Raw genomic sequence first — 144179 nt, forward strand, 5'->3', positions numbered from 1 at the left:
GGTGTATCCTGGAGACCTAAAACCCCACAGAAAGTGTCAATAAATCCCAGGTGTATTGAGACCTAAAACCCACCAGGAGGTGTATCCCCTGGAGACCTAAAACCACACAGAGAGGTGTATCCCTGTGGAGACCTAAAACCCACAGAGAGGTGTATCCCTGGAGACCTAAAACCCACAGAGAGTGTATCCCGGGAGACCTAAAACCCACAGAGAGGTGTGTCCTGAGGCCTAAAACCCACCCAGGGGTGTATCCCTGGAGACCTAAAACCCACAGGGAGGTGTATCCCTGGAGACCTAAAACCCACAAGGAGGTGTATCCCTGGAGACCTAAAACCCACAGGAGGTGTATCCCTGGAGACCTAGAACCCACAGAGAGGTGTATCCTAGAACCCACTGAGAACACACAGAGGGGTGTATCCTAGAACCCACTAGAACACACAAGAGGTGTATCCTAGAACCCACTAGAACACACAGAAGTGCTTTTCCTAGAACCCCACACTAGAACACACAGAGAGTGTATCCTAGACCCACACAACACACACAGGGGTGTGTCCTAGAACCCACGAGAACACACAGAGAGGTGTCCTAGAAGACACTAGAACACACAGAGAGGTGTGCTAGAACACAAGAGGTGTATCCTAGAAGCCACTAGAACACCAAAGTGTGTCCTAGAGAGCCACTACAACACACACAGAGGTGTATCCTGGAACCCACTACAACACACAGAAGGTGTATCCTAGAACACACAGAAGTGTGTCCTAGAACACACAGGGAGGTGATCCTAGAACCCACTAGACACACACAGAGAGTGTATCCTAAACCACTAACAACACACAGAAGGTCTACAATATCTAGAACACACAGGGGGTGTATCTAACACTAGAACACACAGAGAGGTGTATCCTAGAACCCACTAGAACACACAGAGAGGTGTATCCTGAGGAGCCCACTACAACACACAGGTAGAGTGTATCCTAGAACCCACTAAACACACATAATACAGAGGTGTATCCTAGAACCCACTACAACACACAGAGAGGTGTATCCTGGGAACCCACTACAACACACAGAGAGAGTGTATCCTAGAACCCACTACAGCACACAGAGAGTGTATCCTAGAACCCACTAGAACACACAGAGAAGGTGTATCCTAGAACCCACTACAACACACAGAGAGGTGTACCTAGAACACACAGGGAGGTGTATCCTAGAACACACTAGAACACACAGAGGTGTATCCTGGAGACTGAAGCAGGAGTCACCATAATGAACAGCTCCCAGAGCTTCATAGTTGGAGGCGTGGTCCGTGCGCGTCAGGGTCATCTCCAAGGGAACCGTTAGCATCCCAAACTTAGGCTCCTACAGAGAGAGAGTTCGGGGGTCAGGTCCAGACCCTCCAGATTATAAATGTGTGTGTCAGGAGTTGGTCTCCAATTCAATATCATTTGAAATTCCAATTAAGGTATTGAAATCACTCATGAAGAGGAGAATGTATGTGGAATTACATTTTTATATCAACCATCTTCCAAGTTATGGAATTGAGATTTAATTGGAATTAGACTGTTTGGACTTTCTGGATTGGAATTTAGTGGGCAGCACAAGCATTTAATCTTTGGAATTGAATTGGAATTTAGTATTTTAACATTTCCCAGTTAATGGAATTAATGCAGATAGTATTAAACGTTGACTGGAAGGATTCGATTTTAATCAGTTCAACTTGTATTTCTATATTTCAAATATAGCTAGAGCTGTCTGAACATTTGTGAACGTCAGCCTGAAAGCCTGAGAGAATTGAATTTGGAATGTAGTGGAATTGTTGGGGGATAATGCTGAATTAGGGTGAATTGGAATGTGTGGAGGTGTTGGGGATAATACTGAATTGGGGTGAATTGGAATGTGTGGGGGGTGTTGGGGATAATACTGAATTGGAAGTGAATTGGAATGTGTGGAATTGTTGGGATAATACTGAATTGGGGGATTGAATTCTTGGAATTTACCTAACATTGGAATTGAGAGGAAGAAATTAACTCTGTGAATTGAAAACTGAACTGGAATTTGAATTGAATGAAATGGAATTTCAGGGAGAGAGAATTGAATGAGAATGGAATTAGTGGAATGAACCCCAACCGGGCGTGTTACCCTGAAGTAGAGCCGGACGTGGCGGCTGAATTAGTGGAATAAACCCCAACCGGGTGTGTTACCCTGAAGTAGAGCCGGACGTAGCGGCTGAATTAGTGGAATGAACCCCAACCGATTATGTATTACCTGAAGTAGAGGCCGGACGTAGCGGCTGGTTAATTAGAATGAACCCCAACCGGTGTGTTACCCTAAGTAGAGCCGGACGTGGCGGCTGGAGAGGTTGTTTGATGTCCAGAGGCAAGAGTCCCAGCTGCTTCTCCTCCTGGATGTGTAGGTGCCTGGACAGAGCTAGACAGTCAGAGTGGAGCTCCCTGCCACCTAGACACACAGAGAGATGTGCAGGGAGATGGAGCCAGAGCTAGACACTCAGAGTGGAGCATCCAGCTAGACACACAGAGATGTGAGGAGATGGACCAGAGCTAGACAACTCCAAGATGGAGCCTGCCACCTAGACACACAGAGAGATGTGAGGAGATGGACCAGAGCTAGACACTCAGAGTGGAGCTCCCTGCCACCTAGACACACAGAGAGATGTGAGGAGATGGACCAGAGCTAGACACTCAGAGTGGGGAGCTCCCTGCCACCTAGACACAAGAGATGTGAGGAGATGGACCAGAGCTAGACAGTCAGAGTGGAGCTCCCTGCCACCTAGACACAGAGAGATGTGAGGAGATGGACCAGAGCTAGACACTCAGAGTGGAGCCCTGCCAGTAGACACAGAGAGATGTGAGGAGATGGACCAGAGCTAGACATCAGAGTGGAGCTCCTGCCACCTAGACACACAGAGAGATGTGAGGAGATGGACCAGAGCTAGACAGAGAGATGTGAGAGATGGAACAGAGCTAGACATAGAGATGTGAGGCGATGGAACAGAGCTAGACATAGAGATGTGAGGCGATGGAACAGAGCTAGACAGAGAGATGTGAGGAGATGGACCAGAGCTAGACACTAGAGTGGAGCTCCCTGCCACCTAGACACAGAGAGATGTGAGGAGATGGACCAGAGCTAGACACTCAGAGTGGAGCTCCCTGCCACCTAGACACACAGAGAGATGTGAGGAGATGGACCAGAGCTAGACATAGAGATGTGAGGAGATGGAACAGAGCTAGACATAGAGATGTGAGGAGATGGAACAGAGCTAGACACTCAGATGGAGCTCCCTGCCACCTAGACACAGAGAGATGTGAGGAGATGGACCAGAGCTAGACAGAGATGTGAGGAGATGGACCAGAGCTAGACACTGAGTGGAGCCCTGCCACCTAGACACACAGAGATGTGAGGAGATGGACCAGAGCTAGACAGAGAGATGTGAGGAGATGGACCAGAGCTAGACATAGAGATGTGAGGAGATGGACCAGAGCTAGACATAGAGATGTGAGGAGATGGACCAGAGCTAGACATAGAGATGTGAGGAGATGGACCAGAGCTAGACATAGAGATGTGAGGAGATGGAACAGAGCTAGACATAGAGATGTGAGGAGATGGACCAGAGCTAGACATAGAGATGTGAGGAGATGGACCAGAGCTAGACAGAGAGATGTGAGGAGATGGACCAGAGCTAGACATAGAGATGTGAGGAGATGGACCAGAGCTAGGACATAGAGATGTGAGGAGATGGACCAGACTAGACATAGAGATGTGAGGGAGATGAACAGGAGCTAGACATAGAGATGTGAGGAGATGGAACAGAGCTAGACATAGAGATGTGAGGAGCTGGACCGAGAGCTAGACAATCATCATAGGAGCATCACACACCAACCTGCTGCAGCCTGCAGTAAATAACCGAGCTCGGCAGGGATCACAGGTGTGTGACGTTAACCACTTCTCTCTTCGTCAGCTCCTACACACACACACACACACACACACACACACACACACACACACACACACAGGGAGAAATAAGAGATGCACAGACAACTGTACTCACCATCTCCCTCCTCTCCTCTATTCACCATCTCCCTCCTCCTACTCTTCTCCTTTATTCACCCGCTCCTCTCCTCTCCTCTCATCTCCTCTATTCACCATCTCTCCCCTCCTCTCCTCTCCTCTCCTCTCCTCTATTCACCATCTCTCCTCTCCTCTCCTCTCCCCTCCCCTCTCCCTCCTCTCCTCTCCTCTCCTCTTCTCTATTCACCCTCTCCTCTCCTCTCCCTCCTCTCCTCTATTCACCATCTCTCTCTCTCCTCTCCTCTATTCAACATCTCCCCCCTCCTCTCCTCCTCTCTCTCCTCTCCCCTCCTCTCCTCTCCTCTCCTCTCCTCTCCCTCTTCCTCCTCTCCTCCCTCTCCTCCCATCTCCCCTCTCCTCTCCTCCCTCTCCCTCTCCCTCTCCTCTCCTCTCCTCTCCTCTCCTCTTCTCTATTCACCCTCTCCTCTCCTCTCCCTCCTCTCCTCTATTCACCATCTCTCCTCTCCTCTCCTCTATTCACCATCTCCCTCCTCTCCTCTCCTCTCCTCTCCTCTCCTCTCCCTCTCCTCTCCTCTCCTCTCCTCTCCTCTCTTCACCATCTCCTCTCCCTCTCTCTCCTCTCCTCTCCTCTCCTCTCCTCTCCCTCTCATCTCCCTCCTCTCCTCTCTCCTCCATTCACCTCTCCTCTCTCCTCCTTCTCCCTCCCTCTCCTCTATTCACCATCTCCCTCCTCTCCTCCCTCTCCTCTCCTCTCTCTCTCCATCTCCTCCTCTCTCTCCTCCATTCACCTCCTTCTCTCCTCTCCTCTATTCACCATCTCTCTCCTCTCCTCTCCTCTCCTCTCCTCTATTCACCATCTCCCTCCTCTCCTCTCCTCCATTCACCTCCTCTCTCCTCCTTCTCTCCTCTCCTCTCCTCTATTCACCATCTCTCTCCTCTCCTCTCCTCTCCTCTCCTCTCCTCTCCTCTATTCACCATCTCCCTCCTCTCCTCTCCCCTCCTCTCCTCTCCTCTCCTCTCCTCTCCTCTCCTCCATTCACCTCCTCTCTCCTCCTTCTCTCCTCTCCTCTCCTCTATTCACCATCTCCCTCCTCTCCTCTCCTCCATTCACCTCCTCTCTCCTCCTTCTCTCCCTCTCCCTCCTCTATTCACCATCTCTCTCTCCCTCTCCCTCCTCTCCTCTCCTCTCCTCTCCTCTCCTCTCCTCTCCTCTCCTCTCCTCCATTCACCTCCTCTCTCCTCCTTCTCTCCTCCTCTGCTTTCCTGCGGGCCTCCAGCTTCATCTAGAACAGAACAGAACATTATTAACCCTAACTAGAACAGGTCAGCTTTACTAACAGAACATTATTAACCCTAACTAGAACAGGTCAGCTTTACTAACAGAACATTATTAACCCTAACTAGAACAGGTCAGCTTTACTAACAGAACATTATTAACCCTAACTAGAACAGGTCAGCTTTACTAACAGAACATTATTAACCCTAACTAGAACAGGTCAGCTTTACTAACAGAACATTATTAACCCTAACTAGAACAGGTCAGCTTTACTAACAGAACATTATTAACCCTAACTAGAACAGGTCGCTTTACTAACAGAACATTATTAACCCCAACTAGAACAGGTCAGCTTTTACTAACAGAACATTATTAACCCTAACTAGAACAGGTCAGCTTTACTAACAGAACATTATTAACCCTAACTAGGACAGGTCAGCTTTACTAACAGAACATTATTAACCCTAACTAGAACAGGTCAGCTTTACTAACAGAACATTATTAACCCTAACTAGGACAGGTCAGCTTTACTAACAGAACATTATTAACCCTAACTAGAACAGGTCAGCTTTACTAACAGAACATTATTAACCCTAACTAGAACAGGTCAGCTTTTACTAACAGAACATTATTAACCTAACTAGGACAGGTCAGCTTTACTAACAGAACATTATTAACCCTAACTAGAACAGGTCAGCTTTACTAACAGAACATTATTAACCCTAACTAGAACAGGTCAGCTTTACTAACAGAACATTATTAACCCTAACTAGAACAGGTCAGCTTTACTAACAGAACATTATTAACCCCAACTAGAACAGGTCAGCTTTACTAACAGAACATTATTAACCCTAACTAGAACAGGTCAGCTTTCCTAACAGAACATTATTAACCCCAACTAGAACAGGTCAGCTTTACTAACAGAACATTATTAACCCCCAACTAGAACAGGTCAGCTTTACTAACAGAACATTATTAACCCCAACTAGGACAGGTCAGCTTTACTAACAGAACATTATTAACCCCAACTAGAACAGGTCAGCTTTACTAACAGAACATTATTAATCCTAACTAGAACAGGTCAGCTTTTACTAACAGAACATTATTAACCCTAACTAGGACAGGTCAGCTTTACTAACAGAACATTATTAACCTAACTAGGACAGGTCAGCTTTACTAACAGAACATTATTAACCCTAACTAGAACAGGTCAGCTTTACTAACAGAACATTATTAACCCTAACTAGAACAGGTCAGCTTTCCTAACAGAACATTATTAACCCTAACTAGAACAGGTCAGCTTTACTAACAGAACATTATTAACCCTAACTAGAACAGGTCAGCTTTACTAACAGAACATTATTAACCCTAACTAGAACAGGTCAGCTTTCCTAACAGAACATTATTAACCCTAACTAGGACAGGTCAGCTTTACTAACAGAACATTATTAACCCTAACTAGAACAGGTCAGCTTTCCTAACAGAACATTATTAACCCTAACTAGGACAGGTCAGCTTTACTAACAGAACATTATTAACCCCTAACTAGAACAGGTCAGCTTTTACTAACGGAACATTATTAACCCTAACTAGAACAGGTCAGCTTTACTAACAGAACATTATTAACCCTAACTAGAACAGGTCAGCTTTACTAACAGAACATTATTAACCTAACTAGAACAGGTCAGCTTTACTAACAGAACATTATTAACCCTAACTAGAACAGGTCAGCTTTACTAACAGAACATTATTAACCCTAACTAGAACAGGTCAGCTTTACTAACAGAACATTATTAACCCTAACTAGAACAGGTCAGCTTTACTAACAGAACATTATTAACCCTAACTAGAACAGGTCAGCTTTCCTAACAGAACATTATTAACCCTAACTAGAACAGGTCAGCTTTACTAACAGAACATTATTAACCCTAACTAGAACAGGTCAGCTTTACTAACAGAACATTATTAACCCCAACTAGAACAGGTCAGCTTTACTAACAGAACATTATTAACCCCAACTAGAACAGGTCAGCTTTACTAACAGAACATTATTAACCCTAACTAGAACAGGTCAGCTTTACTAACAGAACATTATTAACCCCAACTAGAACAGGTCAGCTTTACTAACAGAACATTATTAACCCTAACTAGAACAGGTCAGCTTTCCTAACAGAACATTATTAACCCTAACTAGAACAGGTCAGCTTTACTAACAGAACATTATTAACCCTAACTAGAACAGGTCAGCTTTCCTAACAGAACATTATTAACCCCTAACTAGAACAGGTCAGCTTTCCTAACAGAACATTATTAACCCTAACTAGAACAGGTCAGCTTTACTAACAGAACATTATCAACCCTAACTAGAACAGGTCAGCTTTACTAACAGAACATTATTAACCCTAACTAGGACAGGTCAGCTTTCCTAACAGAACATTATTAACCCTAACTAGAACAGGTCAGCTTTACTAACAGAACATTATCAAACCTAACTAGAACAGGTCAGCTTTACTAACAGAACATTATTAACCCCTAACTAGAACAGGTCAGCTTTCCTAACAGAACATTATTAACCCTAACTAGAACAGGTCAGCTTTACTAACAGAACATTATTAACCTAACTAGAACAGGTCAGCTTTACTAACAGAACATTATTAACCCTAACTAGAACAGGTCAGCTTTACTAACAGAACATTATTAACCCCAACTAGAACAGGTCAGCTTTACTAACAGAACATTATTAACCCTAACTAGAACAGGTCAGCTTTACTAACAGAACATTATTAACCTAACTAGAACAGGTCAGCTTTACTAACAGAACATTATTAACCCTAACTAGAACAGGTCAGCTTTCCTAACAGAACATTATTAACCCTAACTAGAACAGGTCAGCTTTACTAACAGAACATTATTAACCCTAACTAGAACAGGTCAGCTTTCCTAACAGAACATATCAACCCTAACTAGAACAGGTCAGCTTTTACTAACAGAACATTATTAACTCCTAACTAGAACAGGTCAGCTTTCCTAACAGAACATTATTAACCCTAACTAGAACAGGTCAGCTTTTCCTAACAGAACATTATTAACCCTAACTAGAAAAGGTCAGCTTTACTAACAGAACATTATTAACCCTAACTGAGAACAGGTCAGCTTTACTAACAGAACATTATTAACTCCTAACTAGAACAGGTCAGCTTTACTAACAGAACATTATTAACCCTAACTAGAACAGGTCAGCTTTCCTAACAGAACATTATTAACCCTAACTAGAACAGGTCAGCTTTCCTAACAGAACATTATTAACCCTAACTAGAACAGGTCAGCTTTACTAACAGAACATTATTAACCCTAACTAGAACAGGTCAGCTTTTACTAACAGAACATTATTAACCCTAACTAGAACAGGTCAGCTTTCCTAACAGAACATTATTAACCCTAACTAGAACAGGTCAGCTTTCCTAACAGAACATTATTAACCCCAACTAGAACAGGTCAGCTTTCCTAACAGAACATTATTAACCCTAACTAGAACAGGTCAGCTTTCCTAACAGAACATTATTAACCTAACTAGAACAGGTCAGCTTTACTAACAGAACATTATTAACCCTAACTAGAACAGGTCAGCTTTCCTAACAGAACATTATTAACCCTAACTAGAACAGGTCAGCTTTCCTAACAGAACATTATTAACCCTAACTAGAACAGGTCAGCTTTACTAACAGAACATTATTAACCCTAACTAGAACAGGTCAGCTTTACTAACAGAACATTATTAACCCTAACTAGAACAGGTCAGCTTTCCTAACAGAACATTATTAACCCTAACTAGAACAGGTCAGCTTTACTAACAGAACATTATTAACTCCTAACTAGAACAGGTCAGCTTTACTAACAGAACATTATTAACCCTAACTAGAACAGGTCAGCTTTCCTAACAGAACATTATTAACCCTAACTAGAACAGGTCAGCTTTCCTAACAGAACATTATTAACCCTAACTAGAACAGGTCAGCTTTCCTAACAGAACATTATTAACCCTAACTAGAACAGGTCAGCTTTACTAACAGAACATTATTAACCCCTAACTAGAACAGGTCAGCTTTACTAACAGAACATTATTAACCCTAACTAGAACAGGTCAGCTTTACTAACAGAACATTATTAACCTAACTAAAACAGGTCAGCTTTACTAACAGAACATTATTAACCCCAACTAGAACAGGTCAGCTTTACTAACAGAACATTATTAACTCCCAACTAGAACAGGTCAGCTTTACTAAACAGAACATTATTAACCCTAACTAGAACAGGTCAGCTTTACTAACAGAACATTATTAACCCTAACTAGAACAGGTCAGCTTTACTAACAGAACATTATTAACCCTAACTAGAACAGGTCAGCTTTACTAACAGAACATTATTAACCCTAACTAGAACAGGTCAGCTTTACTAACAGAACATTATTAACCCTAACTGAGAACAGGTCAGCTTTACTAACAGAACATTATTAACCCCAACTAGAACAGGTCAGCTTTACTAACAGAACATTATTAACCCCAACTAGAACAGGTCAGCTTTACTAACAGAACATTATTAACCCTAACTAGAACAGGTCAGCTTTACTAACAGAACATTATTAACCCCAACTAGAACAGGTCAGCTTTACTAACAGAACATTATTAACCCTAACTAGAACAGGTCAGCTTTTCCTAACAGAACATTATTAACCCTAACTAGAACAGGTCAGCTTTACTAACAGAACATTATTAACCCTAACTAGAACAGGTCAGCTTTCCTAACAGAACATTATTAACCTAACTAGAACAGGTCAGCTTTCCTAACAGAACATTATTAACCCTAACTAGAACAGGTCAGCTTTACTAACAGAACATTATCAACCTAACTAGAACAGGTCAGCTTTACTAACAGAACATTATTAACCCTAACTAGGACAGGTCAGCTTTCCTAACAGAACATTATTAACCCTAACTAGAACAGGTCAGCTTTACTAACAGAACATTATCAACCCTAACTAGAACAGGTCAGCTTTACTAACAGAAGACATTATTAACCCTAACTAGAACAGGTCAGCTTTCTAACAGAACATTATTAACCCTAACTAGAACAGGTCAGCTTTACTAACAGAACATTATTAACCCTAACTAGAACAGGTCAGCTTTACTAACAGAACATTATTAACCCTAACTAGAACAGGTCAGCTTTACTAACATAACATTATTAACCCCCGCTAGAACAGGTCAGCTTTACTAACAGAACATTATTAACCCTAACTAGAACAGGTCAGCTTTACTAACAGAACATTATTAACCCTAACTAGAACAGGTCAGCTTTACTAACAGAACATTATTAACCCTAACTAGAACAGGTCAGCTTTACTAACAGAACATTATTAACCCTAACTAGAACAGGTCAGCTTTACTAACAGAACATTATTAACCCTAACTAGAACAGGTCAGCTTTCCTAACAGAACATTATTAACCCTAACTAGAACAGGTCAGCATTACTAACAGAACATTATTAACCCTAACTAGAACAGGTCAGCTTTCCTAACAGAACATTATTAACCCTAACTAGAACAGGTCAGCTTTCCTAACAGAACATTATTAACCCTAACTAGAACAGGTCAGCTTTACTAACAGAACATTATTAACCCTAACTAGAACAGGTCAGCTTTACTAACAGAACATTATTAACCCTAACTAGAACAGGTCAGCTTTACTAACAGAACATTATTAACCCTAACTAGAACAGGTCAGCTTTACTAACAGAACATTATTAACCCTAACTAGAACAGGTCAGCTTTACTAACAGAACATTATTAACCCCAACTAGAACAGGTCAGCTTTACTAACAGAACATTATTAACCCCAACTAGAACAGGTCAGCTTTACTAACAGAACATTATTAACCCCAACTAGAACAGGTCAGCTTTACTAACAGAACATTATTAACCCCTAACTAGAACAGGTCAGCTTTACTAACAGAACATTATTAACCTAACTAGGACAGGTCAGCTTTACTAACAGAACATTATTAACCCCTAACTAGAACAGGTCAGCTTTACTAACAGAACATTATTAACCCTAACTAGAACAGGTCAGCTTTACTAACAGAACATTATTAACCCTAACTAGAACAGGTCAGCTTTACTAACAGAACATTATTAACCCTAACTAGAACAGGTCAGCTTTACTAACAGAACATTATTAACCCTAACTAGAACAGGTCAGCTTTACTAACAGAACATTATTAACCCTAACTAGAACAGGTCAGCTTTCCTAACAGAACATTATTAACCCTAACTAGAACAGGTCAGCTTTACTAACAGAACATTATTAACCCTAACTAGAACAGGTCAGCTTTACTAACAGAACATTATTAACCCTAACTAGAACAGGTCAGCTTTCCTAACAGAACATTATTAACCCTAACTAGGACAGGTCAGCTTTACTAACAGAACATTATTAACCCTAACTAGAACAGGTCAGCTTTCCTAACAGAACATTATTAACCCTAACTAGGACAGGTCAGCTTTACTAACAGAACATTATTAACCCTAACTAGAACAGGTCAGCTTTACTAACAGAACATTATTAACTCCTAACTAGAACAGGTCGGCTTTACTAACAGAACATTATTAACCCTAACTAGAACAGGTCAGCTTTACTAACAGAACATTATTAACCCTAACTAGAACAGGTCAGCTTTACTAACAGAACATTATTAACCCTAACTAGAACAGGTCAGCTTTACTAACAGAACATTATTAACCCTAACTAGAACAGGTCAGCTTTACTAACAGAACATTATTAACCCTAACTAGAACAGGTCAGCTTTACTAACAGAACATTATTAACCCTAACTAGAACAGGTCAGCTTTCCTAACAGAACATTATTAACCCTAACTAGAACAGGTCAGCTTTACTAACAGAACATTATTAACCTAACTAGAACAGGTCAGCTTTACTAACAGAACATTATTAACCCCTAACTAGAACAGGTCAGCTTTACTAACAGAACATTATTAACCCCAACTAGAACAGGTCAGCTTTACTAACAGAACATTATTAACCCTAACTAGAACAGGTCAGCTTTACTAACAGAACATTATTAACCCCAACTAGAACAGGTCAGCTTTACTAACAGAACATTATTAACCCTAACTAGAACAGGTCAGCTTTCCTAACAGAACATTATTAACCCTAACTAGAACAGGTCAGCTTTACTAACAGAACATTATTAACCCTAACTAGAACAGGTCAGCTTTCCTAACAGAACATTATTAACCCCTAACTAGAACAGGTCAGCTTTCCTAACAGAACATTATTAACCCTAACTAGAACAGGTCAGCTTTACTAACAGAACATTATCAACCCTAACTAGAACAGGTCAGCTTTACTAACAGAACATTATTAACCCTAACTAGGACAGGTCAGCTTTCCTAACAGAACATTATTAACCCTAACTAGAACAGGTCAGCTTTGCTAACAGAACATTATCAAACCTAACTAGAACAGGTCAGCTTTACTAACAGAACATTATTAACCCTAACTAGAACAGGTCAGCTTCTCCTAACAGAACATTATTAACCCTAACTAGAACAGGTCAGCTTTACTAACAGAACATTATTAACCCTAACTAGAACAGGTCAGCTTTACTAACAGAACATTATTAACCTAACTAGAACAGGTCAGCTTTACTAACAGAACATTATTAACCCAACTAGAACAGGTCAGCTTTACTAACAGAACATTATTAACCCTAACTAGAACAGGTCAGCTTTACTAACAGAACATTATTAACCCTAACTAGAACAGGTCAGCTTTACTAACAGAACATTATTAACCCTAACTAGAACAGGTCAGCTTTCCTAACAGAACATTATTAACCCTAACTAGAACAGGTCAGCTTTACTAACAGAACATTATTAACCCTAACTAGAACAGGTCAGCTTTCCTAACAGAACATTATTAACCCTAACTAGAACAGGTCAGCTTTACTAACAGAACATTATTAACCCCTAACTAGAACAGGTCAGCTTTCCTAACAGAACATTATTAACCCTAACTAGAACAGGTCAGCTTTCCTAACAGAACATTATTAACCCCTAACTAGAAAAGGTCAGCTTTACTAACAGAACATTATTAACCCTAACTAGAACAGGTCAGCTTTACTAACAGAACATTATTAACCCTAACTAGAACAGGTCAGCTTTACTAACAGAACATTATTAACCCTAACTAGAACAGGTCAGCTTTCCTAACAGAACATTATTAACCCTAACTAGAACAGGTCAGCTTTCCTAACAGAACATTATTAACCCTAACTAGAACAGGTCAGCTTTACTAACAGAACATTATTAACCCTAACTAGAACAGGTCAGCTTTACTAACAGAACATTATTAACCCTAACTAGAACAGGTCAGCTTTCCTAACAGAACATTATTAACCCTAACTAGAACAGGTCAGCTTTCCTAACAGAACATTATTAACCCCAACTAGAACAGGTCAGCTTTCCTAACAGAACATTATTAACCCCTAACTAGAACAGGTCAGCTTTCCTAACAGAACATTATTAACCCTAACTAGAACAGGTCAGCTTTACTAACAGAACATTATTAACCCTAACTAGAACAGGTCAGCTTTCCTAACAGAACATTATTAACCCTAACTAGAACAGGTCAGCTTTCCTAACAGAACATTATTAACCCTAACTAGAACAGGTCAGCTTTACTAACAGAACATTATTAACCCTAACTAGAACAGGTCAGCTTTACTAACAGAACATTATTAACCCTAACTAGAACAGGTCCGCTTTCCTAACAGAACATTATTAACCCTAACTAGAACAGGTCAGCTTTACTAACAGAACATTATTAACCCTAACTAGAACAGGTCAGCTTTACTAACAGAACATTATTAACCCTAACTAGAACAGGTCAGCTTTCCTAACAGAACATTATTAACCCTAACTAGAACAGGTCAGCTTTCCTAACAGAACATTATTAACCCTAACTAGAACAGGTCAGCTTCCTAACAGAACATTATTAACCCTAACTAGAACAGGTCAGCTTTACTAACAGAACATTATTAACCCTAACTAGAACAGGTCAGCTTTACTAACAGAACATTATTAACCCTAACTAGAACAGGTCAGCTTTACTAACAGAACATTATTAACCCCTAACTAGAACAGGTCAGCTTTACTAACAGAACATTATTAACCCCAACTAGAACAGGTCAGCTTTACTAACAGAACATTATTAACCCCAACTAGAACAGGTCAGCTTTACTAACAGAACATTATTAACCCTAACTAGAACAGGTCAGCTTTACTAACAGAACATTATTAACCCTAACTAGAACAGGTCAGCTTTACTAACAGAACATTATTAACCCTAACTAGAACAGGTCAGCTTTACTAACAGAACATTATTAACCCTAACTAGAACAGGTCAGCTTTACTAACAGAACATTATTAACCCTAACTAGAACAGGTCAGCTTTACTAACAGAACATTATTAACCCCAACTAGAACAGGTCAGCTTTACTAACAGAACATTATTAACCCCAACTAGAACAGGTCAGCTTTACTAACAGAACATTATTAACCTAACTAGAACAGGTCAGCTTTACTAACAGAACATTATTAACCCCAACTAGAACAGGTCAGCTTTACTAACAGAACATTATTAACCCTAACTAGAACAGGTCAGCTTTCCTAACAGAACATTATTAACCCTAACTAGAACAGGTCAGCTTTACTAACAGAACATTATTAACCCTAACTAGGACAGGTCAGCTTTCCTAACAGAACATTATTAACCCTAACTAGAACAGGTCAGCTTTACTAACAGAACATTATCAAACCTAACTAGAACAGGTCAGCTTTACTAACAGAACATTATTAACCCCTAACTAGAACAGGTCAGCTTTCCTAACAGAACATTATTAACCCTAACTAGAACAGGTCAGCTTTACTAACAGAACATTATTAACCCTAACTAGAACAGGTCAGCTTTACTAACAGAACATTATTAACCCCTAACTAGAACAGGTCAGCTTTTACTAACAGAACATTATTAACCCCAACTAGAACAGGTCAGCTTTACTAACAGAACATTATTAACCCTAACTAGAACAGGTCAGCTTTACTAACAGAACATTATTAACCCTAACTAGAACAGGTCAGCTTTACTAACAGAACATTATTAACCCTAACTAGAACAGGTCAGCTTTCCTAACAGAACATTATTAACCCTAACTAGAACAGGTCAGCTTTACTAACAGAACATTATTAACCCTAACTAGAACAGGTCGGCTTTCTAACAGAACATTATTAACTCCTAACTAGAACAGGTCAGCTTTTACTAACAGAACATTATTAACCCTAACTAGAACAGGTCAGCTTTCCTAACAGAACATTATTAACCCTAACTTCAGAACAGGTCAGCTTTCCTAACAGAACATTATTAACCCTAACTAGAAAAGGTCAGCTTTACTAACAGAACATTATTAACCCTAACTAGAACAGGTCAGCTTTACTAACAGAACATTATTAACCTTAACTAGAACAGGTCAGCTTTACTAACAGAACATTATTAACCCTAACTAGAACAGGTCAGCTTTCCTAACAGAACATTATTAACCCTAACTAGAACAGGTCAGCTTTCCCAACAGAACATTATTAACCCTAACTAGAACAGGTCAGCTTTACTAACAGAACATTATTAACCCTAACTAGAACAGGTCAGCTTTACTAACAGAACATTATTAACCCTAACTAGAACAGGTCAGCTTTCCTAACAGAACATTATTAACCCTAACTAGAACAGGTCAGCTTTCCTAACAGAACATTATTAACCCCAACTAGAACAGGTCAGCTTTCCTAACAGAACATTATTAACCCTAACTAGAACAGGTCAGCTTTCCTAACAGAACATTATTAACCCTAACTAGAACAGGTCAGCTTTACTAACAGAACATTATTAACCCTAACTAGAACAGGTCAGCTTTTCCTAACAGAACATTATTAACCCTAACTCAGAACAGGTCAGCTTTCCTAACAGAACATTATTAACCCCTAACTAGAACAGGTCAGCTTTACTAACAGAACATTATTAACCCTAACTAGAACAGGTCAGCTTTACTAACAGAACATTATTAACCCTAACTAGAACAGGTCAGCTTTCCTAACAGAACATTATTAACCCTAACTAGAACAGGTCAGCTTTACTAACAGAACATTATTAACCCTAACTAGAACAGGTCAGCTTTACTAACAGAACATTATTAACCCTAACTAGAACAGGTCAGCTTTCCTAACAGAACATTATTAACCCTAACTAGAACAGGTCAGCTTTCCTAACAGAACATTATTAACCCTAACTAGAACAGGTCAGCTTTCCTAACAGAACATTATTAACCCTAACTAGAACAGGTCAGCTTTACTAACAGAACATTATTAACCCCTAACTAGAACAGGTCAGCTTTACTAACAGAACATTATTAACCCTAACTAGAACAGGTCAGCTTTACTAACAGAACATTATTAACCCTAACTAGAACAGGTCAGCTTTACTAACAGAACATTATTAACCCCAACTAGAACAGGTCAGCTTTACTAACAGAACATTATTAACCCCAACTAGAACAGGTCAGCTTTACTAACAGAACATTATTAACCTAACTAGAACAGGTCAGCTTTACTAACAGAACATTATTAACCCTAACTAGAACAGGTCAGCTTTTACTAACAGAACATTATTAACCCTAACTAGAACAGGTCAGCTTTACTAACAGGAACATTATTAACCCTAACTAGAACAGGTCAGCTTTACTAACAGAACATTATTAACCCCAACTAGAACAGGTCAGCTTTACTAACAGAACATTATTAACCCCAACTAGAACAGGTCAGCTTTACTAACAGAACATTATTAACCCCAACTAGAACAGGTCAGCTTTACTAACAGAACATTATTAACCCCTAACTAGAACAGGTCACGCTTACTAACAGAACATTATTAACCCTAACTAGAACAGGTCAGCTTTACTAACAGAACATTATTAACCCTAACTAGAACAGGTCAGCTTTACTAACAGAACATTATTAACCCTAACTAGAACAGGTCAGCTTTACTAACAGAACATTATTAACCCCTAACTAGAACAGGTCAGCTTTCCTAACAGAACATTATTAACCCTAACTAGAACAGGTCAGCTTTACTAACAGAACATTATCAACCCTAACTAGAACAGGTCAGCTTTACTAACAGAACATTATTAACCCTAACTAGGACAGGTCAGCTTTCCCTAACAGAACATTATTAACCCTAACTAGAACAGGTCAGCTTTACTAACAGAACATTATCAACCCTAACTAGAACAGGTCAGCTTTACTAACAGAACATTATTAAACCCTAACTAGAACAGGGTCAGCTTTCCTAACAGAACATTATTAACCCTAACTAGAACAGGTCAGCTTTACTAACAGAACATTATTAACCCTAACTAGAACAGGTCAGCTTTACTAACAGAACATTATTAACCCTAACTAGAACAGGTCAGCTTTACTAACATAACATTATTAACCCCAACTAGAACAGGTCAGCTTTACTAACAGAACATTATTAACCCTAACTAGAACAGGTCAGCTTTACTAACAGAACATTATTAACCCTAACTAGAACAGGTCAGCTTTACTAACAGAACATTATTAACCCTAACTAGAACAGGTCAGCTTTACTAACAGAACATTATTAACCCTAACTAGAACAGGTCAGCTTTACTAACAGAACATTATTAACCCTAACTAGAACAGGTCAGCTTTCCTAACAGAACATTATTAACCCTAACTAGAACAGGTCAGCATTACTAACAGAACATTATTAACCCTAACTAGAACAGGTCAGCTTTCCTAACAGAACATTATTAACCCTAACTAGAACAGGTCAGCTTTCCTAACAGAACATTATTAACCCTAACTAGAACAGGTCAGCTTTACTAACAGAACATTATTAACCCTAACTAGAACAGGTCAGCTTTACTAACAGAACATTATTAACCCTAACTAGAACAGGTCAGCTTTACTAACAGAACATTATTAACCCTAACTAGAACAGGTCAGCTTTCCTAACAGAACATTATTAACCCTAACTAGAACAGGTCAGCTTTACTAACAGAACATTATTAACCCCAACTAGAACAGGTCAGCTTTACTAACAGAACATTATTAACCCCAACTAGAACAGGTCAGCTTTACTAACAGAACATTATTAACCCCAACTAGAACAGGTCAGCTTTACTAACAGAACATTATTAACCCTAACTAGAACAGGTCAGCTTTACTAACAGAACATTATTAACCCTAACTAGGACAGGTCAGCTTTACTAACAGAACATTATTAACCCTAACTAGAACAGGTCAGCTTACTAACAGAACATTATTAACCCTAACTAGAACAGGTCAGCTTTACTAACAGAACATTATTAACCCTAACTAGAACAGGTCAGCTTTACTAACAGAACATTATTAACCCTAACTAGGACAGGTCAGCTTTACTAACAGAACATTATTAACCCTAACTAGAACAGGTCAGCTTTACTAACAGAACATTATTAACCCTAACTAGAACAGGTCAGCTTTCCTAACAGAACATTATTAACCCTAACTAGAACAGGTCAGCTTTACTAACAGAACATTATTAACCCTAACTAGAACAGGTCAGCTTTACTAACAGAACATTATTAACCCTAACTAGAACAGGTCAGCTTTTCCTAACAGAACATTATTAACCCTAACTAGGACAGGTCAGCTTTACTAACAGAACATTATTAACCCTAACTAGAACAGGTCAGCTTTCCTAACAGAACATTATTAACCCTAACTAGGACAGGTCAGCTTTACTAACAGAACATTATTAACCCTAACTAGAACAGGTCAGCTTTACTAACAGAACATTATTAACCCTAACTAGAACAGGTCAGCTTTACTAACAGAACATTATTAACCCTAACTAGAACAGGTCAGCTTTACTAACAGAACATTATTAACCCTAACTAGAACAGGTCAGCTTTACTAACAGAACATTATTAACCCTAACTAGAACAGGTCAGCTTTACTAACAGAACATTATTAACCCTAACTAGAACAGGTCAGCTTTACTAACAGAACATTATTAACCCTAACTAGAACAGGTCGGCTTTACTAACAGAACATTATTAACCCTAACTAGAACAGGTCAGCTTTCCTAACAGAACATTATTAACCCTAACTAGAACAGGTCAGCTTTACTAACAGAACATTATTAACCCTAACTAGAACAGGTCAGCTTTACTAACAGAACATTATTAACCCCAACTAGAACAGGTCAGCTTTACTAACAGAACATTATTAACCCCAACTAGAACAGGTCAGCTTTACTAACAGAACATTATTAACCCTAACTAGAACAGGTCAGCTTTACTAACAGAACATTATTAACCCCAACTAGAACAGGTCAGCTTTACTAACAGAACATTATTAACCCCTAACTAGAACAGGTCAGCTTTCCTAACAGAACATTATTAACCCTAACTAGAACAGGTCAGCTTTACTAACAGAACATTATTAACCCTAACTAGAACAGGTCAGCTTTCCTAACAGAACATTATTAACCCTAACTAGAACAGGTCAGCTTTCCTAACAGAACATTATTAACCCTAACTAGAACAGGTCAGCTTTACTAACAGAACATTATCAACCCTAACTAGAACAGGTCAGCTTTACTAACAGAACATTATTAACCCTAACTAGGACAGGTCAGCTTTCCTAACAGAACATTATTAACCCTAACTAGAACAGGTCAGCTTTACTAACAGAACATTATCAAACCTAACTAGAACAGGTCAGCTTTACTAACAGAACATTATTAACCCTAACTAGAACAGGTCAGCTTTCCTAACAGAACATTATTAACCCTAACTAGAACAGGTCAGCTTTACTAACAGAACATTATTAACCCCTAACTAGAACAGGTCAGCTTTTACTAACAGAACATTATTAACCCTAACTAGAACAGGTCAGCTTTACTAACAGAACATTATTAACCCCAACTAGAACAGGTCAGCTTTACTAACAGAACATTATTAACCCTAACTAGAACAGGTCAGCTTTACTAACAGAACATTATTAACCCTAACTGAACAGGTCAGCTTTACTAACAGAACATTATTAACCCTAACTAGAACAGGTCAGCTTTCCTAACAGAACATTATTAACCCTAACTAGAACAGGTCAGCTTTACTAACAGAACATTATTAACCCCTAACTAGAACAGGTCAGCTTTCCTAACAGAACATTATTAACCCTAACTAGAACAGGTCAGCTTTACTAACAGAACATTATTAACCCTAACTAGAACAGGTCAGCTTTCCTAACAGAACATTATTAACCCTAACTAGAACAGGTCAGCTTTCCTAACAGAACATTATTAACCCTAACTAGAAAAGGTCAGCTTTACTAACAGAACATTATTAACCCTAACTAGAACAGGTCAGCTTTACTAACAGAACATTATTAACCCTAACTAGAACAGGTCAGCTTTACTAACAGAACATTATTAACCCTAACTAGAACAGGTCAGCTTTCCTAACAGAACATTATTAACCCTAACTAGAACAGGTCAGCTTTCCTAACAGAACATTATTAACCCTAACTAGAACAGGTCAGCTTTACTAACAGAACATTATTAACCCTAACTAGAACAGGTCAGCTTTACTAACAGAACATTATTAACCTAACTAGAACAGGTCAGCTTTCCTAACAGAACATTATTAACCCTAACTAGAACAGGTCAGCTTTCCTAACAGAACATTATTAACCCCAACTAGAACAGGTCAGCTTTTCCTAACAGAACATTATTAACCCTAACTAGAACAGGTCAGCTTTCCTAACAGAGAACATTATTAACCCTAACTAGAACAGGTCAGCTTTACTAACAGAACATTATTAACCCCTAACTAGAACAGGTCAGCTTTCCTAACAGAACATTATTAACCCTAACTAGAACAGGTCAGCTTTCCTAACAGAACATTATTAACCCTAACTAGAACAGGTCAGCTTTACTAACAGAACATTATTAACCCTAACTAGAACAGGTCAGCTTTACTAACAGAACATTATTAACCCTAACTAGAACAGGTCAGCTTTACTAACAGAACATTATTAACCCTAACTAGAACAGGTCAGCTTTACTAACAGAACATTATTAACCCTAACTAGAACAGGTCAGCTTTCCTAACAGAACATTATTAACCCTAACTAGAACAGGTCAGCTTTCCTAACAGAACATTATTAACCCTAACTAGAACAGGTCAGCTTTCCTAACAGAACATTATTAACCCTAACTAGAACAGGTCAGCTTTACTAACAGAACATTATTAACCCTAACTAGAACAGGTCAGCTTTACTAACAGAACATTATTAACCTAACTAGAACAGGTCAGACTTTACTAACAGAACATTATTAACCCTAACTAGAACAGGTCAGCTTTACTAACAGAACATTATTAACCCCAACTAGAACAGGTCAGCTTTACTAACAGAACATTATTAACCCCAACTAGAACAGGTCAGCTTTACTAACAGAACATTATTAACCCTAACTAGAACAGGTCAGCTTTACTAACAGAACATTATTAACCCTAACTAGAACAGGTCAGCTTTACTAACAGAACATTATTAACCCTAACTAGAACAGGTCAGCTTTACTAACAGAACATTATTAACCCTAACTAGAACAGGTCAGCTTTACTAACAGAACATTATTAATCCTAACTAGAACAGGTCAGCTTTACTAACAGAACATTATTAACCCCAACTAGAACAGGTCAGCTTTACTAACAGAACATTATTAACCCCAACTAGAACAGGTCAGCTTTACTAACAGAACATTATTAACCCTAACTAGAACAGGTCAGCTTTACTAACAGAACATTATTAACCCCAACTAGAACAGGTCAGCTTTACTAACAGAACATTATTAACCCTAACTAGAACAGGTCAGCTTTCCTAACAGAACATTATTAACCCTAACTAGAACAGGTCAGCTTTACTAACAGAACATTATTAACCCTAACTAGAACAGGTCAGCTTTCCTAACAGAACATTATTAACCCTAACTAGAACAGGTCAGCTTTCCTAACAGAACATTATTAACCCTAACTAGAACAGGTCAGCTTTACTAACAGAACATTATCAACCCTAACTAGAACAGGTCAGCTTTACTAACAGAACATTATTAACCCTAACTAGGACAGGTCAGCTTTCCTAACAGAACATTATTAACCCTAACTAGAACAGGTCAGCTTTACTAACAGAACATTATCAACCCTAACTAGAACAGGTCAGCTTTACTAACAGAACATTATTAACCCTAACTAGAACAGGTCAGCTTTCCTAACAGAACATTATTAACCCTAACTAGAACAGGTCAGCTTTACTAACAGAACATTATTAACCCTAACTAGAACAGGTCAGCTTTACTAACAGAACATTATTAACCCTAACTAGAACAGGTCAGCTTTACTAACAGAACATTATTAACCCCAACTAGAACAGGTCAGCTTTACTAACAGAACATTATTAACCCTAACTAGAACAGGTCAGCTTTACTAACAGAACATTATTAACCCTAACTAGAACAGGTCAGCTTTACTAACAGAACATTATTAACCCTAACTAGAACAGGTCAGCTTTACTAACAGAACATTATTAACCCTAACTAGAACAGGTCAGCTTTACTAACAGAACATTATTAACCCTAACTAGAACAGGTCAGCTTTCCTAACAGAACATTATTAACCCTAACTAGAACAGGTCAGCATTACTAACAGAACATTATTAACCCTAACTAGAACAGGTCAGCTTTCCTAACAGAACATTATTAACCCTAACTAGAACAGGTCAGCTTTCCTAACAGAACATTATTAACCCTAACTAGAACAGGTCAGCTTTACTAACAGAACATTATTAACCCTAACTAGAACAGGTCAGCTTTACTAACAGAACATTATTAACCCTAACTAGAACAGGTCAGCTTTACTAACAGAACATTATTAACCCCTAACTAGAACAGGTCAGCTTTACTAACAGAACATTATTAACCCTAACTGGAACAGGTCAGCTTTACTAACAGAACATTATTAACCCCAACTAGAACAGGTCAGCTTTACTAACAGAACATTATTAACCCCAACTAGAACAGGTCAGCTTTACTAACAGAACATTATTAACCCTAACTAGAACAGGTCAGCTTTACTAACAGAACATTATTAACCCTAACTAGAACAGGTCAGCTTTACTAACAGAACATTATTAACCCTAACTAGAACAGGTCAGCTTTACTAACAGAACATTATTAACCCTAACTAGAACAGGTCAGCTTTACTAACAGAACATTATTAACCCTAACTAGAACAGGTCAGCTTTACTAACATAACATTATTAACCCCAACTAGAACAGGTCAGCTTTACTAACAGAACATTATTAACCCCCAACTAGAACAGGTCAGCTTTACTAACAGAACATTATTAACCCTAACTAGAACAGGTCAGCTTTTACTAACAGAACATTATTAACCCCAACTAGAACAGGTCAGCTTTACTGGAACAGAACATTATTAACCCTAACTAGAACAGGTCAGCTTTCCTAACAGAACATTATTAACCCTAACTAGAACAGGTCAGCTTTACTAACAGAACATTATTAACCCTAACTAGAACAGGTCAGCTTTCCTAACAGAACATTATTAACCCTAACTAGAACAGGTCCGCTTTTCCTAACAGAACATTATTAACCCTAACTAGAACAGGTCAGCTTTCCTAACAGAACATTATTAACCCTAACTAGAACAGGTCAGCTTTACTAACAGAACATTATTAACCCTAACTAGGACAGGTCAGCTTTACTAACAGAACATTATTAACCCTAACTAGAACAGGTCAGCTTTACTAACAGAACATTATTAACCCCAACTAGAACAGGTCAGCTTTACTAACAGAACATTATAACCCCTAACTAGAACAGGTCAGCTTTACTAACAGAACATTATTAACCCTAACTAGAACAGGTCAGCTTTACTAACAGAACATTATTAACCCTAACTAGAACAGGTCAGCTTTACTAACAGAACATTATTAACCCTAACTAGAACAGGTCAGCTTTACTAACAGAACATTATTAACCCTAACTAGAACAGGTTCGGCTTTCCTAACAGAACATTATTAACCCTAACTAGAACAGGTCAGCTTTACTAACAGAACATTATTAACCCTAACTAGAACAGGTCAGCTTTACTAACAGAACATTATTAACCCCTAACTAGAACAGGTCAGCTTTTCCTAACAGAACATTATTAACCCTAACTAGAACAGGTCAGCTTTACTAACAGAACATTATTAACCTAACTAGAACAGGTCAGCTTTACTAGACAGAACATTGTTAACCCTAACTAGAACAGGTCAGCTTTACTAACAGAACATTATTAACCCTAACTAGAACAGGTCAGCTTTACTAACAGAACATTATTAACCCTAACTAGAACAGGTCAGCTTCCTAACAGAACATTATTAACCCTAACTAGAACAGGTCAGCTTTACTAACAGAACATTATTAACCCCTAACTAGAACAGGTCAGCTTTACTAACAGAACATTATTAACCCTAACTAGAAGCAGGTCAGCTTTCCCAACAGAACATTATTAACCCTAACTAGAACAGGTCAGCTCCTAACAGAACATTATTAACCCCCCAACTTAGAACAGGTCAGCTTTTCCTAACAGAACATTATTAACCCTAACTAGAACAGGTCAGCTTTCCTGAGAACAGAACATTATTAACCAACTAGAACAGGTCAGCTTTACTAACAGAACATTATTAACCCTAACTAGAACAGGTCAGCTTTCCTAACAGAACATTATTAACCCCCTAACTAGAACAGGTCAGCTTTACTAACAGAACATTATTAACCCTAACTAGAACAGGTCAGCTTTACTAACAGAACATTATTAACCCCTAACTAGAACAGGTCAGCTTTCCTAACAGAACATTATTAACCCTAACTAGAACAGGTCAGCTTTACTAACAGAACATTATTAACCCTAACTAGAACAGGTCAGCTTTCCTAACAGAACATTATTAACCCTAACTAGAACAGGTCAGCTTTCCTAACAGAACATTATTAACCCTAACTAGAACAGGTCAGCTTTACTAACAGAACATTATTAACCCTAACTAGAACAGGTCAGCTTTCCTAACAGAACATTATTAACCCTAACTAGAACAGGTCAGCTTTACTAACAGAACATTATTAACCCTAACTAGAACAGGTCAGCTTTACTAACAGAACATTATTAACCCTAACTAGGACAGGTCAGCTTTACTAACAGAACATTATTAACCCTAACTAGAACAGGTCAGCTTTACTAACAGAACATTATTAACTCCTAACTAGAACAGGTCAGCTTTCCTAACAGAACATTATTAACCCTAACTAGAACAGGTCAGCTTTACTAACAGAACATTATTAACCCTAACTAGAACAGGTCAGCTTTACTAACAGAACATTATTAACTCCTAACTAGAACAGGTCAGCTTTACCAACAGAACATTATTAACCCCTAACTAGAACAGGTCAGCTTTACTAACAGAACATTATTAACCCCTAACTAGAACAGGTCAGCTTTACTAACAGAACATTATTAACCCTAACTAGAACAGGTCAGCTTTACTAACAGAACATTATTAACCCTAACTAGAACAGGTCAGCTTTACTAACAGAACATTATTAACCCTAACTAGAACAGGTCAGCTTTCCTAACAGAACATTATTAACCCTAACTAGAACAGGTCAGCTTTCCTAACAGAACATTATTAACCCTAACTAGAACAGGTCAGCTTTACTAACAGAACATTATTAACCCCAACTAGAACAGGTCAGCTTTACTAACAGAACATTATTAACCCCAACTAGAACAGGTCAGCTTTACTAACAGAACATTATTAACCCTAACTAGAACAGGTCAGCTTTTCCTAACAGAACATTATAACCCTAACTAGAACAGGTCAGCTTTCCTAACAGAACATTATTAACCCTAACTAGAACAGGTCAGCTTTACTAACAGAACATTATTAACCCTAACTGGAGAACAGGTCAGCTTTACTAACAGAACATTATTAACCCTAACTGAGAACAGGTCAGCTTTACTAACAGAACATTATTAACCCTAACTAGAACAGGTCAGCTTACTAACAGAACATTATTAACCCTAACTAGAACAGGTCAGCTTTCCTAACAGAACATTATTAACCCTAACTAGAACAGGTCAGCTTACTAACAGAACATTATTAACCCTAACTAGAACAGGTCAGCTTTACTAACAGAACATTATTAACCCCTAACTAGAACAGGTCAGCTTTACTAACAGAACATTATTAACCCTAACTAGAACAGGTCAGCTTTACTAACAGAACAATATTAACCCTAACTAGAACAGGTCAGCTTTACTAACAGAACATTATTAACCCTAACTAGAACAGGTCAGCTTTACTAACAGAACATTATTAACCCTAACTAGAACAGGTCAGCTTTACTAACAGAACATTATTAACCTAACTAGAACAGGTCAGCTTTACTAACAGAACATTATTAACCCTAACTAGAACAGGTCAGCTTTACTAACAGAACATTATTAACCCCTAACTAGAACAGGTCAGCTTTACTAACAGAACATTATTAACCCCTAACTAGAACAGGTCAGCTTTACTAACAGAACATTATTAACCCTAACTAGAACAGGTCAGCTTTACTAACAGAACATTATTAACCCCAACTAGAACAGGTCAGCTTTCCTAACAGAACATTATTAACCCTAACTAGAACAGGTCAGCTTTCCTAACAGAACATTATTAACCCTAACTAGAACAGGTCAGCTTTACTAACAGAACATTATTAACCCTAACTAGAACAGGTCAGCTTTACTAACAGAACATTATTAACCCTAACTAGAACAGGTCAGCTTTACTAACAGAACATTATTAACCCTAACTAGAACAGGTCAGCTTTACTAACAGAACATTATTAACCCTAACTAGAACAGGTCAGCTTTACTAACAGAACATTATTAACCCTAACTAGAACAGGTCAGCTTTACTAACAGAACATTATTAACCCCTAACTAGGACAGGTCAGCTTTTACTAACAGAACATTATTAACCCTAACTAGAACAGGTCAGCTTTACTAACAGAACATTATTAACCCTAACTAGGACAGGTCAGCTTACTAACAGAACATTATTAACCCCTAACTAGAACAGGTCAGCTTTACTAACAGAACATTATTAACCCTAACTAGAACAGGTCAGCTTTCCTAACAGAACATTGTTAACCCCAACTAGAACAGGTCAGCTTTACTAACAGAACATTATTAACCCCAACTAGAACAGGTCAGCTTCACTAACAGAACATTATTAACCCTAACTAGAACAGGTCAGCTTTACTAACAGAACATTATTAACCCTAACTAGAACAGGTCAGCTTTACTAACAGAACATTATTAACCCTAACTAGAACAGGTCAGCTTTACTAACAGAACATTATTAACCCTAACTAGAACAGGTCAGCTTTCCTAACAGAACATTATTAACCCTAACTAGAACAGGTCAGCTTTCCTAACAGAACATTATTAACCCTAACTAGAACAGGTCAGCTTTTACTAACAGAACATTATTAACCCTAACTAGGACAGGTCAGCTTTACTAACAGAACATTATTAACCCTAACTAGAACAGGTCAGCTTTACTAACAGAACATTATTAACCCTAACTAGGACAGGTCAGCTTTACTAACAGAACATTATTAACCCTAACTAGAACAGGTCAGCTTACTAACAGAACATTATTAGTAACCCTAACTAGGACAGGTCGGCTTTACTAACAGAACATTATTAACCCTAACTAGAACAGGTCAGCTTTACTAACAGAACATTATTAACCCCTAACTAGAACAGGTCAGCTTTACTAACAGAACATTATTAACCCTAACTAGAACAGGTCAGCTTTACTAACAGAACATTATTAACCCCAACTAGAACAGGTCAGCTTTACTAACAGAACATTATTAAGCCTAACTAGAACAGGTCAGCTTTACTAACAGAACATTATCCATCCTAACTAGGACAGGTCAGCTTTACTAACAGAACATTATTAACCCTAACTAGAACAGGTCAGCTTTACTAACAGAACATTATTAAGCCTAACTAGAACAGGTCAGCTTTCCTAACAGAACATTATTAACCCTAACTAGAACAGGTCAGCTTTCCTAACAGAACATTATTAACCCTAACTAGAACAGGTCAGCTTTACTAACAGAACATTATCCATCCTAACTAGGACAGGTCCACAGATTAGGGCCTAGTTCATTTATTTACATTGATTGATTTCCTTATATGAACTGTAACTCAGTAAAATCTTTGAAATTGTTGCATGTTGCATTTATATTTTTGTTCAGTATATATGGTTAATATGAACATAGAACATATTGGATATGTGCACACGCCTTTACGTCCCAATGCTGATGACTGGTCATTGGTCAACAATCAAGATGCGCAATTTTTGGTTCTGAAGCACAGATTAGATGTTTTTGAAACAAGAATTTGGTGCAATGCCGTGGGCCTATGTTAGTGACCAGATCCAATAAGCAAAGGTAGAATTATAAAATACAAATAGTAGACCATATTTGGCCTATTAAAATATGGATGAAAAAAATAAAATAAATTTTTTTTTAAATCCCCCATTCAGTTTCACACTCGTGACCCCCCAAAACCATGGGATGTCGCGACCCCCACCTTGAGAATCACTGGTGTAGTGTATGGACATTGGCATATCTCTTGTGTTGTGGTGTGTACTGTGTTATGTTGTGTACTGTAATATGTTGTGTATTGTGTGTAATGTTGTGTATTGTATATTGTGTTGTGTATTGTGTGTTATGTTGTGTATTGTGTGTAATGTTGTGTATCGTACCTTGTGTTGTGTATTGTGTGTAATGTTGTGTATTGTGTGTAATGTTGTGCTATCTGTATGTATTTGTGTAATGTTGTGTATTGTGTGTAATGTTGTGTATTGTGTGTAATGTTGTGTATTGTTGTGTATCGTACCTTGTGTTGTGTATTGTGTGTAATGTTGTGTATTGTGTGTAATGTTGTGTATTGTGTGTAATGTTGTGTATCGTACCTTGACGTATCTCTTGCGGTTGACGTACATGTGGATGAGAGAACGGAACTTGACCAGACTCTTTTTCATCTTTAAATAGCGCTTCCCCTGGAGGGAGGGAGGAGGAGGGGAGGAGGGAGGAAGGGAGGAGGGAGGGGGGATGAGGGAGGAAGGAGGGAGGGGAAGGAGGGAGGGAGGGGGATGAGGGAGGAAGGGAGGAGGGGAGGAAGGGGAGGAGGGAGGGATGAGGGGAGGAAGGGAGGAAGGGGATGAGGGAGGGAGGGAGGTGAGGGAGGGGAGGAGGGAGGGAGGAGGGAAGGAAGGGGGAGGAGGGGAGGGAGAGAGGAGGAGGAGGAAGGGGGATGAGGGAGGGAGGATGAGGGAGGGGAGGAGGGAGGAGGGGAGAGGAGGAAAGGGGAGGAGGGGGAGAGGGGAGGAGGGAGGGGAGGAGGGGAGGGAGGGGATGAGGGAGGGAGGGGATGAGGGAGGGAGGGAGGAGGAGGAGGAAGGGAGGGGAGGGAGGAGGGAGGAGGAGGAGGGGAGGAGGGAGGGAGAGGGGGGGAGGGGATGAGGGAGGGAGGGAGGGGAGGGAGAGGGAGGAGGAGGGTGGGGAGGAGGGAGGAAGGGGAGGAGGGAGGGAGGGAGAGAGGGAGGAGGGAGGGAAAGGAAGGAAGGGGAGGAGGGAGGGAGGGGATGAGGGAGGGAGGAGAAAGGGAGGAGGGGAGGAAAGGGGAGGAGGGAGGGAGGGAAGGGGAGGGAGGGGAAGGGGAGGAGGAGGGAGGGGATGAGGGAGGGAGGAGAGAGAGGGATGAGGAGAGGATGAGGGAGGAGGGGAGGGAGGGAGGAAGGGAGAAGGAGGGAGGGAGGAGGAGAGAGGGAGGGGAGGAGGGAGGGAGGAGGGGAGGAGGGAGGAAGGGAGGAGGGAGGAGGGAGGAGAGGAGGGAGGGGAGGAGGGTGGGAGGGAGGGAGGGAGGGGAGGAGGGTGGGAGGAGGAGGAGGGAGGAGGGGAAAGGAGGCGGGCGGAGGGGAAGGAGGGGGGGGGGAGGGAGGGGGGGAGGGGAGGGAGAGGGGATAGAGGGAGGGAGGGAGGGGATGAGGGAGGGAGGAGGGGAGGGGAGGGAGGGAAGGGAGGAGGGAGGGAGGGGAGGAGAGAGGGAGGAGAGGAGGGTGAGAGGGAGGAGGAGGAGGGAGGGAGGCGAGAGGAGGGAGGGAGGGAGGGAGAAAGGGAGGAGGGAGGGGAGAGGGAGGGAGGGGATGAGGAGGGAGGAGGGAGGAGAGAGGGGGGGGAGGAGGGTGGGGAGGAGGGAGGGAGGGGAGGAGGGAGGGAGGAGGAGGAGGGAGGGAGGAGAGAGGGAGGGAGGAGGTGGGGAGGAGGGAGGGAGGGGAGGAGGGAGGGAGGGGAGGAGGGAGGGAGGAGAAGGGAGGGAGGGAGGAAGGGAGAAGGAGGAGGGAGGGAGGGAAGGAGGGAGGAGGAGAAGGGGAGGAGGGAGGGAGGGGATGAGGGGTGGGAGGGAGGGAGGAGAGGCGAGGAGGGGAAGGGAGGGGAGGAGGGAGGGAGAGGAGGAGGGAGGGAGGGCGGGAGGAGGAGGGAGGGGGAGGAGAGAGGGAGGGATGAGGGAGGAGGAGGGAGGGAGGGAGGAAGGGAGGAGGGAGGGAGGAGGGAGAGGGAGGAGGAGGTGGGAGGGAGGGAGGAGGAGGGAGGGGAAAGGGGAGGGAGGGAGGGGAGGGAGGCGTGGATAGGGAGGGAGGGAGGGGAGAGAGGGCGGGAGGAGGGTAGGAAGAGGAGGGAGGGGAGGAGAGAGGGAGGAGAGAGGAGGGTGGGAGGGAGGGAGGAGAGGGGAGAGGAGGGAGGCGGGCGGGAGGAGGGAGGGAGAGGGTGGGATCGAGGGAGCAGGGAGGAGGGAAGGAATGAGAGAGGCAGAGAGAGACAGAGAGGGAAGGAGGGAGGGAGAGGTAACAGGCTTCTCAGTAGTTTTACAGTGTATACAGTATGTAATGTGGTGAAAGCATTAGGTTGCCATCGGGTGGTTGTGGGTTCTATACCCTGTCTGGTAACTGAAGTGAGGGTGGTTGAGGGTTCTATACCCTGTCTGTTAACTGTGGTAACTGTAGCGAGGGTGGTTGTGGGTTCTATACCCTGTCTGGTAACTGTAGCGAGGGTGGTTGTGGGTTCTATACCCTGTCTGGTAACTGTAGCGAGGGTGGTTGTGGGTTCTATACCCTGTCTGGTAACTGTAGCGAGGGTGGTTGTAGGTTCCCTTACCCAGGGATCAGGGTAAGAGGTTAGGGTCAGTACCTAGTGAGGAAGCCTCTACAATGGGCCTGTAGTCTGATGATCTTGGTTCTGAACTCCTTGTATCGTTTCCTGACGAAGAACATGCGTGTGTATCTCTGCAGGGTGAGGGCCGCCACCTGACGGACACGCTCTCTCTTAGACTCCAACAACTGGTACACATCCTCCTTCAGAAACAGCTGTAGCGACACACAGAGAGAACAACCAGACATCACTGTTGGACTGTAGTTCCCATTGTTATTGTAAGTGTTGTACAGGAACAGAAGGCAGGTGAAGAGGTTCTGGTCTCTCACCAACACAACACATACTGAATTAACATGCTGACCTTAGTAACGCCTACTTGGTAGGCCCTGGGTCGGAGGGTTAGGTATAGATGGTTACCCTAGTAACGCCTACTTGGTAGGCCCTGGGTCGGAGGGTTAGGTATAGATGGTTACCTTAGTAACTCACTTGAGTAGGCCGGGTGGAGGGTTAGGGGTTGGTATAGATGGTTACCTTAGTAACTCCCTACTTGGTAGACCCTGGGTCGGAGGGTTAGGGGTTAGGTAGATGGTTACCCTAGTAACTTCTACTTGGTAGACCCTGGGTCGGAGGGTTAGGGATTAGGTATCGATGGTTACCTTAGTAACTCCCTACTTGGTAGACCCTGGGTCGGAGGGTTGGGTATAGATAGTTACCTTAGTAACTTCTACTCGGTAGGCCCTGGGTCGAGAGGGTTAGGGTTAGATAGATGATTACCTTAGTAACCTACTTGGTAGACCCTGGGTTGGAGGGTTATAGGTTGGGTATAGATGGTTACCTTAGTAAATCCTACTTGGTAAGCCCCGGGTTGGAGGGTTAGGGGTTAGGTATAGATGGTTACCTTAGTAACTCCTGCTTGGTAGCCCTGGGTCAGGAGGGTTATAGGTTAGGTATAGATGGTTACCTTAGTAAATCCTACTTGGTAGGCCCTGGGTCGGAGGGTTATAGGTTAGGTATAGATGGTTACCTTACGCTAACTCCTACTTGGTAGGCCCTGGGTCGGGAGGGCTATAGGTTAGGTATAGATGGTTCCCTTAGTAAATCCTACTTGGTAGGCCCTGGGTCGGAGGGTTTAAGGTTAGGTATAGATGGTTACCTTAGTAACTCCTACTTGGTAGGCCCTGGGTCCGGGAGGGCTATAAGGTTAGGTATAGATGGTTCCCTTAGTAAATCCTACTTGGTAGGCCCTGGGTCGGAGGGTTATAGGTTAGGTATAGATGGTTACCTTAGTAACTCCTACTTGGACGCCCTGGGTTGGAGGGTTGTAGGTTGGGTATAGATGGTTACCTTAGGCAAATCCTACTTGGTAGGCCCTGGGTCGGAGGGCTAGGTTAGGGTATAGATGGTTTCTTAGTAAATCCCTACTTGGTAGGCACTGGGTCGGAGGGGTTATAGGTTAGGTATAGATGGTTACCTTAGTAACTCTACTTGGTACGTCCTGGGTCGGAGGGTTATAGGTTAGGTATAGATGGTTACCTTAGTAACTCCTACTTGGTAGGCCCCGGTCGGAGGGTTGGGGGTTAGGTATAGATGGTTACCTTAGTAACTCTCCTACTTGGTAGGCCCTGGGTCGGAGGGGTAGGGGTTAGGTATAGATGGTTACCTTAGTAACTCCTACTTGGTAGGCCCTGGGTCGGAGGGTTAGGGGTTAGGTATAGTGGTTACCTTAGTAACTCCTACTTGGTAGGCCCTGGGTCGGAGGGCTATAGGTTAGGTATAGATGGTTCCCTTAGTAACTCCTACTTGGTAGGCCCCGGGTCGGAGGGGAACCAGTTTGCTGAGCATGATGACACAGTTCTCCCCATCAGGAGCTGGAGGCTGCTTCAACCCCACCAGAGACTTAAACCTGACACACACACACACACACACACACACACACACACACACACACAGGTTAGAGGAGGCTGTCCCCACCAGGGACTGATACAAATCAAATCACAATTCATTTGTCACATATACGTGTTTAGCAGATGTTATTGCGGGTGTAGCGAAAATGCTTGTGTGCTTCTAGCTCCGACAGTGCAGTAATATCTAACAAGTAATATCTAACAATTTAACAACATATACCCCAATACACACAAATCTAAGTAAGGAATGGAATTAAGAATATATACATATAAGGACGAGCGATGTCAGAGCGGCATGGACTAAGATACAGTAGAATATTATAGAATAGAATGCAGTATATACATATGAGATGAGTAGTGCAAGATATGTAAACATTATTAAAGTGACTAGTGTTCCATTTCTTAAAGTGGCCAGTGATTTCAATAGGCAGCAGCAGCCTCTAATGTGCTAGTGATGGCTGTTTAACAGTCTGATGGCCTTGAGATAGAAGCTGTTTTTCATTCTCTTGGTCCCAGTTTTGATGCACCTGTACAGACCTCGCCTTCTGGATGATAGCGGGGTGAACAGGCCGTGGCTCGGGTGGTTGATGACCTTGATGATCTTTTCTTTTTGGCCTTCCTGTGACATCAGGTGTTGTAGGTGTCCTGGAGGGCGGGTAATTTGCCCCCGGTGATACGTTGGGCAGACCGCATCACCCTCTGGAAAGCCTTGCGGTTGCAGGCGCGGTGCAGTTGCCGTATCAGGCGGTGATACAGCCGACATGATGCTCAATTGTGCATCTGTAAAAATTTGTGAGGATTTTAGGTGCTCAAGCCAAATTTCTTCAGCCTCCTGAGGTTGAAGAGGCTCTGTGCGCCTTCTTCACCACACTGTCTGTGTGGGTGAACCATTTCAGTTTGTCAGTGAAGTGTACGCAAAGGAACTTGAAGCTTTCCACCTTCTCCACTGCTTGGGTCCCGCGTCGATGTGGATAGGGGTGCACCTCTGCTGTTTCCTGAAGTCCACGATCATCTCCTTTGTTTTGTTGACGTTGAGTGAGAGGTTATTTCCTGGCACCACACTCCCAGAGCCCTCACCTCCTCCCCTGTAGGCTGGTCTCATCATTGTTGGTAATCAAGCCTACTACTGCTGTGTCGTCTACAAACTTGATGGTTGAGTTGGAGGCGTGCATGGCCACCAGTCATGGTGAACAGGGAGTACAGGAGGGGCTGAGCACGCACCCTTTGGGGCCCCAGTGTTTAAGATCAGCAAAGTGGAGGTGTTGTTTCTTACCTTCACCACCTGGGGCGGCCCGTCAGGAAGTCCAGGACCCAGTTGCACAGGGAGGGGTTCAGACCCAGGCCTCGAGCTTAATGATGAGCTTGGGAGGGTACTATGGTGTTGAATGCTGAGCTATAGTCAATGAACAGCATTCTTACATAGGTATTCCTCTTGTCCAGATGGGATAGGGCAGTGTGATGGCGATTGCATCGTCTGTGAATCTATTTGGGCGTGTAAGCAAATTGAAGTGTGGTCTAGGGTGGCAGGTAAGGTAGAGGTGATATGATCCTTGACTAGTCTCTCAAAGCACTTCATGATGACAGAGGTGAGTGCTACGGGCGATAGTCGTTTAGTTCAGTTACCTTTGCTTTATTGGGTACAGGAACAATGGTGGCCATCTTGAAGCATGTGGGGACAGCAGACTGGGATAGGGAGAGATTGAATATGTCCGTTAAACACACCAGCCAGCTGGATCTGCGCATGCTCTGAGGATGTGGTTAGGGATGCCGTCTGGGCGGCAGCCTTGCAGGTTAACACGTTTAAATGTTTTACTCACATCGGCCACGGAGAAGGAGAGCCCACAGTCCTGCTGGTAGCGGGCAGCGTCGGTGGCACTGTGTTATCCTCAAAGCGGGCGAAGAAGGTGTTAAGCTTGTCCGGAAGCAAGACATCCGGTCTCGAGACGTGGCTGGTTTTCCCCTTTTGTAGTCTGTGATTGTCTGTAGACCTGCCGCATCGTCTCGTGTCCCTGAGCCGTTGAATTGCGACTCCACTTTGTCTCTATACTGATGTTTTGCATGTTTGATTGCCTTACTGGAGTGAATAACTGCACTGTTTCGTATTCTGCCATATTCCCAGTCACCCTTGCCATGGTTGAATGCGGTGGTTGCTTTCAGTTTTCGCAAACGCTGCCATCTATCCACGGTTTCTGGTTAGGGTAGGTTTTAATAGTCACAGTGGGTATGACATCTCCTATACACTTCCTGATAAACTCAGTTACCGTATGCAAGGTATTCGTCTAAATTATATTCGGAAGCTACCCAGAACATATCCCAGTCCGCGGGATCAAAACAATCCTGAAGCGTGGATTCCGATTGGTCAGACCAGTTGGATAGTCCTTAAGCACTGTATTTCCTGTTTGAGTTTCTGCCTATAGGAGAGGAGAAGCAAAATGGAGTCGTGGTCAGATTATGCCCTAAAGGTGGACGGGGGAGGCCTTGTAAGCATCCCGGAGGTTTGAATAACAGTGGTCCAGTGTTTTAAGCAGGGCGAGTACTACAGTCGATATGTTGATAGAACTTCCCAGCCTAGTCCTCAAATTTGCTTTGTTAAAATCCCCAGCTACAATAAATGCAGCCTCGGGATATGTGGTTTCCAGTTTGCAGTAAAGTCCAGTAAGTTCTTTGAGGGCCGCGTGGATCGGCTTTGAGGGGGATATACACGGCCGTGACTATAACCTAATAAAATTATCTTGGGAGATAATATGGTCTGCATTTGATTGTGAGGTATTCTAGGTCGGGTGAACAGAAGGACTCGAAGTTCCTGTATGTTACTACAATTACACCATGAGTCGTTAATCATGAAACACACACCTCCGCCCTTCTGCTTCCCGGAGAGATATTTATTCCTGTCTGCGCGATGAACGAGAACAGCTCTGGCTGGACCGATTTCGACAGAGTATCCCGAAAAGCCATGTTTCGTGGAAACAAAAGTATGTTAGAGGCCCTGATGTCTCTCTGAAAGAAATCCTTGCTCTGGCTCAGCTGCGACTTTGTTATCCAAAGACTGAACATTAGTGAGTAATATACTTGGAAGCGGTGGTTGGTGATGCACACCTCCTAAGTCGAACCAGCAGGCCGCCTGAGTGCCTCTCCTCTGCCAGCGATTTTGGGTCGGCTCTGGAATCAGTTCAATTGCTCTGGGGAGCGAAGAAAGTATCTGCTTCGGGGAAGTCGTATTCCTGGTCGTAGTGCTGGGTAGTTTTGGTGAGTTACCGTCGCTCTGAAATCCAATAGTTCTTCCCGGCTGTATGTAATGACAAAAACATTTCCCTGAGCTAATAATGTGAAAAAATAATACATAAAAACAACGTTTCCTCCGTGGCGCCATCTGACCCGAGATGTAGACAGGGGTATGGGTGTGAGTGTTACCTGAACAGGAAAGACGTTGAAGGCAAGTCTTTGTTTCACGGAAACATGGCTTTTCGGGATGCTCTGTCGAAATCGGTCCAGCCAGAGGGGTTCTTAGCCTCCTGTAGCTCAGTTGATAGAGCATGGCGCTTGGCCAAGCGCCAGGATTGTGGGTTCGGATTCCCACGGTGGCCGGTATGAAAAAGGTATGCACTCACTAACTGTAAGTCGCTCTGGATAAGAGCATCTACTAAATGACTAAAAATGTCAAATGTAAATGTAAGTCTAACAGGATTATGTTACCCGAACAGGAAGACGTTGAAGGCCAGTCTAACAGGATGCATGTACCTGAACAGGAAGACGCGTTGAAGGCCAGTCTAACAGGATGTATAGTTACCTGAACAGGGAAGACGTTGAAGGCCAGTCTAACAGGATGTATGTTACCTGAACAGGAAGACGTTGAAGGCCAGTCTAACAGGATGTATGTTACCTGAACAGGAAGGACGTTGAAGGCTAGTCTAACAGGATGTGTTACCTGAACAGGAAGACGTTGAAGGCCAGTCTAACCAGGATGTATGTTACCTGAACAGGAAGACGTTGAAGACCAGTCTAACAGGATGTATGTCACCTGAACAGGAAGACGTTGAAGGCCAGTCTAACAGGATGTATGTTACCTGAACAGGAAGACGTTGAAGGCCAGTCTAACAGGATGTATGTTACCTGAACAGGAAGACGTTGAAGACCAGTCTAACAGGATGTATGTTACCTGAACAGGAAGACGTTGAAGGCCAGTCTAACAGGATGTATGTTACCTGAACAGGAAGACGTTGAAGGCCAGTCTAACAGGATGTATGTTACCTGAACAGGAAGACGTTGAAGACCAGTCTAACAGGGTATCCCTCTCTCCGGATCCTGATGGTCTCCAGGATACCAGAATACCTCAGCTGCCTGCTGACTAGCTCCGTCTCAAACACACCTGGCTCCTACATATACACACACACACACAGACATGCACACACACACACAGACACACACATATATTACACAGACATAATATGGCAAATACCAATGATGTCGCTGTTGAACTCCACCACACTGTGATGTGGATGCCTACCTTCTGACTGTTTGGCTTAATGCAGCGTATAAACGAGGAGTTGCACCTGTCAGGAGAAAGAGAAAGATTCAGTGGCAATAACTCCACCTCTTCATTTCCCTCTGATCTTTTCTCACTCCTCCTCCTCCTCCTCCTCCTCCCTTTAATATATGAAGAAGAATCAGAAGAACACCTCTGCATCTTGTCTACCAGCTCCAGTAGTGATAGGGTGAACTTGGTGGAGACGGTGGGGGGCTGGTGTCTCCGGGTCACCGTGCTGCTCTTCCTCACGTGACCTCTATGCTGACCTACGACCTCCGCGTGAACCAGGAAGAGGTTGGCCACCATCTGGAGAACACACCATAGACTTAGATAGACATTGGCATCAGTGTACCTGTCCCATTATTGCATCTGTGAGAGCATGGGGGCAGGGGCCGTTGGGGCCATCTCCATTCTGAAGTAGGCCGTTGAGGCCATCTCCATTCTGAAGTAGGCCATTGAGGCCATCTCCATTCTGAAGTAGGCCGTTGAGGCCATCTCCATTCTGAAGTAGGCCATTGAGGCCATCTCCATTCTGAAGTAGGCCATTGAGGCCATCTCCATTCTGAAGTAGGCCGTTGAGGCCATCTCCATTCTGAAGTAGGCCATTGAGGCCATCTCCATTCTGAAGTAGGCCGTTGAGGGCATCTCCATTCTGAAGTAGTCCATTGAGGCCATCTCCATTCTGAAGTAGTCCATTGAGGCCATCTCCATGTTGAAGTAGTCCATTTTCTTATTCTACTACTTCTATTAGTTGGTAAACAAACTGAAAGGGTGCATACTGCCCCCTGGAGGGTGTTGTCTGAACAGGTATAAAGCCAAGGTTAGTGATTTACTGCCACCTGGAGGGTGTTGTCTGAACAGGTATAAAGCCAAGGTTAGTGATTTACTGCCCCCTGGAGGGTGTTGTCTGAACAGGTATAAAGCCAAGGTTGGTGTTTACTGCCCCCTGGAGGGTGTTGTCTGAACAGGTATAAAGCCAAGGTTGGTGTTTACTGCCCCCTGGAGTTATGGAATGTTTGCTCACAAGTATAACTCATTGGCTGATCCCTCCCATGACTGAAACTTAAGTTGATCTCAGATGGTTTATCTGGGGCCAAGTTAACCTTCCCTTTCATGTAAGAAAGTCATGACCATGATGCTTTTAGGGAAAGAGGTTCGTTTTGTACATGTATTAAACTGTGAGTTTGACCAATTCCAGTCCCCTTGCTGAGGGCGTCCGGGGTCCTCCCGGATAATTTTTATGTAGAAGGACTAAGAAGTTTAAAAAGAAAATTCTACTCCAAAATTAATGAAAAAAATATATATATAAAATATAATTTGCACCTCCAGAAATGAGCCCAATAAACATATTGGTAAAAATGATATATTGGACCATGCATCTAGCCTAAGGTCTATATCAGATGTGCTGTTAGCAGTTAGCATCATCACCTGTAGCCGAACTGATGAAGCATAATGGCTATAGAATGTACATCAGCTGAAGCTGTCTGAGTCTTTACCAGCAGCTACAGTAGGCTACACACCTCTGTCTGAGTCTTTACCAGCAGCTACAGTAGGTTCCACACCTCTGTCTGAGTCTTTACCAGCAGCTACAGTAGGTTACACACACCTCTGTCTGAGTCTTTACCAGCAGCTACAGTATGTTACACACCTCTGTCTGAGTCTTTACCAGCAGCTACAGTAGGCTACACACCTCTGTCTGAGTCTTTACCAGCAGCTACAGTAGGTTACACACCTCTGTCTGAGTCTTTACCAGCAGCTACTGTAGGTTACACACCTCTGTCTGAGTCTTTACCATCAGCTACAGTAGGTTACACACCTCTGTCTGAGTCTTTACCAGCAGCTACAGTAGGTTACACACCTCTGTCTGAGTATTTACCAGCAGCTACAGTAGGTTACACACCTCTGTCTGAGTCTTTACCAGCAGTTACACACCTCTGTCTGAGTCTTTACCAGCAGCTACAGTAGGCTACACACCTCTGTCTGAGTCTTTACCAGCAGCTACAGTAGGTTCCACACCTCTGTCTGAGTCTTACTACAGCAGCTACAGTAGGTTACACACCTCTGTCTGAGTCTTTACCAGCAGCTACAGTAGGCTACACACCTCTGTCTGAGTCTTTACCAGCAGCTACAGTAGGCTACACACCTCTGTCTGAGTCTTTACCAGCAGCTACACACCTCTGTCTGAGTCTTTACCAGCAGCTACAGTAGGTTACACACCTCTGTCTGAGTCTTTACCAGCAGCTACAGTAGGTTACACACCTCTGTCTGAGTCTTTACCAGCAGCTACAGTAGGTTACACACCTCTGTCTGAGTCTTTACCAGCAGCTACAGTAGACCACACACCTCTGTCTGAGTCTTTACCAGCAGCTACAGTAGGTTACACACCTCTGTCTGAGTCTTTACCAGCAGCTACAGTAGGCTACACACCTCTGTCTGAGTCTTTACCAGCAGCTACAGTAGGTTACACACCTCTGTCTGAGTCTTTACCAGCAGCTACAGTAGGTTACACACCTCCGTCTGAGTCTTTACCAGCAGCTACAGTAGGTTACACACACTCTGTCTGAGTCTTTACCAGCAGCTACAGTAGGCTACACACCTCTGTCTGAGTCTTTACCAGCAGCTACAGTAGGTTACACACCTCTGTCTGAGTCTTTACCAGCAGCTACAGTAGACTACACACCTCTGTCTGAGTCTTTACCAGCAGCTACAGTAGACTACACACCTCTGTCTGAGTCTTTACCAGCAGCTACAGTAGGTTACACACCTCTGTCTGAGTCTTTACCAGCAGCTACAGTAGGTTCACACCTCTGTCTGAGTCCTTTACCAGCAGCTACAGTAGGTTACACACCTCTGTCTGAGTCTTTACCAGCAGCTACAGTAGACACCTCTGTCTGAGTCTTTACCAGCAGCCACAGTAGGTTACACACCTCTGTCTGAGTCTTTACCAGCAGCTACAGTAGGTTACACACCTCTGTCTGAGTCTTCCCCACCAGCAGCTACAGTAGACTACACCTCTGTCTGAGTCTTTACAGCAGCTACAGTAGGTTACACACCTCTGTCTGAGTCTTTACCAGCAGCTACACACCTCTGTCGAGTCTTTACCAGCAGCTACAGTAGACTACACACCTCTGTCTGAGTCTTTACCAGCAGCTACAGTAGGCTACACACCTCTGTCTGAGTCTTTACCAGCAGCTACAGTAGGTTAACACCTCTGTCTGAGTCTTTACCAGCAGCTACAGTAGGTTTCACACCCTCTGTCTGAGTCTTTACCAGCAGCTACAGTAGGTTACACACCTCTGTCTGAGTATTTACCAGCAACTACAGCAGGTTACACACCTCTGTCTGAGTCTTTACCAGCAGCTACAGTAGACTACACACCTCTGTCTGAGTCTTTACCAGCAGCTACAGTAGGTTACACACCTCTGTCTGAGTCTTTACCAGCAGCTACAGTAGGTTACACACACCTCTGTCTGAGTCTTTACCAGCAGCTACAGTATGTTACACACCTCTGTCTGAGTCTTTACCGCAGCTAGTAGGTTTCACACCTCTGTCTGAGTCTTTACCAGCAGCTACAGTAGGTTACACACCTCTGTCTGAGTTCTTTACCAGCAGCTACAGTAGGTTACACCTCTGTCTGAGTCTTTACCAGCAGCTCAGTAGGTTACACCTCTGTCTGAGTCTTTACCAGCAGCTACAGTAGGTTACACACCTCTGTCTGAGTCTTTACCAGCAGCTACAGTAGGCTACACACCTCAGGCTGAGTCTTTACAAGCAGCTACAGTAGACTTTGCACCTCTGTCTGAGTCTTTACCAGCAGCTACAGTAGACTACACACCTCTGTCTGAGTCTTTACCAGCAGCTACAGTAGGTTACACACCTCTGTCTGAGTCTTTACCAGCAGCTACAGTAGGTTACACACCTCTGTCTGAGTCTTTACCAGCAGCTACAGTAGGTTACACACCTCTGTCTGAGTCTTTACCAGCAGCTACAGTAGGTTACGCACCTCTGTCTGAGTCTTTACCAGCAGCTACACACCTCTGTCTGAGTCTTTACCAGCAGCTACAGTAGGTTACACACCTCTGTCTGAGTCTTTACCAGCAGCTACAGTAGGTTACACACCTCTGTCTGAGTCTTTACCAGCAGCTACAGTAGACTACACACCTCTGTCTGAGTCTTTACCAGCAGCTACAGTAGGTTACACACCTCTGTCTGAGTCTTCTACGGCAGCAGCTACAGTAGGTTACACACCTCTGTCTGAGTCTTTACTAGCAGCTACAGTAGGCTACACACCTCTGTCTGAGTCTTTACCAGCAGCTACAGTAGGTTACACCTCTGTCTGAGTCTTTACCAGCAGCTACAGTAGGTTACACACCTCTGTCTGAGTCTTTAACAGCAGCTACAGTAGGTTACACACCTCTGTCTGAGTATTTACCAGCAGCTACAGCAGGTTACACACCTCTGTCTGAGTCTTTACCAGCAGCTACAGTAGGTTACACACCTCTGTCTGAGTCTTTACCAGCAGCTACAGTAGGTTACACACCTCTGTCTGAGTCTTTACCAGCAGCTACAGTAGGCTACACATCTCTGTCTGAGTCTTTACCAGCAGCTACAGTAGGTTAAACACCTCTGTCTGAGTCTTTACCAGCAGCTACAGTAGGTTACACACCTCTATCTGAGTCTTTACCAGCAGCTACAGTAGACTACACACCTCTGTCTGAGTCTTTACCAGCAGCTACAGTAGGTTACACACTCTCTGTCTGAGTCTTTACCAGCAGCTACAGTAGGTTACACACCTCTGTCTGAGTCTTTACCAGCAGCTACAGTAGGTTACACACCTCTGTCTGAGTCTTTACCAGCAGCTACATTAGGTTACACACCTCTGTCTGAGTCTTTACCAGCAGCTACTAGGTTAAACACCTCTGTCTGAGTCTTTACCAGCAGCTTCAGTAGGTTACACACCTCTATCTGAGTCTTTACCAGCAGCTACAGTGACTACACACCTCTGTCTGAGTCTTTACCAGCAGCTACAGTAGGTTACACACCTCTGTCTGAGTCTTTACCAGCAGCTACAGTAGGCTACACACCTCTGTCTGAGTCTTTACCAGCAGCTACACACCTCTGTCTGAGTCTTTACCAGCAGCTCAGTAGGTTACACACCTCTGTCTGAGTCTTTACCAGCAGCTACAGTAGGTTACACCTCTGTCTGAGTCTTTACCAGCAGCTACAGCACCTCTGTCTGAGTCTTTACCAGCAGCTACAGTAGGTTACACACCTCTGTCTGAGTCTTTACCATTAGCTACACACACCTCTGTCTGAGTCTTTACCAGCAGCTACAGTAGGTTAACACACCTCTGTCTGAGTCTTTACCAGCAGCTACAGTAGGTTACACACCTCTGTCTGAGTCTTTACCAGCAGCTACAGTAGGCTACACACCTCTGTCTGAGTCTTTACCAGCAGCTACAGTAGGCTACACACCTCTGTCTGAGTCTTTACCACAGCTACAGAGACTACACACCTCTGTCTGAGTCTTTACCATAGCAGCTGAGCAGTAGGTTACACACCTCTGTCTGAGTCTTTACCAGCAGCTACAGTAGACTACACACCTCTGTCTGAGTCTTTACCAGCAGCTACAGTGGGTTACACACCTCTGTCTGAGTCTTTACCAGCAGCTACAGTAGGTTCCACACCTCTGTCTGAGTCTTTACCAGCAGCTACAGTAGGTTGCACACCTCTGTTTGAGACTTTACCAGCAGCTACAGTAGGTATACACCTCTGTCTGAGTCTTCTACCAGCAGCTACAGTAGGTTACATACCTCTGTAAGAGTCTTTACCAGCAGCCACAATAGGTTATACACCTCTGTCTGAGTCTTTACCAGCAGCTACAGTAGGTTACACACCTCTGTCTGAGTCTTTACCAGCAGCTACACACCTCTGTCTGAGTCTTTACCAGCAGCTACAGTAGGTTACACACCTCTGTCTGAGTCTTTACCAGCAGCTACAGTAGACTACACACCTCTGTCTGAGTCTTTACCAGCAGCTACAGTAGGTTACATACCTCTGTAAGAGTCTTTACCAGCAGCCACAATAGGTTATACACCTCTGTCTGAGTCTTTACCAGCAGCTACAGTAGGTTACACACCTCTGTCTGAGTCTTTACCAGCAGCTACACACCTCTGTCTGAGTCTTTACCAGCAGCTACAGTAGGTTACACACCTCTGTCTGAGTCTTTACCAGCAGCTACAGTAGGTTACACACCTCTCTGTCTGAGTCTTTACCAGCAGCTACACACCTCTGTCTGAGTCTTTACCAGCAGCTACAGTAGGTTACACACCTCTGTCTGAGTCTTTACCAGCAGCTACAGTAGGCTACACACCTCTGTCTGAGTCTTTACCAGCAGCTACAGTAGACTACACACCTCTGTCTGAGTCTTTACCAGCAGCTACAGTAGGTTACACACCTCTGTCTGAGTCTTTACCAGCAGCTACAGTAGGTTACACACCTCTGTCTGAGTCTTTACCAGCAGCTACAGTAGGCTACACACCTCTGTCTGAGTCTTTACCAGCAGCAGTACAGTAGGTTACACACCTCTGTCTGAGTCTTTACAAGCAGCTACACACCTCTGTCTGAGTCTTTACCAGCAGCAAAAGTAGGTTACACACCTCTGTCTGAGTCTTTACCAGCAGCTACACACCTCTGTCTGAGTCTTTACCAGTAGACTACACACCTCTGTCTGAGTCTTTACCAGCAGCTACAGTAGGTTACACACCTCTTTCTGAGTCTTTACCAGCAGCTACAGTAGGCTACACACCTCTGTCTGAGTCTTTACCAGCAGCTACAGTAGACTACACACCTCTGTCTGAGTCTTTACCAGCAGCTACAGTAGGTTACACACCTCTGTCTGAGTCTTTACCAGCAGCTACAGTAGGTTACACACCTCTGTCTGAGTCTTTACCAGCAGCTACACCTCTGTCTGAGTCTTTACCAGCAGCTACAGTAGGTTACACACCTCTGTCTGAGTCTTTACCAGCAGCTACAGTAGACTACACACCTCTGTCTGAGTCTTTACCAGCAGCTACAGTAGGTTACATACCTCTGTAAGAGTCTTTACCAGCAGCTACAGTAGACTACACCTCTGTCTGAGTCTTTACCAGCAGCTACAGTAGGTTACACACCTCTGTCTGAGTAATTACCAGCAGCTACAGTAGACTACACACCTCTGTCTGAGTCTTTACCAGCAGCTACAGTAGACTACACACCTCTGTCTGAGTCTTTACCAGCAGCTACAGTAGACCACACACCTCTGTCCGAGTCTTTACCAGCAGCTACAGTAGGTTACACACCTCTGTCTGAGTCTTTACCAGCAGCTACAGTAGTTACACACCTCTGTCTGAGTCTTTACCAGCAGCTACAGTAGGCTACACACCTCTGTCTGAGTCTTTACCAGCAGCTACAGTAGGTTACACACCTCTGTCTGAGTCTTTACCAGCAGCTACAGTAGGTTACACACCTCTGTCTGAGTCTTTACCAGCAGCTACAGTAGGTTACACACCTCTGTCTGAGTCTTTACCAGCAGCTACAGTAGGTTACACACCTCTGTCTGAGTCTTTACCAGCAGCTACAGTAGGCTACACACCTCTGTCTGAGTCTTTACCAGCAGCTACAGTAGGTTACACACCTCTGTCTGAGTCTTTACCAGCAGCTACAGTAGGTTACACACCTCTGTCTGAGTCTTTACCAGCAGCTACAGTAGGTTCCACCTCTGTCTGAGTCTTTACCAGCAGCTACAGTAGGTTACACACCTCTGTCTGAGTTGAGGCTGCTGTGGTGCTCATTATAGACTATTTAATTCCCGTAATCTGACCATCGAGTGTCTTCAACAATCCTGCATGTCAGTTCAGTGCACAGCGTAACAGAGAAAATAAAAATATTTGACAATACATTTATTTGTAAATATATTTAGTAGAAAATACACGCTTCTGTCTGTATTAGGCTAGGTCATCTCCAAACCCCCCTAGAACCTCCTGTCCAGCCTGGTCGTAGTTCTAACCCCTAGTCCCCTAACCCCAACCCCAACCCTAGTCCCTAACCCCTAACCCCTAGTCCCTAACCCCTGGTCCCTAACCCCTGGTCCTAACCCTGGCCTAACCCCTGGTCCCTAACCTAACCCCTAACTCTCCCAACATCCCTAACCCCTAGTCCTAACCCTAGTCCCTAACCGCCCCCTAGTCCCTAACCCCTAGTCCCTAACCCCTAGTCCCTAACCCCTAGTCCCTAACCCTCCTACCTTGTTCTTGCTGTGGCTGAACAGATCCAGAACCTCCTGTCCAACCTGGTTGTAGTTCTAACCCCTAGTCCCTAACCCCTAACCCCTAGTCCCTAACCCCTAGTCCCTAACCCCTAACCCCTAGTCCCTAACCCCTAACCCCTAGTCCCTAACCCCTAACCCCTAGTCCCTAACCCCTAACCCCTAGTCCCTAACCCCTAGTCCCTAACCCCTAGTCCCTAACCCCTAACTCTAGTCCCTTAACCCCTAGTCCCTAACCCCAACCCTAGTCCCTAACCCCTAACCCCTAGTCACTGTCCCCAACCCCTAGTCCCTAACTCCTACCCTAGTCACTAGAACCCTAGTCCCTGCAACCCCTTAACCCTAACCCCAGTCTGTCCCTAACCCCAACCCCTAGTCCCTAACCACCCTAGTCCTCCTAACCTCCTGTCCCTGACCCTAGTCCTAACCCTCAACCCCTAGTCCCTAACCCCTAACCCCTAGTCCCTAACCCCTAGTCCCTAACCCCTAACCCCTAGTCCCTAACCCCTAACCCCTAGTCCCTAACCCCTAACCCTAGTCCCTAACCCCTAGTCCCTAGTCCCAACCCCTAGTCCCTAACCCTCCTACCTTGTTCTTGCTGTGGCTGAACAGATCCAGAACCTCCCCTGTCCAACCTGGTCGTAGTTCTAACCCCTAGTCCCTAACCCCTAGTCCCTAACCCTAGTCCCTAACCCCTTAGTCCCCAACCCCTAGTCCCTAACCCCTAGTCCCTACACCCTAACCCCTTCCCTACCTTGTTCTTGCTGTGGCTGAACAGATCCAGAACCTCCTGTCCAACCTGGTTGTAGTTCTAACCCCTAGTCCCTAACCCCTAGTCCCTAACCCCAAGTCCCTAACCCTAACCCCAACCCTAGTCCCCAACCCCCTAGCCCTAAGTCCCTAACCCTAGTCCTAACCCCTAGTCCCCTATCCCCTAACCCCTCCTACCTTGTTCTTGCTGTGGCTGAACAGATCCAGAACCTCCTGTCAACCTGGTTGTAATCCCTAGTCCCTAACCCTAACCCCTAGTCCTAACCCTAACCCCTAGTCCCTAACCCCTAGCCCCTAACCCCTAACCCCTAGTCCCTAACCCTAACCCCTAGTCCCAACCCCTGTCTCTAAACTAGCCCTAACTCCTAACCCCCAGTCCCTAACTCCCTAGTCCAACTCCCTAACCCCTAGTCCCAACCCCAACCCCTAGTACCCTAGTCCTAGTCCCTTAACTCCTATCCCTAACCTAACAGTCCCTAACCTGCTAACCCCTAGTCCTAAGCCCTAGTCCCAACCCTAGTCCCTAACCCCTAACCCCTAGTCCCTAACCCCTAGTCCCTAACCCCCCTAGTCCCTAACCCCTAACCCCTCCTACCTTGTTCTTGCTGTGGCTGAACAGATCCAGAACCTCCTGTCCAACCTGGTTGTAGTTCTAACCCCCTAGTCCCACTAACCCCTAGTCCTAACCCTAGTCCCTAACCCCTAGTCCCTAACCCCTAGTCCCTAACCCCTAGTCCCTAGTCCCTAACCCCTAGTCCCTAACCCCTCCTACCTTGTTCTTGCTGTGGCTGAACAGATCCAGAACCTCCTGTCCAACCTGGTTGTAGTTCTAACCCCTAGTCCCTAACCCCTAGTCCCTAACCCCAAGTCCCTAACCCCTAACCCCTAACCCCTAGTCCCTAACCCCTAGTCCCTAACCCCTAACCCCTAGTCCCTAACCCCTAGTCCCTAACCCCTAGTCCCTAACCCCTAACCCCTCCTACCTTGTTCTTGCTGTGGCTGAACAGATCCAGAACCTCCTGTCCAACCTGGTTGTAGTTCTAACCCCTAGTCCCTAACCCTAACTAGTCCCTAACCCCTAGCCTAACCAACCCCTAGTCCCTAACCCCTAACCCCAGTCCCTCAACAGTCCACAATGCCCCTAGTCCCTAACCTAACCCCTAGTCCCTAACCTAGTCCTAACCTAACCCTGTCAAGCAACCCTAGCAACCCTAGTCCCTAACAACCCCTAGTCCCTAACCCTCAACTCTAACCCTAGTCCCTACCTAACCCTGGACTAGTCCCTAACCTGCCCTAACAACCAACTCCCTAGTCCCTAACCTAGTCCCTAACCCCAACCAGTCCCTAACCCCTCCTACCTTGTTCTTGCTGTGGCTGAACAGATCCAGAACCTCCTGTCCAACCTGGTCGTAGTCTCCTAGTCCCTAACCCTAGCCCAACTAGACCCTCCTAGTCCCTAACCCCTAACCCCTAGTCCCAACAACCTAGTCCCTAACCCCAACCCCTAGTCCCTATCCCTAACCCTACCCCTAGTCCCTGGTCCTACCCAACCCTGTCCCTCCTAGCCCCTAATCCCCAACCCTAGTCCCTAACCCTGCTAGTCCCTAACCCCTAGTCCCTAACCCCTAGTCCCTAGTCAGTCCCTAACCCCTAGTCCCTAACTCCTCAACCCCTAACCTGCCTGTCACTAGTCCCTAACCCCTAGTCCCTGTCCCAACCCCTAACCCCAGTAACCCCCCTAACAGTCTGAACCCCAAACAGTAAAACCAGCCCTAACCCCCAACCAGTCCCTAACCCCTAATCCTAGTCCCTAACCCTAACCCATCCCTAACCCCTAACCCCTAGTCCCTAACCCCTAACCCCTAGTCCCTAACCCCTAGTCCCTAGTCCCTAACCCCTAGTCCCTAACCCCTCCTACCTTGTTCTTGCTGTGGCTGAACAGATCCAGAACCTCCTGTCCAACCTGGTCGTAGTTCCCAACCCCTAGTCCTAACCCCTAGTCCCTAACCCCTAGTCCTAACCCCTAGTCCCTAGTCCCTAACCCCTAGTCCCTAACCCCCTCCCACCTTGTTCTTGCTGTGGCTGAACAGATCCAGAACCTCCTGTCCAACCCTGAAGTTCTAACCCCTAGTCCCCAACCCCTAGTCCCTAACCCCAAGTCCCTAACCCTAACCCCTAACCCCTAGTCCCTAACCCCTAGTCCCTAACCCCTAGTCCCTAACCCCTAGTCCCTAACCCCTAACCCATCCTACCTTGTTCTTGCTGTGGCTGAACAGATCCAGAACCTCCTGTCCAACCTGGTTGTAGTTCTAACCCCAAGTCCCTAACCCCTAGTCCCTAACCCCTAACCCCTAGTCCCTAACCCCTAACCCCTAGTCCTAGTCCCTAACCCCTAGTCAACCCTAGTCCCTAACCCCTAACCCTCCTACCTTGTTCTTGCTGTGGCTGAACAGATCCAGAACCTCCTGTCCAACCTGGTTGTAGTTCTAACCCCTAGTCCCTAACCCCTAACCCCTAGTCCCTAACCCCTAACCCCTAGTCCCTAACCCCTAACCCCTAGTCCCTAACCCCTAGTCCCTAGTCCCTAACCCCTAGTCCCTAACCCCTAGTCCCTAGTCCCCAAACCCCTAGTCCCTAACCCCTAGTCCCTAACCCCTAACCCCTAGTCCCTAACCCCTAACCTCCTACCTTGTTCTTGCTGTGGCTGAACAGATCCAGAACCTCCTGTCCAACCTGGTTGTAGTTCTAACCCCTAGTCCCTAACCCCTAACCCCTAGTCCCTACCCTAGCCCCCCTAAGCCCTAACCCCTAGTCCCTAGTCCCTAGTCCCTAACCCCTAGTCCCTAATCCCCTAACCCCTAGTCCCTGGCCCCTAGTCCCTAACCCTAGTCCCTAACCCCCTAACCCTAGTCCCAACCCCTAGCCTAGTCCCTAACCCTAACCCCTAGTCCCTAACCCCTAGTCCCTAACCCCTAGTCCCTAACCCCTAGTCCAACCCCTAACCCCAGTCACCTCCTAGTCCCCGAACCTAGTCCCTAACCAACCCCTAGTCCCTAACCCCTAGTCCCCAACCCCTAGGTCCTAACCCCTAACCCTAGTCCCTAACCCCTAGTCCTAACCCCTAACCCCTAGTCCCTAACCCCTCCCCTAGTCCCTAACCCCAACCCTAGTCCTAACCCCTAGTCCCTAACCCCTAGTCCCTAACCCCTAGTCCCTAACCCCTAGTCCCTAGTCCCTAACCCCTAGTCCCTAACCCCTTACGCTGGGCTGCAGATCCAGAACCTCCTGTCCAACCTGGTCGTAGTTCTAACCCCTAGTCCCTAACCCCTAGTCCCTAACCCCTAGTCCCTAACCCCTAGTCCCTAACCCCTAGCCTCCTACCTTGTTTTGTGGCTGACAGATCCAGAACCTCCTGTCCAACCTGGTTTAGTTCTAACTCCTAGCCCTAACCCCTAGCCCCTAGTCCCTAACCCCTAACCCCTAGTCCCTAACCCTAGTCCCTAACCCGTCCTAACCCCTAGTCCCTAACCCCTAACCCCTAGTCCCTAACCCCTAGTCCCTAACCTCCCTAACCCCTAGTCCTAGTCCCTAACCCCTAGTCCCTAACCCCTAACCCCAGTCCCTAACCCTAACCCCTAGTCCCTAACCCCTAGTCCCTAACCCCTAACCCCTAGTCCCTAACCCCTCATACCTTGTTCTTGCTGTGGCTGAACAGATCCAGAACCTCCTGTCCAACCTGGTCGTAGTTCTTATCCAGAAACTTGTGAACCTACAGAGAGATGACAGATGGTGTAAACCAGGAAGACACGATACTGTGAAGCCATCTACTGTAGGATCTGTTTTGGTCTGCGTCATTTAATGTGTTGTGTATATGTTGTCTGTCTAGGGAAGCTTTCACTTGTTCTGGTCACTAGAGGGGGGCATGTTGGGAGGAGGTTTCCATGACAGAGGGCTCTATACAGTGTTTTGGTCACTAGAGGGGGGCATGTTGGGAGGTTTCCATGACAGAGGGCTCTATACAGTGTTTTGGTCACTAGAGGGGGGCATGTTGGGAGGAGGTTTCCATGACAGAGGGCTCTATACAGTGTTTTGGTCACTAGAGGGGGGCATGTTGGGAGGGGTTTCCATGACAGAGGGCTCTATACAGTGTTTTGGTCACTAGAGGGGGGCATGTTGGGGGGAGGTTTCCATGACAGAGGGCTCTATACAGTGTTTTGGTCACTAGAGGGGGCATGTTGGGGGAGGTTTCCATGACAGAGGGCTCTATACAGTGTTTTGGTCACTAGAGGGGGCATGTTGGGAGGAGGTTTCCATGACAGAGGGCTCTATACAGTGTTTTGGTCACTAGAGGGGGGCATGTTGGGAGGAGGTTTCCATGACAGAGGGCTCTATACAGTGTTTTGGTCACTAGAGGGGGGCATGTTGGTAGGAGGTTTCCATGACAGAGGGCTCTATACAGTGTTTTGGTCACTAGAGGGGGGGCATGTTGGGAGGAGGTTTCCATGACAGAGGGCTCTATACAGTGTTTTGGTCACTAGAGGGGGCATGTTGGGAGGAGGTTTCCATGACAGAGGGCTCTATACAGTGTTTTGGTCACTAGAGGGGGGCATGTTGGGAGGAGGTTTCCATGACAGAGGGCTCTATACAGTGTTTTGGTCACTAGAGGGGGGCATGTTGGGAGGAGGTTTCCATGACAGAGGGCTCTATACAGTGTTTTGGTCACTAGAGGGGGGCATGTTGGGAGGAGGTTTCCATGACAGAGGGCTCTATACAGTGTTTTGGTCACTAGAGGGGGCATGTTGGGGAGGTTTCCATGACAGAGGGCTCTATACAGTGTTTTGGTCACTAGAGGGGGGCATGTTGGGAGGAGGTTTCCATGACAGAGGGCTCTATACAGTGTTTTGGTCACTAGAGGGGGCATGTTGGGAGGAGGTTTCCATGACAGAGGGCTCTATACAGTGTTTTGGTCACTAGAGGGGGCATGTTGGGAGGAGGTTTCCATGACAGAGGGCTCTATACAGTGTTTTGGTCACTAGAGGGGGGCATGTTGGGAGGAGGTTTCCATGACAGAGGGCTCTATACAGTGTTTTGGTCACTAGAGGGGGGCATGTTGGTAGGAGGTTTCCATGACAGAGGGCTCTATACAGTGTTTTGGTCACTAGAGGGGGGCATGTTGGGGAGGTTTCCATGACAGAGGGCTCTATACAGTGTTTTGGTCACTAGAGGGGGGCATGTTGGGAGGAGGTTTCCATGACAGAGGGCTCTATACAGTGTTTTGGTCACTAGAGGGGGGCATGTTGGGAGGAGGTTTCCATGACAGAGGGCTCTATACAGTGTTTTGGTCACTAGAGGGGGGCATGTTGGGAGGAGGTTTCCATGACAGAGGGCTCTATACAGTGTTTTGGTCACTAGAGGGGGCATGTTGGGAGGTTTCCATGACAGAGGGCTCTATACAGTGTTTTGGTCACTAGAGGGGGGCATGTTGGGGAGGAGGTTTCCATGACAGAGGGCTCTATACAGTGTTTTGGTCACTAGAGGGGGGCATGTTGGGAGGAGGTTTCCATGACAGAGGGCTCTATACAGTGTTTTGGTCACTAGAGGGGGGCATGTTGGGAGGAGGTTTCCATGACAGAGGGCTCTATACAGTGTTTTGGTCACTAGAGGGGGCATGTTGGGGAGGTTTCCATGACAGAGGGCTCTATACAGTGTTTTGGTCACTAGAGGGGGGCATGTTGGGAGGAGGTTTCCATGACAGAGGGCTCTATACAGTGTTTTGGTCACTAGAGGGGGGCATGTTGGGAGGAGGTTTCCATGACAGAGGGCTCTATACAGTGTTTTGGTCACTAGAGGGGGGCATGTTGGGAGGAGGTTTCCATGACAGAGGGCTCTATACAGTGTTTTGGTCACTAGAGGGGGGCATGTTGGGAGGAGGTTTCCATGACAGAGGGCTCTATACAGTGTTTTGGTCACTAGAGGGGGCATGTTGGGGAGGTTTCCATGACAGAGGGCTCTATACAGTGTTTTGGTCACTAGAGGGGGGCATGTTGGGAGGAGGTTTCCATGACAGAGGGCTCTATACAGTGTTTTGGTCACTAGAGGGGGGCATGTTGGTAGGAGGTTTCCATGACAGAGGGCTCTATACAGTGTTTTGGTCACTAGAGGGGGGCATGTTGGGAGGAGGTTTCCATGACAGAGGGCTCTATACAGTGTTTTGGTCACTAGAGGGGGGCATGTTGGGAGGAGGTTTCCATGACAGAGGGCTCTATACAGTGTTTTGGTCACTAGAGGGGGGCATGTTGGGAGGAGGTTTCCATGACAGAGGGCTCTATACAGTGTTTTGGTCACTAGAGGGGGGGCATGTTGGGAAGGAGGTTTCCATGACAGAGGGCTCTATACAGTGTTTTGGTCACTAGAGGGGGGCATGTTGGGAGGAGGTTTCCATGACAGAGGGCTCTATACAGTGTTTTGGTCACTAGAGGGGGGCATGTTGGGAGGAGGTTTCCATGACAGAGGGCTCTATACAGTGTTTTGGTCACTAGAGGGGGGCATGTTGGGAGGAGGTTTCCATGACAGAGGGCTCTATACAGTGTTTTGGTCACTAGAGGGGGGCATGTTGGGGAGGTTTCCATGACAGAGGGCTCTATACAGTGTTTTGGTCACTAGAGGGGGCATGTTGGGGGAGGTTTCCATGACAGAGGGCTCTATACAGTGTTTTGGTCACTAGAGGGGGGCATGTTGGGAGGAGGTTTCCATGACAGAGGGCTCTATACAGTGTTTTGGTCACTAGAGGGGCATGTTGGGGAGGTTTCCATGACAGAGGGCTCTATACAGTGTTTTGGTCACTAGAGGGGGGCATGTTGGGGAGGTTTCCATGACAGAGGGCTCTATACAGTGTTTTGGTCACTAGAGGGGGCATGTTGGGAGGAGGTTTCCATGACAGAGGGCTCTATACAGTGTTTTGGTCACTAGAGGGGGGCATGTTGGGAGGAGGTTTCCATGACAGAGGGCTCTATACAGTGTTTTGGTCACTAGAGGGGGGCATGTTGGGAGGAGGTTTCCATGACAGAGGGCTCTATACAGTGTTTTGGTCACTAGAGGGGGGCATGTTGGGAGGAGGTTTCCATGACAGAGGGCTCTATACAGTGTTTTGGTCACTAGAGGGGGGCATGTTGGGAGGAGGTTTCCATGACAGAGGGCTCTATACAGTGTTTTGGTCACTAGAGGGGGGCATGTTGGGAGGAGGTTTCCATGACAGAGGGCTCTATACAGTGTTTTGGTCACTAGAGGGGGGCATGTTGGGGAGGTTTCCATGACAGAGGGCTCTATACAGTGTTTTGGTCACTAGAGGGGGGCATGTTGGGAGGAGGTTTCCATGACAGAGGGCTCTATACAGTGTTTTGGTCACTAGAGGGGGCATGTTGGGAGGAGGTTTCCATGACAGAGGGCTCTATACAGTGTTTTGGTCACTAGAGGGGGGCATGTTGGGGGAGGTTTCCATGACAGAGGGCTCTATACAGTGTTTTGGTCACTAGAGGGGGGCATGTTGGGAGGAGGTTTCCATGACAGAGGGCTCTATACAGTGTTTTGGTCACTAGAGGGGGGCATGTTGGGAGGAGGTTTCCATGACAGAGGGCTCTATACAGTGTTTTGGTCACTAGAGGGGGGCATGTTGGGAGGAGGTTTCCATGACAGAGGGCTCTATACAGTGTTTTGGTCACTAGAGGGGGCATGTTGGTAGGAGGTTTCCATGACAGAGGGCTCTATACAGTGTTTTGGTCACTAGAGGGGGCATGTTGGGAGGAGGTTTCCATGACAGAGGGCTCTATACAGTGTTTTGGTCACTAGAGGGGGGCATGTTGGGGAGGTTTCCATGACAGAGGGCTCTATACAGTGTTTTGGTCACTAGAGGGGGGCATGTTGGTAGGAGGTTTCCATGACAGAGGGCTCTATACAGTGTTTTGGTCACTAGAGGGGGGCATGTTGGGAGGAGGTTTCCATGACAGAGGGCTCTATACAGTGTTTTGGTCACTAGAGGGGGGCATGTTGGGGGAGGTTTCCATGACAGAGGGCTCTATACAGTGTTTTGGTCACTAGAGGGGGGCATGTTGGGAGGAGGTTTCCATGACAGAGGGCTCTATACAGTGTTTTGGTCACTAGAGGGGGGCATGTTGGGGGAGGTTTCCATGACAGAGGGCTCTATACAGTGTTTTGGTCACTAGAGGGGGGCATGTTGGGGGAGGTTTCCATGACAGAGGGCTCTATACAGTGTTTTGGTCACTAGAGGGGGCATGTTGGGAGGAGGTTTCATGACAGAGGGCTCTATACAGTGTTTTGGTCACTAGAGGGGGCATGTTGGAGGAGGTTTCCATGACAGAGGGCTCTATACAGTGTTTTGGTCACTAGAGGGGGCATGTTGGGAGGAGGTTTCCATGACAGAGGGCTCTATACAGTGTTTTGGTCACTAGAGGGGGGCATGTTGGGGAGGTTTCCATGACAGAGGGCTCTATACAGTGTTTTGGTCACTAGAGGGGGGCATGTTGGGAGGTTTCCATGACAGAGGGCTCTATACAGTGTTTTGGTCACTAGAGGGGGGCATGTTGGGAGGAGGTTTCCATGACAGAGGGCTCTATACAGTGTTTTGGTCACTAGAGGGGGGCATGTTGGGAGGTTTCCATGACAGAGGGCTCTATACAGTGTTTTGGTCACTAGAGGGGGGCATGTTGGGAGGTTTCCATGACAGAGGGCTCTATACAGTGTTTTGGTCACTAGAGGGGGCATGTTGGGAGGAGGTTTCCATGACAGAGGGCTCTATACAGTGTTTTGGTCACTAGAGGGGGGCATGTTGGGAGGAGGTTTCCATGACAGAGGGCTCTATACAGTGTTTTGGTCACTAGAGGGGGCATGTTGGGGAGGTTTCCATGACAGAGGGCTCTATACAGTGTTTTGGTCACTAGAGGGGGGCATGTTGGGAGGAGGTTTCCATGACAGAGGGCTCTATACAGTGTTTTGGTCACTAGAGGGGGGCATGTTGGGAGGAGGTTTCCATGACAGAGGGCTCTATACAGTGTTTTGGTCACTAGAGGGGGGCATGTTGGGGGGAGGTTTCCATGACAGAGGGCTCTATACAGTGTTTTGGTCACTAGAGGGGGGCATGTTGGGAGGAGGTTTCCATGACAGAGGGCTCTATACAGTGTTTTGGTCACTAGAGGGGGGCATGTTGGGAGGAGGTTTCCATGACAGAGGGCTCTATACAGTGTTTTGGTCACTAGAGGGGGCATGTTGGGAGGAGGTTTCCATGACAGAGGGCTCTATACAGTGTTTTGGTCACTAGAGGGGGGCATGTTGGGGAGGTTTCCATGACAGAGGGCTCTATACAGTGTTTTGGTCACTAGAGGGGGGCATGTTGGGAGGAGGTTTCCATGACAGAGGGCTCTATACAGTGTTTTGGTCACTAGAGGGGGGCATGTTGGGAGGTTTCCATGACAGAGGGCTCTATACAGTGTTTTGGTCACTAGAGGGGGGCATGTTGGGAGGAGGTTTCCATGACAGAGGGCTCTATACAGTGTTTTGGTCACTAGAGGGGGGCATGTTGGGGAGGTTTCCATGACAGAGGGCTCTATACAGTGTTTTGGTCACTAGAGGGGCATGTTGGGGGAGGTTTCCATGACAGAGGGCTCTATACAGTGTTTTGGTCACTAGAGGGGGCATGTTGGGAGGTTTCCATGACAGAGGGCTCTATACAGTGTTTTGGTCACTAGAGGGGGGCATGTTGGGAGGAGGTTTCCATGACAGAGGGCTCTATACAGTGTTTTGGTCACTAGAGGGGGCATGTTGGGAGGAGGTTTCCATGACAGAGGGCTCTATACAGTGTTTTGGTCACTAGAGGGGGGCATGTTGGGGAGGTTTCCATGACAGAGGGCTCTATACAGTGTTTTGGTCACTAGAGGGGGGCATGTTGGGGGAGGTTTCCATGACAGAGGGCTCTATACAGTGTTTTGGTCACTAGAGGGGGCATGTTGGGAGGAGGTTTCCATGACAGAGGGCTCTATACAGTGTTTTGGTCACTAGAGGGGGGCATGTTGGGAGGAGGTTTCCATGACAGAGGGCTCTATACAGTGTTTTGGTCACTAGAGGGGGGCATGTTGGGAGGAGGTTTCCATGACAGAGGGCTCTATACAGTGTTTTGGTCACTAGAGGGGGGCATGTTGGGAGGAGGTTTCCATGACAGAGGGCTCTATACAGTGTTTTGGTCACTAGAGGGGGCATGTTGGGGAGGTTTCCATGACAGAGGGCTCTATACAGTGTTTTGGTCACTAGAGGGGGGCATGTTGGGGGAGGTTTCCATGACAGAGGGCTCTATACAGTGTTTTGGTCACTAGAGGGGGCATGTTGGAGGAGGTTTCCATGACAGAGGGCTCTATACAGTGTTTTGGTCACTAGAGGGGGGCATGTTGGGGGAGGTTTCCATGACAGAGGGCTCTATACAGTGTTTTGGTCACTAGAGGGGGGCATGTTGGGAGGAGGTTTCCATGACAGAGGGCTCTATACAGTGTTTTGGTCACTAGAGGGGGCATGTTGGGAGGAGGTTTCCATGACAGAGGGCTCTATACAGTGTTTTGGTCACTAGAGGGGGGCATGTTGGGGAGGTTTCCATGACAGAGGGCTCTATACAGTGTTTTGGTCACTAGAGGGGGGCATGTTGGGAGGAGGTTTCCATGACAGAGGGCTCTATACAGTGTTTTGGTCACTAGAGGGGGGGCATGTTGGGAGGAGGTTTCCATGACAGAGGGCTCTATACAGTGTTTTGGTCACTAGAGGGGGGCATGTTGGGAGGAGGTTTCCATGACAGAGGGCTCTATACAGTGTTTTGGTCACTAGAGGGGGGCATGTTGGGAGGAGGTTTCCATGACAGAGGGCTCTATACAGTGTTTTGGTCACTAGAGGGGGGCATGTTGGGAGGAGGTTTCCATGACAGAGGGCTCTATACAGTGTTTTGGTCACTAGAGGGGGGCATGTTGGGGGAGGTTTCCATGACAGAGGGCTCTATACAGTGTTTTGGTCACTAGAGGGGGGCATGTTGGGAGGAGGTTTCCATGACAGAGGGCTCTATACAGTGTTTTGGTCACTAGAGGGGGCATGTTGGGAGGAGGTTTCCATGACAGAGGGCTCTATACAGTGTTTTGGTCACTAGAGGGGGCATGTTGGGGGAGGTTTCCATGACAGAGGGCTCTATACAGTGTTTTGGTCACTAGAGGGGGGCATGTTGGGAGGGGTTTCCATGACAGAGGGCTCTATACAGTGTTTTGGTCACTAGAGGGGGGCATGTTGGGGAGGTTTCCATGACAGAGGGCTCTATACAGTGTTTTGGTCACTAGAGGGGGGCATGTTGGGGAGGTTTCCATGACAGAGGGCTCTATACAGTGTTTTGGTCACTAGAGGGGGGCATGTTGGGAGGAGGTTTCCATGACAGAGGGCTCTATACAGTGTTTTGGTCACTAGAGGGGGGCATGTTGGGAGGGTTTCCATGACAGAGGGCTCTATACAGTGTTTTGGTCACTAGAGGGGGGCATGTTGGGAGGTTTCCATGACAGAGGGCTCTATACAGTGTTTTGGTCACTAGAGGGGGCATGTTGGGAGGTTTCCATGACAGAGGGCTCTATACAGTGTTTTGGTCACTAGAGGGGGGCATGTTGGGAGGTTTCCATGACAGAGGGCTCTATACAGTGTTTTGGTCACTAGAGGGGGCATGTTGGGAGGGTTTCCATGACAGAGGGCTCTATACAGTGTTTTGGTCACTAGAGGGGGGCATGTTGGGAGGTTTCCATGACAGAGGGCTCTATACAGTGTTTTGGTCACTAGAGGGGGGCATGTTGGGGGAGGTTTCCATGACAGAGGGCTCTATACAGTGTTTTGGTCACTAGAGGGGGGCATGTTGGGAGGAGGTTTCCATGACAGAGGGCTCTATACAGTGTTTTGGTCACTAGAGGGGGGCATGTTGGGAGGAGGTTTCCATGACAGAGGGCTCTATACAGTGTTTTGGTCACTAGAGGGGGGCATGTTGGGAGGTTTCCATGACAGAGGGCTCTATACAGTGTTTTGGTCACTAGAGGGGGGCATGTTGGGGAGGTTTCCATGACAGAGGGCTCTATACAGTGTTTTGGTCACTAGAGGGGGGCATGTTGGGGAGGTTTCCATGACAGAGGGCTCTATACAGTGTTTTGGTCACTAGAGGGGGGCATGTTGGGGAGGTTTCCATGACAGAGGGCTCTATACAGTGTTTTGGTCACTAGAGGGGGGCATGTTGGGGAGGTTTCCATGACAGAGGGCTCTATACAGTGTTTTGGTCACTAGAGGGGGCATGTTGGGAGGAGGTTTCCATGACAGAGGGCTCTATACAGTGTTTTGGTCACTAGAGGGGGGCATGTTGGGAGGAGGTTTCCATGACAGAGGGCTCTATACAGTGTTTTGGTCACTAGAGGGGGCATGTTGGGAGGTTTCCATGACAGAGGGCTCTATACAGTGTTTTGGTCACTAGAGGGGGCATGTTGGGGAGGTTTCCATGACAGAGGGCTCTATACAGTGTTTTGGTCACTAGAGGGGGGCATGTTGGGAGGAGGTTTCCATGACAGAGGGCTCTATACAGTGTTTTGGTCACTAGAGGGGGGCATGTTGGGAGGAGGTTTCCATGACAGAGGGCTCTATACAGTGTTTTGGTCACTAGAGGGGGGCATGTTGGGAGGAGGTTTCCATGACAGAGGGCTCTATACAGTGTTTTGGTCACTAGAGGGGGGCATGTTGGGAGGAGGTTTCCATGACAGAGGGCTCTATACAGTGTTTTGGTCACTAGAGGGGGGCATGTTGAGGAGGTTTCCATGACAGAGGGCTCTATACAGTGTTTTGGTCACTAGAGGGGGGCATGTTGGGAGGTTTCCATGACAGAGGGCTCTATACAGTGTTTTGGTCACTAGAGGGGGCATGTTGGGAGGTTTCCATGACAGAGGGCTCTATACAGTGTTTTGGTCACTAGAGGGGGGCATGTTGGTGGGAGGTTTCCATGACAGAGGGCTCTATACAGTGTTTTGGTCACTAGAGGGGGCATGTTGGGAGGTTTCCATGACAGAGGGCTCTATACAGTGTTTTGGTCACTAGAGGGGGGCATGTTGGGAGGTTTCCATGACAGAGGGCTCTATACAGTGTTTTGGTCACTAGAGGGGGGCATGTTGGGAGGTTTCCATGACAGAGGGCTCTATACAGTGTGTTTAGTCATGGTCTCATGTACATTCAGCAGGCAGCCCAGGTGAGAGGAGAGAGCAGACGCTTCTCTCCGGTTCCCACTGGAACACGCTTATAGATTATTACACCTCTGCACCTTTTATATTGGAACTATGTACATTTACATTTACATGTGAGTCATTTAGCAGACGCTCTTATCCAGAAAGACTTCCAGTTAGTGCATTCATCTGAAGATAGCTAGGTGGGACAACCACTTATCACAGACATAGCAAGTACATTTTCCCTCAATAAAGCAGCTATCAGCAGAGTCAGAGCTCGAAAGGAGGAAAACTGAAGTGTTTGTTCACGAAAGGCTTTTCATTTTTTGCATTTTAAAATATTCACAATAAATGGGAACATCATCCAACCAAAGAGCTACGTTTGGAAAGCTGATTCTGGACTCGTCCTGTGCCAGTGGCGTCTCATTGGGATTCAGAACTGTAGGTGTGTTCACCTGGTAGGTGACCGGGCCAGCGAAGTGTTTGATGGTGAATTCTGGGAGGGGCATCTTTGGCTTCAGGTAGATCTGGTTGTTACCATGGTGATAATGACACTTCTGGAGGAAGGTGTGGTCTGTCGCCTTGGAACAGAGGAACAGAGCATCAACCAATGACTGAGCAGAGTCAAGTGTGTGTGTGTCTGTCTGTCTGTCTGTCTGTCTGTCTGTCTGTCTGTGTGTGTGTGTGTGTGTGTGTGTGTGTGTGTGTGTGTGTGTGTGTGTGTGTGTGTGTGTGTGTGTGTGTGTGTGTGTGTGTGTGCGTGCGTGCGTGCGTGCGTGCGTGCGTGCGTGCGTGCGTGCGTGCGTGCGTGCGTGCGTGCGTGCGTGTGTACCTGGGGGAAGCAGCTCTGGTCGTCCAGGATCCTCAGTATACCGTGGGGCTTAGAGGAGATGAGGTCGATGCAGGCCTGGTTGTCGCTGAACAGGATGTCCTGCCACGGGATCTGTTCCCTGCTGTACTCCTCCTGACAGACACATGACATACAGGCTTCATAACGCATTATAAGCCTTTAGAACAGGACATTCTGCCACGGGATCTGTTCCCTGCTGTACTCCTCCTGACAGACACATGACATACAGGCTTCATAACGCATTATAAGCCTTTAGAACAGGACATTCTGCCAGGGGATCTGTTCCCTGCTGTACTCCTCCTGACAGACACATGACATACAGGCTTCATAACGCATTATAAGCCTTTAGAACAGGACATTCTGCCACGGGATCTGTTCCCTGCTGTACTCCTCCTGACAGACACATGACATACAGGCTTCATAACGCATTATAAGCCTTTAGAACAGGACATTCTGCCAGGGGATGTGTTCCCTGCTGTACTCCTCCTGACAGACACATGACATACAGGCTTCATAACGCATTATAAGCCTTTAGAACAGGACATTCTGCCAGGGGATGTGTTCCCTGCTGTACTCCTCCTGACAGACACATGACATACAGGCTTCATAACGCATTATAAGCTTTTAGAACAGGACATTCTGCCAGGGGATGTGCTCCCTGCTGTACTCCTCCTGACAGACACATGACATACAGGCTTCATAACGCATTATAAGCCTTTAGAACAGGACATTCTGCCAGGGGATGTGCTCCCTGCTGTACTCCTCCTGACAGACACATGACATACAGGCTTCATAACGCATTATAAGCCTTTAGAACAGGACATTCTGCCAGGGGATGTGCTCCCTGCTGTACTCCTCCTGACAGACACATGACATACAGGCTTCATAACGCATTATAAGCCTTTAGAACAGGACATTCTGCCAGGGGATGTGTTCCCTGCTGTACTCCTCCTGACAGACACATGACATACAGGCTTCATAACGCATTATAAGCCTTTAGAACAGGACATTCTGCCAGGGGATGTGCTCCCTGCTGTACTCCTCCTGACAGACACATGACATACAGGCTTCATAACGCATTATAAGCCTTTAGAACAGGACATTCTGCCAGGGGATGTGCTCCCTGCTGTCCTCCTCTTATAGCCCTGCCTCTTCAATGAGCATCTTATAGAAGACATGTCAGTCAGTCTTATTCCCCCACTAAAGAAAAAAGCTCTGACTCTGCTGACAGCTGCTTTATTGAGGGAAAATGTCCTTTCTATGCCTGTGATAAGTGGTTGTCCCACCTAGCTATCTTCAGATGAACGCACTGACTGGAAGTCTCTCTGGATAAGAGCGTCTGCTAAATGACTCACTAACTGGAAGTCTCTCTGGATAAGAGCGTCTGCTAAATGACTCACTAACTGAACGTCTCTCTGGATAAGAGCGTCTGCTAAATGACTCACTAACTGGAAGTCTCTCTGGATAAGAGCGTCTGCTAAATGACTCACTAACTGGAAGTCTCTCTGGATAAGAGCGTCTGCTAAATGACTCACTAACTGGAAGTCTCTCTGGATAAGAGCGTCTGCTAAATGACTCACTAACTGGAAGTCTCTCTGGATAAGAGCGTCTGCTAAATGACTCACTAACTGGAAGTCGCTCTGGATAAGAGCGTCTGCTAAATGACTCACTAACTGGAAGTCTCTCTGGATAAGAGCGTCTGCTAAATGACTCACTAACTGGAAGTCTCTCTGGATAAGAGCGTCTGCTAAATGACTCACTAACTGGAAGTCTCTCTGGATAAGAGCGTCTGCTAAATGACTCACTAACTGGAAGTCTCTCTGGATAAGAGCGTCTGCTAAATGACTCACTAACTGGAAGTCTCTCTGGATAAGAGCGTCTGCTAAAAGACTCACTAACTGGAAGTCTCTCTGGATAAGAGCGTCTGCTAAATGACTCACTAACTGAACGTCGCTCTGGATAAGAGCGTCTGCTAAATGACTCACTAACTGGAAGTCTCTCTGGATAAGAGCGTCTGCTAAATGACTCACTAACTGGAAGTCTCTCTGGATAAGAGCGTCTGCTAAATGACTCACTAACTGGAAGTCTCTCTGGATAAGAGCGTCTGCTAAATGACTCACTAACTGGAAGTCTCTCTGGATAAGAGCGTCTGCTAAATGACTCACTAACTGGAAGTCTCTCTGGATAAGAGCGTCTGCTAAATGACTCACTAACCGGAAGTCTCTCTGGATAAGAGCGTCTGCTAAAGGACTCACTAACCGGAAGTCTCTCTGGATAAGAGCGTCTGCTAAATGACTCACTACCTGGAAGTCTCTCTGGATAAGAGCGTCTGCTAAATGACTCACTAACTGGAAGTCTCTCTGGATAAGAGTGTCTGCTAAATGACTCACTAACTGGAAGTCTCTCTGGATAAGAGCGTCTGCTAAATGACTCACTAACTGGAAGTCTCTCTGGATAAGAGCGTCTGCTAAATGACTCACTAACTGGAAGTCTCTCTGGATAAGAGCGTCTGCTAAATGACTCACTAACTGAACGTCGCTCTGGATAAGAGCGTCTGCTAAATGACTCACTAACTGGAAGTCGCTCTGGATAAGAGCGTCTGCTAAATGACTCACTAACTGGAAGTCTCTCTGGATAAGAGCGTCTGCTAAATGACTCACTAACTGGAAGTCTCTCTGGATAAGAGCGTCTGCTAAATGACTCACTAACTGGAAGTCGCTCTGGATAAGAGCGTCTGCTAAATGACTCACTAACTGGAAGTCTCTCTGGATAAGAGCGTCTGCTAAATGACTCACTAACTGGAAGTCTCTCTGGATAAGAGCGTCTGCTAAATGACTCACTAACTGGAAGTCGCTCTGGATAAGAGCGTCTGCTAAATGACTCACTAACTGGAAGTCTCTCTGGATAAGAGCGTCTGCTAAATGACTCACTAACTGGAAGTCTCTCTGGATAAGAGCGTCTGCTAAATGACTCACTAACTGGAAGTCTCTCTGGATAAGAGCGTCTAATAAATGACTCACTAACTGGAAGTCGCTCTGGATAAGAGCGTCTGCTAAATGACTCACTAACTGAACGTCGCTCTGGATAAGAGCGTCTGCTAAATGACTCACTAACTGGAAGTCGCTCTGGATAAGAGCGTCTGCTAAATGACTCACTAACTGGAAGTCGCTCTGGATAAGAGCGTCTGCTAAATGACTCACTAACTGGAAGTCTCTCTGGATAAGAGCGTCTGCTAAATGACTCACTAACTGGAAGTCTCTCTGGATAAGAGCGTCTGCTAAATGACTCACTAACTGGAAGTCGCTCTGGATAAGAGCGTCTGCTAAATGACTCACTAACTGAACGTCGCTCTGGATAAGAGCGTCTGCTAAATGACTCACTAACTGGAAGTCTCTCTGGATAAGAGTGTCTGCTAAATGACTCACTAACTGGAAGTCTCTCTGGATAAGAGTGTCTGCTAAATGACTCACTAACTGGAAGTCTCTCTGGATAAGAGCGTCTGCTAAATGACTCACTAACTGGAAGTCTCTCTGGATAAGAGCGTCTGCTAAATGACTCACTAACTGGAAGTCTCTCTGGATAAGAGCGTCTGCTAAATGACTCACTAACTGGAAGTCTCTCTGGATAAGAGCGTCTGCTAAATGACTCACTACCTGGAAGTCTCTCTGGATAAGAGCGTCTGCTAAATGACTCACTAACTGGAAGTCTCTCTGGATAAGAGCGTCTGCTAAATGACTCACTAACTGGAAGTCTCTCTGGATAAGAGCGTCTGCTAAATGACTCACTAACTGGAAGTCTCTCTGGATAAGAGCGTCTGCTAAATGACTCACTAACTGGAAGTCGCTCTGGATAAGAGCATCTGCTAAATGACTCACTAACTGGAAGTCTCTCTGGATAAGAGCGTCTGCTAAATGACTCACTAACTGGAAGTCGCTCTGGATAAGAGCTTCTGCTAAATGACTAACATGTTAATGTAAAATAACACACCACATACAGGCTTCATAAGGCTTCATACACATAATAACACTTATAATAGGACATCCTGCCAGAGGATCTGCTCCCTGCTGTACTTCTCCCGACAGGCAGATGACATATAGGCTTCATACGGGCTTCATAACGCATAATAACACTTTATACCGGGACTTCCCTCGGCTGTCCCTCACCTGTTCCTCTCTGAAGACGATCCTATTGAAGAAGAACTGCAGGTACTCATTAGCATAGTTAATACAGAGCTGCTCAAAGCTGTTGAAGGACAGGTCCTGATGGAGACACAAACATAGATACTGTGTTAGATATACAACGTATATTGAAAGCATGGTGCTTCCACACGGCTGAGTTAATTAAGCAATTTGCATGGTTAAGGTCATGTGTAAAAATGCTGGGCAGGCCATTCATTTTGGCTACCATGGCTGTGCCCCCGATAGGATGACAACGCCCCCATCCACAGGGCAGGAGTGGTCCCTGAATGGTTTGATGACCATGAAAACGATGTAAACCATATGCCACGGCCGTCTCAGTCACCAGACCTCAACCCAATTCAACACTTATGGGAGATTCTGGAGCGGTGTTTTCCACCACCATCAATAAAACACCAAATGATGGAATTCCTCGTGGAAGAACGGCGTCGCATCCCCATCCAATAGAGTTCCAGACTCTTCTAGAAGCTATGCCAAGGTGCATTGAAGCTGTTCTGGCTGCTGGTGGCCCAATGCCCTGTTAAAGACACTTTTACGTTGGATGTTTCCTTTATTTTGGCAGTTACCTGTACATCCACCATGATACGTTGGATGTTTCCTTTATTTTGGCAGTTACCTGTACATCCACCATGATCCGTTGGATGGTTCCTTTATTTTGGCAGTTACCTGTACATCCACCATGATCCGTTGGATGTTTCCTTTATTTTGGCAGTTACCTGTACATCCACCATGATCCGTTGGATGTTTCCTTTATTTTGGCAGTTACCTGTACATCCACCATGATCCGTTGGATGTTTCCTTTATTTTGGCAGTTACCTGTACATCCACCATGATACGTTGGATGTTTCCTTTATTTTGGCAGTTACCTGTACATCCACCATGATACGTTGGATGTTTCCTTTATTTTGGCAGTTACCTGTACATCCACCATGATCCGTTGGATGTTTCCTTTATTTTGGCAGTTACCTGTACATCCACCATGATACGTTGGATGTTTCCCTTTATTTTGGCAGTTACCTGTACATCCACCATGATCCGTTGGATGTTTCCTTTATTTTGGCAGTTACCTGTACATCCACCATGATCCGTTGGATGTTTCCTTTATTTTGGCAGTTACCTGTACATCCACCATGATCCGTTGGATGTTTCCTTTATTTTGGCAGTTACCTGTACATCCACCATGATACGTTGGATGTTTCCTTTATTTTGGCAGTTACCTGTACATCCACCATGATACGTTGGATGTTTCCTTTATTTTGGCAGTTACCATGATACATATATACAGGTGCTGTTAGAGATACAGAGTCCTTACAGACACAAGGAGATACAAATTACCCAATTAGATACATCCAGTACCCTGGCGACATATCATAGCCTTAGACACTGAGTGGACAAAATATTAGGAACCCCTGTTCTTTCCATGACATAGACTGAACAGGTGAATCCAGGTGAAAGCTATGATTCCCTTATTGATGTCAGTTGTTAATCAGTGTAGATGAAGGGGAGGAGACAGGTTAAAGAAGGATTTTTCAGCCATGAAACAATTGAGACATGGATTGTGTATGTGTTCCATTCAGAGTGTGAATGGGCAAGACAAAATATTGAAGTGCCTTTGAAGGGGTTATGGTAGTAGGTGCCAGGTGCACCTGTTTGTGTCAAGAACTGCAACGCTGCCGGGTTTTTCACGCTCAACAGTTTCCCGTGTGTATCAAGAATGGTCCACCACCCAAAGGACATCCAGCCAAGGAGGGAGAGAGAGATGGAGGGACAGACAGAGGGAGAGAGAGATGGAGGGACAGAGAGAGGGAGAGAGAGATGGAGGGACAGAGAGAGGGAGAGAGAGATGGAGGGAGAGAGAGATGGAGGGACAGACGGAGGGAGAGAGAGATGGAGGGAGAGAGGGAGGGAGAGAGAGAGAGAGAGAGAGATGGAGGGACAGACAGAGGGAGAGAGAGATGGAGGGACAGAGGGAGGGAGAGAGAGATGGAGGGACAGACAGAGGGAGAGAGAGATGGAGGGACAGACAGAGGGAGAGAGAGATGGAGGGACAGAGGGAGGGAGAGAGAGATGGAGGGACAGACGGAGGGAGAGAGAGATGGAGGGACAGACAGAGGGAGGGAGAGAGAGATGGAGGGACAGACGGAGGGAGAGAGAGATGGAGGGACAGACAGAGGGAGGGAGAGAGAGATGGAGGGACAGACAGAGGGAGGGAGAGAGAGATGGAGGGACAGAGGGAGGGAGAGAGAGATGGAGGGACAGACGGAGGGAGAGAGAGATGGAGGGACAGACAGAGGGAGAGAGAGATGGAGGGACAGAGGGAGGGAGAGAGAGATGGAGGGACAGAGAGAGATGGAGGGACAGAGAGAGATGGAGGGACAGAGAGAGATGGAGGGACAGACGGAGGGAGAGAGAGATGGATGGACAGAGGGAGGGAGAGAGAGATGGAGGGAGAGAGAGATGGAGGGACAGACGGAGGGAGAGAGAGATGGAGGGACAGACGGAGGGAGAGAGAGATGGAGGGACAGACAGAGGGAGAGAGAGATGGAGGGACAGAGGGAGGGAGAGAGAGATGGAGGGACAGAGAGAGATGGAGGGACAGAGAGAGATGGAGGGACAGACGGAGGGAGAGAGAGATGGAGGGACAGAGGGAGGGAGAGAGAGATGGAGGGAGAGAGAGATGGAGGGACAGAGGGAGGGAGAGAGAGGTGGAGGGAGAGAGGGAGGGACAGACAGAGGGAGAGAGAGATGGAGGGACAGAGAGAGGGAGAGAGAGATGGAGGGACAGAGAGATGGAGGGAGAGAGAGATGGAGGGACAGACGGAGGGAGAGAGAGATGGAGGGACAGACGGAGGGAGAGAGAGATGGAGGGAGAGAGAGATGGAGGGAGAGATGGAGGGAGAGAGAGATGGAGGGACAGAGGGAGGGAGAGAGAGATGGAGGGAGAGAGGGACGGAGAGAGAGAGAGAGAGAGAGATGGAGGGACAGAGGGAGGGAGAGAGAGATGGAGGGACAGAGAGAGAGGGAGAGAGAGATGGAGGGACAGACAGAGGGAGAGAGAGATGGAGGGACAGAGAGAGGGAGAGAGAGATGGAGGGAGAGAGAGATGGAGGGACAGAGGGAGGGAGAGAGAGATGGAGAGACAGAGGGAGGGAGAGACAGAGGGAGGGAGAGAGAGATGGAGGGAGAGACGGAGGAAGAGAGAGATGGAGGGACAGACAGAGGGACAGAGAGAGGGAGAGAGAGACGGAGGAAGAGAGAGATGGAGGGACAGACAGAGGGAGAGAGAGATGGAGGGACAGAGGGAGGGAGAGAGAGATGGAGGGACAGAGAGAGATGGAGGGACAGAGAGAGATGGAGGGACAGACGGAGGGAGAGAGAGATGGAGGGACAGAGGGAGGGAGAGAGAGATGGAGGGAGAGAGAGATGGAGGGACAGAGGGAGGGAGAGAGAGATGGAGGGAGAGAGGGAGGGACAGACAGAGGGAGAGAGAGATGGAGGGACAGAGAGAGGGAGAGAGAGATGGAGGGACAGAGAGATGGAGGGAGAGAGAGATGGAGGGACAGACGGAGGGAGAGAGAGATGGAGGGACAGACGGAGGGAGAGAGAGATGGAGGGAGAGAGAGATGGAGGGAGAGATGGAGGGAGAGAGAGATGGAGGGACAGAGGGAGGGAGAGAGAGATGGAGGGAGAGAGGGAGGGAGAGAGAGAGAGAGAGAGAGAGATGGATGGACAGAGGGAGGGAGAGAGAGATGGAGGGACAGAGAGAGAGGGAGAGAGAGATGGAGGGACAGACAGAGGGAGAGAGAGATGGAGGGACAGAGAGAGGGAGAGAGAGATGGAGGGACAGAGGGAGGGAGAGAGAGATGGAGAGACAGAGGGAGGGAGAGAGAGATGGAGGGAGAGACGGAGGAAGAGAGAGATGGAGGGACAGACAGAGGGAGAGAGAGATGGAGGGACAGACGGAGGGAGAGAGAGATGGAGGGACAGACAGAGGGAGAGAGAGATGGAGGGAGAGACGGAGGGAGAGAGAGATGGAGGGAGAGAGGGAGGGAGAGAGAGATGGAGGGACAGACAGAGGGAGAGAGAGATGGAGGGACAGAGAGAGGGAGAGAGAGATGGAGGGACAGAGGGAGGGAGAGAGAGATGGAGGGACAGAGGGAGGGAGAGAGAGATGGAGGGACAGAGGGAGGGAGAGAGAGATGGAGGGACAGACGGAGGGAGAGAGAGATGGAGGGACAGACAGAGGGAGAGAGAGATGGAGGGACAGAGGGAGGGAGAGAGAGATGGAGGGACAGAGAGAGATGGAGGGACAGACGGAGGGAGAGAGAGATGGAGGGACAGACGGAGGGAGAGAGAGATGGAGGGACAGAGGGAGGGAGAGAGAGATGGAGGGAGAGAGAGATGGAGGGACAGACGGAGGGAGAGAGAGATGGAGGGAGAGATAAAGTACCTCAAAGCCATATATATCCAGTATAGATATTGACAGAGCGTGGTGTCGAGGGTAGACCTGTCCATTAATCCTCTCAGTCAGCCAGCGGAACAACAGAGAGTACAGGATTTTGGCAACAGCATCTCTGGAGCAGGACAGACAGACACAGAGACAGACATTCAGATGGATTTATACCCCCAAAGGAACAACTGCTGCTAGGCTTAAAAAGTGGCATGTCAACAGCATGCCGAAGAGTGCATGCTGGGAGTTCCAGTGAATTAGCTGTGGTTCTCACCTGGCGTCTACAGCACTCTCTACAGTCAGAGGGGTGTAGATCTTCTCCCTCATGGTCTCCTGAAGAGAGACATCGGTTAGTTACCAACAGAACACACAGGTCTGATTGGTGGAACACAACTCCATCACAACCAATCCAAAGGAAAGTCACACTCTTCTCTATATTTGCGGTGTCAAATGTTTTCCAACCCTCTTGAAACTTCCTCTCTCTCCTCAAAGGGTCTATCATGTAATAAAGTCTCTCTCTCTCTCTCTCTCTCTCTCTCTCTCAATTTCAATTCAATTCAATTTCAATTTAAGGGCTTTATTGTCATGGGAAACGTATGTTAACGTTGCCAAAGCAAGTGAAGTAGATAATAAACTAAAGTGAAATAAACAATAAATATTAACAGTAAACATTACACTCAGAAGTTCCAAAAGAATAAAGACATTTCAAAAGTCATATTATGTCTATATACAGTGTTGTAACAATGTGCAAATAGTTAAAGTGCAAATGGGAAAATAAATAAACATAAATATGGGTTGTATTTACAATGGTGTTTGTTCTTCACCCAATAGTTATGGGAGTTTATCAAAATTTGATTGGTTTTCGAATTTTTTTGGGTCTGTGTAATCTGAGGGAAATATGTATCTCTAATATGGTCATACATTTGGCAGGAGGTTAGGAAGTGCAGCTCAGTTTCCACCTCATTTTGTGGGCAGTGTGCACATAGCCTGTCTTCTCTTGAGAGCCAGGTCTGCCTACGGCGGCCTTTCTCAATAGCAAGGCTATGCTCACTGAGTCTGTACATAGTCAAAGCTTTCCTTAAGTTTGGGTCAGTCACAGTGGTCAGGTATTCTGCCACTGTGTACTCTCTGTTTAGGGCCAAATAGCATTCTAGTTTGCTCTGTGTTTTTGTTAATTCTTTCCAATGTGTCAAGTAATTCTCTTTTTGTTTTCTCATGATTTGGTTGGGTCTAATTGTGTTGCTGTCCTGGGGCTCTGTGGGGTCTGTTTGTGTTTGTGAACAGAGCCCCAGGACCAGCTTACTTAGGGGACTCTTCTCCAAGTTCATCTCTCTGTAGGTGATGGATTTTTTATGGAAGGTTTGAGAATCGCTTCCTTTTAAGTGGTTATAGAATTGAACGGCTCTTTTCTGGATTTTGATAATTAGCGGGTATCGGCCTAATTCTGCTCTGCATGCATTATTTGGTGCTTTACGTTGTACACTGAGGATATTTTTGCAGAATTCTGCATGCAGAGTCTCAATTTGGTGTTTGTCCATTTAGTGAATTCTTGGTTGGTGAGCGGACCCCAGACCTCACAACCATAAAGGGCAATGGGTTCTATAACTGATTCAAGTATTTTTAGCCAGATCCTAATTGGTATGTCAAATTTTATGTTCCTTTTGATGGCATAGAAGGCCCTTCTTGCCTTGTCTCTCAGATCGTTCACAGCTTTGTGGAAGTTACCTGTGGTGCTGATGTTTAGGCCGAGGTATGTATAGTTTTTTTGTGTGCTCTAGGGCAACGGTGTCTAGATGGAATTTGTATTTGTGGTCCTGGCAACTGGACCTTTTTTGGAACACCATTATTTTTGTCTTACTGAGATTTACTGTCAGGGCCCAGGTCTGACAGAATCTGTGCAGAAGATCTAGGTGCTGCTGTAGGCCCTCCTTGGTTGGGGACAGAAGCACCAGATCATCAGCAAACAGTAGACATTTGACTTCAGATTCTAGTAGGGTGAGGCCGGGTGCTGCAGACTGTTCTAGTGCCCTCGCCAATTCGTTGATATATATGTTGAAGAGGGTGGGGCTTAAACTGCATCCCTGTCTCACCCCACAGCCCTGTGGAAAGAAATGTGTGCGTTTTTTGCCAATTTTAACCGTACACTTGTTGTTTGTGTACATGGATTTTATAATGTCGTATGTTTTCCCCCAACACCACTTTCCATCAATTTGTATAGCAGACCCTCATGCCAAATGGAGTCAAAAGCTTTTTTGAAATCAACAAAGTATGAGAAGACGTTGGCTTTGTTTTGGTTTGTTTGTTTGTCAATTAGGATGTGCAGGGTGAATACGTGGTCTCTCGCTCTCTCCCTCCCTCTCTCCCTCTCTCCCTCTCCATCCCTCTCTCCCTCTCCCCCTCTCAGTCTCTCTCCCTCCTAGTAATTGACCCCAGTGTGTATATCCCAGGGCAGTCTACCAGACCCCAGTTACCTCCATTACACACAGTGTGTATATCCCAGGGCAGTCTACCAGACCCCAGTGTGTATATACCAGGGCAGTCTACCAGACCCCAGTGTGTATATCCCAGGGCAGTCTACCAGACCCCAGTGTGTATATCCCAGGGCAGTCTACCAGACCCCAGTGTGTATATCCCAGGGCAGTCTACCAGACCCCAGGTGTGTATATCCCAGGGCAGTCTACCAGACCCCAGTGTGTATATACCAGGGCAGTCTACCAGACCCCAGTGTGTATATCCCAGGGCAGTCTACCAGACCCTAGTGTGTATATCCCAGGGCAGTCTACCAGACCCCAGTGTGTATATCCCAGGGCAGTCTACCAGACCCCAGTTACCTCCATTACACACAGTGTGTATATCCCAGGGCAGTCTACCAGACCCCAGTGTGTATATCCCAGGGCAGTCTACCAGACCCCAGTGTGTATATCCCAGGGCAGTCTACCAGACCCCAGTGTGTATATCCCAGGGCAGTCTACCAGACCCCAGTGTGTATATCCCAGGGCAGTCTACCAGACCCCAGTGTGTATATACCAGGGCAGTCTACCAGACCCCAGTGTGTATATACCAGGGCAGTCTACCAGACCCCAGTGTGTATATCCCAGGGCAGTCTACCAGACCCCAGTGTGTATATCCCAGGGCAGTCTACCAGACCCCAGTTACCTCCATTACACACAGTGTGTATATCCCAGGGCAGTCTACCAGACCCCAGTGTGTATATCCCAGGGCAGTCTACCAGACCCCAGTGTGTATATCCCAGGGCAGTCTACCAGACCCCAGTGTGTATATACCAGGGCAGTCTACCAGACCCCAGTGTGTATATCCCAGGGCAGTCTACCAGACCCCAGTGTGTATATCCCAGGGCAGTCTACCAGACCCCCAGTGTGTATATCCCAGGGCAGTCTACCAGACCCCAGTGTGTATATCCCAGGGCAGTCTACCAGACCCCAGTGTGTATATCCCAGGGCAGTCTACCAGACCCCAGTGTGTATATCCCAGGGCAGTCTACCAGACCCCAGTGTGTATATCCCAGGGCAGTCTACCAGACCCCAGTGTGTATATACCAGGGCAGTCTACCAGACCCCAGTGTGTATATCCCAGGGCAGTCTACCAGACCCCAGTGTGTATATCCCAGGGCAGTCTACCAGACCCCAGTTACCTCCATTACCCACAGTGTGTATATCCCAGGGCAGTCTACCAGACCCCAGTGTGTATATCCCAGGGCAGTCTACCAGACCCCAGTGTGTATATACCAGGGCAGTCTACCAGACCCCAGTGTGTATATCCCAGGGCAGTCTACCAGACCCCAGTTACCTCCATTACACACAGTGTGTATATCCCAGGGCAGTCTACCAGACCCCAGTGTGTATATCCCAGGGCAGTCTACCAGACCCCAGTGTGTATATCCCAGGGCAGTCTACCAGACCCCAGTGTGTATATCCCAGGGCAGTCTACCAGACCCCAGTGTGTATATCCCAGGGCAGTCTACCAGACCCCAGTTACCTCCATTACACACAGTGTGTATATACCAGGGCAGTCTACCAGACCCCAGTGTGTATATCCCAGGGCAGTCTACCAGACCCCAGTGTGTATATCCCAGGGCAGTCTACCAGACCCCAGTTACCTCCATTACACACAGTGTGTATATCCCAGGGCAGTCTACCAGACCCCAGTGTGTATATCCCAGGGCAGTCTACCAGACCCCAGTGTGTATATACCAGGGCAGTCTACCAGACCCCAGTGTGTATATACCAGGGCAGTCTACCAGACCCCAGTTACCTCCATTACACACAGTGTGTATATCCCAGGGCAGTCTACCAGACCCCAGTGTGTATATCCCAGGGCAGTCTACCAGACCCCAGTGTGTATATCCCAGGGCAGTCTACCAGACCCCAGTGTGTATATCCCAGGGCAGTCTACCAGACCCCCAGTGTGTATATCCCAGGGCAGTCTACCAGACCCCAGTGTGTATATACCAGGGCAGTCTACCAGACCCCAGTGTGTATATCCCAGGGCAGTCTACCAGACCCCAGTTACCTCCATTACCCACAGTGTGTATATCCCAGGGCAGTCTACCAGACCCCAGTGTGTATATCCCAGGGCAGTCTACCAGACCCCAGTGTGTATATCCCAGGGCAGTCTACAGACCCCAGTTACCTCCATTACACACAGTGTGTATATCCCAGGGCAGTCTACCAGACCCCAGGTGTGTATATCCCAGGGCAGTCTACCAGACCCCAGTGTGTATATCCCAGGGCAGTCTACCAGACCCCAGTTACCTCCATTACACAGTGTGTATATCCCAGGGCAGTCTACCAGACCCCAGTTACCTCCATTACACACAGTGTGTATATCCCAGGGCAGTCTACCAGACCCCAGTGTGTATATCCCAGGGCAGTCTACCAGACCCCAGTGTGTATATCCCAGGGCAGTCTACCAGACCCCAGTTACCTCCATTACACACAGTGTGTATATACCAGGGCAGTCTACCAGACCCCAGTGTGTATATCCCAGGGCAGTCTACCAGACCCCAGTGTGTATATCCCAGGGCAGTCTACCAGACCCCAGTGTGTATATACCAGGGCAGTCTACCAGACCCCAGTGTGTATATACCAGGGCAGTCTACCAGACCCCAGTGTGTATATCCCAGGGCAGTCTACCAGACCCCAGTGTGTATATCCCAGGGCAGTCTACCAGACCCCAGTGTGTATATACCAGGGCAGTCTACCAGACCCCAGTGTGTATATACCAGGGCAGTCTACCAGACCCCAGTGTGTATATACCAGGGCAGTCTACCAGACCACAGTGTGTATATACCAGGGCAGTCTACTACGTTATGTGATGTCAGAGCATGTAATGTAAACGCACACCAACGGCTACGTTACTTGGCATGCTGCTCATTCAGCTCCAGCTAGCTAGAGATGATAGAGATAATGTAGAGATGATAGAGATAATGTAGAGATGCTATGTTCTAAAGGTGACTTTGTGTGATAGAGTAGAGAAGAGATGATAGAGACTACAGATGATAGAGTAGAGATGATAGAGACTACAGATGATAGAGTAGAGATGATAGAGACTACAGATGATAGAGTAGAGATGATAGAGACTACAGATGATAGAGTAGAGATGATAGAGACTACAGATGATAGAGTAGAGATGATAGAGACTACAGATGATAGAGTAGAGATGATAGAGTACAGATGATAGAGTAGAGATGATAGAGTACAGATGATAGCGTAGAGATGATAGAGTAGAGATGATAGAGACTACAGATGATAGAGACTACAGATGATAGAGTAGAGATGATAGAGTAGAGATGATAGAGACTACAGATGATAGAGTAGAGATGATAGAGACTACAGATGATAGAGTAGAGATGATAGAGACTACAGATGATAGAGTAGAGATGATAGAGTAGAGATGATAGAGTACAGATGATAGAGTAGAGATGATAGAGTAGAGATGATAGAGACTACAGATGATAGAGTAGAGATGATAGAGACTACAGATGATAGAGTAGAGATGATAGAGACTACAGATGATAGAGTAGAGATGATAGAGACTACAGATGATAGAGACTACAGATGATAGAGACTACAGATGATAGAGACTACAGATGATAGAGTACAGATGATAGAGTAGAGATGATAGAGACTACAGATGATAGAGTAGAGATGATAGAGTAGAGATGATAGAGTAGAGATGAGAGAGACTACAGATGATAGAGTACAGATGATAGAGTACAGATGATAGAGTAGAGATGATAGCCTACAGATGATAGAGTAGAGATGATAGAGACTACAGATGATAGAGTAGAGATGATAGAGACTACAGATGATAGAGTAGAGATGATAGAGACTACAGATGATAGAGTAGAGATGATAGAGACTACAGATGATAGAGTAGAGATGATAGAGTAGAGATGAGAGACTACAGATGATAGAGTAGAGATGATAGAGTAGAGATGATAGAGACTACAAATGATAGAGTAGAGATGATAGAGACTACAGATGATAGAGTAGATATGATAGAGTAGAGATGATAGAGACTACAGATGATAGAGTAGAGATGATAGAGACTACAGATGATAGAGTAGAGATGATCGAGTAGAGATGATAGAGACTACAGATGATAGAGTAGAGATGATAGAGACTACAGATGATAGAGTACAGATGATAGAGACTACAGATGATAGAGACTACAGATGATAGAGTAGAGATGATAGAGACTACAGATGATAGAGTAGAGATGATAGAGACTACAGATGATAGAGTAGAGATGATAGAGTAGAGATGATAGAGACTACAGATGATAGAGTAGAGATGATAGAGACTACAGATGATAGAGTAGAGATGATAGAGTAGAGATGATAGAGACTACAGATGATAGAGTAGAGATGATAGAGACTACAGATGATAGACGACAGATTATAGAGTAGAGATGATAGAGACTACAGATGATAGAGACTACAGATGATAGAGTAGAGATGATAGAGACTACAGATGATAGAGACTACAGATGATAGAGTAGAGATGATAGAGACTACAGATGATAGAGTAGAGATGATAGAGTACAGATGATAGAGACTACAGATGATAGAGTAGAGATGATAGAGTAGAGATGATAGAGACTACAGATGATAGAGTAGAGATGATAGAGACTACAGATGATAGAGTAGAGATGATAGAGACTACAGATGATAGAGTAGAGATGATAGAGTAGAGATGATAGAGACTACAGATGATAGAGTAGAGATGATAGAGACTACAGATGATAGAGTAGAGATGATAGAGTAGAGATGATAGAGACTACAGATGATAGAGACTACAGATGATAGACTACAGATGATAGAGTAGAGATGATAGAGTAGAGATGATAGAGACTACAGATGATAGAGACTACAGATGATAGAGACTACAGATGATAGAGTAGATATGATAGAGACTACAGATGATAGAGACTACAGATGATAGAGTAGAGATGATAGATGATAGAGACTACAGATGATAGAGTAGAGATGATAGAGACTACAGATGATAGAGTAGAGATGATAGAGTACAGATGATAGAGACTACAGATGATAGAGTAGAGATGATCGAGTAGAGATGATAGAGACTACAGATGATAGAGTAGAGATGATAGAGACTACCGATGATAGAGTAGAGATGATAGAGACTACAGATGATAGAGTAGAGATGATAGAGTAGAGATGATAGAGACTACAGATGATAGAGTAGAGATGATAGAGACTACAGATGATAGAGTAGAGATGATAGAGTAGAGATGATAGAGACTACAGATGATAGAGACTACAGATGATAGAGACTACAGATGATAGAGTAGAGATGATAGAGACTACAGATGATAGAGACTACAGATGATAGAGTAAAGATGATAGAGTAGATATGATAGAGACTACAGATGATAGAGACTACAGATGATAGAGTAGAGATGATAGATGATAGAGACTACAGATGATAGAGTAGAGATGATAGAGACTACAGATGATAGAGTAGAGATGATAGAGTACAGATGATAGAGACTACAGATGATAGAGTAGAGATGATCGAGTAGAGATGATAGAGACTACAGATGATAGAGTAGAGATGATAGAGACTACAGATGATAGAGTAGAGATGATAGAGTACAGATGATAGAGACTACAGATGATAGAGACTACAGATGATAGAGTAGAGATGATAGAGACTACAGATGATAGAGTAGAGATGATAGAGACTACAGATGATAGAGTAGAGATGATAGAGTAGAGATGATAGAGACTACAGATGATAGAGTAGAGATGATAGAGACTACAGATGATAGAGTAGAGATGATAGAGTAGAGATGATAGAGACTACAGATGATAGAGTAGAGATGATAGAGTAGAGATGATAGAGACTACAGATGATAGAGACTACAGATGATAGAGTAGAGATGATAGAGACTACAGATGATAGAGACTACAGATGATAGAGACTACAGATGATAGAGTACAGATGATAGAGACTACAGATGATAGAGTAGAGATGATAGAGACTACAGATGATAGAGACCACAGATGATAGAGTAGAGATGATAGAGACTACAGATGATAGAGACAACAGATGATAGAGTAGAGATGATAGAGACTACAGATGATAGAGACTACAGATGATAGAGACTACAGATGATAGAGTAGAGATGATAGAGACTACAGATGATAGAGTAGAGATGATAGAGGTAAATTATAGAGTACTAGATGCTGTATTCAGGGAGTAGAGATGCTATATCCTGACCGTGACTTTGTGTGTAATGGCCTTCTGTAGTCCCTCAGGGGATATCTGGAGCAGTTCAGCTACAACTCTGATCTCCTGAGCACTGACCACAGACGCCACCTCCTGGCCATCAGCCTGCAGTACAACACAAAAGACAAACATACAGCGCATTCGGAAAGTATTCAGACCCTTTTGACTTTTTCCACATTTTGTTACGTTACAGCCTTATTCTAAAATTGATTAAATCGTTTTTTTCATCAATCTACACACAATACCCCATAATGACAAAGCAAAAACAGGTTATACATTTTTGCAAATGTAAAATAAAACAGAAATATAACATTTACATAAGTATTCAGACCTTCACTCAGTACTTTGTTGAAGCACCTTTGGCAGCGATTACAGCCTTGAGTCTTCTTGGGTATGACGCTACAAGCTTGGCACACCTGTATTTGGGGAGTTTCTCCCATTCTTCTCTGCAGATCCTCTCAAGCTCTGTAAGGTTGGATGGGGAGCGTCGTTGCACAGCTATTTTCAGGTCTCTCCAGAGATGTTTGATCGGGTTCAAGTCTGGGCTCTGGCTCGGTCACTCAAGGACATTCAGAGACTTGTCCCGAAGCCACTCCTGCGTAGTCTTGGCTGTGTGCTTAGGGTCGTTGTCCTGTTGGAAGGTGAACCTTCGCCCCAGTCTGAGGTCCTGAGCACTGTGGAGCAGGTTTTCATCAAGGATATCTCTGTACTTTGCTCCGTTCACCTTTCCCTCGATCCTGACTAGTCTCCCAGTCCCTGCCGCTGAAAAATATCCCCACAGCATGATGCTGCCACCAACATGCTTCACCGTAGGGATGGTGCCAGGTTTCCTCCAGATGTGACGCTTGGCATTCAGGCCAAAGAGTTCAATCTTGGTTTCATCAGACCAGAGAATCTTGTGTCTCATGATCTGAGAGTCCTTTAGGTGCCTTTTGGCAAACTCCAAGTGGGCTGTCATGTGCCTTTTACTGAGGAGTGGCTTCTGTCTGGCCACTCTACCATAAAGGCCTGATTGGTGGAGTGCTGCAGAGATGGTTGTCCTTCTAGAAGGTTCTCCTATCTCCACAGAGGAACTCTGGAGCTCTGTCAGAGTGACCATCGGGTTCTTGGTCACCTCCCCTGACCAAAGGCCCTTCTCCCCCAATTGCTCAGTTTGGCTGGGCGGCCAGCTCTAGGAAGAGTCTTGGTGGTTCCAAACTTCTTCCATTTAAGAATGATGGAGGCCACTGTGTTCTTGGGGACCTTCAATGCTGCAGACATTTTTTGGTACTCTTCCCCAGATCTCGACACAATCCTGTCTCGGAGCTCTACGGACAATTCCTTCGACCTCATGGCTTGGTTTTTGCTCTGCCATGCACTGTCAACTGTGGGACCTTATATAGACAGGTGTGTGCCTTTCCAAATAATGTCCAATCAATTGAATTTACCACAGGTGGACTCCAATCAAGTTGTAGAAACATCTCAAGGATGATCAATGGAAACAGGATGCACCTGAGCTCAATTTCAAGTCTCATAGCAAAGGGTCTGAATACTTACGTAAATAAGGTATTTCTGAATACTTTCCGTATGCACTGTACATATAGAGGTTGGAGCAGGGAACTATTACACACATGTAGAGGTTGGAGCAGGGGACTGTTACATACATATAGAGGTTGGAGCAGGGGACTGTTACACACATATAGAGGTTGGAGCAGGGGACTGTTACATACATATAGAGGTTGGAGCAGGGGACTGTTACATACATATAGAGGTTGGAGCAGGGGACTGTTACATACATATAGAGGTTGGAGCAGGGGACTGTTACATACATATAGAGGTTGGAGCAGGGGACTGTTACATACATATAGAGGTTGGAGCAGGGGACTGTTACATACATATAGAGGAGGGAGCAGGGGGACTGTTACATACATATAGAGGTTGGAGCAGGGGACTGTTACATACATATAGAGGTTGGAGCAGGGGACTGTTACATACATGTAGAGGTTGGAGCAGGGGACTGTTACATACATATAGAGGTTGGAGCAGGGGACTGTTACATACATATAGAGGTTGGAGCAGGGGACTGTTACATACATATAGAGGTAGGAGAGGTTGGAGCAGGGGACTGCCACACTGGGTTAATGCACAACGGCATTCAATGGCATCTAGGATTAGATACCAGCAACCCTCCGGTTGCCAGCTCAGACCCATTGCTAGGCCACCTGCCGCCCACGGGTTAGGAGTTAGGGTTTAAAGGGATAGTTTTAGATTTTAGGTAAGTAGAACAATGGGCTTGATTGGGCAAAAATCTCTAACTATCCCTTTAAGGTTGGGGTTAGACAGCCGTACCTCGTATCTTTGGAAGTAGACATTCCCCAGGTGTAGAATAGAAGACAGGACTCTAAAGATGGACGCCTGGTCGTCAGGGGTGAAGTGAAGGATCTCCATGGCAGCCAGCAGACGCAGGAAGTCCTCCCTGTCACTCTTTCCTGCTATCCCACAATCCCCTCCCTGGACACACAGGACCTTTGGACATCAGCTGTGTGTGTGTGTGTGTGTGTGAGTGTGTGTGGGTGTGTGAGTGTGTGTGTGTGTGTGTGTGTGTGAGCGTGTGTGTGTGTGTGTGTGTGTGAGTGTGAGCGTGTGCGTGTGTGTGAGTGTGTGTGTGTGTGTGTGTGTGTGAGTGTGTGCGTGCGTGATGCGTGTGTGTGTGAGTGTGTGTGAGTGTGTGTGTGTGTGTGTGAGTGTGTGTGTGTGTGAGTGTGTGTGTGTGTGTGTGAGTGTGTGTGTGTGTGTGTGTGTGTGTGTGTGTGTGTGTGAGTGTGTGTGTGTGTGTGAGTGTGTGTGTGTGTGCGTGAGTGTGAGTGTGTGCGTGTGAGTGCGTGGCGAGTGTGTGTGTGTGTGTGAGGTGAGCGTGTGTGTGTGTGTGTGTGTGTGTGTGTGAGAGTGAGTGCGTGCGTGAGTGTGTGTGTGTGTGTGAGAGGTGAGGTGTGGCGTGTGTGTGTGTGTGTGTGTGTGTGTGTGTGAGTGTGAGCGTGTGTGTGTGTGAGTGTGAGTGTGTGTGTGTGTGTGTGTGTGTGTAGTGTGTGTATGCGTGTGCGTGTGTGGAGTGTGAGAGTGTGTGTGTGTGTGTGCGTGCATCGCGTGGAGGTGTGTGTGTGTGTGTGTGTGAGAGTGGAGTGGAGCGCGAGTGTGTGTGTGTGTGTGTGTGAGTGTGAGAGTGAGTGCGTGCGTGTGAGTGTGTGTGTGTGTGTGAGTGTGAGGTGGCGTGTGTGTGTGTGTGTGTGTGTGTGTGTGAGTGTGAGAGTGTGTGTGTGAGTGTGAGTGTGTGTGTGTGTGTGTGTGTGTGAGTGTGTGTATGCGTGTGCGTGCGTGTGTGAGTGTGAGAGTGTGTGTGTGTGTGTGTGCGTGCGTGCGCGTGAGTGTGTGTGTGTGTGTGTGTGTGAGAGTGTGAGTGTGAGCGTGTGTGTGTGTGTGTGTGTGTGTGTGTGTGAGTGAGTGTGTGTATGCGTGTGCGTGTGTGTGTGTGTGTGTGTGTGTGTGTGTGTGTGTGTGTGTGAGTGTGTACCTGGTTAAGGTAATAGTAAGTTTCAGCGTCCTGCAGGTAGAAGGCCTGTCTCTGTTGGGGGGGAAGACCTGACAGCATCTCATAGAAGATATGGTAGTTCCTCTCATCTTTGGCCTGGGGACACATTTCCATTCAGGCATTTAGCACATGGACCCATCCAGAGCCATGTGTCCATGTGACTGAGTGAGAGTCAGTGTGTGTGTTTGGTCTCACCTGGAAGACTATCCGGGGACTTTTCCATCAGATACTGAGAGGTTATGGCACCGCTGATCACACCCCTGGAGTTAACACACACACACACACCGCTGATCACACCCCCTGGAGTTAACACACACACACACACCGCTGATCACACCCCCTGGAGATACACACACACACACACTAGCTGATCACACCCTGAGTTAACACACACACACACACACCGGACTGATCACACCCCAGAGTAACACACACACACCGCTGATCACACCCCTAGAGTTAACACACACACACCGCTGATCACACCCCTGGAGTTAACACACACACACACGCTGATCACACCCCTGAGTTAACACACACACACACACACCGCTGATCACACCCCTGGAGTTAACACACACACACACACCGCTGATCACACCCTGGGTCTAACACACACACACACACCGCTGATCACACCCCTGGGGTTAACACACACACACACCGCTGATCACACCCCTGGAGTTAACACACACACACACACCGCTGATCACACCCTGAGTTAACACACACACACACACACCGTGATCACACCCCTAGAGTTAACACACACACACACACCGCTGATCACACCCCTGGAGTTAAACACACACACACACACACCACTGATCACACCCCTGAGTTACACACACACACACACACCGCTGATCACACCCCTGGAGTTAACACACACACACACACAACGCTGATCACACCCCCGGAGTTACACACACACACACACCGCTGATCACACCCCTAGAGTTAACACACACACACACCGCTGATCACACCCCTGGAGTTAACACACACACACACACACCGCTGATCACACCCCTGGAGTTAACACACACACACACCGCTGATCACACCCCTGGAGTTAACACACACACACACACCGCTGATCACACCCCCTGGAGTTAACACACACCGCGATCACCCCCTAGAGTTAACACCCCCTCCCCCTCCCCCCAGAGTTAACCCCTCCCCCTGGAGTTAACACCCCCCTCCCCCTGGAGTCACACCTCTCCCCATCACACCCCTGGAGTTAACACCCTCTCCCCATCACACCCCTAGATGGTGGAACAACCTTCCCCCTAATGTCAGGACAGCGGAGTCCCTCCCCATCACCACAGCGAAAGGTTAAAACCATAGAAGCAACACCAGGTATAGAGGCCATAGACCAGAGGATAGAGGTTATAGTCAGTGATCATTACTCACTGTTCAAGATAGATATAGATCTATATACACCAGATCATACTCACTCCTCCAGATAGATATAGATATATATCCACCAGATCATACTCACTCCTCCAGATAGATATAGATATATATCCACCAGATCATACTCACTCCTCCAGAGAGATATAGATCTATATACACCAGATCATACTCACTCCTCCAGAGAGATATAGATCTATATACACCAGATCATACTCACTCCTCCAGAGAGATATAGATATATATACACCAGATCATACTCACTCCTCCAGAGAGATATAGATCTATATACACCAGATCATACTCACTCCTCCAGATAGATATAGATATATATCCACCAGATCATACTCACTCCTCCAGATAGATATAGATCTATATACACCTGATCATACTCACTCCTCCAGAGAGATATAGATCTATATACACCAGATCATACTCACTGTTACAGAGAGATATAGATCTATATACACCAGATCATACTCACTCCTCCAGAGAGATATAGATATATATACACCAGATCATACTCACTGTTCCAGAGAGATATAGATCTATATACACCAGATCATACTCACTCCTCCAGATAGATATAGATATATATACACCAGATCATACTCACTCCTCCAGATAGATATAGATATATATCCACCAGATCATACTCACTCCTCCAGAGAGATATATATCTATATACACCAGATCATACTCACTGTTACAGAGAGATATAGATCGATCACCAGAGAGATGTAGATATATACACCAGATCATACTCACTCCTCCAGAGAGATATAGATATATATACACCAGATCATACTCACTCCTCCAGAGAGATATAGATCTATATACACCAGATCATACTCACTCCTCCAGAGAGATATAGATCTATATACACCAGATCATACTCACTCCTCCAGAGAGATATAGATATATATACACCAGATCATACTCACTCCTCCAGATAGATATAGATCTATATACACCAGATCATACTCACTCCTCCAGATAGATATAGATATATATACACCAGATCATACACACTCCTCCAGATAGATATAGATATATATACACCAGATCATACTCACTCCTCCAGAAGATATAGATATATATACACCAGATCATACTCACTCCTCCAGAGAGATATAGATATATATACACCAGATCATACTCACTCCTCCAGATAGATATAGATATATATACACCAGATCATACTCACTCCTCCAGATAGATATAGATATATATACACCAGATCATACTCACTCCTCCAGATAGATATAGATATATATACACCAGATCATACTCACTCCTCCAGATAGATATAGATCTATATACACCAGATCATACTCACTCCTCCAGATAGATATAGATCTATATACACCAGATCATACTCACTCCTCCAGATAGATATAGATCTATATACACCAGATCATACTCACTCCTCCAGATAGATATAGATATATATACACCAGATCATACTCACTCCTCCAGATATATATAGATATATATACACCAGATCATACTCACTCCTCCAGATAGATCTCCACGTATTTCCCGAAGCGACTGGAGTTGTCGTTGCGAACTGTTTTGGCATTTCCAAATGATTCCAGAAGAGGAGCCGCCTCAAGAATCTGGCAACGTATTAAATAAAACATCATAATGGAAATACCAGCAGGTAGAACATGCAGACAGGGTAGCTAGGAACACAGCAGGTAGAACATGCAGACAGGGTAGCTAGCTGCTCTTCAGAACACAGCAGGTAGAACATGCAGACAGGGTAGCTAGGAACACAGCAGGTAGAACATGCAGACAGGGTAGCTAGCTGCTCTTCAGAACACAGCAGGCAGAACATGCAGACAGGGTAGCTAGGAACACAGCAGGTAGTACATGCAGACAGGGTAGCTAGGAACACAGCAGGTAGAACATGCAGACAGGGTAGCTAGGAACACAGCAGGTAGAACATGCAGACAGGGTAGCTAGCTCCTCTTCAGAACACAGCAGGTAGAACATGCAGACAGGGTAGCTAGCTCCTCTTCAGAACACAGCAGGTAGTACATGCAGACAGGGTAGCTAGGAACACAGCAGGTAGAACATGCAGACAGGGTAGCTAGGAACACAGCAGGTAGAACATGCAGACAGGGTAGCTAGCTCCTCTTCAGAACACAGCAGGTAGTACATGCAGACAGGGTAGCTAGGAACACAGCAGGTAGAACATGCAGACAGGGTAGCTAGGAACACAGCAGGTAGAACATGCAGACAGGGTAGCTAGTCTCCAGAACACAGCAGGTAGAACATGCAGACAGGGTAGCTAGCTCCTCTTCAGAACACAGCAGGTAGAACATGCAGACAGGGTAGCTAGGAACACAGCAGGTAGAACATGCAGACAGGGTAGCTAGGAACACAGCAGGTAGAACATGCAGACAGGGTAGCTAGCTGCTCTTCAGAACACAGCAGGTAGAACATGCAGACAGGGTAGCTAGCTCCTCTTCAGAACACAGCAGGTAGAACATGCAGACAGGGTAGCTAGCTCCTCTTCAGAACACAGCAGGTAGAACATGCAGACAGGGTAGCTAGCTGCTCTTCAGAACACAGCAGGTAGAACATGCAGACAGGGTAGCTAGGAACACAGCAGGTAGAACATGCAGACAGGGTAGCTAGGAACACAGCAGGTAGAACATGCAGACAGGGTAGCTAGGCTCTTCGAACACAGCAGGTAGAACATGCAGACAGGGTAGCTAGCTCCTCTTCAGAACACAGCAGGTAGAACATGCAGACAGGGTAGCTAGCTTCGAACACAGCAGGTAGAACATGCAGACAGGGTAGCTAGGAACACAGCAGGTAGAACATGCAGACAGGGTAGCTAGCTGCTCTTCAGAACACAGCAGGTAGAACATGCAGACAGGGTAGCTAGCTGCTCTTCAGAACACAGCAGGTAGAACATGCAGACAGGGTAGCTAGCTCCTCTTCAGAACACAGCAGGTAGAACATGCAGACAGGGTAGCTAGCTGCTCTTCAGAACACAGCAGGTAGAACATGCAGACAGGGTAGCTAGCTGCTCTTCAGAACACAGCAGGTAGAACATGCAGACAGGGTAGCTAGCTGCTCTTCAGAACACAGCAGGTAGAACATGCAGACAGGGTAGCTAGCTTCAGAACACAGCAGGTAGAACATGCAGACAGGGTAGCTAGGAACACAGCAGGTAGAACATGCAGACAGGGTAGCTAGTCCTCTTCAGAACACAGCAGGTAGAACATGCAGACAGGGTAGCTAGGAACACAGCAGGTAGAACATGCAGACAGGGTAGCTAGGAACACAGCAGGTAGAACATGCAGACAGGGTAGCTAGCTGCTCTTCAGAACACAGCAGGTAGAACATGCAGACAGGGTAGCTAGGAACACAGCAGGTAGAACATGCAGACAGGGTAGCTAGCTGGAACACAGCAGGTAGAACATGCAGACAGGGTAGCTAGGAACACAGCAGGTAGAACATGCAGACAGGGTAGCTAGGAACACAGCAGGTAGAACATGCAGACAGGGTAGCTAGCTCCTCTTCAGAACACAGCAGGTAGAACATGCAGACAGGGTAGCTAGGAACACAGCAGGTAGAACATGCAGACAGGGTAGCTAGGAACACAGCAGGTAGAACATGCAGACAGGGTAGCTAGCTGCTCTTCAGAACACAGCAGGTAGAACATGCAGACAGGGTAGCTAGCTGCTCTTCAGAACACAGCAGGTAGAACATGCAGACAGGGTAGCTAGGAACACAGCAGGTAGAACATGCAGACAGGGTAGCTAGGAACACAGCAGGTAGAACATGCAGACAGGGTAGCTAGGAACACAGCAGGCAGAACATGCAGACAGGGTAGCTAGGAACACAGCAGGTAGAACATGCAGACAGGGTAGCTAGGAACACAGCAGGTAGAACATGCAGACAGGGTAGCTAGGAACACAGCAGGCAGAACATGCAGACAGGGTAGCTAGCTCCCTTCAGAACACAGCAGGTAGAACATGCAGACAGGGTAGCTAGCTCCTCTTCAGAACACAGCAGGTAGAACATGCAGACAGGGTAGCTAGCTGCTCTTCAGAACACAGCAGGTAGAACATGCAGACAGGGTAGCTAGGAACACAGCAGGTAGAACATGCAGACAGGGTAGCTAGGAACACAGCAGGTAGAACATGCAGACAGGGTAGCTAGGAACACAGCAGGTAGAACATGCAGACAGGGTAGCTAGCTCTTCAGAACACAGCAGGCAGAACATGCAGACAGGGTAGCTAGCCTCTTCAGAACACAGCAGGTAGAACATGCAGACAGGGTAGCTAGGAACACAGCAGGCAGAACATGCAGACAGGGTAGCTAGCTCCTCTTCAGAACACAGCAGGTAGAACATGCAGACAGGGTAGCTAGCTCCTCTTCAGAACACAGCAGGTAGAACATGCAGACAGGGTAGCTAGCTGCTCTTCAGAACACAGCAGGTAGAACATGCAGACAGGGTAGCTAGGAACACAGCAGGTAGAACATGCAGACAGGGTAGCTAGGAACACAGCAGGTAGAACATGCAGACAGGGTAGCTAGCGAACACAGCAGGCAGAACATGCAGACAGGGTAGCTAGCTCCTTAGAACACAGCAGGTAGAACATGCAGACAGGGTAGCTAGGAACACAGCAGGTAGAACATGCAGACAGGGTAGCTAGCTCCTCAGAACACAGCAGGTAGAACATGCAGACAGGGTAGCTAGCTCGAACACAGCAGGTAGAACATGCAGACAGGGTAGCTAGCTGCCAGAACACAGCAGGCAGAACATGCAGACAGGGTAGCTAGGAACACAGCAGGTAGAACATGCAGACAGGGTAGCTAGGAACACAGCAGGTAGAACATGCAGACAGGGTAGCTAGGAACACAGCAGGTAGAACATGCAGACAGGGTAGCTAGGAACACAGCAGGCAGAACATGCAGACAGGGTAGCTAGGAACACAGCAGGTAGAACATGCAGACAGGGTAGCTAGCTGTCAGAACACAGCAGGTAGAACATGCAGACAGGGTAGCTAGGCAGAACACAGCAGGTAGAACATGCAGACAGGGTAGCTAGGAACACAGCAGGCAGAACATGCAGACAGGGTAGCTAGTCCAGAACACAGCAGGTAGAACATGCAGACAGAACATTACAAAGACACAGCACAGTACAGCAGAGACACAGTCAGAACAGTCCCAGTTTAAACAGAATGGTAATAGAATGTAATATGATAGTATGGTAATAGAATGTATTATGATAGTATGGTAATAGAATGTATTATGATAGTTTGGTAATAGAATGTATTATGATAGTATGGTAATAGAATGTATTATGATAGTATGGTGATAGAATGTATTACGATAGTATGGTAATAGAATGTATTATGATAGTATGGTAATAGAATGTATTATGATAGTTTGGTAATAGAATGTATTATGATAGTACGGTAATAGAATGTATTATGATAGTATGGTAATAGAATGTATTATGATAGTTTGGTAATAGAATGTATTATGATAGTATGGTAATAGAATGTATTATGATAGTATGGTAATAGAATGTATTATGATAGTATGGTAATAGAATGTATTATGATAGTATGGTAATAGAATGTATTATGATAGTATGGTAATAGAATGTATTATGATAGTTTGGTAATAGAATGTATTATGATAGTACGGTAATAGAATGTATTATGATAGTACGGTAATAGAATGTATTATGATAGTATGGTAATAGAATGTATTATGATAGTCTGGTAATAGAGTGTATTATGATAGTATGGTAATAGAATGTATTATGATAGTATGGTAATAGAATGTATTATGATAGTATGGTAATAGAATGTATTATGATAGTATGGTAATAGAATGTATTATGATAGTATGGTAATAGAATGTATTATGATAGTATGGTAATAGAATATATTATGATAGTATGGTAATAGAATGTATTATGATAGTATGGTAATAGAATGTATTATGATAGCATGGTAATAGAATGTATTATGATAGCATGGTAATAGAATGTATTATGATAGTATGGTAATAGAATGTATTATGATAGTATGGTAATAGAATGTATTATGATAGTATGGTAATAGAATGTATTATGATAGTATGGTAATAGAATGTATTATGATAGTATGGTAATAGAATGTATTATGATAGTATGGTAATAGAATGTATTATGATAGTATGGTAGTAGAATGTATTATGATAGTATGGTAGTAGAATGTATTATGATAGTATGGTAATAGAATGTATTATGATAGTATGGTAATAGAATGTATTATGATAGTATGGTAATAGAATGTATTATGATAGTATGGTAATAGAATGTATTATGATAGTATGGTAATAGAATGTATTATGATAGTCTGGTAATAGAGTGTATTATGATAGTATGGTAATAGAATGTATTATGATAGTATGGTAATAGAATGTATTATGATAGTATGGTAATAGAATGTATTATGATAGTATGGTAATAGAATGTATTATGATAGTATGGTAATAGAATGTATTATGATAGTATGGTAATAGAATGTATTATGATAGTATGGTAATAGAGTGTATTATGATAGTATGGTAATAAGAATGTATTATGATAGTATGGTAATAGAATGTATTATGATAGTATGGTAATTGGGACACAAACCAAGCTTTACTGAACACAGATACAGACAGACAGAGAGACATGCAGACAGAGAGACAGACAGACAGACAGACAGACAGACAGACAGACAGACAGACAGACAGACAGACAGACAGAGACAGACAGACAGACAGACAGACAGACAGACAGACAGACAGACAAGACAGACAGAGAGACATGCAGACAGAGAGACATGCAGAAACCAACTACCTGAATCTGAGCAGCACAGAGACACAGGGAGACAGACACAGGGAGACAGACACAGGGAGACAGACACAGGGAGACAGACACAGGGAGACAGACACAGGGAGACAGACACAGGGAGACAGACACAGGGAGACAGACACAGGGAGACAAGGTTAGGATACAGAAGTGTGTGTGTGTGTGTGTGTGTGTGTGTGTGTGTGTTTACCTGCTGTGTAACGTTGTGTTTGTGGTGTATTGCTGCTAGGTAACGCAGCACCAGTTTAGTGGCCTCAGTCTTCCCTGACCCACTCTCCCCACTGAAACAGAAACCACACACAGACACACACACTGAACTGAATGTCAATATAAACACTAGGTAACACTAACACACCAACACACTGCAGAGGCCTGATCCACTCTCCCCACTGAAACAGAAACCACACACAGACACACACACTGAACTGAATGTCAATATAAACACTAGGTAACACTAACACACCAACACACTGCAGAGGTCACTATTGGATCTAAAGTTAGTGCTAAATGCAAACAAAACAAAATGCATGCTTTTTACTAGGTCTCATAACCCAGATTTAAATGAATTTGTAATGATTCGTTTGAACGGTACACAAATTGAACGAGTTCCTTCCTACAAATATCTTGGTATCTGGTTTGATGACAAACTGTCAGCAAAAAACATGTCACTGAGCTGGTGAAGAAGTTGAAGTTCAAGGTTTTTTTTTGTTTTTGTTTTTACAGAAACAAAGCATGTCTGACTTTAGTTAACAGGAAGGAAATTGTCCAGGACACTTTTATGTCTATTTCAGATTCTGGGGATATTATCTATATGCATGCAGCAGCATCTACACTTAAACCACTAGACGCTGTTTTCCACTGGGTTTATTACTGGTGATGGTTATAGAACTCACCATTGGGCCCTATAGGTTTATTACTGGTGATGGTTCTAGAACTCACCATTGGGCCCTATAGGTTTATTACTGGTGATGGTTCTAGAACTCACCATTGGGCCCCATAGGTTTATTACTGGTGATGGTTCTAGAACTCACCATTGGGCCCTATAGGTTTATTACTGGTGATGGTTCTAGAACTCACCATTGGGCCCTATAGGTTTATTACTGGTGATGGTTCTAGAACTCACCATTGGGCCCTATAGGTTTATTACTGGTGATGGTTATAAACTCACCATTGTGTTTTGTATCAAAAGGTGGGTTGGCCCTCTTCGTATGTAAGGAGAGAGCAGCATTCTCTTGTGTTTATTTAGAAAGCACTCATGCAGAAACTTCCTATGTATCGTCATTAATTCAATTTAGACTTCCAAAGGACCAAACCCGGTCTCAGGCTTTGGATAACACAGGAGGCCCCTTCGGTCTCCACAGAGTTGGTTAAAGCTGCTTTTATGTGGATTAACTCACAGAGCTGTCTGAAATGAGACGTTCTGGTCCCCCCTGGGTCCGTTCAGCGTGATGATCAGAGACCTCTATGTTGATAAATGTGACTGTTTCATTGTGTACTGTATGAGTTGGGTGTGTTTATGCAGGGCTCATCTGGAAAACAGACCCTAGTCTCAGTATGACTTCCCTGTCAAAATGAAGGTTTAAAAAAAACCAAAGTCTTTTCAACCCTCCCCACTGCCAACAGCTTAACCCTGAACACCGTCATTATGACAGCTGGCCAGAGGGGGACCTGTGGGTGCTCGGTGTAGGGTAACGGTAACGGGAGGTTTAGTGAACCAGACGGCAGAGTGAGACTCTGTGGGTGCCATCTCCTGCCACCTCCTCACACACACACACACATATGCCAACTGCCAGAGGACCTGTGGGACCATCTCTCCATACTCCTAACCTAAACACCATCATTATGCCAACTGGCCAGAGGGACCTGTACCATCTCTCCATACTCCCTAACCCTAAACACCATCATTATGCCAACTGGCCAGAGTGGACCTGTGGGTACCATCTCTCCATACTCCTAACCTAAACACCATCATTATGCCAACTGGCCAGAGTGGACCTGTGGGTACCATCTCTCCATCCTCCTAACCCTAAACACCATCATTATGCCAACTGGCCAGAGTGGACCTGTGGGTACCATCTCTCCATACTCCCCAACCCTAAACACCATCATTATGACAACTGGCCAGAGTGGACCTGTGGGTACCATCTCTCCATACTCCCTAACCCTAAACACCATCATTATGACAACTGGCCAGAGTGGACCTGTGGTTCCATCTCTCCATACTCCCTAACCCTAAACACCATCATTATGCCAACTGGCCAGAGGGACCTGTGGGTACCATCTCTCCATCCTCCCTAACCCTAAACACCATCATTATGCCAACTGGCCAGAGTGGACCTGTGGGTACCATCTCTCCATACTCCCTAACCCTAAACACCATCACTATGACAACTGGCCAGAGGGACCTGTGGGTACCATCTCTCCATACTCTAACCCTAAACACCATCATTATGCCAACTGGCCAGAGTGGACCTGTGGGTACCATCTCTCCATACTCCCTAACCCTAACCACCATCATTATGCCAACTGGCCAGAGGGGACCTGTGGGTACCATCTCTCCATACTCCCTAACCCTAAACACCATCATTATGCCAACTGGCCAGAGTGGACCTGTGGGTACCATCTCTCCATCCTCCCTAACCCTAAACACCATCATTATGCCAACTGGCCAGAGTGGACCTGTGGGTACCATCTCTCCATACTCCCTAACCCTAAACACCATCATTATGCCAACTGGCCAGAGTGGACCTGTGGGTACCATCTCTCCATACTCCCTAACCCTAAACACCATCATTATGCCAACTGGCCAGAGTGGACCTGTGGGTACCATCTCTCCATACTCCCTAACCCTAAACACCATCATTATGCCAACTGGCCAGAGGGGACCTGTGGGTACCATCTCTCCATACTCCCCTAACCTAAACACCATCATTATGCCAACTGGCCAGAGTGGACCTGTGGGTACCATCTCTCCATACTCCCTAACCCTAAACACCATCATTATGCCAACTGGCCAGAGTGGACCTGTGGGTACCATCTCTCCATACTCCCTAACCCTAAACACCATCATTATGCCAACTGGCCAGAGTGGACCTGTGGGTACCATCTCTCCATACTCCCTAACCACCATCATTATGCCAACTAGCCAGAGTGGACCTGTGGGTACCATCTCTCCATACTCCCTAACCCTAACCACCATCATTATGCCAACTGGCCAGAGTGGACCTGTGGGTACCATCTCTCCATACTCCTAACCCACCATCATTATGCCAACTGGCCAGAGTGGACCTGTGGGTACCATCTCTCCATACTCCCCTAACCCTAAACACCATCATTATGACAACTGGCCAGAGTGGACCTGTGGGTACCATCTCTCCATACTCCCTAAACACCATCATTATGCCAACTGGCCAGAGTTGGACCTGTGGGTACCATCTCTCCATACTCCCTAACCACCATCATTATGCCAACTGGCCAGAGTGGACCTGTGGGTACCATCTCTCCATACTCCTAACCCTAAACACCATCATTATGACAACTGGCCAGAGTGGACCTGTGGGTACCATCTCTCCATACTCCCTAAACACCATCATTATGCCAACTGGCCAGAGTGGACCTGTGGGTACCATCTCTCCATACTCTAACAAACACCATCATTATGCCAACTGGCCAGAGTGGACCTGTGGGTACCATCTCTCCATACTCCCTAAACACCATCATTATGCCAACTGGCCAGAGGGGACCTGTGGGTACCATCTCTCCATACTCCTAAACACCATCATTATGCCAACTGGCCAGAGTGGACCTGTGGGTACCATCTCTCCATAACCTAACCACCATCATTATGCCAACTGGCCAGAGTGGACCTGTGGGTACCATCTCTCCATCCCTAAACACCATCATTATGCCAACTGGCCAGAGGGGACCTGTGGGTACCATCTCTCCATACTCCTAACCTAAACACCATCATTATGCCAACTGGCCAGAGGGGACCTGTGGGTACCATCTCTCCATACTCCCTAAACACCATCATTATGCCAACTGGCCAGAGGGACCTGTGGGTACCATCTCTCCATACTCCCTAACCCTAAACACCATCATTATGCCAACTGGCCAGAGGGGACCTGTGGGTACCATCTCTCCATACTTAACCCTAACCACCATCATTATGCCAACTGGCCAGAGGGGACCTGTGGGTACCATCTCTCCATCTCCTAACCCTAAACACCATCATTATGCCAACTGGCCAGAGTGGGACCTGTGGGTACCATCTCTCCATACTCCCTAACCTAAACACCATCATTATGCCAACTGGCCAGAGGGGACCTGTGGGTACCATCTCTCCATCCCCTAACCCTAAACACCATCATTATGCCAACTGGCCAGAGTGGACCTGTGGGTACCATCTCTCCATACTCCCTAACCCTAAACACCATCATTATGCCAACTGGCCAGAGTGGACCTGTGGGTACCATCTCTCCATACTCCTAACCCTAAACACCATCATTATGCCAACTGGCCAGAGGGGACCTGTGGGTACCATCTCTCCATACTCCCTAACCCTAAACACCATCATTATGCCAACTGGCCAGAGTGGACCTGTGGGTACCATCTCTCCATACTCCCTAACCCTAAACACCATCATTATGCCAACTGGCCAGAGGGGACCTGTGGGTACCATCTCTCCATACTCCCTAACCCTAAACACCATCATTATGCCAACTGGCCAGAGTGGACCTGTGGGTACCATCTCTCCATACTCCCTAACCCTAAACACCATCATTATGCCAACTGGCCAGAGGGGACCTGTGGGTACCATCTCTCCATACTCCCTAACCCTAAACACCATCATTATGCCAACTGGCCAGAGGGGACCTGTGGGTACCATCTCTCCATACTCTAACCCTAACCACCATCATTATGCCAACTGGCCAGAGGGGACCTGTGGGTACCATCTCTCCATACTCCCTAACCCTAAACACCATCATTATGCCAACTGGCCAGAGGGGACCTGTGGGTACCATCTCTCCATACTCCCTAACCCACCATCATTATGCCAACTGGCCAGAGTGGACCTGTGGGTACCATCTCTCCATCCTCCCTAACCCTAAACACCATCATTATGCCAACTGGCCAGAGGGGACCTGTGGGTACCATCTCTCCATACTCCCTAACCCTAAACACCATCATTATGCCAACTGGCCAGAGGGGACCTGTGGGTACCATCTCTCCATACTCCCTAACCCTAAACACCATCATTATGCCAACTGGCCAGAGGGGACCTGTGGGTACCATCTCTCCATACTCCCTAACCACCATCATTATGCCAACTGGCCAGAGGACCTGTGGGTACCATCTCTCCATACTCCCTAACCTAAACACCATCATTATGCCAACTGGCCAGAGGGGACCTGTGGGTACCATCTCTCCATACTCCTAACCCTAACCACCATCATTATGCCAACTGGCCAGAGGGGACCTGTGGGTACCATCTCTCCATACTCCTAACCCTAACCACCATCATTATGCCAACTGGCCAGAGTGGACCTGTGGGTACCATCTCTCCATACTCCCTAACCCTAAACACCATCATTATGCCAACTGGCCAGAGGGGACCTGTGGGTACCATCTCTCCATACTCCCTAACCACCATCATTATGCCAACTGGCCAGAGGGGACCTGTGGGTACCATCTCTCCATACTCCCTAACCCTAAACACCATCATTATGCCAACTGGCCAGAGTGGACCTGTGGGTACCATCTCTCCATACTCCCTAACCCTAAACACCATCATTATGCCAACTGGCCAGAGTGGACCTGTGGGTACCATCTCTCCATACTCCCTAACCACCATCATTATGCCAACTGGCCAGAGGGGACCTGTGGGTACCATCTCTCCATCCTCCCTAACCCTAAACACCATCATTATGCCAACTGGCCAGAGTGGTCCTGTGGGTACCATCTCTCCATACTCCCTAACCCTAAACACCATCATTATGCCAACTGGCCAGAGGGGACCTGTGGGTACCATCTCTCCATCCTCCCTAACCCTAAACACCATCATTATGCCAACTGGCCAGAGGGGACCTGTGGGTACCATCTCTCCATCCTCCCTAACCCTAACCACCATAATTATGCCAACTGGCCAGAGTGGACCTGTGGGTACCATCTCTCCATACTCCCTAACCCTAACCACCATCATTATGCCAACTGGCCAGAGTGGACCTGTGGGTACCATCTCTCCATACTCCCTAACCCTAAACACCATCATTATGCCAACTGGCCAGAGTGGACCTGTGGGTACCATCTCTCCATACTCCCTAACCACCATCATTATGCCAACTGGCCAGAGTGGACCTGTGGGTACCATCTCTCCATACTCCCTAACCCTAAACACCATCATTATGCCAACTGGCCAGAGTGGACCTGTGGGTACCATCTCTCCATACTCCCTAACCTAACCACCATCATTATGCCAACTGGCCAGAGGGGACCTGTGGGTACCATCTCTCCATACTCCCTAACCCTAAACACCATCATTATGCCAACTGGCCAGAGGGGACCTGTGGGTACCATCTCTCCATACTCCCTAACCCTAAACACCATCATTATGCCAACTGGCCAGAGGGGACCTGTGGGTACCATCTCTCCATACTCCCTAACCACCATCATTATGCCAACTGGCCAGAGTGGACCTGTGGGTACCATCTCTCCATCCTCCCTAACCCTAACCACCATCATTATGCCAACTGGCCAGAGGGGACCTGTGGGTACCATCTCTCCATACTCCTAACCCTAACCACCATCATTATGCCAACTGGCCAGAGTGGACCTGTGGGTACCATCTCTCCATACTCCCTAACCCTAACCACCATCATTATGCCAACTGGCCAGAGGGGACCTGTGGGTACCATCTCTCCATACTCCCTAACCCTAACCACCATCATTATGCCAACTGGCCAGAGTGGACCTGTGGTACCATCTCTCCATACTCCCTAACCCTAAACACCATCATTATGCCAACTGGCCAGAGGGGACCTGTGGGTACCATCTCTCCATACTCCCTAACCACCATCATTATGCCAACTGGCCAGAGGGGACCTGTGGGTACCATCTCTCCATACTCCCTAACCCTAACCACCATCATTATGCCAACTGGCCAGAGTGGACCTGTGGGTACCATCTCTCCATACTCCCTAACCACCATCATTATGCCAAATGGCCAGAGTGGACCTGTGGGTACCATCTCTCCATACTCCCTAACCCTAAACACCATCATTATGCCAACTGGCCAGAGGGGACCTGTGGGAACCATCTCTCCATCCTCCCTAACCACCATCATTATGCCAACTGGCCAGAGGGGACCTGTGGGTACCATCTCTCCATACTCCCTAACCCTAACCACCATCATTATGCCAACTGGCCAGAGTGGACCTGTGGGTACCATCTCTCCATCCCTCCTAAACACCATCATTATGCCAACTGGCCAGAGGGGACCTGTGGGTACCATCTCTCCATACTCCCTAACCCTAAACACCATCATTATGCCAACTGGCCAGAGGGGACCTGTGGGTACCATCTCTCCATACCTCCCTAAACACCATCATTATGCCAACTGGCCAGAGTGGACCTGTGGGTACCATCTCTCCATACTCCCTAACCCTAAACACCATCATTATGCCAACTGGCCAGAGGGGACCTGTGGGTACCATCTCTCCATACTCCCTAACCAAACACCATCATTATGCCAACTGGCCAGAGGGGACCTGTGGGTACCATCTCTCCATACTCCCTAACCCTAAACACCATCATTATGCCAACTGGCCAGAGTGGACCTGTGGGTACCATCTCTCCATCCTCCTAACCTAACCACCATCATTATGCCAACTGGCCAGAGGGGACCTGTGGGTACCATCTCTCCATACTCCCTAACCCTAAACACCATCATTATGCCAACTGGCCAGAGTGGACCTGTGGGTACCATCTCTCCATCCTCCCTAACCCTAAACACCATCATTATGCCAACTGGCCAGAGTGGACCTGTGGGTACCATCTCTCCATACTCCCTAACCATAAACACCATCATTATGCCAACTGGCCAGAGGGGACCTGTGGGTACCATCTCTCCATACTCCCTAACCCTAAACACCATCATTATGCCAACTGGCCAGAGGGGACCTGTGGGTACCATCTCTCCATACTCCCTAACCCTAAACACCATCATTATGCCAACTGGCCAGAGGGGACCTGTGGGTACCATCTCTCCATACTCCCTAACCCTAAACACCATCATTATGCCAACTGGCCAGAGTGGACCTGTGGGTACCATCTCTCCATACTCCTAACCCTAACCACCATCATTATGCCAACTGGCCAGAGGGGACCTGTGGGTACCATCTCTCCATACTCCCTAACCCTAAACACCATCATTATGCCAACTGGCCAGAGGGGACCTGTGGGTACCATCTCTCCATACTCCCCCTAACCCTAACCACCATCATTATGCCAACTGGCCAGAGGGGACCTGTGGGTACCATCTCTCCATACTCCCTAACCCTAAACACCATCATTATGCCAACTGGCCAGAGGGGACCTGTGGGTACCATCTCTCCATACTCACCCTAACCACCATCATTATGCCAACTGGCCAGAGTGGACCTGTGGGTACCATCTCTCCATCCTCCCTAACCCTAACCACCATCATTATGCCAACTGGCCAGAGGGGACCTGTGGGTACCATCTCTCCATACTCCCTAACCCTAAACACCATCATTATGCCAACTGGCCAGAGGGGACCTGTGGGTACCATCTCTCCATACTCCCTAACCCTAAACACCATCATTATGCCAACTGGCCAGAGGGGACCTGTGGGTACCATCTCTCCATACTCCCTAACCACCATCATTATGCCAACTGGCCAGAGGGGACCTGTGGGTACCATCTCTCCATACTCCCCTAACCCTAAACACCATCATTATGCCAACTGGCCAGAGGGGACCTGTGGGTACCATCTCTCCATACTCCCTAACCCTAACCACCATCATTATGCCAACTGGCCAGAGGGGACCTGTGGGTACCATCTCTCCATACTCCCTAACCTAACCACCATCATTATGCCAACTGGCCAGAGTGGACCTGTGGGTACCATCTCTCCATACTCCCTAACCCTAAACACCATCATTATGCCAACTGGCCAGAGGGGACCTGTGGGTACCATCTCTCCATACTCCCCTAACCACCATCATTATGCCAACTGGCCGGGAGAGGGGACCTGTGGGTACCATCTCTCCATACTCCCCTAACCCTAAACACCATCATTATGCCAACTGGCCAGAGTGGTCCTGTGGGTACCATCTCTCCATCCTCCCTAACCCTAACCACCATCATTATGCCAACTGGCCAGAGGGGACCTGTGGGTACCATCTCTCCATCCTCCCTAACCCTAAACACCATCATTATGCCAACTGGCCAGAGGGGACCTGTGGGTATCATCTCTCCATCCTCCTAACCCTAACCACCATAATTATGCCAACTGGCCAGAGTGGACCTGTGGGTACCATCTCTCCATACTCCCTAACTCCTAACCACCATCATTATGCCAACTGGCCAGAGTGGACCTGTGGGTACCATCTCTCCATACTCCCTAACCCTAAACACCATCATTATGCCAACTGGCCAGAGGGGACCTGTGGGTACCATCTCTCCATACTCCCTAACCACCATCATTATGCCAACTGGCCAGAGTGGACCTGTGGGTACCATCTCTCCATACTCCCTAACCCTAAACACCATCATTATGCCAACTGGCCAGAGGGGACCTGTGGGTACCATCTCTCCATACTCCCTAACCCTAACCACCATCATTATGCCAACTGGCCAGAGGGGACCTGTGGGTACCATCTCTCCATACTCCTAACCCTAAACACCATCATTATGCCAACTGGCCAGAGGGGACCTGTGGGTACCATCTCTCCATACTCCCTAACCCTAAACACCATCATTATGCCAACTGGCCAGAGGGGACCTGTGGGTACCATCTCTCCATACTCCCTAACCACCATCATTATGCCAACTGGCCAGAGTGGACCTGTGGGTACCATCTCTCCATCCTCCCTAACCCTAACCACCATCATTATGCCAACTGGCCAGAGGGGACCTGTGGGTACCATCTCTCCATACTCCCTAACCCTAACCACCATCATTATGCCAACTGGCCAGAGTGGACCTGTGGGTACCATCTCTCCATACTCCCTAACCCTAACCACCATCATTATGCCAACTGGCCAGAGGGGACCTGTGGGTACCATCTCTCCATACTCCCTAACCCTAACCACCATCATTATGCCAACTGGCCAGAGTGGACCTGTAGGTACCATCTCTCCATACTCCCTAACCCTAAACACCATCATTATGCCAACTGGCCAGAGGGGACCTGTGGGTACCATCTCTCCATACTCCCTAACCACCATCATTATGCCAACTGGCCAGAGGGGACCTGTGGGTACCATCTCTCCATACTCCCTAACCCTAACCACCATCATTATGCCAACTGGCCAGAGTGGACCTGTGGGTACCATCTCTCCATACTCCCTAACCACCATCATTATGCCAACTGGCCAGAGGGACCTGTGGGTACCATCTCTCCATACTCCCTAACCCTAAACACCATCATTATGCCAACTGGCCAGAGGGGACCTGTGGGAACCATCTCTCCATCCTCCCTAACCACCATCATTATGCCAACTGGCCAGAGGGGACCTGTGGGTACCATCTCTCCATACTCCCTAACCCTAACCACCATCATTATGCCAACTGGCCAGAGTGGACCTGTGGGTACCATCTCTCCATCCTCCTAAACACCATCATTATGCCAACTGGCCAGAGGGGACCTGTGGGTACCATCTCTCCATACTCCCTAACCCTAAACACCATCATTATGCCAACTGGCCAGAGGGGACCTGTGGGTACCATCTCTCCATACTCCCTAAACACCATCATTATGCCAACTGGCCAGAGGGGACCTGTGGGTACCATCTCTCCATACTCCCTTAACCCTAAACACCATCATTATGCCAACTGGCCAGAGGGGACCTGTGGGTACCATCTCTCCATACTCCCTAACACTAAACACCATCATTATGCCAACTGGCCAGAGGGGACCTGTGGGTACCATCTCTCCATACTCCCTAACCCCTAAACACCATCATTATGCCAACTGGCCAGAGGGGACCTGTGGGTACCATCTCTCCATACTCCCTAACCCTAAACACCATCATTATGCCAACTGGCCAGAGGGGACCTGTGGGTACCATCTCTCCATACTCCTAAACACCATCATTATGCCAACTGGCCAGAGGGGACCTGTGGGTACCATCTCTCCATACTCCCTAACCCTAAACCACCATCATTATGCCAACTGGCCAGAGGGGACCTGTGGGTACCATCTCTCCATACTCCCTAACACCATCATTATGCCAACTGGCCAGAGTGGACCTGTGGGTACCATCTCTCCATACTCCCTAACCCTAAACACCATCATTATGCCAACTGGCCAGAGGGGACCTGTGGGTACCATCTCTCCATACTCCCTAACCCTAACCACCATCATTATGCCAACTGGCCAGAGGGGACCTGTGGGTACCATCTCTCCATACTCCCTAACCCTAAACACCATCATTATGCCAACTGGCCAGAGGGGACCTGTGGGTACCATCTCTCCATACTCCCTAACCTAAACACCATCATTATGCCAACTGGCCAGAGGGGACCTGTGGGTACCATCTCTCCATACTCCTAACCACCATCATTATGCCAACTGGCCAGAGTGGACCTGTGGGTACCATCTCTCCATCCTCCCTAACCCTAACCACCATCATTATGCCAACTGGCCAGAGGGGACCTGTGGGTACCATCTCTCCATACTCCCTAACCCTAAACACCATCATTATGCCAACTGGCCAGAGTGGACCTGTGGGTACCATCTCTCCATACTCCCTAACCCTAAACACCATCATTATGCCAACTGGCCAGAGGGGACCTGTGGGTACCATCTCTCCATACTCCCTAACCCTAACCACCATCATTATGCCAACTGGCCAGAGTGGACCTGTAGGTACCATCTCTCCATACTCCCCTAACCCTAAACACCATCATTATGCCAACTGGCCAGAGGGGACCTGTGGGTACCATCTCTCCATACTCCCTAACCACCATCATTATGCCAACTGGCCAGAGGGGACCTGTGGGTACCATCTCTCCATACTCCCTAACCCTAACCACCATCATTATGCCAACTGGCCAGAGTGGACCTGTGGGTACCATCTCTCCATACTCCCTAACCACCATCATTATGCCAAATGGCCAGAGTGGACCTGTGGGTACCATCTCTCCATACTCCCTAACCCTAAACACCATCATTATGCCAACTGGCCAGAGGGGACCTGTGGGAACCATCTCTCCATACTCCCTAACCACCATCATTATGCCAACTGGCCAGAGGGGACCTGTGGGTACCATCTCTCCATCCTCCCTAACCCTAAACACCATCATTATGCCAACTGGCCAGAGTGGACCTGTGGGTACCATCTCTCCATCCTCCTAAACACCATCATTATGCCAACTGGCCAGAGGGGACCTGTGGGTACCATCTCTCCATACTCCCTAACCCTAAACACCATCATTATGCCAACTGGCCAGAGGGGACCTGTGGGTACCATCTCTCCATACTCCCTAAACACCATCATTATGCCAACTGGCCAGAGTGGACCTGTGGGTACCATCTCTCCATACTCCCTAACCCTAAACACCATCATTATGCCAACTGGCCAGAGGGGACCTGTGGGTACCATCTCTCCATACTCCCCTAACACTAAACACCATCATTATGCCAACTGGCCAGAGGGGACCTGTGGGTACCATCTCTCCATACTCCCTAACCCTAAACACCATCATTATGCCAACTGGCCAGAGGGGACCTGTGGGTACCATCTCTCCATACTCCCTAACCCTAAACACCATCATTATGCCAACTGGCCAGAGGGGACCTGTGGGTACCATCTCTCCATACTCCCTAAACACCATCATTATGCCAACTGGCCAGAGTGGACCTGTGGGTACCATCTCTCCATACTCCCTAACCCTAACCACCATCATTATGCCAACTGGCCAGAGTGGACCTGTGGGTACCATCTCTCCATACTCCCTAACCCTAAACACCATCATTATGCCAACTGGCCAGAGGGGACCTGTGGGTACCATCTCTCCATACTCCCTAACCCTAAACACCATCATTATGCCAACTGGCCAGAGTGGACCTGTGGGTACCATCTCTCCATACTCCCTAACCCTAAACACCATCATTATGCCAACTGGCCAGAGGGGACCTGTGGGTACCATCTCTCCATCCTCCCTAACCACCATCATTATGCCAACTGGCCAGAGGGACCTGTGGGTACCATCTCTCCATCCTCCCTAACCCTAAACACCATCATTATGCCAACTGGCCAGAGTGGTCCTGTGGGTACCATCTCTCCATCCTCCCTAACCCTAACCACCATCATTATGCCAACTGGCCAGAGGGGACCTGTGGGTACCATCTCTCCATCCTCCCTAACCCTAAACACCATCATTATGCCAACTGGCCAGAGTGGACCTGTGGGTACCATCTCTCCATCCTCCCTAACCCTAAACACCATCATTATGCCAACTGGCCAGAGTGGACCTGTGGGTACCATCTCTCCATACTCCCTAACCCTAAACACCATCATTATGCCAACTGGCCAGAGGGGACCTGTGGGTACCATCTCTCCATACTCCCTAACCCTAAACACCATCATTATGCCAACTGGCCAGAGGGGACCTGTGGGTACCATCTCTCCATACTCCCTAACCCTAAACACCATCATTATGCCAACTGGCCAGAGGGGACCTGTGGGTACCATCTCTCCATACTCCCTAACCCTAAACACCATCATTATGCCAACTGGCCAGAGTGGACCTGTGGGTACCATCTCTCCATACTCCCTAACCCTAACCACCATCATTATGCCAACTGGCCAGAGGGGACCTGTGGGTACCATCTCTCCATACTCCCCTAACCCTAAACACCATCATTATGCCAACTGGCCAGAGGGGGACCTGTGGGTACCATCTCTCCATACTCCTAACCCTAACCACCATCATTATGCCAACTGGCCAGAGGGGACCTGTGGGTACCATCTCTCCATACTCCCCTAACCCTAAACACCATCATTATGCCAACTGGCCAGAGGGGACCTGTGGGTACCATCTCTCCATACTCCCTAACCACCATCATTATGCCAACTGGCCAGAGTGGACCTGTGGGTACCATCTCTCCATCCTCCCTAACCCTAACCACCATCATTATGCCAACTGGCCAGAGGGGACCTGTGGGTACCATCTCTCCATACTCCCCTAACCCTAAACACCATCATTATGCCAACTGGCCAGAGGGGACCTGTGGGTACCATCTCTCCATACTCCCTAACCCTAAACACCATCATTATGCCAACTGGCCAGAGTGGACCTGTGGGTACCATCTCTCCATCCTCCCTAACCCTAAACACCATCATTATGCCAACTGGCCAGAGTGGACCTGTGGGTACCATCTCTCCATACTCCCTAACCCTAAACACCATCATTATGCCAACTGGCCAGAGGGGACCTGTGGGTACCATCTCTCCATACTCCCTAACCCTAAACACCATCATTATGCCAACTGGCCAGAGGGGACCTGTGGGTACCATCTCTCCATACTCCCTAACCCTAAACACCATCATTATGCCAACTGGCCAGAGGGGACCTGTGGGTACCATCTCTCCATACTCCCTAACCCTAAACACCATCATTATGCCAACTGGCCAGAGTGGACCTGTGGGTACCATCTCTCCATACTCCCTAACCCTAACCACCATCATTATGCCAACTGGCCAGAGGGGACCTGTGGGTACCATCTCTCCATACTCCCTAACCCTAAACACCATCATTATGCCAACTGGCCAGAGGGGACCTGTGGGTACCATCTCTCCATACTCCCTAACCCTAACCACCATCATTATGCCAACTGGCCAGAGGGGACCTGTGGGTACCATCTCTCCATACTCCCTAACCCTAAACACCATCATTATGCCAACTGGCCAGAGGGGACCTGTGGGTACCATCTCTCCATACTCCCTAACCACCATCATTATGCCAACTGGCCAGAGTGGACCTGTGGGTACCATCTCTCCATCCTCCCTAACCCTAAACACCATCATTATGCCAACTGGCCAGAGGGGACCTGTGGGTACCATCTCTCCATACTCCCTAACCCTAAACACCATCATTATGCCAACTGGCCAGAGGGGACCTGTGGGTACCATCTCTCCATACTCCCTAACCCTAAACACCATCATTATGCCAACTGGCCAGAGGGGACCTGTGGGTACCATCTCTCCATACTCCTAACCACCATCATTATGCCAACTGGCCAGAGGGGACCTGTGGGTACCATCTCTCCATACTCCCTAACCCTAAACACCATCATTATGCCAACTGGCCAGAGGGGACCTGTGGTACCATCTCTCCATACTCCCTAACCCTAACCACCATCATTATGCCAACTGGCCAGAGGGGACCTGTGGGTACCATCTCTCCATACTCCCTAACCCTAACCACCATCATTATGCCAACTGGCCAGAGTGGACCTGTGGGTACCATCTCTCCATACTCCCTAACCCTAAACACCATCATTATGCCAACTGGCCAGAGGGGACCTGTGGGTACCATCTCTCCATACTCCTAACCACCATCATTATGCCAACTGGCCAGAGGGGACCTGTGGGTACCATCTCTCCATACTCCCTAACCCTAAACACCATCATTATGCCAACTGGCCAGAGTGGACCTGTGGGTACCATCTCTCCATACTCCCTAACCCTAAACACCATCATTATGCCAACTGGCCAGAGGGGACCTGTGGGTACCATCTCTCCATCACTCCCTAACCACCATCATTATGCCAACTGGCCAGAGGGGACCTGTGGGTACCATCTCTCCATCCTCCCCTAACCCTAAACACCATCATTATGCCAACTGGCCAGAGGGTCCTGTGGGTACCATCTCTCCATCCTCCCTAACCCTAACCACCATCATTATGCCAACTGGCCAGAGGGGACCTGTGGGTACCATCTCTCCATACTCCCTAACCCTAAACACCATCATTATGCCAACTGGCCAGAGGGGACCTGTGGGTACCATCTCTCCATCCTCCCTAACCCCACCATCATTATGCCAACTGGCCAGAGTGGACCTGTGGGTACCATCTCTCCATACTCCCTAACCCTAACCACCATCATTATGCCAACTGGCCAGAGTGTACCTGTGGGTACCATCTCTCCATACTCTAACCCTAAACACCATCATTATGCCAACTGGCCAGAGTGGACCTGTGGGTACCATCTCTCCATACTCCTAACCACCATCATTATGCCAACTGGCCAGAGTGGACCTGTGGGTACCATCTCTCCATACTCCTAACCCTAAACACCATCATTATGCCAACTGGCCAGAGGGGACCTGTGGGTACCATCTCTCCATACTCCCTAACCCTAAACACCATCATTATGCCAACTGGCCAGAGGGGACCTGTGGGTACCATCTCTCCATACTCCCTAACCCTAAACACCATCATTATGCCAACTGGCCAGAGGGGACCTGTGGGTACCATCTCTCCATACTCCTAACCCTAAACACCATCATTATGCCAACTGGCCAGAGGGGACCTGTGGGTACCATCTCTCCATACTCCCTAACCACCATCATTATGCCAACTGGCCAGAGTGGACCTGTGGGTACCATCTCTCCATCCTCCCTAACCCTAACCACCATCATTATGCCAACTGGCCAGAGGGGACCTGTGGGTACCATCTCTCCATACTCCCTAACCCTAACCACCATCATTATGCCAACTGGCCAGAGTGGACCTGTGGGTACCATCTCTCCATACTCCCTAACCCTAACCACCATCATTATGCCAACTGGCCAGAGGGGACCTGTGGGTACCATCTCTCCATACTCCCTAACCCTAACCACCATCATTATGCCAACTGGCCAGAGTGGACCTGTGGGTACCATCTCTCCATACTCCCTAACCCTAAACACCATCATTATGCCAACTGGCCAGAGGGGACCTGTGGGTACCATCTCTCCATACTCCCCTAAACCACCATCATTATGCCAACTGGCCAGAGGGGACCTGTGGGTACCATCTCTCCATACTCCCTAACCCTAACCACCATCATTATGCCAACTGGCCAGAGTGGACCTGTGGGTACCATCTCTCCATACTCCTTAACCACCATCATTATGCCAAATGGCCAGAGTGGACCTGTGGGTACCCATCTCTCCATACTCCCTAACCCTAAACACCATCATTATGCCAACTGGCCAGAGTGGACCTGTGGGTACCATCTCTCCATCCTCCTAACCACCATCATTATGCCAACTGGCCAGAGGGGACCTGTGGGTACCATCTCTCCATCCTCCCTAACCCTAAACACCATCATTATGCCAACTGGCCAGAGGGGACCTGTGGGTACCATCTCTCCATCCTCCCTAACCCTAACCACCATCATTATGCCAACTGGCCAGAGTGGGACCTGTGGGTACCATCTCTCCATCCTCCCCTAAACACCATCATTATGCCAACTGGCCAGAGGGGACCTGTGGGTACCATCTCTCCATACTCCCCTAACCCTAAACACCATCATTATGCCAACTGGCCAGAGGGGACCTGTGGGTACCATCTCTCCATACTCCCTAAACACCATCATTATGCCAACTGGCCAGAGTGGACCTGTGGGTACCATCTCTCCATACTCCCCTAACCCTAAACACCATCATTATGCCAACTGGCCAGAGTGGACCTGTGGGTACCATCTCTCCATACTCCTAACCACCATCATTATGCCAAATGGCCAGAGTGGACCTGTGGGTACCATCTCTCCATACTCCCTAACCCTAAACACCATCATTATGCCAACTGGCCAGAGGGGACCTGTGGGAACCATCTCTCCATCCTCCCTAACCACCATCATTATGCCAACTGGCCAGAGGGGACCTGTGGGTACCATCTCTCCATCCTCCCCTAACCTAACCACCATCATTATGCCAACTGGCCAGAGGGGACCTGTGGGTACCATCTCTCCATCCTCCTAAACACCATCATTATGCCAACTGGCCAGAGGGGACCTGTGGGTACCATCTCTCCATACTCCCTAACCCTAAACACCATCATTATGCCAACTGGCCAGAGGGGACCTGTGGGTACCATCTCTCCATACTCCTAACCACCATCATTATGCCAACTGGCCAGAGTGGACCTGTGGGTACCATCTCTCCATACTCCTAACCCTAACCACCATCATTATGCCAACTGGCCAGAGGGGACCTGGGGGTACCATCTCTCCATACTCCCTAACTAAAACACCATCATTATGCCAACTGGCCAGAGGGGACCTGTGGGTACCATCTCTCCATACTCCCTAACCCTAAACACCATCATTATGCCAACTGGCCAGAGGGGACCTGAGGTACCATCTCTCCATACTCCCTAACCCTAAACACCATCATTATGCCAACTGGCCAGAGGGGACCTGTGGGTACCATCTCTCCATACTTAACCTAAACACCATCATTATGCCAACTGGCCAGAGTGGGACCTGTGGGTACCATCTCTCCATACTCCCCTAACCCTAAACACCATCATTATGCCAACTGGCCAGAGTGGACCTGTGGGTACCATCTCTCCATACTCCCTAACCCTAAACACCATCATTATGCCAACTGGCCAGAGGGGACCTGTGGGTACCATCTCTCCATACTCCCCTAACCCTAAACACCATCATTATGCCAACTGGCCAGAGTGGACCTGTGGGTACCATCTCTCCATACTCCTAACCCTAAACACCATCATTATGCCAACTGGCCAGAGGGGACCTGTGGGTACCATCTCTCCATCCTCCCTAACCACCATCATTATGCCAACTGGCCAGAGGGGACCTGTGGGTACCATCTCTCCATCCTCCCTAACCCTAAACACCATCATTATGCCAACTGGCCAGAGTGGTCCTGTGGGTACCATCTCTCCATCCTCCCTAACCCTAACCACCATCATTATGCCAACTGGCCAGAGGGGACCTGTGGGTACCATCTCTCCATCCTCCCTAACCTAAACACCATCATATGCCAACTGGCCAGAGTGGACCTGTGGGTACCATCTCTCCATCCTCCCTAACCCTAAACACCATCATTATGCCAACTGGCCAGAGTGGACCTGTGGGTACCATCTCTCCATACTCCCTAACCCTAAACACCATCATTATGCCAACTGGCCAGAGGGGACCTGTGGGTACCATCTCTCCATACTCCCTAACCCTAAACACCATCATTATGCCAACTGGCCAGAGGGGACCTGTGGGTACCATCTCTCCATACTCCCTAACCCTAAACACCATCATTATGCCAACTGGCCAGAGGGGACCTGTGGGTACCATCTCTCCATACTCCCTAACCCTAAACACCATCATTATGCCAACTGGCCAGAGTGGACCTGTGGGTACCATCTCTCCATACTCCCTAACCCTAACCACCATCATTATGCCAACTGGCCAGAGGGGACCTGTGGGTACCATCTCTCCATACTCCTAACCCTAAACACCATCATTATGCCAACTGGCCAGAGGGGACCTGTGGGTACCATCTCTCCATACTCCCTAACCCTAACCACCATCATTATGCCAACTGGCCAGAGGGGACCTGTGGGTACCATCTCTCCATACTCCTAACCCTAAACACCATCATTATGCCAACTGGCCAGAGGGGACCTGTGGGTACCATCTCTCCATACTCCCCTAACCACCATCATTATGCCAACTGGCCAGAGTGGACCTGTGGGTACCATCTCTCCATCCTCCCTAACCCTAACCACCATCATTATGCCAACTGGACAGAGGGGACCTGTGGGTACCATCTCTCCATACTCCCCTAACCCTAAACACCATCATTATGCCAACTGGCCAGAGGGGACCTGTGGGTACCATCTCTCCATACTCCCTAACCCTAAACACCATCATTATGCCAACTGGCCAGAGGGGACCTGTGGGTACCATCTCTCCATACTCCCCTAACCACCATCATTATGCCAACTGGCCAGAGGGGACCTGTGGGTACCATCTCTCCATACTCCTAACCCTAAACACCATCATTATGCCAACTGGCCAGAGGGGACCTGTGGGTACCATCTCTCCATACTCCCTAACCCTAACCACCATCATTATGCCAACTGGCCAGAGGGGACCTGTGGGTACCATCTCTCCATACTCCCTAACCCTAACCACCATCATTATGCCAACTGGCCAGAGTGGACCTGTGGGTACCATCTCTCCATACTCCCTAACCCTAAACACCATCATTATGCCAACTGGCCAGAGGGGACCTGTGGGTACCATCTCTCCATACTCCCCTAACCACCATCATTATGCCAACTGGCCAGAGGGGACCTGTGGGCCCATCTCTCCATACTCCCTAACCCTAAACACCATCATTATGCCAACTGGCCAGAGTGGACCTGTGGGTACCATCTCTCCATACTCCTAACCCTAAACACCATCATTATGCCAACTGGCCAGAGGGGACCTGTGGGTACCATCTCTCCATCCTCCCTAACCACCATCATTATGCCAACTGGCCAGAGGGGACCTGTGGGTACCATCTCTCCATCCTCCCTAACCCTAAACACCATCATTATGCCAACTGGCCAGAGTGGACCTGTGGGTACCATCTCTCCATACTCCCTAACCCTAAACACCATCATTATGCCAACTGGCCAGAGGGGACCTGTGGGTACCATCTCTCCATCCTCCCTAACCACCATCATTATGCCAACTGGCCAGAGGGGACCTGTGGGTACCATCTCTCCATCCTCCCTAACCCTAAACACCATCATTATGCCAACTGGCCAGAGTGGTCCTGTGGGTACCATCTCTCCATCCTCCCCAACCTAACCACCATCATTATGCCAACTGGCCAGAGGGGACCTGTGGGTACCATCTCTCCATCCTCCCTAACCCTAAACACCATCATTATGCCAACTGGCCAGAGGGGACCTGTGGGTACCATCTCTCCATCCTCCCTAACCCTAACCACCATAATTATGCCAACTGGCCAGAGTGGACCTGTGGGTACCATCTCTCCATACTCCCTAACCCAACCACCATCATTATGCCAACTGGCCAGAGTGTACCTGTGGGTACCATCTCTCCATACTCCTAACCCTAAACACCATCATTATGCCAACTGGCCAGAGTGGACCTGTGGGTACCATCTCTCCATACTCCCTAACCACCATCATTATGCCAACTGGCCAGAGTGGACCTGTGGGTACCATCTCTCCATACTCCTAACCCTAAACACCATCATTATGCCAACTGGCCAGAGGGGACCTGTGGGTACCATCTCTCCATACTCCCCTAACCCTAACCACCATCATTATGCCAACTGGCCAGAGGGGACCTGTGGGTACCATCTCTCCATACTCCCCTAACCCTAAACACCATCATTATGCCAACTGGCCAGAGGGGGACCTGTGGGTACCATCTCTCCATACTCCCTAACCCTAAACACCATCATTATGCCAACTGGCCAGAGGGGACCTGTGGGTACCATCTCTCCATACTCCCTAACCACCATCATTATGCCAACTGGCCAGAGTGGACCTGTGGGTACCATCTCTCCATCCTCCCCTAACCCTAACCACCATCATTATGCCAACTGGCCAGAGGGGACCTGTGGGTACCATCTCTCCATACTCCCCTAACCCTAACCACCATCATTATGCCAACTGGCCAGAGTGGACCTGTGGGTACCATCTCTCCATCCTCCCTTAAACACCATCATTATGCCAACTGGCCAGAGGGGACCTGTGGGTACCATCTCTCACATACTCCCTAACCCTAACCACCATCATTATGCCAACTGGCCAGAGTGTACCTGTGGGTACCATCTCTCCATACTCCCTAACCCTAAACACCATCATTATGCCAACTGGCCAGAGTGGACCTGTGGGTACCATCTCTCCATACTCCCTAACCACCATCATTATGCCAACTGGCCAGAGTGGACCTGTGGGTACCATCTCTCCATACTCCCTAACCCTAAACACCATCATTATGCCAACTGGCCAGAGGGGACCTGTGGGTACCATCTCTCCATACTCCCTAACCCTAACCACCATCATTATGCCAACTGGCCAGAGGGGACCTGTGGGTACCATCTCTCCATACTCCCCTAACCCTAAACACCATCATTATGCCAACTGGCCAGAGGGGACCTGTGGGTACCATCTCTCCATACTCCCTAACCCTAAACACCATCATTATGCCAACTGGCCAGAGGGGACCTGTGGGTACCATCTCTCCATACTCCCTAACCACCATCATTATGCCAACTGGCCAGAGTGGACCTGTGGGTACCATCTCTCCATCCTCCCTAACCCTAACCACCATCATTATGCCAACTGGCCAGGAGGGGACCTGTGGGTACCATCTCTCCATACTCCCTAACCACCATCATTATGCCAAATGGCCAGAGTGGACCTGTGGGTACCATCTCTCCATACTCCTAACCCTAAACACCATCATTATGCCAACTGGCCAGAGGGGACCTGTGGGTACCATCTCTCCATCCTCCCTAACCACCATCATTATGCCAACTGGCCAGAGGGGACCTGTGGGTACCATCTCTCCATACTCCCTAACACTAAACACCATCATTATGCCAACTGGCCAGAGGGGACCTGTGGTACCATCTCTCCATACTCCTTAACCACCATCATTATGCCAACTGGCCAGAGTGGACCTGTGGGTACCATCTCTCCATCCTCCCTAACCCTAACCACCATCATTATGCCAACTGGCCAGAGGGGACCTGTGGGTACCATCTCTCCATACTCCCTAACCACCATCATTATGCCAAATGGCCAGAGTGGACCTGTGGGTACCATCTCTCCATACTCCCCTAACCCTAAACACCATCATTATGCCAACTGGCCAGAGGGGACCTGTGGGAACCATCTCTCCATCCTCCCTAACCACCATCATTATGCCAACTGGCCAGAGGGGACCTGTGGGTACCATCTCTCCATCCTCCCTAACCCTAAACACCATCATTATGCCAACTGGCCAGAGGGGACCTGTGGGTACCATCTCTCCATCCTCCCTAACCCTAACCACCATCATTATGCCAACTGGCCAGAGTGGACCTGTGGGTACCATCTCTCCATCCTCCTAAACACCATCATTATGCCAACTGGCCAGAGGGGACCTGTGGGTACCATCTCTCCATACTCCCTAACCCTAAACACCATCATTATGCCAACTGGCCAGAGGGGACCTGTGGGTACCATCTCTCCATACTCCCTAAACACCATCATTATGCCAACTGGCCAGAGTGGACCTGTGGGTACCATCTCTCCATACTCCCTAACCCTAAACACCATCATTATGCCAACTGGCCAGAGTGGACCTGTGGGTACCATCTCTCCATACTCCCTAACCACCATCATTATGCCAAATGGCCAGAGTGGACCTGTGGGTACCATCTCTCCATACTCCTAACCCTAAACACCATCATTATGCCAACTGGCCAGAGGGGACCTGTGGGAACCATCTCTCCATCCTCCCTAACCACCATCATTATGCCAACTGGCCAGAGGGGACCTGTGGGTACCATCTCTCCATCCTCCCTAACCCTAACCACCATCATTATGCCAACTGGCCAGAGTGGACCTGTGGGTACCATCTCTCCATCCTCCCTAAACACCATCATTATGCCAACTGGCCAGAGGGGACCTGTGGGTACCATCTCTCCATACTCCCTAACCCTAAACACCATCATTATGCCAACTGGCCAGAGGGGACCTGTGGGTACCATCTCTCCATACTCCCCTAACACTAAACACCATCATTATGCCAACTGGCCAGAGGGGACCTGTGGGTACCATCTCTCCATACTCCCCTAACCCTAAACACCATCATTATGCCAACTGGCCAGAGGGACCTGTGGGTACCATCTCTCCATACTCCCTAACCCTAAACACCATCATTATGCCAACTGGCCAGAGGGGACCTGTGGGTACCATTCTCTCCATACTCCCTAAACACCATCATTATGCCAACTGGCCAGAGTGGACCTGTGGGTACCATCTCTCCATACTCCCTAACCCTAACCACCATCATTATGCCAACTGGCCAGAGTGGACCTGTGGGTACCATCTCTCCATACTCCCAACCCTAAACACCATCATTATGCCAACTGGCCAGAGGGGACCTGTGGGTACCATCTCTCCATACTCCCTAACCCTAAACACCATCATTATGCCAACTGGCCAGAGTGGACCTGTGGGTACCATCTCTCCATACTCCCTAACCCTAAACACCATCATTATGCCAACTGGCCAGAGGGGACCTGTGGGTACCATCTCTCCATCCTCTAACCACCATCATTATGCCAACTGGCCAGAGGGGACCTGTGGGTACCATCTCTCCATCCTCCTAACCTAAACACCATCATTATGCCAACTGGCCAGAGTGGTCCTGTGGGTACCATCTCTCCATCCTCCCTAACCCTAAACACCATCATTATGCCAACTGGCCAGAGGGGACCTGTGGGTACCATCTCTCCATCCTCCCTAACCCTAAACACCATCATTATGCCAACTGGCCAGAGTGGACCTGTGGGTACCATCTCTCCATACTCCCTAACCCTAAACACCATCATTATGCCAACTGGCCAGAGTGGACCTGTGGGTACCATCTCTCCATACTCCCCTAACCCTAAACACCATCATTATGCCAACTGGCCAGAGGGGACCTGTGGGTACCATCTCTCCATACTCCCTAACCCTAAACACCATCATTATGCCAACTGGCCAGAGGGGACCTGTGGGTACCATCTCTCCATACTCCCTAACCCTAAACACCATCATTATGCCAACTGGCCAGAGTGGACCTGTGGGTACCATCTCTCCATACTCCCTAACCCTAACCACCATCATTATGCCAACTGGCCAGAGGGGACCTGTGGTACCATCTCTCCATACTCCCCTAACCCTAAACACCATCATTATGCCAACTGGCCAGAGGGGACCTGTGGGTACCATCTCTCCATACTCCCTAACCCTAACCACCATCATTATGCCAACTGGCCAGAGGGGACCTGTGGGTACCATCTCTCCATACTCCCTAACCCTAAACACCATCATTATGCCAACTGGCCAGAGGGACCTGTGGGTACCATCTCTCCATACTCCTAACCACCATCATTATGCCAACTGGCCAGAGTGGACCTGTGGGTACCATCTCTCCATCCTCCCTAACCCTAACCACCATCATTATGCCAACTGGCCAGAGGGGGACCTGTGGGGTACCATCTCTCCATACTCCCTAACCCTAAACACCATCATTATGCCAACTGGCCAGAGGGGACCTGTGGGTACCATCTCTCCATACTCCCTAACCCTAAACACCATCATTATGCCAACTGGCCAGAGGGGACCTGTGGGTACCATCTCTCCATACTCCCTAACCACCATCATTATGCCAACTGGCCAGAGGGGGACCTGTGGGTACCATCTCTCCATACTCCCTAACCCTAAACACCATCATTATGCCAACTGGCCAGAGGGGACCTGTGGGTACCATCTCTCCATACTCCCTAACCCTAACCACCATCATTATGCCAACTGGCCAGAGGGGACCTGTGGGTACCATCTCTCCATACTCCCTAACCCTAAACACCATCATTATGCCAACTGGCCAGAGGGGACCTGTGGGTACCATCTCTCCATACTCCCCTAACCCTAAACACCATCATTATGCCAACTGGCCAGAGGGACCTGTGGGTACCATCTCTCCATACTCCTAACCCTAAACACCATCATTATGCCAACTGGCCAGAGGGGACCTGTGGTACCATCTCTCCATCCTCCCTAACCACCATCATTATGCCAACTGGCCAGAGGGGACCTGTGGTACCATCTCTCCATCCTCCCTAACCCTAAACACCATCATTATGCCAACTGGCCAGAGTGGTCCTGTGGGTACCATCTCTCCATCCTCCTAACCCTAACCACCATCATTATGCCAACTGGCCAGAGGGGACCTGTGGGTACCATCTCTCCATCCTCCCTAACCCTAAACACCATCATTATGCCAACTGGCCAGAGTGGACCTGTGGGTACCATCTCTCCATCCTCCCTAACCCTAAACACCATCATTATGCCAACTGGCCAGAGTGGACCTGTGGGTACCATCTCTCCATACTCCCTAACCCTAAACACCATCATTATGCCAACTGGCCAGAGGGGACCTGTGGGTACCATCTCTCCATACTCCCCTAACCCTAAACACCATCATTATGCCAACTGGCCAGAGGGGACCTGTGGGTACCATCTCTCCATACTCCTAACCCTAAACACCATCATTATGCCAACTGGCCAGAGGGGACCTGTGGGTACCATCTCTCCATACTCCCTAACCCTAAACACCATCATTATGCCAACTGGCCAGAGTGGACCTGTGGTACCATCTCTCCATACTCCCCCTAACCCTAACCACCATCATTATGCCAACTGGCCAGAGGGGACCTGTGGGTACCATCTCTCCATACTCCCTAACCCTAAACACCATCATTATGCCAACTGGCACAGAGGGGACCTGTGGGTACCATCTCTCCATACTCCTAACCCTAACCACCATCATTATGCCAACTGGCCAGAGGGGACCTGTGGGTACCATCTCTCCATACTCCCTAACCCTAAACACCATCATTATGCCAACTGGCCAGAGGGGACCTGTGGGTACCATCTCTCCATACTCCTAACCACCATCATTATGCCAACTGGCCAGAGTGGACCTGTGGGTACCATCTCTCTATACTCCCTAACCCTAACCACCATCATTATGCCAACTGGCCAGAGGGGACCTGTGGGTACCATCTCTCCATACTCCCCTAACCCTAAACACCATCATTATGCCAACTGGCCAGAGGGGACCTGTGGGTACCATCTCTCCATACTCCCCTAACCCTAAACACCATCATTATGCCAACTGGCCAGAGGGGACCTGTGGGTACCATCTCTCCATACTCCCTAACCACCATCATTATGCCAACTGGCCAGAGGGGACCTGTGGGTACCATCTCTCCATACTCCCTAACCCTAAACACCATCATTATGCCAACTGGCCAGAGGGGACCTGTGGGTACCATCTCTCCATACTCCCTAACCCTAACCACCATCATTATGCCAACTGGCCAGAGGGGACCTGTGGGTACCATCTCTCCATACTCCCCTAACCCTAAACACCATCATTATGCCAACTGGCCAGAGTGGACCTGTGGGTACCATCTCTCCATACTCCCTAACCCTAAACACCATCATTATGCCAACTGGCCAGAGGGGACCTGTGGGTACCATCTCTCCATACTCCCTAACAACACCATCATTATGCCAACTGGCCAGAGTGGACCTGTGGGTACCATCTCTCCATACTCCCTAACCCTAAACACCATCATTATGCCAACTGGCCAGAGTGGACCTGTGGGTACCATCTCTCCATACTCCCAACCCTAAACACCATCATTATGCCAACTGGCCAGAGGGGACCTGTGGGTACCATCTCTCCATCCTCCCTAACCACCATCATTATGCCAACTGGCCAGAGGACCTGTGGGTACCATCTCTCCATACTCCCTAACCCTAAACACCATCATTATGCCAACTGGCCAGAGTGGACCTGTGGGTACCATCTCTCCATACTCCCTAACCACCATCATTATGCCAACTGGCCAGAGGGGACCTGTGGGTACCATCTCTCCATCCTCCTAACCTAAACACCATCATTATGCCAACTGGCCAGAGTGGTCCTGTGGGTACCATCTCTCCATCCTCCCTAACCCTAACCACCATCATTATGCCAACTGGCCAGAGGGGACCTGTGGGTACCATCTCTCCATCCTCCCTAACCCTAAACACCATCATTATGCCAACTGGCCAGAGGGGACCTGTGGGTACCATCTCTCCATCCTCCCTAACCCTAACCACCATAATTATGCCAACTGGCCAGAGTGGACCTGTGGGTACCATCTCTCCATACTCCCTAACCCTAACCACCATCATTATGCCAACTGGCCAGAGTGTACCTGTGGGTACCATCTCTCCATACTCCCTAACCCTAAACACCATCATTATGCCAACTGGCCAGAGTGGACCTGTGGGTACCATCTCTCCATACTCCCTAACCACCATCATTATGCCAACTGGCCAGAGTGGACCTGTGGGTACCATCTCTCCATACTCCCTAACCCTAAACACCATCATTATGCCAACTGGCCAGAGGGGACCTGTGGGTACCATCTCTCCATACTCCCTAACCCTAACCACCATCATTATGCCAACTGGCCAGAGGGGACCTGTGGGTACCATTCTCTCCATACTCCCTAACCCTAAACACCATCATTATGCCAACTGGCCAGAGGGGACCTGTGGGTACCATCTCTCCATACTCCCTAACCCTAAACACCATCATTATGCCAACTGGCCAGAGGGGACCTGTGGGTACCATCTCTCCATACTCCCTAACCACCATCATTATGCCAACTGGCCAGAGTGGACCTGTGGGTACCATCTCTCCATCCTCCCTAACCCTAACCACCATCATTATGCCAACTGGCCAGGAGGGGACCTGTGGGTACCATCTCTCCATACTCCCTAACCCTAACCACCATCATTATGCCAACTGGCCAGAGTGGACCTGTGGGTACCATCTCTCCATACTCCCTAACCCTAACCACCATCATTATGCCAACTGGCCAGAGGGGACCTGTGGGTACCATCTCTCCATACTCCCTAACCCTAACCACCATCATTATGCCAACTGGCCAGAGTGGACCTGTGGGTACCATCTCTCCATACTCCCCTAACCCTAAACACCATCATTATGCCAACTGGCCAGAGGGGACCTGTGGGTACCATCTCTCCATACTCCATAACCACCATCATTATGCCAACTGGCCAGAGGGGACCTGTGGGTACCATCTCTCCATACTCCCCTAACCCTAACCACCATCATTATGCCAACTGGCCAGAGTGGACCTGTGGGTACCATCTCTCCATACTCCCTAACCCTAAACACCATCATTATGCCAACTGGCCAGAGTGGACCTGTGGGTACCATCTCTCCATACTCCCTAACCCTAAACACCATCATTATGCCAACTGGCCAGAGGGGACCTGTGGGTACCATCTCTCCATACTCCCTAACCACCATCATTATGCCAACTGGCCAGAGGGGACCTGTGGGTACCATCTCTCCATACTCCCTAACCCTAACCACCATCATTATGCCAACTGGCCAGAGGGGACCTGTGGGAACCATCTCTCCATCCTCCCTAACCACCATCATTATGCCAACTGGCCAGAGGGGACCTGTGGGTACCATCTCTCCATCCTCCCTAACCCTAAACACCATCATTATGCCAACTGGCCAGAGGGGACCTGTGGGTACCATCTCTCCATCCTCCCTAACCCTAACCACCATCATTATGCCAACTGGCCAGAGTGGACCTGTGGGTACCATCTCTCCATCCTCCTAAACACCATCATTATGCCAACTGGCCAGAGGGGACCTGTGGGTACCATCTCTCCATACTCCCTAACCCTAAACACCATCATTATGCCAACTGGCCAGAGGGGACCTGTGGGTACCATCTCTCCATACTCCCTAAACACCATCATTATGCCAACTGGCCAGAGTGGACCTGTGGGTACCCATCTCTCCATACTCCCCTAACCCTAAACACCATCATTATGCCAACTGGCCAGAGGGGACCTGTGGGTACCATCTCTCCATACTCCCTAACACTAAACACCATCATTATGCCAACTGGCCAGAGGGGACCTGTGGGTACCATCTCTCCATACTCCCTAACCCTAAACACCATCATTATGCCAACTGGCCAGAGGGGACCTGTGGGTACCATCTCTCCATACTCCCTAACCCTAAACACCATCATTATGCCAACTGGCCAGAGGGGACCTGTGGGTACCATCTCTCCATACTCCCTAAACACCATCATTATGCCAACTGGCCAGAGTGGACCTGTGGGTACCATCTCTCCATACTCCCTAACCCTAACCACCATCATTATGCCAACTGGCCAGAGTGGACCTGTGGTACCATCTCTCCATACTCCCTAACCCTAAACACCATCATTATGCCAACTGGCCAGAGGGGACCTGTGGGTACCATCTCTCCATACTCCCTAACCCCTAAACACCATCATTATGCCAACTGGCCAGAGTGGACCTGTGGGTACCATCTCTCCATACTCCCTAACCCTAAACACCATCATTATGCCAACTGGCCACGAGGGGACCTGTGGGTACCATCTCTCCATACTCCTAACCCTAACCACCATCATTATGCCAACTGGCCAGAGGGGACCTGTGGGTACCATCTCTCCATACTCCTAACCCTAAACACCATCATTATGCCAACTGGCCAGAGGGGACCTGTGGGTACCATCTCTCCATACTCCCTAACCCTAAACACCATCATTATGCCAACTGGCCAGAGGGGACCTGTGGGTACCATCTCTCCATACTCCCTAACCACCATCATTATGCCAACTGGCCAGAGTGGACCTGGGTACCATCTCTCCATCCTCCCCTAACCCTAACCACCATCATTATGCCAACTGGCCAGAGGGGACCTGTGGGTACCATCTCTCCATACTCCCTAACCCTAACCACCATCATTATGCCCAACTGGCCAGAGTGGACCTGTGGGTACCATCTCTCCATACTCCCTAACCCTAACCACCATCATTATGCCAACTGGCCAGAGGGGACCTGTGTACCATCTCTCCATACTCCCTAACCCTAACCACCATCATTATGCCAACTGGCCAGAGTGGACCTGTGGGTACCATCTCTCCATACTCCCTAACCCTAAACACCATCATTATGCCAACTGGCCAGAGGGGACCTGTGGGTACCATCTCTCCATACTCCCTAACCACCATCATTATGCCAACTGGCCAGAGGGGACCTGTGGGTACCATCTCTCCATACTCCTAACCCTAACCACCATCATTATGCCAACTGGCCAGAGTGGACCTGTGGGTACCATCTCTCCATACTCCTAACCACCATCATTATGCCAAATGGCCAGAGTGGACCTGTGGGTACCATCTCTCCATACTCCCTAACCCTAAACACCATCATTATGCCAACTGGCCAGAGGGGACCTGTGGGAACCATCTCTCCATCCTCCCTAACCACCATCATTATGCCAACTGGCCAGAGGGGACCTGTGGGTACCATCTCTCCATCCTCCTAACCTAAACACCATCATTATGCCAATGGCCAGAGGGGACCTGTGGGTACCATCTCTCCATCCTCCCTAACCCTAACCACCATCATTATGCCAACTGGCCAGAGTGGACCTGTGGGTACCATCTCTCCATCCTCCTAAACACCATCATTATGCCAACTGGCCAGAGGGGACCTGTGGGTACCATCTCTCCATACTCCCCTAACCCTAAACACCATCATTATGCCAACTGGCCAGAGGGGACCTGTGGGTACCATCTCTCCATACTCCCTAAACACCATCATTATGCCAACTGGCCAGAGTGGACCTGTGGGTACCATCTCTCCATACTCCCTAACCCTAAACACCATCATTATGCCAACTGGCCAGAGGGGACCTGTGGGTACCATCTCTCCATACTCCCCTAACACTAAACACCATCATTATGCCAACTGGCCAGAGGGGACCTGTGGGTACCATCTCTCCATACTCCCTAACCCAAACACCATCATTATGCCAACTGGCCAGAGGGGACCTGTGGGTACCATCTCTCCATACTCCCTAACCCTAAACACCATCATTATGCCAACTGGCCAGAGGGGACCTGTGGGTACCATCTCTCCATACTCCCTAAACACCATCATTATGCCAACTGGCCAGAGTGGACCTGTGGGTACCATCTCTCCATACTCCCTAACCCTAACCACCATCATTATGCCAACTGGCCAGAGTGGACCTGTGGGTACCATCTCTCCATACTCCCTAACCCTAAACACCATCATTATGCCAACTGGCCAGAGGGGACCTGTGGGTACCATCTCTCCATACTCCCTAACCCTAAACACCATCATTATGCCAACTGGCCAGAGTGACCTGTGGGTACCATCTCTCCATACTCCTAACCCTAAACACCATCATTATGCCAACTGGCCAGAGGGGACCTGTGGGTACCATCTCTCCATACTCCCTAACACTAAACACCATCATTATGCCAACTGGCCGAGGGGACCTGTGGGTACCATCTCTCCATACTCCCTAACCCTAACCACCATCATTATGCCAACTGGCCAGAGGGGACCTGTGGGTACCATCTCTCCATACTCCCTAAACACCATCATTATGCCAACTGGCCAGAGTGGACCTGTGGGTACCATCTCTCCATCCTCCCTAACCCTAACCACCATCATTATGCCAACTGGCCAGAGGGGACCTGTGGGTACCATCTCTCCATACCCTAACCCTAAACACCATCATTATGCCAACTGGCCAGAGGGGACCTGTGGTACCATCTCTCCATACTCCCTAACCCTAAACACCATCATTATGCCAACTGGCCAGAGGGGACCTGTGGGTACCATCTCTCCATACTCCCTAACCACCATCATTATGCCAACTGGCCAGAGGGGACCTGTGGGTACCATCTCTCCATACTCCCTAACCCTAAACACCATCATTATGCCAACTGGCCAGAGTGGACCTGTGGGTACCATCTCTCCATACTCCCTAACCCTAAACACCATCATTATGCCAACTGGCCAGAGGACCTGTGGGTACCATCTCTTCATACTCCCTAACCCTAACCACCATCATTATGCCAACTGGCCAGAGGGGACCTGTGGGTACCATCTCTCCATACTCCCTAACCCTAACCACCATCATTATGCCAACTGGCCAGAGTGGACCTGTGGGTACCATCTCTCCATACTCCCTAACCCTAAACACCATCATTATGCCAACTGGCCAGAGGGGACCTGTGGGTACCATCTCTCCATACTCCCTAACCACCATCATTATGCCAACTGGCCAGAGGGGACCTGTGGGTACCATCTCTCCATACTCCCTAACCCTAAACACCATCATTATGCCAACTGGCCAGAGTGGACCTGTGGGTACCATCTCTCCATCCTCCTAAACACCATCATTATGCCAACTGGCCAGAGTGGACCTGTGGGTACCATCTCTCCATCCTCCCTAACCCTAAACACCATCATTATGCCAACTGGCCAGAGTGGACCTGTGGGTACCATCTCTCCATACTCCCTAACCCTAAACACCATCATTATGCCAACTGGCCAGAGTGGACCTGTGGGTACCATCTCTCCATACTCCTAAACACCATCATTATGCCAGCTGGCCAGAGTGGACCTGTGGGTACCATCTCTCCATACTCCCTAACCCTAAACACCATCATTATGCCAACTGGCCAGAGGGGACCTGTGGGTACCATCTCTCCATACTCCCTAACCCTAAACACCATCATTATGCCAACTGGCCAGAGTGGACCTGTGGGTACCATCTCTCCATACTCCCTAAACACCATCATTATGCCAACTGGCCAGAGTGGACCTGTGGGTACCATCTCTCCATCCTCCCTAAACACCATCATTATGCCAACTGGCCAGTGGACCTGTGGGTACCATCTCTCCATCCTCCCTAACCCTAAACACCATCATTATGCCAACTGGCCAGAGTGGACCTGTGGGTACCATCTCTCCATACTCCCTAACCCTAAACACCATCATTATGCCAACTGGCCAGAGTGGACCTGTGGGTACCATCTCTCCATACTCCTAACCCTAAACACCATCATTATGCCAACTGGCCAGAGGGGACCTGTGGGTACCATCTCTCCATACTCCCTAACCACCATCATTATGCCAACTGGCCAGAGGGGACCTGTGGGTACCATCTCTCCATACTCCCCTAACCCTAACCACCATCATTATGCCAACTGGCCAGAGTGGACCTGTGGGTACCATCTCTCCATACTCCTAACCACCATCATTATGCCAAATGGCCAGAGTGGACCTGTGGGTACCATCTCTCCATACTCCCTAACCCTAAACACCATCATTATGCCAACTGGCCAGAGGGGACCTGTAGGAACCATCTCTCCATCCTCCCTAACCACCATCATTATGCCAACTGGCCAGAGGGGACCTGTGGGTACCATCTCTCCATCCTCCCTAACCCTAAACACCATCATTATGCCAACTGGCCAGAGGGGACCTGTGGGTACCATCTCTCCATCCTCCCTAAACACCATCATTATGCCAACTGGCCAGAGGGGACCTGTGGGTACCATCTCTCCATACTCCCCTAACCTAAACACCATCATTATGCCAACTGGCCAAGAGTGGACCTGTGGGTACCATCTCTCCATACTCCCTAACCTAAACACCATCATTATGCCAACTGGCCAGAGGGGACCTGTGGGTACCATCTCTTCATCTCCCTAACCCTAACCACCATCATTATGCCAACTGGCCAGAGGGGACCTGTGGGTACCATCTCTCCATACTCCCTAACCTAACCACCATCATTATGCCAACTGGCCAGAGTGGACCTGTGGGTACCATCTCTCCATACTCCCTAACCCTAAACACCATCATTATGCCAACTGGCCAGAGGGACCTGTGGGTACCATCTCTCCATACTCCCTAACCACCATCATTATGCCAACTGGCCAGAGGGGACCTGTGGGTACCATCTCTCCATACTCCCTAACCTAAACACCATCATTATGCCAACTGGGCCAGAGTGGACCTGTGGGTACCATCTCTCCATCCTCCTAAACACCATCATTATGCCAACTGGCCAGAGTGGACCTGTGGGTACCATCTCTCCATATCCTAACCCTAAACACCATCATTATGCCAACTGGCCAGAGGGGACCTGTGGGTACCATCTCTCCATACTCCCTAACCCTAAACACCATCATATGCCAACTGGCCAGAGTGGACCTGTGGGTACCATCTCTCCCCAATACTCCTAAACACCATCATTATGCCAACTGGCCAGAGTGGACCTGTGGGTACCATCTCTCCATCCTCCTAAACACCATCATTATGCCAACTGGCCCAGAGTGGACCTGGGGTACCATCTCTCCATCCTCCCTAACCCTAAACACCATCATTGTGCCAACTGGCCAGAGTGGACCTGTGGGTACCATTCTCCATACTCCTAACCCTAAACACCATCATTATGCCAACTGGCCAGAGTGGACCTTAGGTACCATCTCTCCATACTCCCTAACCCTAAACACCATCATTATGCCAACTGGCCAGAGGGGACCTGTGGGTACCATCTCTCCATACTCCTAACCACCATCATTATGCCAACTGGCCAGAGGGGACCTGTGGGTACCATCTCTCCATACTCCCTAACCCTAACCACCATCATTATGCCAACTGGCCAGAGTGGACCTGTGGGTACCATCTCTCCATACTCCCTAACCACCATCATTATGCCAAATGGCCAGAGTGGACCTGTGGGTACCATCTCTCCATACTCCCCTAACCCTAAACACCATCATTATGCCAACTGGCCAGAGGGGGACCTGTGGGAACCATCTCTCCATCCTCCTAACCACCATCATTATGCCAACTGGCCAGAGGGGACCTGTGGGTACCATCTCTCCATCCTCCCCTAACCCTAAACACCATCATTATGCCAACTGGCCAGAGGGGACCTGTGGGTACCATCTCTCCATCCTCCCTAACCCTAACCACCATCATTATGCCAACTGGCCAGAGGGGACCTGTGGGTACCATCTCTCCATACTCCCTACCCTAAACACCATCATTATGCCAACTGGCCAGAGGGGACCTGTGGTACCATCTCTCCATACTCCCTAAACACCATCATTATGCCAACTGGCCAGGGACCTGTGGGTACCATCTCTCCATACTCCTAACCTAAACACCATCATTATGCCAACTGGCCAGAGGGGACCTGTGGGTACCATCTCTCCATACTCCCTAACACTAAACACCATCATTATGCCAACTGGCCAGAGGGGACCTTTGGGTACCATCTCTCCATACTCCTAACCCTAAACACCATCATTATGCCAACTGGCCAGAGGGGACCTGTGGGTACCATCTCTCCATACTCCCTAACCCTAAGCACCATCATTATGCCAACTGGCCAGAGGGGACCTGTGGGTACCATCTCTCCATACTCCTAAACACCATCATTATGCCAACTGGCCAGAGTGGACCTGTGGGTACCATCTCTCCATACTCTCCCCTAACCCTAACCACCATCATTATGCCAACTGGCCAGAGTGGACCTGTGGTACCATCTCTCCATACTCCCCTAACCCTAAACACCATCATTATGCCAACTGGCTAGGGGACCTGTGGTACCATCTCTCCATACTCCCCTAACCCTAAACACCATCATTATGCCAACTGGCCAGAGTGGACCTGTGGGTACCATCTCTCCATACTCCCTAACCCTAAACACCATCATTATGCCAACTGGCCAGAGGGGACCTGTGGGTACCATCTCTCCATACTCCCTAACACTAAACACCATCATTATGCCAACTGGCCAGAGTGGACCTGTGGGTACCATCTCTCCATCCTCCCTAACCCTAAACACCATCATTATGCCAACTGGCCAGAGTGGACCTGTGGGTACCATCTCTCCATACTCCCTAACCCTAAACACCATCATTATGCCAACTGGCCAGAGTGGACCTGTGGGTACCATCTCTCCATACTCCCTAACCCTAAACACCATCATTATGCCAACTGGCCAGAGGGGACCTGTGGGTACCATCTCTCCATACTCCCTAACCACCATCATTATGCCAACTGGCCAGAGGGGACCTGTGGGTACCATCTCTCCATACTCCTAACCTAACCACCATCATTATGCCAACTGGCCAGAGTGGACCTGTGGGTACCATCTCTCCATACTCCCTAACCACCATCATTATGCCAAATGGCCAGAGTGGACCTGTGGTACCATCTCTCCATACTCCCTAACCCTAAACACCATCATTATGCCAACTGGCCAGAGGGGACCTGTGGGAACCATCTCTCCATCCTCCCTAACCACCATCATTATGCCAACTGGCCAGAGGGGACCTGTGGGTACCATCTCTCCATCCTCCTAACCTAAACACCATCATTATGCCAACTGGCCAGAGGGACCTGTGGGTACCATCTCTCCATCCTCCCTAACCTAACCACCATCATTATGCCAACTGGCCAGAGTGGACCTGTGGGTACCATCTCTCCATCCTCCCTAAACACCATCATTATGCCAACTGGCCAGAGGGGACCTGTGGGTACCATCTCTCCATACTCCCCTAACCCTAAACACCATCATTATGCCAACTGGCCAGAGGGGACCTGTGGGTACCATCTCTCCATACTCCCTAAACACCATCATTATGCCAACTGGCCAGAGTGGACCTGTGGTACCATCTCTCCATACTCCTAACCCTAAACACCATCATTATGCCAACTGGCCAGAGGGGACCTGTGGTACCATCTCTCCATACTCCCTAACACTAAACACCATCATTATGCCAACTGGCCAGAGGGGACCTGTGGGTACCATCTCTCCATACTCCCTAACCTAAACACCATCATTATGCCAACTGGCCAGAGGGGACCTGTAGGTACCATCTCTCCATACTCCCTAACCTAAACACCATCATTATGCCAACTGGCCAGAGGGGACCTGTGGGTACCATCTCTCCATACTCCCTAAACACCATCATTATGCCCAACTGGCCAGAGTGGACCTGTGGGTACCATCTCTCCATACTCCTAACCTAACCACCATCATTATGCCAACTGGCCAGAGTGGACCTGTGGGTACCATCTCTCCATACTCCCCCTAACCCTAAACACCATCATTATGCCAACTGGCCAGAGGACCTGTGGGTACCATCTCTCCATACTCCCCTAACCCTAAACACCATCATTATGCCAACTGGCCAGAGTGGACCTGTGGGTACCATCTCTCCATACTCCCTAACCCTAAACACCATCATTATGCCAACTGGCCAGAGGGGACCTGTGGTACCATCTCTCCATACTCCCTAACACTAAACACCATCATTATGCCAACTGGCCAGAGGGGACCTGTGGGTACCATCTCTCCATACTCCCTAACCCTAACCACCATCATTAGTGCCAACTGGCCAGAGGGGACCTGTGGGTACCATCTCTCCATACTCCCCTAAACACCATCATTATGCCAACTGGCCAGAGTGGACCTGTGGGTCATCTCTCCATCCTCCCTAACCCTAACCACCATCATTATGCCAACTGGCCAGAGGGGACCTGTGGGTACCATCTCTCCATACTCCCTAACCCTAAACACCATCATTATGCCAACTGGCCAGAGGGGACCTGTGGGTACCATCTCTCCATACTCCCCCTAACCCTAAACACCATCATTGTGCCAACTGGCCAGAGGACCTGTGGGTACCATCTCTCCATACTCCCTAACCACCATCATTATGCCAACTGGCCAGAGGACCTGTGGGTACCATCTCTCCATACTCCTAACCCTAAACACCATCATTATGCCAACTGGCCAGAGTGGACCTGTGGGTACCATCTCTCCATACTCCTAACCCTAAACACCATCATTATGCCAACTGGCCAGAGGGGACCTGTGGGTACCATCTCTTCATACTCCCCTAACCCTAACCACCATCATTATGCCAACTGGCCAGAGGGGACCTGTGGGTACCATCTCTCCATACTCCCTAACCCTAACCACCATCATATGCCAACTGGCCAGAGTGGACCTGTGGGTACCATCTCTCCATACTCCCTAACCCTAAACACCATCATTATGCCAACTGGCCAGGGGGGACCTGTGGGTACCATCTCTCCATACTCCTAACCACCATCATTATGCCCAACTGGCCAGAGGGGACCTGTGGGTACCATCTCTCCATACTCCCCTAACCCTAAACACCATCATTATGCCAACTGGCCAGAGTGGACCTGTGGGTCCATCTCTCCATCCTCCTAAACACCATCATTATGCCAACTGGCCAGAGTGGACCTGTGGGTACCATCTCTCCATCCTCCCTAACCCTAAACACCATCATTATGCCAACTGGCCAGAGTGGACCTGTGGGTACCATCTCTCCATACTCTAACCCTAAACACCATCATTATGCCAACTGGCCAGAGTGGACCTGTGGGTACCCATCTCTCCATACTCCCAAACACCATCATTATGCCAACTGGCCAGAGTGGACCTGTGGGTACCATCTCTCCATACTCCCTAACCCTAAACACCATCATTATGCCAACTGGCCAGAGGACCTGTGGGTACCATCTCTCCATACTCCCTAACCCTAAACACCATCATTATGCCAACTGGCCAGAGGGGACCTGTGGGTACCATCTCTCCATACTCCCTAACACTAAACACCATCATTATGCCAACTGGCCAGAGGGGACCTGTGGGTACCATCTCTCCATACTCCCCTAACCCTAAACACCATCATTATGCCAACTGGCCAGAGGGGACCTGTGGGTACCATCTCTCCATACTCCTAACCCTAAACACCATCATTTGCCAACTGGCCAGAGGACCTGTAGGTACCATCTCTTCATACTCCCTAACCCTAACCACCATCATTATGCCAACTGGCCAGAGGGGACCTGTGGGTACCATCTCTCCATACTCCCCTAACCCTAACCACCATCATTATGCCAACTGGCCAGGTGGACCTGTGGGTACCATCTCTCCATACTCCCTAACCCTAAACACCATCATTATGCCAACTGGCCAGAGGGGACCTGTGGGTACCATCTCTCCATACTCCTAACCACCATCATTATGCCAACTGGCCAGAGGGGACCTGTGGGTACCATCTCTCCATACTCTAACCCTAAACACCATCATTATGCCAACTGGCCAGAGTGGACATGTGGGTACCATCTCTCCATCCTCCTAACACATCATTATGCCAACTGGCCAGAGTGGACCTGTGGGTACCATCTCTCCATCCTCCCTAACCCTAAACACCATCATTATGCCAACTGGCCAGAGTGGACCTGTGGGTACCATCTCTCCATACTCCCTAACCCTAAACACCATCATTATGCCAACTGGCCAGAGTGGACCTGTGGGTACCATCTCTCCATACTCCCTAAACACCATCATTATGCCAACTGGCCAGAGTGGACCTGTGGGTACCATCTCTCCATACTCCCTAACCCTAAACACCATCATTATGCCAACTGGCCAGAGGGGACCTGTGGGTACCATCTCTCCATACTCCCTAACCCTAAACACCATCATTGTGCCAACTGGCCAGAGTGGACCTGTGGGTACCATCTCTCCATACTCCTAAACACCATCATTATGCCAACTGGCCAGAGTGGACCGAGGTACCATCTCTCCATCCTCCCTAAACACCATCATTATGCCAACTGGCCAGAGTGGACCTTGGGTACCATCTCTCCATCCTCCCCTAACCCTAAACACCATCATTATGCCAACTGGCCAGAGGGGACCTGTGGGTACCATCTCTCCATACTCCCTAACCCTAAACACCATCATTATGCCAACTGGCCAGAGGGGACCTGTGGGTACCATCTCTCCATACTCCCTAAACACCATCATTATGTGTAGATATATGGTAGACACTCCATCTCTCCATAGTGTAGATATATGGTAGACACTCCATCTCTCCATAGTGTAGATATATGGTAGACACTCCATCTCTCCATAGTGTAGATATATGGTAGACACTCCATCTCTCCATAGTGTAGATATATGGTAGACACTCCATCTCTCCATAGTGTAGATATATGGTAGACACTCCATCTCTCCATAGTGTAGATATATGGTAGACACTCCATCTCTCTCCATAGTGTAGATATATGGTAGACACTCCTCTCCATAGTGTAGATATTTGGTAGACACTCCATCTCTCCATAGTGTAGATATATGTGTAGACACTCCATCTCTCCATAGTGTAGATATATGGTAGACACTCCATCTCTCCATAGTGTAGATATATATGGTAGACACTCCATCTCTCCATAGTGTAGATATATGGTAGACACTCCATCTCTCCATAGTGTAGTAGATGGTAGACACTCCATCTCTCCATAGTGTAGATATATGGTAGACACTCCATCTCTCCATAGTGTAGATATATGGTAGACACTCCATCTCTCCATAGTGTAGATATATGGTAGACACTCCATCTCTCCATAGTGTAGATATATGGTAGACACTCCATCTCTCCATAGTGTAGATATATGGTAGACACTCCATCTCTCCATAGTGTAGATATATGGTAGACACTCCATTCTCTCCATAGTGTAGATATAGTGACACTCCATCTCTCCATAGTGTAGATATATGGTAGACACTCCATCTCTCCATAGTGTAGATATATGGTAGACACTCCATCTCTCCATAGTGTAGATATATGGTAGACACTCCATCTCTCCATAGTGTAGATATATGGTGACACTCCATCTCTCCATAGTGTAGATATATGGTAGACACTCCATCTCTCCAAAGTGTAGATATAGGGTAGACACTCCATCTCTCCATAGTGTAGATATATGGTAGACACTCCATCTCTCCATAGTGTAGATATAGGGTAGACACTCCATCTCTCCATAGTGTAGATATAGGGTAGACACTCCATCTCTCCATAGTGTAGATATATGGTAGACACTCCATCTCTCCATAGTGTAGATATATAGTAGACAGCACTCCATCTCTCCATAGTGTAGATATAGGGTAGACACTCCATCTCTCCATAGTGTAGATATATGGTAGACACTCCATCTCTCCATAGTGTAGATATATGGTAGACACTCCCATCTCTCCATAGTGTAGATATATGGTAGACACTCCATCTCTCCATAGTGTAGATATATGGTAGACACTCCATCTCTCCATAGTGTAGATGTATGGTAGACACTCCATCTCTCCATAGTGTAGATATATGGTAGACACTCCATCTCTCCATAGTGTAGATATATGGTAGACACTCCATCTCTCCATAGTGTAGATATATGGTAGACACTCCATCTCTCCATAGTGTAGATATATGGTAGACACTCCATCTCTCCATAGTGTAGATATATGGTAGACACTCCATCTCTCCATAGTGTAGATATATGGTAGACACTCCATCTCTCCATAGTGTAGATATATGGTAGACACTCCATCTCTCCATAGTGTAGATATATGGTAGACACTCCATCTCTCCATAGTGTAGATATATGGTGAGACACTCCATCTCTCCATAGTGTAGATATATGGTAGACACTCCATCTCTCCATAGTGTAGATATATGGTGAGACACTCCATCTCTCCATAGTGTAGATATATGGTAGACACTCCATCTCTCCATAGTGTAGATATATGGTAGACACTCCATCTCTCCCATAGTGTAGATATATGGTAGACACTCCATCTACACCAATCTAATGCTTTAACATCCTACTGATGACTGATGATAGACTGCTGCTTCCCCTTTCCCAACCTGAGAGCACCAATCAGCATCTTCTCTGTCTCTGATACTGCTCTCTGATTGGCTGAACTGAGACAGTGGTGTGTGATAGTCCTCTCTGATTGGCTGAACTGAGACAGTGGTGTGTGATACTCATCTCTCTGATTGGCTGAACTGAGACACAGACTGGGCTTGAACCCGGGTCATCTGTGCGCCACAGGACTGTGTTAGCATGTTACACTAAAGCCTAGACACTTAGAAACAGTCTTAATCCTGGAGGAACATAAGGCCTGATCCTGTAGAAACAGTCTTAATCCTGGAGGAACATAAGGCCTGTCCTAAAGAAACAGTCTTAATCCTGGAGGAACATAAGGCCTGTCCTATAGAAACAGTCTTAATCCTGGAGGAACATAAGGCCTGTCCTATAGAAACAGTCTTAATCCTGGAGGAACATAAGGCCTGTCCTATAGAAACAGTCTTAATCCTGGAGGAACATAAGGCCAGTCTTATAGAAACAGTCTTAATCCTGGAGGAACATAAGGCCTGTCCTATAGAAACAGTCTTAATCCTGGAGGAACATAAGGCCTGTCCTATAGAAACAGTCTTAATCCTGGAGGAACATAAGGCCTGTCCTATAGAAACAGTCTTAATCCTGGAGGAACATAAGGCCAGTCCTAAAGAAACAGTCTTAATCCTGGAGGAACATAAGGCCTGTCCTATAGAAACAGTCTTAATCCTGGAGGAACATAAGGCCTGTCCTATAGAAACAGTCTTAATCCTGGAGGAACATAAGGCCTGTCCTATAGAAACAGTCTTAATCCTGGAGGAACATAAGGCCAGTCCTATAGAAACAGTCTTAATCCTGGAGGAACATAAGGCCTGTCCTATAGAAACAGTCTTAATCCTGGAGGAACATAAGGCCAGTCCTATAGAAACAGTCTTAATCCTGGAGGAACATAAGGCCTGTCCTATAGAAACAGTCTTAATCCTGGAGGAACATAAGGCCAGTCCTATAGAAACAGTCTTAATCCTGGAGGAACATAAGGCCTGTCCTATAGAAACAGTCTTAATCCTGGAGGAACATAAGGCCTGTCCTATAGAAACAGTCTTAATCCTGGAGGAACATAAGGCCTGTCCTAAAGAAACAGTCTTAATCCTGGAGGAACATAAGGCCTGTCCTATAGAAACAGTCTTAATCCTGGAGGAACATAAGGCCTGTCCTATAGAAACAGTCTTAATCCTGGAGGAACATAAGGCCTGTCCTAAAGAAACAGTCTTAATCCTGGAGGAACATAGGGCCTGTCCTATAGAAACAGTCTTAATCCTGGAGGAACATAAGGCCAGTCCTATAGAAACAGTCTTAATCCTGGAGGAACATAAGGCCAGTCCTATAGAAACAGTCTTAATCCTGGAGGAACATAAGGCCAGTCTTATAGAAACAGTCTTAATCCTGGAGGAACATAAGGCCAGTCCTATAGAAACAGTCTTAATCCTGGAGGAACATAAGGCCTGTCCTATAGAAACAGTCTTAATCCTGGAGGAACATAAGGCCTGTCCTATAGAAACAGTCTTAATCCTGGAGGAACATAAGGCCAGTCTTATAGAAACAGTCTTAATCCTGGAGGAACATAAGGCCAGTCCTATAGAAACAGTCTTAATCCTGGAGGAACATAAGGCCTGTCCTAAAGAAACAGTCTTAATCCTGGAGGAACATAAGGCCTGTCCTATAGAAACAGTCTTAATCCTGGAGGAACATAAGGCCTGTCCTATAGAAACAGTCTTAATCCTGGAGGAACATAAGGCCAGTCCTATAGAAACAGTCTTAATCCTGGAGGAACATAAGGCCTGTCCTATAGAAACAGTCTTAATCCTGGAGGAACATAAGGCCTGTCCTATAGAAACAGTCTTAATCCTGGAGGAACATAAGGCCTGTCCTATAGAAACAGTCTTAATCCTGGAGGAACATAAGGCCTGTCCTATAGAAACAGTCTTAATCCTGGAGGAACATAAGGCCTGTCCTATAGAAACAGTCTTAATCCTGGAGGAACATAAGGCCTGTCCTGTAGAAACAGTCTTAATCCTGGAGGAACATAAGGGGGCCTGTCCTGTAGAAACAGTCTTAATCCTGGAGGAACATAAGGCCAGTCCTGTAGAAACAGTCTTAATCCTGGAGGAACATAAGGCCTGTCCTATAGAAACAGTCTTAATCCTGGAGGAACATAAGGCATGTCCTATAGAAACAGTCTTAATCCTGGAGGAACATAAGGCCTGTCCTGTAGAAACAGTCTTAATCCTGGAGGAACATAAGGCCTGTCCTGTAGAAACAGTCTTAATCCTGGAGGAACATAAGGCCTGTCCTAAAGAAACAGTCTTAATCCTGGAGGAACATAAGGCCTGTCCTGTAGAAACAGTCTTAATCCTGGAGGAACATAAGGCCTGTCCTAAAGAAACAGTCTTAATCCTGGAGGAACATAAGGCCTGTCCTATAGAAACAGTCTTAATCCTGGAGGAACATAAGGCCTGTCCTATAGAAACAGTCTTAATCCTGGAGGAACATAAGGCCTGTCCTATAGAAACAGTCTTAATCCTGGAGGAACATAAGGCCAGTCCTATAGAAACAGTCTTAATCCTGGAGGAACATAAGGCCAGTCCTGTAGAAACAGTCTTAATCCTGGAGGAACATAAGGCCTGTCCTATAGAAACAGTCTTAATCCTGGAGGAACATAAGGCCTGTCCTATAGAAACAGTCTTAATCCTGGAGGAACATAAGGCCTGTCCTATAGAAACAGTCTTAATCCTGGAGGAACATAAGGCCTGTCCTGTAGAAACAGTCTTAATCCTGGAGGAACATAAGGCCTGTCCTATAGAAACAGTCTTAATCCTGGAGGAACATAAGGCCTGTCCTATAGAAACAGTCTTAATCCTGGAGGAACATAAGGCCTGTCCTATAGAAACAGTCTTAATCCTGGAGGAACATAAGGCCTGTCCTATAGAAACAGTCTTAATCCTGGAGGAACATAAGGCCTGTCCTATAGAAACAGTCTTAATCCTGGAGGAACATAAGGCCTGTCCTATAGAAACAGTCTTAATCCTGGAGGAACATAAGGCCTGTCCTATAGAAACAGTCTTAATCCTGGAGGAACATAAGGCCTGTCCTATAGAAACAGTCTTAATCCTGGAGGAACATAAGGCCAGTCCTATAGAAACAGTCTTAATCCTGGAGGAACATAAGGCCTGTCCTATAGAAACAGTCTTAATCCTGGAGGAACATAAGGCCTGTCCTATAGAAACAGTCTTAATCCTGGAGGAACATAAGGCCTGTCCTATAGAAACAGTCTTAATCCTGGAGGAACATAAGGCCTGTCCTATAGAAACAGTCTTAATCCTGGAGGAACATAAGGCCTGTCCTATAGAAACAGTCTTAATCCTGGAGGAACATAAGGCCTGTCCTATAGAAACAGTCTTAATCCTGGAGGAACATAAGGCCAGTCCTATAGAAACAGTCTTAATCCTGGAGGAACATAAGGCCAGTCCTATAGAAACAGTCTTAATCCTGGAGGAACATAAGGCCTGTCCTATAGAAACAGTCTTAATCCTGGAGGAACATAAGGCCAGTCCTATAGAAACAGTCTTAATCCTGGAGGAACATAAGGCCTGTCCTATAGAAACAGTCTTAATCCTGGAGGAACATAAGGCCTGTCCTATAGAAACAGTCTTAATCCTGGAGGAACATAAGGCCTGTCCTATAGAAACAGTCTTAATCCTGGAGGAACATAAGGCAAGTCCTATAGAAACAGTCTTAATCCTGGAGGAACATAAGGCCTGTCCTATAGAAACAGTCTTAATCCTGGAGGAACATAAGGCCTGTCCTATAGAAACAGTCTTAATCCTGGAGGAACATAAGGCCTGTCCTATAGAAACAGTCTTAATCCTGGAGGAACATAAGGCCTGTCCTATAGAAACAGTCTTAATCCTGGAGGAACATAAGGCCTGTCCTATAGAAACAGTCTTAATCCTGGAGGAACATAAGGCCTAGGTCCTATAGAAACAGTCTTAATCCTGGAGGAACATAAGGCCTGTCCTATAGAAACAGTCTTAATCCTGGAGGAACATAAGGCCAGTCCTATAGAAACAGTCTTAATCCTGGAGGAACATAAGGCCTGTCCTATAGAAACAGTCTTAATCCTGGAGGAACATAAGGCCAGTCCTATAGAAACAGTCTTAATCCTGGAGGAACATAAGGCCTGTCCTATAGAAACAGTCTTAATCCTGGAGGAACATAAGGCCTGTCCCTATAGAAACAGTCTTAATCCTGGAGGAACATAAGGCCTGTCCTATAGAAACAGTCTTAATCCTGGAGGAACATAAGGCCTGTCCTATAGAAACAGTCTTAATCCTGGAGGAACATAAGGCCTGTCCTATAGAAACAGTCTTAATCCTGGAGGAACATAAGGCCTGTCCTATAGAAACAGTCTTAATCCTGGAGGAACATAAGGCCTGTCCTATAGAAACAGTCTTAATCCTGGAGGAACATAAGGCCTGTCCTATAGAAACAGTCTTAATCCTGGAGGAACATAAGGCCTGTCCTATAGAAACAGTCTTAATCCTGGAGGAACATAAGGCCTGTCCTAAAGAAACAGTCTTAATCCTGGAGGAACATAAGGCCTGTCCATAGAAACAGTCTTAATCCTGGAGGAACATAAGGCCAGTCCTATAGAAACAGTCTTAATCCTGGAGGAACATAAGGCCTGTCCTATAGAAACAGTCTTAATCCTGGAGGAACATAAGGCCTGTCCTATAGAAACAGTCTTAATCCTGGAGGAACATAAGGCCAGGTCCTATAGAAACAGTCTTAATCCTGGAGGAACATAAGGCCAGTCCTATAGAAACAGTCTTAATCCTGGAGGAACATAAGGCCTGTCCTATAGAAACAGTCTTAATCCTGGAGGAACATAAGGCCTGTCCTATAGAAACAGTCTTAATCCTGGAGGAACATAAGGCCTGTCCTATAGAAACAGTCTTAATCCTGGAGGAACATAAGGCCTGTCCTATAGAAACAGTCTTAATCCTGGAGGAACATAAGGCCTGTCCTATAGAAACAGTCTTAATCCTGGAGGAACATAAGGCCTGTCCTATAGAAACAGTCTTAATCCTGGAGGAACATAAGGCCTGTCCTATAGAAACAGTCTTAATCCTGGAGGAACATAAGGCCTGTCCTATAGAAACAGTCTTAATCCTGGAGGAACATAAGGCCTGTCCTATAGAAACAGTCTTAATCCTGGAGGAACATAAGGCCTGTCCTATAGAAACAGTCTTAATCCTGGAGGAACATAAGGCCTGTCCTATAGAAACAGTCTTAATCCTGGAGGAACATAAGGCCTGTCCTATAGAAACAGTCTTAATCCTGGAGGAACATAAGGCCTGTCCTATAGAAACAGTCTTAATCCTGGAGGAACATAAGGCCAGTCCTATAGAAACAGTCTTAATCCTGGAGGAACATAAGGCCAGTCCTATAGAAACAGTCTTAATCCTGGAGGAACATAAGGCCTGTCCTATAGAAACAGTCTTAATCCTGGAGGAACATAAGGCCTGTCCTATAGAAACAGTCTTAATCCTCGGAGGAACATAAGGCCTGTCCTATAGAAACAGTCTTAATCCTGGAGGAACATAAGGCCAGTCTTATAGAAACAGTCTTAATCCTGGAGGAACATAAGGCCTGTCCTATAGAAACAGTCTTAATCCTGGAGGAACATAAGGCCTGTCCTAAAGAAACAGTCTTAATCCTGGAGGAACATAAGGCCTGTCCTATAGAAACAGTCTTAATCCTGGAGGAACATAAGGCCTGTCCTATAGAAACAGTCTTAATCCTGGAGGAACATAAGGCCTGTCCTATAGAAACAGTCTTAATCCTGGAGGAACATAAGGCCTGTCCTGTAGAAACAGTCTTAATCCTGGAGGAACATAAGGCCAGTCCTATAGAAACAGTCTTAATCCTGGAGGAACATAAGGCCTGTCCTATAGAAACAGTCTTAATCCTGGAGGAACATAAGGCCAGTCCTATAGAAACAGTCTTAATCCTGGAGGAACATAAGGCCTGTCCTATGAGAAACAGTCTTAATCCTGGAGGAACATAAGGCCTGTCCTATAGAAACAGTCTTAATCCTGGAGGAACATAAGGCCTGTCCTATAGAAACAGTCTTAATCCTGGAGGAACATAAGGCCTGTCCTATAGAAACAGTCTTAATCCTGGAGGAACATAAGGCCTGTCCTATAGAAACAGTCTTAATCCTGGAGGAACATAAGGCCACTGTCCTATAGAAACAGTCTTAATCCTGGAGGAAACATAAGGCCGGTCCTATAGAAACAGTCTTAATCCTGGAGGAACATAAGGCCTGTCCTATAGAAACAGTCTTAATCCTGGAGGAACATAAGGCCTGTCCTATAGAAACAGTCTTAATCCTGGAGGAACATAAGGCCTGTCCTATAGAAACAGTCTTAATCCTGGAGGAACATAAGGCCTGTCCTGTAGAAACAGTCTTAATCCTGGAGGAACATAAGGCCTGTCCTATAGAAACAGTCTTAATCCTGGAGGAACATAAGGCCTGTCCTATAGAAACAGTCTTAATCCTGGAGGAACATAAAGGCCTGTCCTATAGAAACAGTCTTAATCCTGGAGGAACATAAGGCCAGTCCTATAGAAACAGTCTTAATCCTGGAGGAACATAAGGCCTGTCCTATAGAAACAGTCTTAATCCTGGAGGAACATAAGGCCAGTCCTATAGAAACAGTCTTAATCCTGGAGGAACATAAGGCCTGTCCTAGAGAAACAGTCTTAATCCTGGAGGAACATAAGGCCTGTCCTATAGAAACAGTCTTAATCCTGGAGGAACATAGGCCTGTCCTATAGAAACAGTCTTAATCCTGGAGGAACATAAGGCCTGTCCTATAGAAACAGTCTTAATCCTGGAGGAACATAAGGCCTGTCCTATAGAAACAGTCTTAATCCTGGAGGAACATAAGGCCTGTCCTATAGAAACAGTCTTAATCCTGGAGGAACATAAGGCCTGTCCTATAGAAACAGTCTTAATCCTGGAGGAACATAAGGCCTGTCCTATAGAAACAGTCTTAATCCTGGAGGAACATAAGGCCTGTCCTATAGAAACAGTCTTAATCCTGGAGGAACATAAGGCCTGTCCTATAGAAACAGTCTTAATCCTGGAGGAACATAAGGCCTGTCCTATAGAAACAGTCTTAATCCTGGAGGAACATAAGGCCTGTCCTATAGAAACAGTCTTAATCCTGGAGGAACATAAGGCCTGTCCTATAGAAACAGTCTTAATCCTGGAGGAACATAAGGCCTGTCCTATAGAAACAGTCTTAATCCTGGAAGAACATAAGGCCAGTCCTATAGAAACAGTCTTAATCCTGGAGGAACATAAGGCCTGTCCTATAGAAACAGTCTTAATCCTGGAGGGAACATAAGGCCAGTCCTATAGAAACAGTCTTAATCCTGGAGGAACATAAGGCCTGTCCTATAGAAACAGTCTTAATCCTGGAGGAACATAAGGCCTGTCCTATAGAAACAGTCTTAATCCTGGAGGAACATAAGGCCTGTCCTATAGAAACAGTCTTAATCCTGGAGGAACATAAGGCCTGTCCTATAGAAACAGTCTTAATCCTGGAGGAACATAAGGCCTGTCCTATAGAAACAGTCTTAATCCTGGAGGAACATAAGGCCTGTCCTATAGAAACAGGTCTTAATCCTGGAGGAACATAAGGCCAGTCCTAAAGCTAAACAGTCTTAATCCTGGAGGAACATAAGGCCAGTCCTGTAGAAACAGTCTTAATCCTGGAGGAACATAAGGCCTGTCCTATAGAAACAGTCTTAATCCTGGAGGAACATAAGGCCTGTCCTATAGAAACAGTCTTAATCCTGGAGGAACATAAGGCCTGTCCTTAGAAACAGTCTTAATCCTGGAGGAACATAAGGCCTGTCCTATAGAAACAGTCTTAATCCTGGAGGAACATAAGGCCAGTCCTATAGAAACAGTCTTAATCCTGGAGGAACATAAGGCCTGTCCTATAGAAACAGTCTTAATCCTGGAGGAACATAAGGCCTGTCCTATAGAAACAGTCTTAATCCTGGAGGAACATAAGGCCAGTCCATAGAAACAGTCTTAATCCTGGAGGAACATAAGGCCTGTCCTATAGAAACAGTCTTAATCCTGGAGGAACATAAGGCCAGTCCTATAGAAACAGTCTTAATCCTGGAGGAACATAAGGCCTGTCCTATAGAAACAGTCTTAATCCTGGAGGAACATAAGGCCTGTCCTATAGAAACAGTCTTAATCCTGGAGGAACATAAGGCCAGTCCTATAGAAACAGTCTTAATCCTGGAGGAACATAAGGCCTGTCCTATAGAAACAGTCTTAATCCTGGAGGAACATAAGGCCTGTCCTATAGAAACAGTCTTAATCCTGGAGGAACATAAGGCCTGTCCTATAGAAACAGTCTTAATCCTGGAGGAACATAAGGCCTGTCCTGTAGAAACAGTCTTAATCCTGGAGGAACATAAGGCCTGTCCTAAGAGAAACAGTCTTAATCCTGGAGGAACATAAGGCCTGTCCTATAGAAACAGTCTTAATCCTGGAGGAACATAAGGCCTGTCCTGTGAAACAGTCTTAATCCTGGAGGAACATAAGGCCTGTCCTATAGAAACAGTCTTAATCCTGGAGGAACATAAGGCCTGTCCTATAGAAACAGTCTTAATCCTGGAGGAACATAAGGCCTGTCCTATAGAAACAGTCTTAATCCTGGAGGAACATAAGGCCTGTCCTATAGAAACAGTCTTAATCCTGGAGGAACATAAGGCCTGTCCTATAGAAACAGTCTTAATCCTGGAGGAACATAAGGCAGTCCTATAGAAACAGTCTTAATCCTGGAGGAACATAAGGCCTGTCCTATAGAAACAGTCTTAATCCTGGAGGAACATAAGGCCTGTCCTATAGAAACAGTCTTAATCCTGGAGGAACATAAGGCCTGTCCTATAGAAACAGTCTTAATCCTGGAGGAACATAAGGCCTGTCCTATAGAAACAGTCTTAATCCTGGAGGAACATAAGGCCTGTCCTATAGAAACAGTCTTAATCCTGGAGGAACATAAGGCCTGTCCTATAGAAACAGTCTTAATCCTGGAGGAACATAAGGCCTGTCCTGTAGAAACAGTCTTAATCCTGGAGGAAACATAAGGCCTGTCCCTATGAAACAGTTCCTGGAGGAACATAAGGCCTGTCCTATAGAAACAGTCTTAATCCTGGAGGAACATAAAGGCCTGTCCATATAGAAACAGTCTTAATCCTGGAGGAACATAAGGCCTGTCCTATAGAAACAGTCTTAATCCTGGAGGAACATAAGGCCAGTCCTATAGAAACAGTCTTAATCCTGGAGGAACATAAGGCCTGTCCTATAGAAACAGTCTTAATCCTGGAGGAACATAAGGCCTGTCCTATAGAAACAGTCTTAATCCTGGAGGAACATAAGGCCTGTCCTATAGAAACAGTCTTAATCCTGGAGGAACATAAGGCCTGTCCTATAGAAACAGTCTTAATCCTGGAGGAACATAAGGCCAGTCCTATAGAAACAGTCTTAATCCTGGAGGAACATAAGGCCTGTCCTATAGAAACAGTCTTAATCCTGGAGGAACATAAGGCCAGTCCTATAGAAACAGTCTTAATCTGGAGGAACATAAGGCCTGTCTGTAGAAACAGTCTTAATCCTGGAGGAACATAAGGCCTGTCCTATAGAAACAGTCTTAATCCTGGAGGAACATAAGGCCTGTCCTATAGAAACAGTCTTAATCCTGGAGGAACATAAGGCCTGTCCTATACGAAACAGTCTTAATCCTGGAGGAACATAAGGCCTGTCCTATAGAAACAGTCTTAATCCTGGAGGAACATAAGGCCTGTCCTATAGAAACAGTCTTAATCCTGGAGGAACATAAGGCCTGTCCTGTAGAAACAGTCTTAATCCTGGAGGAACATAAGGCCTGTCCTGTAGAAACAGTCTTAATCCTGGAGGAACATAAGGCCTGTCCTGTAGAAACAGTCTTTAATCCTGAAAAGAGGAACATAAGGCCTGTACCTTGGAGAATACAGTCTGTGAATCCTGGAGAAACATAAGGCCTGTCCTGTGGAAACAGTCTTAATCCTGGAGGAACATAAGGCCTGTCCTATAGGAAACAGTCTTAGATCCTGGAGGAACATAAGGCCTGTCCTTAAGAAACAGTTGTAATACTGGAGGAACATAAGGCCTGTCTCAAGTAGAAACAGTCTTAATCCTGGAGGAACATAAGGCCAGTCTATGAGAAACAGTTTAATCTGGAGAACATAAGGCCTAAGTCCAGAAACAGTTGGTGAACATAAGGCTATCCTAGAAACAGTTTAATCCTGGAGGAACACAAGGCCTGGTCCTTCAGAAACAGCCTTAATCCTGGAGGAAACACAAGGCCTGTCCTTATAGAAACAGTCTTAATCCTGGAGGAATGATAGAATTGGTCGTCAAGACATAATCGAGGAATCATAAGGCCTGTCTATAGAAATGGCAGGTTGGAGAATATATAGTGGTGGGAATAAAGTTTAACCTTAGAGGAACATAAGGCATCAACTAGTAGAAACAGCCCAACTCTGATGAACATAAGGCCTGTCCTGGGAACAGTTTTAATCCTGGAGGAACATA

The 144179-nt window shown here is 47.1% G+C and overlaps 1 protein-coding gene and 2 long non-coding RNA genes across 3 annotated transcripts; all 3 read right to left on the bottom strand.

The window, feature by feature from the left end:
- Positions 1 to 3940: 3940 nt before the first annotated feature.
- LOC123486933 lies at positions 3941 to 29700 on the bottom strand. The gene is made up of 3 exons (XR_006659557.1): positions 29620 to 29700; positions 5277 to 5330; positions 3941 to 3979 (listed from the first exon to the last, which is right to left on the bottom strand). It is a non-coding gene; the product is annotated as an uncharacterized LOC123486933 (long non-coding RNA).
- A 2187-nt stretch (positions 29701 to 31887) lies between these two features.
- Positions 31888 to 82577, bottom strand: LOC121564203 (unconventional myosin-XV-like). The gene is made up of 14 exons (XM_045218097.1): positions 82452 to 82577; positions 81233 to 81394; positions 78896 to 79009; positions 70402 to 70460; positions 70128 to 70251; positions 65645 to 65740; positions 61464 to 61595; positions 61087 to 61212; positions 51052 to 51129; positions 38436 to 38590; positions 38264 to 38309; positions 38008 to 38132; positions 33656 to 33758; positions 31888 to 32070 (listed from the first exon to the last, which is right to left on the bottom strand). Exons 1-14 carry the CDS (start codon positions 82575 to 82577, stop codon positions 31888 to 31890), a joined length of 1629 nt encoding a protein of 542 aa, XP_045074032.1.
- Positions 82578 to 82679: 102 nt separating this feature from the next.
- Positions 82680 to 91040, bottom strand: LOC123486934. Its single transcript, XR_006659558.1, has 3 exons — positions 90953 to 91040; positions 85401 to 85504; positions 82680 to 82729 (listed from the first exon to the last, which is right to left on the bottom strand). It is a non-coding gene; the product is annotated as an uncharacterized LOC123486934 (long non-coding RNA).
- Between the last annotated feature and the right edge of the window lie 53139 nt (positions 91041 to 144179).

Source organism: Coregonus clupeaformis, unplaced genomic scaffold (assembly GCF_020615455.1).
Source record: "Coregonus clupeaformis isolate EN_2021a unplaced genomic scaffold, ASM2061545v1 scaf1356, whole genome shotgun sequence".
NCBI classification, from domain to species: domain Eukaryota; kingdom Metazoa; phylum Chordata; class Actinopteri; order Salmoniformes; family Salmonidae; genus Coregonus; species Coregonus clupeaformis.

Bases quoted from the DNA above. Each gene is read 5' to 3' on its own strand.
- LOC121564203 (XM_045218097.1), bottom strand. From the start codon at position 82,577: ATGTGTCCCCAGGCCAAAGATGAGAGGAACTACCATATCTTCTATGAG. The intron at 81,395-82,451 runs GTACACACTCAC...CTGTGTGTCCAG, and splicing joins CTTACTATTACCTTAACCAG to GGAGGGGATTGTGGGATAGC. The intron at 70,461-78,895 runs GTCAGGATATAG...GTCTCTCTTCAG, and splicing joins CCATTACACACAAAGTCACG to GAGACCATGAGGGAGAAGAT.